A 123,753-nucleotide genomic window follows, 5' to 3' on the forward strand; every position below is an offset into this window, starting at 1 on the left:
AAGCATTGGTACACAAGAACAGCTTGAGCTGTGGTACTAGTACAGATGAACTACCTGAATTGCAGTATTAGTACACATAAACTACCTCAACTGCAGAAATAGTACACACATATTACCTCAACTGGAGTACCAGTACAAGTGAACTACCTGAACTGTAGTATTAGAACACATAAACTACCTCAACTGGAGCATTAGTACATATAAAGTACCTAAACTGTAGCATTAGTGCACATAAACTACATGAAATGGAGTATTGATAAACTACCTCAACTGGAGTATTATTACACATAAACTACCTCAACTGGAGTATTAAAACATATAAGTAACCTCAACTTCAGTATTGGTACGCCTAAACAATCTCAACTGGAGCATTGGTACACATGAACTACCTCAATTGTAGTATTACTACACATAAACTATCTCAGATGCAGTATTAGAACACATAAATTACCTCAAGTTGAGTATTGGTATACCTAAACTACTTCAACTGGAGTATAAGCACTCATGAACTACCACAACTGGAGTATTAGTACACATAAAGTAGCTCAACTGGAGAATCAGTACATATGAACTAACTTAACTGTAGTATTAATTCACATAAACTACCTCAACTTGAGTACTGATACACCTAAACTACCTGAACTGGAAAATTAGTACATATAAACTATATGAACTGTAGTACGGGTACACATAAACTACCACAACTTCAATATTGGTACACCTACACTATATCAACTGGAGCATTGATACATATGAACAGCTTGAGCTGTAGTATTAGTACAAATAAACTGCCTCAACTGCAGTACAAGAACACATAAACTACCACAACTGGAGTATAAGTACACATAAACTACCTCAACTTGAGTATTGGTGCACCTAAACTACCTGAATTGGAGCATTCGTACTCATGAACTGCCTGAATTGCAGTGTTAGTATACATAAATTACCTCAGTTGCAGAATTAGTACACATAAGTTACCTCAACTGGAGTATCAGTACAAGTGAACTACCTGAACTGTAGTACTAGTACACATAAACTACCTCAACTGGAGCATTATTACATATGAACAACCTAAATTGTAGCATTAGTGTACATACACTACCTGAACTGGAGTATTCAAACACATAAACTACCACAACTGCAGTATTAGTACACATAAAGTACCTGAACTGGAGTAACACTACATATGAACTACCTTAACTGAAGTATTAATTCACATAAGCTACCTCAATTTGAGTATTAGTATAAATAAACTACCTCAACTTGGGTATTGGTACACCTATACTACATCAACTGGAGCATTGATACTCATGAAGTACCTGAACAGTGGTATTAGTACACATATACTACCTCAACGACAGTATTAGAACACATAAACTACCACAACTGGAGTATTAGTACACATAAACTCCATCAACTGGAGTATTAGTACACATAAACTACCTCAACATCAGTATTGGTACACCTATACTACATCAACTGGAGCATTGATACTCATGAAGTACCTGAACAGTGGTATTAGTACACATATACTACCTCAACGACAGTATTAGAACACATAAACTACCACAACTGGAGTATTAGTACACATAAACTCCATCAACTGGAGTATTAGTACACATAAACTACCTCAACATCAGTATTGGTACACCTAAACTACCTCAGCTGGATCATTGGAACAAATGAGATTCATGAATTGTAGGATAAATATACACTACCTCACCTGGAGTATTAGTACACATAAACTACCTGAAGTGAAGCATCGATACACAAAAACTACTTGAACTTGAGTATTGGTACACCTAAACTACCTTAACTGGAACATTGGTACACATGAACAACTTGAACTGTAGTATTAGTACACATAAACTACCACAACTGTAGTATTGTTACACACAAACTAACTCAACTTGAATATTGGAACACCTAAACTACCTCAACTGCAGAATTATTACACATAAACTTCCACAACTGGAATATTAGAACACACAAACCTCAACTTGAGTATTGGTACTCCTAAGCTACCTCAACTTGTGTATTAGTACAAATAAACTACCTCAACTTGAGTATTGGCACACCTAAACTACCTCAACTGGAGCATTGGTACACATGAACAACCCAAACTGTAGTATTAGTACACAAAAACTACCACAACTGCAGTATTAGTACACATAAAGTACCTGAACAGGAGTATCACTACATATAAACTACCTTAACTGAAGTATTAATTCACATAAGCTACGTCAACTGGAGTATTAGTATAAAAAACCACCTCAACTTGGGTATTGGTACACCTGTACTACATCAACCGGAGCATTGATACACATGAAGTACCTGAACAGTGGTATTAGTATGCATATACTACCTCAATGACAGTATTAGAACACATAAACTACCACAACTGGAGTATTAGTACACATAAACTACCTCAACTGGAGTATTAGTACACATAAACTACCACAACTGCAGTATTAGTACAAATAAACTACCACAACTGCAGTATTAGTACAAATAAACTACCACAACTGGAGTATTATTACAGAAAGACTACCTCACCTTGAGTATTGGTTCACCTAAACTACTTCAACTGGAGCATTGGTACACATGAACAACTTGAACTCTACTATTAGTACACATAAACTATCTCAAATAAAGTATTAGTACACATAAACTTCCTCGACTTGAGTATTGGTACACCTAAACTACCTCAACTCTAGTATTAGTACACATAAACTGCCTCATCTGGAGTATAAATACACATAAATTCCACAACTGGATTATCAGTACAAATAAACTACCTCAACTTAAGTACTAGTACACATAAACTACCTCGACTTGAGTATTGGTAGACCTAAACTACCAGAACTGGAGCATTGGTGCTCATGAACAACCTGAACTGTAGTATTAGTACACATAAACTACCTCAGTTGCAGTATTAGTACACATAAATTACTGCATGTTGAGTATTGGTACACGTAAACTACCTCCACAGGAGTATTAGCACACATAAACTACCACAACTGCAGTATTAGTACACACAAACTACCACAACTGAAATATTAGTACAAATAAGGTACCTCAACTTGAGTATTGTTGCACCCACACTACCTCAACTGGAGCATTGGTACACATGAACTACCTAAACTGTAGTATTAGTACACATAAACTACCTTAACTGCAGTATGAGTACACATAAACTACCATAACTTGAGTATTAGTACACATAAACTACCTCAATTTGAGTATTGGTACAGATAAAGTACCTCAGCTGGAGTATCATTACATGTGAAGTACCTTAACTGCAGTATTAATTCGCATAAACTACCTCAACTGGTGTAATAGTATATCTAAACTACCACAACTGGAGTATTAGTATAAATAAACTACCTCAACTTGAGTATTGGTACACTTAAACTACATCAACTGGAGCATTAGTACATATAAACTACCTAAATTGTAGTATTAGTGCATCTAAACTACTTGAACTGGAGCATTCATACACATGAAGTACCTAAACTGGAGTATGAGTACAAGTAAACTACTTCAACTGCAGCATAAGTACACATAAACTACCACAGCTTGAGTATTGGTACACCTAAACTACTTTAACTGGAGTATTAATACACATAAACTACCTGAATTCTACTTTAATATCTAATTTAAATCGTTCTTAGCAATGTCATATAACACGATAAAAATCTTATCAAAATATGGAAGCATCGTTCTTTTCTGTATGTTGTATTTTTCATTACAAGTACGGCGACTTTTCAAATATTTTACTAAGTTACACAACATATGGACTTCTACAGGGTGGCCCGTAAGTCCCTACCCATCCATATATCTTATGTATCCAGTGTATCAGTGTGCTGTCCCTCATTTTCGCTGCACAATATTATGCGACGCCATGTTCTATGAGACATTTTCCTAAACATAGCAGGGATTATTGTTCCAAATGCCGCGGTAACAGCTGCCTTCAACTCATCATTAGTATTATAGCGTTGTTTAGACACAATGTCCTTTGTGTATCCCCAAAGAGAGTTATCACCAGCATTCTTGCGCTCATGTACCCACGTACTTGTCACAATACGCTCTTCAAGTGTAAATGGGCTTACATCGGCCATATTTCTCTGAAAAAAAGAAACAATTTATAAGGCATGCGTAATTGAATATAACATAATAATATATGGATGGGTAAGGACTTACGGGCCAACTGTTTGTCTGAGACAAGTTAAACACAACTACTGTGACAAGTATATCATTTAACTATAAATAAATATCCATAACACTCGAAAAGTATAAGGAGGTGTTTATTCAACGTTTCGTCTTTATACTTTTATCTCGATATTATAATTTCTGTAAATTTTAATTTATATCAAGTAAGTTATTAATGTTTTTAGAAATAAAATTTGATCGCAAAAATTAAAATAGATAAATCAGCGTGTCTTAGGCCTGACTTACGGTACAATTGAACTTGTTGCGATCTGTAAATATATTGTGCCCTTCACCACAAGGTTACACTCAAAGCACGTGTGTCTAACATGTGGTTTTATTTGGCCGAAAGTTAGCCTGTTCAGAAAAAGTGGGCAGTAACAAATAGCACGATGTACGTTGTATCATTGGCTGCTCTGGAGTCTAGATAACCGTAAGAGCACTGACATTGAACACACATATCAGGTTAGATATACATGTAAAAAAGTGATATGTGTAACAAAAACATTATTTTTGGAAGAAAAACTTCAAGCTATAAGAAGTGCTCAGCCTTTATAAACATGGATATCAGACATGCAAACCAACTTAGAATAAACTCTCTAGATAATCTAGTAATCTACTGTTATTTTTCTATGGCCAAACATTTGAAAGATACATATCTCAAGACTAGGTTCTACGGATTTTTTTTAACGTCATTTCATGACGCTCACAAGTTGATATTCAGATCACTGGTAGCGCACACATAACTTCAGTATTACTGATAACCAATTATAAAATACACAATTGTTATTTAAAGAGTAAAGTTTTCTACATAAAATAAATTGTTCGACAAAGTTAGTAAATAAAGCATAATTGTGGACTTGTGGACAGAGTTGTTAGCCTGGCCATGAACTATCATAACTGAAGTTGGATACATACATACAATTTCAGTATAAGATAGTATATCACAAGCTGATTAGAAGCAGGTGGTTCAAACAAGGTTCATAACATGGAAGTAAGGTGGAAAATATGTTATCATTCTGTGTATTAAAAAACAAGACGTCGACAAACAAAGTGAAACCTGCAAAATAAATATTTTTTCTAAAGTTTGTAGAAATAAAATGTGCTTTGTAAGCAAGTTAACAGTTTATATTAGAAGAACAAGACCTGTGACAATTACTAAAACTACATGAAAGCTGCGCTGCTAGAGAGCTTTATTGTTATCATTCTTTTATAAACCCAACACTGTTGAAACCCAAGATCCGTAAATGTACTGTACCTTTAGCTGAGCAAATAAATTATATCTCTGTACCTGTAAATGTAGTGTTTGCTTTACAAACCTAATAATACAATTCAACAACGTTGGGTTTATGAGAGAAAGACAGCTTACCTGCTTAACAACAAATACACTACATTTGCAAAACCAAGGTATCACGGGGACTTGGTGCTTAGCTACAATAACACTATGTAACACAACTTTTGTTCTTAAATAGTATGTGCTATTTCTTAATTGCTTACGTTGTAAAAGTACAGAAAGTGGTCATAATTCCTTTCAAACTTTGCTTTTGTGACCTGGATAATGAAATTCAGAAATTAACCTATTATCTATGTAAAAACGGGCAAATTTGCACATTGTCGTTTACATACGGTCTGAAGAAAACAAAATATGAATCAAGATTTACATGTATTTATACTATGGTTATACAAAAATGAAGAAAAATGTTTAGAAGTGAGTAGTTTTTCGAGATTTGCGACTGTAATGTAAATCACTTTCACGTATCAGCCCCCAAATTTAATTTTCCATTATGTTTTTGTTATGAGCTCCTTGGTAGCGGCGTTCAAAGTCCAGTATATCCTGATGGAAGCGCTCGCCTTGCTCCTCTGAGTATGCTCCCATGTTTTCCTTGAATTTATCAAGATGAGCGTCAAGGTTATTGACTTTCAGGGACATCCTACAGCCCTTTTTAACGTAGTTCTTCACCAGAGCCTCAACCAGTTCTACATAATTTTCGGCCTTGTGATTGCTCAAGAAGCCCGAACCACTACGACAAAGCTGCCCCAAGCTTTTTTCCCTTTCTACTGAGCTTTTTGGGGAATTCTGTGCACTCCAGAATCTTCTTTTTTGTGGTCCAACAAAGACACCAGCTTTGACCTTTGCCTCGGACAGCTTAGGGAAAAAATTTCGAATGTACTTGAAGGCTGCAAACTCCTTATCAAGAACTGTGACAAGTTGTTTCATAAGACCCAATTTTATATGCAATGGTAGGAACAACGCCTTCTGGAGGTCCACTAGTGGCTCACACTTGACATTGAGCCTCCCCACAGAGAAATCAGTCCGTTGTGGCCAGTGTTTCCTGTTGTAGTGCGCTGCGGCATCCCTGCTGTCCCAAAGGCAAAGATAACATGGAAACTTAGTAAAGCCTCCTTGGAGACCCATCAGGCATGCCACTATTTTGAAGTCTCCGATAACTTCCCAGCCATACTCATCATACTTCAAGGCTTCTAACAAGGTCTTGACGCTGTTGTATTCCTTTTTTGAGGTGCATAGAATGAGCCAGGGGAAGAGACGGATACTTATTCCCGTTAGGGAGTAGCACAGCTTTGAGGCTTCTAGATGAGCTACCAATGAAGAAGCGCCACTCGTTTGGGTTACTGACAATTTTAATTGCCTCGCACGGACCGGATACATTGTGGCAGAGCTCATCTTGACAAGTGAAATTCTACAACATTCTAGAAAATTCTTTGTAAGTTCGAGAAAATTCTCTATCAGCTACTCAGCACTGAAACTACCGGGAATATTTTGAAAAATGGGTAAATTTGAAAATTTCATTACCCAGGTCACGATAGCAAAGTTTGAAGAGAAAAATAGGTATTTTTCCATTAACTTTAGGCATAAGCAATTGAAAAATAACACTTTCTGCTCAGGAACAAAAAAAAGTAAAAGTTTTGTTACATAGTGTAATCGGTTCCCTTACTTTGATAGAAAAGAACAGAGAAATGTGTCCAGTGATATTGCTGTCATTAAACAAAATAGGTAGAGTCAATAATATGTCCACTACTTTGATTGAAAAGAACAGAGAAATGTGTCCAGTGATATTGCTGTCATTAAACAAAGTAGGTAGAGTCAATAATAAGTTACATTACTATGAGAGAAAACAACAGAGAAACGTGTCCAGTGGTAGTGTTCAGATTAAACAATATGGGAATAGTCGATAAAAGGTTACACAACCATGAAAGAAAAGAACAGTGAAACGTGTCCAGCGGTAGTGTTCTGGTCAAACAATACGGGTATAGTCAATATTAGGTTACACTACCATGATAGAAAAGAACATGGAAATATGTCTAGTGGTATTGCTCTTATTGAACAATATGGGTATAGTCAATAATAGGTTACACTACCATGATATAAAACAGCAGAGAGAGAAACGTGTCCAGTGGTAGTGTTCTGATTAAACAATATAAGTATAGGCAATAATAGATTACATTACTCTGATAGTAAAGAACAGAAAAACATGTCTAATGGTAGTGTTCTGATTAAAAAATAAGGGTATATTCAATAATAGGCGACTCTACTTTGGTAGAAAAGAACAGAGAAACGTGTCCATTTGCATTTTGCTGAATAAACAACGTGACCACTATTAGTCCAGTGCCTGCTTTTAACACAAACGTACCATTCCTTTTTGTAAAATCTTTGTTTTTTCCTTCCAAAGATTACAGTTTCCTATATAACGGATGATACATTTCCCATAGATGTGATGTCATTTATTACGTGTTCATCCTGTCGTAAATGATGGTATACATTACGCAGCTGGGTAGACTGAAGCAACTGGGGTAGAATGTCTTATTTAAGGGCACAACAACGTGCTTTAGATAGCCTCGAACCGTAACCTTTCGACTATAATCCAAAGTACTAACTTGTGAGCCACGATGCCCTTGTACTCTGTTAAGTTGGCAAAGTGAAATAGATATAAAAAATGAAGAATTAACCAACATATAAATGAAAACAAAGTTACAATAACCATTTGTTCCTGCTATTCAATGTGGTTGTTATTTTTTCTGGTGCTCAGACCAACTTTCTCCTTAATGGTCCGTAGGAAACAAGAAACAATTTTGTTACTGTGTCCTTATTAAGAGACTGTGATAATATATATAATAGTATTTAAAAACACAAGAAATAACTTGTCTTAAATAAAACTAAGGGTTAGGTCTATCAACCTGTTTTTTTGAGCAGGTTGTTCTGTATTCTTTAAATATTTCAACTCATTTGGGTATATGGGCCGTTCGATTAATTTGGTACTCAAGGGCTATCTGCGCTAACCGTCCCTAATTTAGTAGTGTAAGACTAGAGGGAAGGCAGCTAGACGTCACCACCCATAGCCAACTCTTACGCTACTCTTTTACCAACGAATAGTGGAATTGACCGTCACATTATAACGCCTCCACGGTTGAAAGGACTAGCATGTTTGGTGCGACCGGGATTCGAACCAGCAATTCTCTGATTACGAGTTGAACGCCTTAACCCAGCTGGCCATGTCGGGTCAAGATTATCTGAGACCTTTATATGCGCTACAAACATACTTGTTTCGACTTGCCTTATTTGTAAGGTTCTTTGGATGTTAGTTTTGTTTCGTTTTAGTTTTATTTGTCAGATTCTTTGGATGTTAGTTTTGCGGTTGTTGCACAAAATCATCGTTATATATTTTTGTTCTTTATAAAATAAACAACTTTTGGTTAATAGAAGTTTTGTTAACCTGAAAATGACCGAAGGAGATCGAAACGTTGTTCTCTGTTTTATTTTGGTAAAAGTGTTTATACTCACACGAAGCGTCTTGAGATACATTTTTACTTCAAGTGGGTTTATCGTCATCACGAAGAACTCGACTTCTAAATAATAAAATTCGTGATAAAACTACGTCATGGCTGCGATACTATAAAAATAAAAATATTGTGTTATTTCACTAACCTACATGTGTCTCTGTCTTAGAATTCTGGTGTTCCTACAAAATATTCTTTGGCGTAGGGTGTTTCTGGTTGATAGTTGCAGATTTAGGGATAACGACCAAAGTTACTTTGCCATATACACGGAAAACAAATAAAATTTGCTAATACACCCTCTATATAATGTCTGGTGCAGGAGGAACATGAGACAGTTTCACTTTACGACAGGAGATATATGTAGAATAAATCTGAAGTTAATTATACGGATTAGTTTAAATTAACAATATAAATATACTGAAATCGTGAGATAAATAGTAAGAGTATCTAATTTTAACTACTATTACAGTCTTGTTTGATTTTGTACACAATTCTGCACAATGAGTTATCTGTGCTGTGTTATCTGTAAGGATACAGTAAACTTAATGAGTGAATTTATCAAAGTGTTGACTGAAAATAAGTAATATTTTTCTATAACAAATTTATATTTTAATATTTTAAAACAACAATAATGAAGGCAAATTGAAATCAGGACAATTACTTATGGGAGACCAAATAGATTTAAAGCGTTGTTTTTACACACCGCTAACAATGACTTAGTAAACTAAACAGTTGTAGTAAAAGGGATTTGAAGTGTGGTTTTTACACGCTGCTAACAACGAATTAGTAGACTAAACAGTTTTAGGAAATAGAATTTGTAGTGTTGTTTTTACACACTGCTAACAATGACTCAGTAACTTAAACATTTTTAGTAAATATCTTGTTCTTAGATCGAATAGTTTGCTACTTTAAACATTACTCATGTTTTTAAAACATTTATTTTACTCTTATTCCACATTAATCAAGGATATCACACTATGCGATAGTTTTCCACAAAGCTGCTGATTTGAAATATTGTGGTTCTGGTAGAAAGACTGAATTATTTACAAGGAGAACCTTTATTTGTAGCTCTGTCCATACCGGAAATGGAAGTTCAGATTTGAGTATGGTGCGTCTCACTCACCTACGGGCGGATTCACGAGAAGAGGTTTAAACAGTTTTTGATCCACCCCACACCCTAGATAGACGAAGTTGGTGTTTACGTTGTTAGACCTTTGAAACAATACTTTTAGTTAAGAAAAAAATTGAGTCATGCATGAGAAGAGGCTAAAATAATTTTTTATTTTTTTATTTTTTTTTAGGTGGCCTTAGTCTGTCGAAGAAATGTGAATTTGATGTTCAGCACTGTCAGACCATTAAAACACTTTCTCTAGGACAATGTTCCTAAAATATTGTACGTCGCCCTCCCATTTTATCATCTATAATGCATTCCTTCCAAATATTCGACGAATTTAAACCGTGATATATATATGTATGTGTGTATATGCAATCAATAACGAAAAGTTAAAGCTAGCTAAAATAAAACGAAAGACAAAGGATTTCGTGGCAGCTCTCACGCCCCCAGTGGGCTATGTTCCACAATTTGAGAATCACTGCTATAGAAAATCTAGGCTACTTATAATTCATCGTCGTCAACGCGTCGAACTTTCTGCTCGGAACAATGTTCCGGATTTTTACCACTGTTCTTGATGAGGAAATGGTGTAGAGGATATAGTGACGTCATCAAACTGGCAGAGGAAGTGCAACAATGTAAGATATGCTTAAAATATATCTCCACAACGCAGTTTAATATCTTGTAAACACCCTCCACTTTTCTCCAAAACGGCTTGATTGCAATATTTAATAATTATTATAGTCACTTACAAAACAAGTGATAACCTGAGAAATAAATTTTGAACTGGTTTGTTACCACTCTGCTTAACGTTATGTTAGGTTCTACTTAGAACCAAAAACAAGTAAGACTGATGCCTTTTCCGCCATACTGGAAGTGCCAACTTTTTGTTCTGGTTCGCTTGATTCATCTACTGGGGAAAAACATCCAAAACATATTCTTGAAAGGCAAATCGGACACAGTTCTAGTTTCTGAGTTATTCATTAAGAGTTATAAAGATAACTGTAATAGCAGATACAAATATAAGCTTTAAAAAGAAATTTTCTTGGGACTTCTTCCTCGAACTTGGGTTTGGTTTGAATTTCGCATGAAGCTATTCAAGGGCTATCTGCAATAGCTACTCATAATTTAGCAGTCAACATTAAACATTGTCAACTCTTCGACTACTCTTTTACTAACGAATAATGGGGTTGACTGAGTGCTGTAACGCCCTACGGCTGAAAGGGCGACTACGTTTAGTAATTTGTACTTGAACCGGCAATCTGATGGTTGCCGATTCAATTACAGTAACCACCAAACCTTTTTTTTTTCTGGATTTGAAAATGTTTGTGTTACCTAAAATGGTTCTCAAACAGGTATGATAATGTGTAATTTAGTTATGTTGATATTTATTTTTGTTTATGAAGGGAGAACCTCGTTACAATGATGTGATTACCTGTTTATTACTTATTTTATATTAATGGCGTCACATCTATATACAATAGCATGTTTATGAATGATTAGGAATTAAATACAAATGAGCTTGTTTTATATTATTGCTATTTCGTAATAGATCCAAGTATGAAGTTTAAAGTAATGTATGTTATGAAAATACGACCTCGAGACCTTTGCACTGATCATTCAAGCGTAGAAATAAAAACGAGTTTTCGGAGGTCGTGTACCGACTGTAAGTTTACCTGCAAAGCACGCTGGGAAACGCGTTGGGTCACGCCACCGATGTTGTTTAGCAGTTGTAAGGATTCAAAAGTGAGAACAGTATAACTGCAGAATTAGGTGAGGTACAAATGAAACTAAAAGTAAGATATTAGATTTAACACAACAGTGGTACTTTAGAAATTGTAATACTCTTCAGATTTTAAGAATTGTCTGTTGTTATTCATCATTATTTCAAAAATTTCATAGTTAATATTTTTACCGCACCATTATAAAATTCCATAAGTTCTAGCATAAATATTATAGAGACACGTAATCGTAGGCGTCTTTCGTATTTAATGTTGACTACTTGGCGTGTTATCTGTAGAGTAAAATAAGTGTTTACTTCAAAGTTTTAACGTTTTCTGCTATAAGTAAAAACAGTGGTAGTGTTAATAAATTGGAAGTATTCTATTTCTTTAAAACTTCATTGAGTCTAGCTTTCCTTCTCAATTAAAAGGATTAAGTAAATGTTTCCGGTATTGGCATTATACTGTAGTAAAAGTGTATCAATTATTTACAATTATAGTTCGTAGTTTTTGTTATACTCCAAGTGATATTTTATTATTGTTTTGCATACTGAGGATTAAATAACATTAACAGTAATATATTGGCAAATTACATGGACTAATTTTATTAAGTTGTAATTAACTACTAATGATTCATGACTCAGTGATAAAAGTCGGAGGGCTTATAATTCTGAAAATTGGGTTTTGATACCTGTGGTAGGTACAGCACAGGCACCCCACTGTGTAACTTTGTTCTAATAAAGATACAAACATGATGGTAATTAGTGTTTTCTAATATTGCTTTTAACCCAACTAATAAATCTTCCAATTGAAATTGAGTTCATGCAAAAAATAAATGAGGTTTTTTGCATTTTTTTCCAAGTTAAGATGTAATTATAATGTAAAGAATTTTGTGATACAAGTATATTGTGTAGGGTACTTGTTGTAATTGTAATTTTATTGTTTAACAGTTTGTTGGATAATGGATGACTATATGAGGTATATTGGGGGTGTTGTTGGTATTGCTGCTGTCACAGGAGCAACTGCCATAGCCTCAAGCTTCTTTTTTTCATCAAAACCTAAACCATTGCTACCTCCAGTGGACCTAAACAATCAGTCTGAGGAAGAACCGGTGAGTTCCTCACTCTAGGCGTACCTGGATGTCTTTCTAATTTATCAGAGTTTATTGTGTCATAATTTCATTATGCAGACGAGGGAGAGCTAATTAAAGAAATGTATTTCTTTCAGAAACAAACAAGTTGTAAAAGATATTACAATTTCATTTCAAACCTGAAGTGAGAGGAGAACAAAATAAAAAGAAAATTACCATATATTACTTATCTATGGGATATTTACTGTTTGTATGTAATATCTGTGAGATGTTTACTATTTGTGTGTAATATCCATGGGATGTTTACTGTTTGTATGTAATATCTGTGAGATGTTTACCATTTGTTTGTAATATCTGTGAGATGTTTACCATTTGTATGTAATATCTGCGAGAGGTTTATCATTTGTATGTAATATCTGCGAGATGTTTACCATTTGTATGTAATATGTGTGGGATGTTTACTATTTGTATGTAATATTTGTCTGTAACGTTTGTGGCATGTTTACTATATACAACATTTGTGAGATGTTTTCTATTTGTCTGATGTTTACTGTTTTTTACTGTTAGCAAACATTTGACAAACGTTAGCTATTTGTCTGTAGCTTTTGTCAGATGTTTGCTATTTGTCTGTAGCTTTTGTCAGGTGTTTACTATTTGTCTTCAAAATTTGTCAGATGTTTGCTGTTTGTCTGTAACATGTCATATGTCTTTTGCATGACCTTATAGAACTTGACATGCATCCTTATGGGTGCAGGAAATGTTGTGGAAGTGGGGGTTTATAGGTTGGATCCCTCTCCATTTCACTCTGTGGGGCCAACTTCCTGTGTGCGTCTGCCTTTCTTGGCTATACTTGTTGAATGATTTCATTGAAACTTGGTATGTATCTTTTGGGTCCACTTGGGAGAGACAGTTTTCACTGTGTAGACTGCTGTCCAGAATAGATGTGTTTAGTGTTTTTTTCAGACTGGACTGTAGTATCTCTAAGATAGTTTACATGTATGATGAACATCAGATGTAGTGAAACAGACTTATCTCATTGTGAATGTTCAAGCAAACTGAAACATGGCTTGGTGTCTTAATTGTACACCATATTTTTAAGATAAGTGTGATTTAAGAAAATGTGTTTATAGACTTCTATTACTTATCCTTACATCTGTCACTATTGTTCATCTGACATGGATATAATTTTACAATTGTAAAGAGAGCCACAATAATAAACACATTTAGAGTTTGGAAGTGTTACAACACATTGTTTTCTACACCCAACACTTTCAGTTGTGTTTTTACCAGTTACTTGTAAATAATGGTAAAGTACTGTCATGTGGTTATAATGCACTGCTATGCTACTTTGACAGTTAAGATCCTCACCATTTATATTCTTTTGTAGTATTTTTAAACTTTTCCATTGTTTTTACTTGTTCTACTACAAAATTCATGTATGTTACTTTTCTTTTGTTTTTATTTCCTGTCTTTAATTTTTTCATATTTTCTGGTTATTATCATAGAGAATCTAGTAATGCAGTTCATTAGATATTATAGAACAAGTACAAATTCTTTGGTGAATAAATTTGGTAGTTTACAGAATTGTTAATAGCAGATGGTAGAAAGTGAGCAATGGAGTAAGAAGCTTTAATTCTTGGTACAAAATAGCTGAAGACCACACTAAAGGTAAGTCACTCACAACATATCTGTATTTTTGATATATTAACTTTCTCCAATAAATTTTATTTTTCAACAACTGTCGAAGTTGCATGTCCATGATTACAAGAGTAACAGCTCCTAGTAACATTGCAAATGTTTTAACACAAAATGAAGATTGAGAAAGAAAAATATTTGGATGTGACAAACAATTGAAAAATGTGACAAAACATTTTGAGTAGTTTTGGAATCATGCACTGAAACTGCATGTGAAAACTGAGCATGGTTAGAGAGTTTGAGGCATTGGAATATTTGACATAAGAATTGCGTAAGAACTTGTGGAGATCATGCTTGTCAACCAAAATCCATTTTTCTCTGTTTAGTGCCATGGTTTCAAACTATGGGCTTCTGCTGGTCATCAGGGAGATTTCAGCCAGTCCCCAAAATGGTTGGAAGACATTAAGGATGTTTTTTATAGTATATATATTGTAGCATAATGTTTTACATTGTAATATAAGTGTTTTAAACATTTTGTATTGGATGAAGTGGATTATGAAATTATGAGATTGGAGCTAGCTAATTATTCACACTGGAGAACCATCTATGTAGTGTTTAGAAATTTTGGCTAGTGGTTGCTTTAGTTACTTGTATCAAGTGTTTTATATAAATTATTTTAGCTTTCACAGCCATCTTCTCAAACTATAATGACATGTAACTAACAGTTATTTCTGTTGTATTTTTGACCCCAAGGATAAAGAAACTTGTAACAGGGTATCCTTTATTTAGTTCATATGATACAAGGTTTTAGTGTCATATTAAGTTTCCAGTCCTCTTATTTTGGTATATTGATCCACTTGAACATAAGGCTAATTTCAACCTTACCAGCAAGAATTTTTCTCTAGATTGGTTCACTTATTTTGGCATTGGTGACTACTTTATGGGGTCTTGTTTCAGAGGGTTTGTATCAGTGTGGGATACAGTCACCACAGATTAGTGGGTTATCCAAGTATTCAGGGGTAGATTGGCCACTCACTTCATATCTACTACTCTTCTGTCTCTCATGCTGGTTGGCTTTCCACTCCCCAATGACCCTCTTATTTCCAACACTCATGCACAAACCATCCAAGATATTCTGCATGAAGAGGAGTAAGAGCATGCCACCTCCTCTCTTTTTAGGGTTTTTATTCTTAGTTCTCAGTAGTACCAAAAAAGACAGGTAACTGGGAACCAGTCATCAACCTTTTTGATCTCCATTGCTTCCCTTTGGTGATTCTTTTTACCTGGAGTATGGATGACAAAATTCAACATTGCAGATGCCTACCTTCATATTCCAGTTACCAAATTTTCAAGAAATTATCTATGATTCATGTACAACAAATAGGTTTTTTTGTTTCATACTTGACCAGTTGGCTGTTTCTTCTTTATACATTTTTTGTTGAATAGTCAGAGTTGTTTTACATTCTCTTCCCTACCATTCACACTTACCATTCCAAAAATTACTGGCTTCTTCTTGACATTTCCAACCATTTGCGAGAACTGCATAACTAAACTCTGTTATCAGATGCTGTGAGATCTGGTTAATCTATTCAAAAGGAAATATCTATTCCTATTTCCACACATTACTTTATTCATTTAGGGGTGTTTTTCAATTCCAAACTCACTGTGCTCAATCTTTTCCTATATTTCTTCAAGCTATGGAACAGGCAATTCTTCAAATCTAATAGTTTACCTCACAACCAGCAAGTATAATTTCATCGCTTTTGGGGATGTGGGAATCCTTAGAATTCCTCATTCCTTTAGGTTGGGCTCATATGAGGCCCTTTAGTGGTTGTTATAAGACCAGTGGAATGTTTGCACAGATGAACTGTATTTTATATTGAATTTGTCAGTTTCCTGTTTGATGGATCTCAACTGGTGGTGAATAGGAACATCACAACAATATGCATCTCCTAACCATTCCACAGCCACAGATACATCTGTTCAGGGCTGGGGTGCTTGTAATATGGAAATATGGAATTGCATTGATCTGAACAGTAGCTTTTTTCCACATCAATCTCTTAGAACTGTTAGCAGTTCCATGAACTATGACTTTGGGTTTCAAATTATTGCAGAGGAAGGTGGTAATGTGTTTTTTTTTGGACAATTCCACAGTAGTCTTTTATATTTCCAAGTAAGGAGATTGCTCACTCAAAATCTCTGTTTTCAAAACAAAAGTAGATTTTCTCCTTTGGTTACGCATTTTTTTTTTTTGCTTATCGTGTTCCACGGATCTAGTAGTCGACCAGTTGATCCTGTGAGAGGAAACATATGGTTAATTGTACAGTGTCTGGAGTTGACTGAAATGACTTGGCTAGAGTATGGCTATTGTCTAAAATATTCAGTAAATAGTTAACTATATTTTTAATTTTATATATGATCTTCTATTATGAGTTGTGGAGTTCTTTTGTAATCACTGCAATGTTCTTTGAATTTCACACTATACACTATCTGTCTGGTAGGTTGTTATTTAACTATAACATATATTTGTTTCTGTAATATCAGTTTTTTTCTCGTTATTTCAAGGTGGTGAAGAAGTGCTTATAGAGTACTTTTGATAAATCTTCACCCTTTAGTCCTAGTGCAAAGGTTGGTCCTTGGACTTTTGTATAATTGGACTTTGCATGATAAAAACCATCTTGTTTGTGAGATAGCTATGGCTTGTGAGGGAAGTGACCCATTTAGTTTCGATCATTTTATGTATGTTGAAGTACTCAGCTATGAAATGAACATCATGTTATATATTCATAGTTTGACAAACAAGTTTAAATCAACAGTGTACTAGAAATAGTAAATAGGTCACTTTAAATGATAAAGGTTAAAAGTTCAGAGAGAAATGTACTGATAGACATTAATTAGCAGTTTTGAATTACATTCTTAGGACTGAGAAAAGAGGTGTTTATCTGGGTGTTCTGAACCCAGTGGAAGGGTGATAATACCTCATGAAGTTAAAATATTATACATTATACAATTGTATGTCTGACAAGATTGTCTAAGTAAATATGTTTGTGTATTTAAAAAAAATGTATTATAGTTTTAAATGTATTTTCTTGTGTATCAAACAGTACGTTTGACTAATATTTCTGAAATAATGTTGATTTGTAAAGTGCAGAAGGATATTTTTACTTTATTTATCTTCCCATAAATTTGTGGTGTATAAACTTTTTGGTGCACTCTCTCCTGGAGGGTGCATGACTGGCTACAGGAACATAAAAATTATATTTGAAAGTACTAGTATAAAAATAATGAAATTTTAAAAATGGCTGTATATATGGTTTGTATCTGTGACAATAATGTCATTAGATTCAGTGTTTTGTTTAGTGTTAACGGTTTTTGTTAATCCTGTTAATTATAATTAGTAGTATTTTATTTTTAATAGCCAGCCTTTATATGAACTTTACAAAAATGCCTCTGATTGAACAATCCTTGAGTTTATTTCCACTAATATATTAGTCATGCATGCAGCATGCCATTAAAAGTTACATGTGGCTTGTGTACTAGAAATAAATCCCGCATATTTGAAGACAGTAAATGTTTAAGTAAAGATATTTCAGCATAGTCATCACTGACTTGTACTAATGTTGGAACATACAGACACATACATAGCATTTCTGTAATAGGTTTAGTGAAAGCAGGGTATTCTTTGTTTCCTTACTTCTATTTGTAATGATTAATTTATGTGCCAAAAAAAAGTATGAGTCTTAATTAATAAAGTCAAATCTTATAAATTATTGTACAATAATGAAATTTAATTAAACCAGTAGTCATGTTTTGTGTTGCCAGTTTACATAAAATCATGACAAACAGATTTTGTTTTAATGGCAATTCCTTCCTAATGTAAATTTCTTTAAAAACATTTAGAAATGGTTTTGTTGTTGTAAAAGGCTTTTATACAGAAACTGTAAGCTGAAACATAAGTAAAACATTTTTCTTTGGTGCTAATTATTTAATTTTTGAAATAATTATGAATTTCAGTGTTTCTTACAAACTTAATGATAGTCCAGAAATGAAATAAACTTATGTTAACATACTTGATGATCAGAAACCCACTTGAAGTAAAAATGTACCTTAGAATGGCTGGTATAGATATTAACATTTTTAGTAATAATTCAGAGAAAGTTTTCAACCTTTGTAGGTCCTCTGCTTTATTAATAAAAGTATTAATTTCCCTACCAGCCATTCTGAGATGCAGATGTTAACATAGTTGCAAACACATTTATACCATATTTATGTAAATTTATGCAGGGATTGTCTATAAAAGCCAAAAAGGCTAAGTTTGTAAGGGAAATTACATATGTTTCTTAACTTTGTAGATAATTGAAATATTTGTTTTTTATAATGACTAATAGCATACTTTTAAAAAATGTTTGTACAACTCTTTAATATCATTTTTTTTTTGTAGGGAGATGATCATGTCAGAAGGTCACGTCTGTGTCATGATGGAGAGTGGATCAGTTGTTTACATAAAGATGTCAAAACTCTATACGATATCCTCTATCGAGGACTTAAAGTATCAGGTAGGGATTCTTAACAACATATGTAGTTACTAGTGAATGAAAGTCATTTGATAAAAGATGTCATTTTTTGTTTGCTCTGACATTTGTTGTGTAGAAATGTTTACTTTTATCTGTGGTAACACACTTGTTTTTTACATTTATTCCATGTATGAACAAATATATTTATAAACAATATTCAAAGTATTGCTACTTGGTACGTAGTTTTTGATGTGAAAGGTGTAGTTTTCACCTGTTTAGTGACTTTCTCTAGCTTCCTGTATTTTGTTACACAGAGGACTGTTAGTTTTGACAGTGGTTCCCTAGAACAGAAATGCTTGCTGTGTCATGTTAGTTGTAATACTTTTTCTGCTCTAGAGGGCACAGATGTGTGAAAGTGGAACCTGAGCAAATGTTACTGAATAGTGTGTTAAAATAAATATAAAGTAAGCTGTTTCAGTAACAAAATTTTTACATTTCAACACAATTCACTGCTAGTTAGTTAGCACTGACATTTGGTGATCTTTCTTAAGAATTATTTGTTCATTGGTGATTGAGAAGGCAGCCATTGGAATATATGTGAAGTTATCAAAGAATGCTTTAAGTTTATTAAAGTTATATTAGATGTGTAATGAAGCATTAGGAAAGCCCCCACAGATTTGTTTTTATAGTTATTAGTTTTAGCAACAACATATAACACTTCCAAGATAATTAATGGAGAACATAAAAAATTTTTTTCCTCATGTTGATTATTTTGACTGTTTCTCATTTCTTCAGTTGTAAAGAATTAAATACATGCATTCCACTTATTAGGTTTTCATATCCTCACTAGTAATTTGGTTAGTTGTAATTTTTGTATATTTTTTGCCAGGGGACCATTTATAACCAATAGTCAACTAAGAGAAATCCACAAAATATTTTTAACTTCTAAAATTATTTTGAAAATAGGGAAAAACTGAAAGGTATTAAATAGTATTCTCCTGTTGGTAGTGTTTTTGAAGAAAAACACTTTGTAGTGTTGACCAAATAATAATAAGTGTACTTTCAGTTTTTGCTTAACACCCTAACAGTGGTTGTTTGAATGAAATTGTAATAGCCCAATACATTATACAGTTTACACTCTTTATGTCCCCATTTCTTTCAGCAGCAGAACTAAATGTATTTGTTTGCCTGTGAGTTTTTTGTTCTGATCAGATGGACAAGATATCTCATGATTGGATGAATATATTTTGTCTACTCATATAACAGATATTACAACAAAAGTTCTATGCCTGATAACTTTTGAAGGTCAAAGACTTTGGTAGATAGAAATCTTTCCCAACCTTATGTATATGATATTTATACAACAGGTACTACATAGAACATTTTAGATATGATTAATTTACAAAGGTCACAATTATTTAACAGATTTGTTTTCTTGTGCAAAAATGCCTTTATCTTGTATAACATTGTATATCTTAATATACAATGTTACACAAAATTTGATAGACTTTTAGTAAAGATTGCATGTATTTTGTATACAAAAAATCAGATTTTTTAATGAAATATTTTTGCTAAAGATTTGTTTGTGAAAATAGAGCCTGTTTTGTTACTAGTCTGAGTGTGAAGTGATTTCATGTTATGGTTAAAAACATTTTTCTTCTCTCAGAAATCTCAGACATTATTTCTGTAATCTCTAAAATCTGTTTATTACATTTCAAGTGTTTGTTTTCAGTTAGGCTTTATATTCTATGTTATTTTTTTTATACCCTGTGTGGGGTCTGTCAATTGACCAACCTTGTTACCATCATAAAACATTAGGAAATAAATATAAATTGTTTTTTTCATGTTGAAATGACTATATATTATAGCATGAAAATACAAGTGCTTAGTCTAGGTAGATTAAGACTAATAACACTATATATTTATTATTTTTTATTATATTGACCTTCTAGTTATGCCTAGTTAACATTACGTAACATTCATTGACGTGATGCACACACACCTGTGTTGCATATCTAGTAATATAAAACTGATATTTAGTGTTCACTGTCTTGGCTGTGTTTTAGTGTAGTAGCATTTTGTAACATACAATCACATTTCAGTTATTATACATTGTATATGCATATATAGATTATTACTATTTAGAAATAAATTATTAAACTTATTTTTCTTAACATACAGAATAATAAATCAAGAAGTAAACCAAACAATTATTTCTTCTTGCTGTGACCTTTGAATTTGGTTGTTGCTGGACATTGGTTTCTAAGCCTTTTAAAATTTTACATGTGGAGGATATCAAACAAAATTTGTTTAGGTTTTATATACACAGTTGAATAACCAAAAAATCATAAATAACTATACTGATATCATAGAATTACACTATAATTTATTAAACTTAGTAACTGAGAAGTATTTAGATATAAAAAATATGTATCTTCGAGTAGACTAAAGGCACAACCTACTTCCTTGAAATCTTGGAGCAGAAGAATGTGGTAGCCTTTTTTGGAGATTAAAATGGCTGAAAAAAAACACTGGAGAAATTCTAAACTGTTGATTGGTTATTCATATGTCATACATTGAAGTAAGTGTATATATGGACCATTTTCAAAAATGGAAAGAGATGAATGGGGCCATCATGTTTGATTTCTTACATAAGCCATATGTCAGCAGAATTAAAAGATATGAGGTTCTTATTTTACATTCTAGCTTATTGGTATCAGTCATTTGAGTTCTTAATTTGTACAAAACTATAGACTTAGTATTTTGATATTGCAAACAATTTTAAAAATCTATATTTTGATGTGTTCTTTTAATATTTACTTTTTAAATTAAGAAATTAACTCATATCTTTAAGGTTGACAACAAGTAGAACTGATAAAAAGAAGTAAGGAAATATATAGTATGTTACGGTGTCTGAAATGCATTACTCTCTTTGAATGTTTTACAAAATTTTAAAAATATGCATTATTAATGTAATATGAACTATAAATTGAAAATATAGATGCTTGTGTGTAATTTGTACAAATATTACACGTGTGGCTTTGAACTTAGTTTAAAAGATTACAGAAATACAAGCGTCCAGTCATACTGAATGAACAGAATCATGTTTTATTGATATTTCTACAATGTATCTAGATGATGGACTTTGTATGGGATGGAGAAAATCCAGAGAAGAAGGATACAGGTGGACCACCTACAGTGAGGTTAGTAACGTGATAATAAATTTAATTCAAGTGGAAGTTCTTTTTCATAGGTTATAAAATTATACACAATATACTTTAAAACCTGTTATGTGATGTTTCTCCACAATACTCTGTGACTTCTAAGTTTAATATTTCTTAACTCTTTCGACCCAAGTATCTTTTACTGCATCTGAAACAAGGTTTAAGTGTCTGATATTTAAAATGTTTTTGTTTATGTTATACAAATCAATATGGCATAATAATTTAACTAACAATCCAACTGTTAATAGAACAAGTTTTAAATTCTTAATTCTCTGATGGGATATTTTAAAAAATCCTAAACTTTTGCTAGTGTTACATATTAACACATTTTTTTGCATCTTCTATATTTTATCCACTAACCCTTCAAAATGTAAAAAAAATAACATAAATTGCTCCAAAAAGCCTTCAATTATGTTTGGTTACAGAGCTATCAAATAGAAAATCTCACCATTTCTGGCACATACCCCTGTCACATCCTGTGTTTTCAGGATTTGGTAGTACTTTTCTTTTATGTTTAATTACATATTACATATAACCAATAAAAAGTCAAGGTTTTCAACTATCAAATTACATATTTTATTACATTATAGTTAAAATAGATAAGCATCAACTTCACTTATAATACAGATTTGTTTCCCACAGGAATCACAATGGCTCATTTGCACAAATTTTTAACAGCTCTTGCTGCATAGTTAGAAAACTAGACAAGTTTTGAGAGTTAGGGGAAATTTTCTGCTTTTTGTATGTTATTAGTCTATGTTCTTTTGTGCATTATTTAATTAAATAAACATTTTAATTCACTGCTACCATTAGTATACAATATGTAGGCTTAAGTGTTCTCAACAATTGACAGCAAGAAAAAAGTTGTTTTTTTTCCATTGAAATTATAGTTCATCTGTTATTTTCTCTACCCTATCTCATAACAAAATCTGTTAATTTTGGTCTAACTAGTATACCACCAAAAATATTGAAATAAATCTAATTTACCCTTTTTTTCCTTCATATAATGAATTCAAATTGTAACAGGAACCTAGTTACTTAGGGTAAACAAACATAGGTAACTCGGAGATTGTAACAGTATACACCTACTTTTAATTAAATTTTATTCTTTTATTGCTCTTTGAACTGTGTGTAACTAATATCTGTATTATAATAAGTTGTAAATCTGTTTACAGTGTGCAGCTTATGTTACACTAACAAATTACTTCACCCATAACTACTACAGCTGCTAGCATGTGTGCCTTATGAATAATTTTTATTATAATATTATTTATTTTACCTAAACTAGTCTTAACTGACCTAAGAGGATTCCTATTATTACAAATTAGTTACCTTTATAATTATGCATGAAGAATAAACATGGAAAACAAGAAATAAAATACTTAACCAATTGTTTTCTTTTTTGCTCTGTATATTATTAAAGAAAGTTAACCATTATTTTTTGTACTTATGATAGTAATGCACGTAAGGATTTTAATTAATTAATGCACCAAATAAATATAGACTAGTAACTCAAAAGTAGACAAATTCCCTTATCTCTCAAAATTTTTCTGGTTTTCTAACTGTGCAACAAGAGTTGTTACAGGTTCATCCACTGTAGCTGTTAACTTTCTCATGGGAACAATGTTGGTACTCTGAGTGAAATTGATGTTTGACCATTTAAAACAAAATGCTTTTACAGTGTTATCATGTGATATATGAAAACCTTGACTTTCTATTTGTTATAGTTAATGCATAATAAAGTGTAAGAGAGAACTATTAATGAATCATGAAAGAGAGGGTGGGGTAGGAGGGGTCTGATTTTTTTTATTCAATAGCCAAACAAAATTGAAAACTATAAAAAATATGCCTTGCCTGAGAAAAGACAATTTTATAGAGTAATTTAGATCAAATTTTGTATTCCTTTTCAGCTGGTTTTGGATAGAATGGAAACATGACATGCTAAAAGAAAATGTGTCATGCTAAGGAAAATTCAGGATTTAAAAAATTTCCTTGTAGAATTAAGAACTCAAAACTTTTATATTATTAAAAGGTGGATTATTATCTAAGATTTTATGCTATTCTAATTGGTATAACACAAAAAGTAGTTTTATAAAGTTTTGTATATAAGGCACTAAAACCTTGTATTGTGTGCAGTAAAGGATACTTCTGGTGTTAGAGTCAACTGTAATTTTGATTAATTATTAGTTATGCATGACATTAATGGATGTAATTCATGCTTTTTGATAATCGAGTTAATTGGCCTGCTCTAACAAAAATCATTCAAGTTGAAGTTGACTGGATATATAAAATGGAGCTCTCTCCTGACCAGTAAAAAAATGATAAAAAATTATAAAAGAAAAACAAAATATTTCTAACATTATGAGTTTTGGCTTAAATGGACTGTGCTAATTCTTTCTAGAATCAAATGTTATTTTGGGTTCTATGCTGTTGGAGACCCTACTGTAGGTGAAATGTCTTACAGGGAGGAACAGTTCTTTAAAGTCAAAACTGGTGCTATGTTTACAATTTTGTAAATTTGAAACATGGAAAGTTTATGGAAAAATAAAACAAATTATGTAAAGTTTTTAAATTTAAAACTATTTAGTAAATTTGTCTTACAGTTATAATACATTGACTGTGAGAAGGTAAAAGTCAAGGGATATCATTGACACTTTCTGTATTCTGAAGATGGCTTGTTTGTGTATTAAAACTTTAAATAAAGTACAGAACAACATTTTTAACCTTCTCAGGTGATCTGTACTTAATTTTAATTAAAGTTTTAATACCCATACCAGCTGTCTTGAGAATACATTTTTACTTCAAGTGGGTTTCTCATCATCATGAGTTGACACTTTCTGTTCTTGACCTTAAAATTAGTTACTGATTTACCTCTTTTTATGTGAATTCTAATTAAAAGGCACTAAATGTATGCATACCTTTTTCTTTCAAATGCATTTAATTGCTGTTTTCAATGTGAAGAATGTATAGAATTAAATCTCAAGATTTATATTTAGAACCAAATCATTGTGAATAAACATTGGCAGTGTTAGACTTTTAGTTTGTTTAACACGTGTGTGTGTGTGTGAACACAAGATAGTTTAAATGAAGTTCTGAAAGTTTGACAAATAGGTGTTTTTTGTTGTACATTTCAGTGTTTTTGTTATTACAATTATTTATATTAATTTGAAACCAGATTTACTGGTATTATTAGTAAAAAAAATTATTTTAAATCATCCACAGTACTACCTTTCTTTTCCTTTTTTTAAGAGTAAAATTTCAACTCTAATTTCTGATTACTGAATTTGAAATGAAGAAATGTTCAACCTAAAAAGGTGTGTGGGGAAATATTTGTATTATTTTGCAACACTTCTGTAGAAGTGCACATTATATTGGGTTTATAATTAGATGCTAATTGCATAATGTTTTCCACTTCAGAATACATTGCTTGCATTCTGCAAATGGTTGGTATGGGTATTAAAACTAATTATAATAAAGTAGAGAACAATGTTTTGACCGTCTTAGGTCATTGTTTGTTCTTCTAGAAGGACTAATTGCGATAGATAAAGGAGTATAATGTTTTTAAGAGGCGTGTGAAGTCGCATAGTTTAAAAGGCAAGTGTTTCTTATGTCAATGAAAAATTAACAACTATTTTGGTATGTTACTTTAGGTACTACAGAGATGTAGGATGCTTGCTTCAGGACTTGTACATTTTGGTGCAAAGCCTGGTCCTTCAACTTGTATTGGTATATATGCACAGAATTCTGTTGAGGTAAGAAAAATTTGAAAGTATGCTACTGATTTAGTTGTTCTTCTAACACTTATGTTTTTATTGTTACTGTAAGATGTTAATGCTTCAATTTACAGCTTGAGGAAATGAAAATTGTAACCATCATATGGTTAACATATTTGCAATAACACTTCATTAATAGTATTGGAGTGATGTTGTGGTAATCACAGTCTACAAGGATGAGGAATACTTGTTAACATATGTGATATTATTGTCAGCTTTTGAAAATTGTGGTATACTAATGCTATTCTTATATAGAGTACAAAAATGTTTGCTAGGGAGAAATAATTGGGAGAGCACTTTCACTCTCTTAAATGTTCGTTTATGTTATTTAATTTATTCGGCCAGGCTGTATCAGAGAGCTGAAAATAATTGTTTTAAATCTGTTGATGTTTTTAAGATAATCATACTCTAATAAAAGATTGATTGGTTACAGAATAGTTAATGTTAAGCATGAAATACATAAAATGTATCTTGTACACAGTGGTAATTTAACCTTTTCTGGACTCTATAAGTACAGTTTACATGTCTGAATTTTTTTGTTTTTCTCAGAGGAAATATTAACTTCCGAGTTTAACTCTCTTAAAACTGGCTAAGTAGAATTGGCTGGGCCCATGATAACTTTGTGCTTCTTTAACATTGTTATAATTTTGATACTGCCAACTTTTAATCTAGTGCGTATATCTTCACAAAACTGAGTCTCGGAAAACATTACAAGTCTTTCGTATACAAAATATGAGATATTTAATGAAGTAATTTTAAAAAATTTGTCCGTAGATGAATCAAATCTTTTTTTGTCCCCTCTAAGGGACTTTTATGTTAAGTTCAAAATTTACATTTTCTTTTCAGAAATCTCAAATTTCTCATGCAATCTTTATAACCTCCGAAATACATTTCAGACATCAAATTTTATATTGTATCTATTATTTTCTCTCCCTGCCTCTATACAAGGTTTATCAGTTTGACCAATCTCTACTCACTAAAAAAGAAATCGATATAAATCTAAATTACCTTTTTTGTTTCTTTCTAGAATGACTTGAAATTGTAACATGACACATGCCTAATCAGATTTACTGTGCATCAAATCTTTATTGGTTTTCTTTCTTTCTTTTTTTTCTTCTTCTCCTCCCCAAGTTGCATATGGCATCACCTGATATTTCTCTGGTGAAGACAGTATTAGTATTTTAAGGTCAGTATTTTCCATAAACACAGGAACATTTCTGTTGACCATGCAAGTGTTAAGGAACTGATAGAACTAACTAACTATTTCCATAGAGTAAACAAAACATGAATACACATAACAAGAGAAAACCATCTTGTATCAAAGATTACTTTTGTGTTGAATCCATTCTACTATAAAAACAAACCAACAACTAAATAATAACTTCTAACCTGGCTGACACTATAGTTTATTCAGTTTTTTTGTACATACATGCATATTAAAGTGTGTTGTTTCATCAACTTGGGTATCTTTATTAGTTTTAAGCCATAAATCCAATAATATCTCGCAAATTTTCTTCCAGCATAAGAGAACTTTGTTTGTTATAACTATGATGAAAATCAGTGTTTATAATAATGTATGTGTTACATGTTGCCCTGGGAATGCTTTACTAAGACATTATTGTATCTAGTTTAAGTACACTTTAACATTCTTCTTACAGTGGGTTCTGTGTGAACAAGCTTGCTACCACCAGACCATGGTAATCGTACCTCTCTATGATACTTTAGGATTATATGCACGTACTTTCATCATCAACCAAGGTAATGTTCATGGTGTCAGATTCTCATTGTTTAAATAAATTATCTCAGTTTGTTAATAGAGTTTTAACCTTCTTATCTCTCTCTCTCTGAAATTTGTAACATAATTTGATTTGTTGTGAGTCATATCATAGTTTTTATGTATGGTTGTTTAATATATTTACATTTCAATTCTTATGTGTGGTTCTGTAGTATACTTATATTTCAATTGTTATTTGTATGGTTCTGTAGTATATTTATATTTTAGTTATGTGTGTGGTTCTGTAGTATATTTACATTTCACTTCATATGTGTGGTTTTGTAGTATATCTACATTTCACTTCTTATGTGTACTTCTATAGTTTATTTATATTTCATTTCTCAAATATCAGTCAAATTTATGGCTGGAAGTTCATGATGAACATGAACCATAACTATTTTTCTTTTGTGTTGAAATGTTTATGTTTTACTGTGTTCAAGTAGAACTAATGGTGTGAATGATAATAGAATTATATCAACACGTATACTTCCAAATGTTAATCTGTTAGATACTCAGCATAAAAATATGTAATGGGCAAGGTTTTACTGACACGCTTAGATAAATACTGATGTGAGTAAAGTTTTAAACCAGTTATGTTACCCGTGGTACAAAGATATGTAGTATATCACAGGAAACAGAATTTTCTTGGAAGCATAATCTGGTCAGTTTACATTTTTGACAGAGATGTGGACATCCAGGTTTTGTATACTTTGAGTAACAACCCAGTACAGTTACTGGTGTTTTTGTTTTTTGTCTTCTATGTTTACTTTTGCACATAGTGAATATTCCCAGTTGTTATGTTTTTATAAAGTATTTTTTTACAGCAGCTCTAAAGTGGCATGTAAAAACAGCAATTGAAAGATAGTCATGGTTTGTTGTGAGTGTATATGTTTTCCATTGGTTATTCAGTGTTAAAAACTTCCTAATACCCCCACCCTTCAAAAAAAAAAAAAGAGGGGAGAGGGATCTGTGTGCTCGGAAAGTTCTGAAGAGACAGTCACTGAAGGTATTACTTACAGACCCAGTACTGAAGATGAGAACATCATCATGAAATGTAACCAATGTTGTTGTTTTACATAAGCATATGAGGAAATATCACAAAGTACATTGTTTTAAAAATAATGTAGGGAAAAAATAAAATCCCATTGGTCCCACAGTGCATTAGCATGTTCACAGATATATATTCATGATTCTCGATAAACTGGAATCACAAGTATTTGAAACGGGGATTTCCTAGTTTGTTCATAAGTATAACCTTACACGGGTACATTCATACACAGAAATGTTGGTGTATGCCAATGAAGTAAAAGAAATCCCTAATTTTAGTGTTCTGACGCTTCTACTGACCAAATAATTGCTTATACCAATTATGTTAATATGATACAGCTATTCTGTACCTTATAAACTGGATTGATACAGTAGCAGAGTTCATGGTTTTCTGTCTGTTTAGAAACCTTAGTCATGTAACTGTCTATAAAATGAGAGAGGTATTAGACTGATGAGCTGTTAGATGACTTGTTAATTGGTCCCATTTAATTAGTCTGTATGTACAAACTTTAACTGGCTTATTAAGCAACTTATTTGAAAGTGATTGTGAGCTGGTACTTGTTGCACCTCTGAAGACAGACTAATCGGATGTTAGCTTGGTTATTAGGTCAAAGGATTCTTGCTTATTACATAATGTTTGTTTTAAAGATCCCAAAGTCATCTTACCTTCAGAATTTGACACCCAATGAGTTTTATCCCTCTTTCTGAGATCTTGTGGTTCTTGTTGGGAGAATGGATGATACTTCTGGTGTTCTATATTATTGGTTATTTTGTGATACTTCTTTGATCTTATTAACACACAAAATCTGCAGAACTTAAACTGATGAATCATTTTTTTAGTTTTGAGAAAAAATATTTTGTATAACAAACTGCAATTTTAAAAATAAATTTTAACATATCAAATGCTAAACATGTAATTCTTAACTTTTAAGTGGCCAAATACATGTCTAGAAGATTTTTCACCATTTATTTTTACAGCCGAGATTAATACTATCATCTGCGACACAGAAGAAAAGGTTATCACATTATTAAATGAATCGTCAAAAACTACTACATTAAAACAGATTATAGTATTTCACCCTGTGTCTGAGGATGCCAAAAGAAGAGCTAAAAACTCTGGTGTTCAGCTCTTACTGTTGAAAGATGTGGAGGTAATCTTTTAATAATTTTATTTTATTTCTGTCAGCTTATTTTGAAGACAGTTTTTAGCCTTTTGCAGATTTCTTTATTTTAATGTTTTGAACTGAAATGGTAAAAGCAGTTTAATAACTGGTGTAAAATTTAGATAGTATACTGTTTGGGTATTGTTAAATGATATCCTACTTTTCATTCAATTTTTTACTCATGAAGACTTGAATTTTTTTTTATTCTGAACAATTTCTAGTGAAACATAATAACATAATCTTATTAATTTTGAACCTTTTATAAATCAGTTGAGAAATTCAAAGAATACTAATGCCAGATAATATTTACCCAATAAGGCTAAAGATTGGAATATATGTGAAACTACTTGTTACTATTTTGTCGTAAATGTTTGAATAGGGAGAAAGAACCAGAGGTCTGGAAGTTGGCTAACGTTACTTTGCCTTTAGAGGCTAAACATTGTCTTAATAATTATAGGCATGTCAACCTTACTTCATTGGTGAGAAAAGTTTTGAGTCTGATAAAGTCTTCACAAAGTCGTATAACAATGTGGATAGTCAACGTATTTTCATGAGGGAAAGATATAAACTTAATAATCTTTTTACGTTTTTGGAGAGAGCAGGGCTTAGATAGACAAGGATACAGGTGTGAATTTATTTGGATTTTCAGAAAGTATTTGATAAAATGTGATGTAAAAGGCTTGTAAGGTACAGGTTCATTGGATATAAAAATGGCTAAATGGAAGAAAGCAGAGGATTGTTACAAATGGAATTTAGTCAGAATGGCTTGATGTCAAAGTGAGGTACCTCAGGGCTCAATATTAGGACCTTTATTCTTTTTTGATTTACATCAGTGACCTGGATGAAGGAGTAATTTGTTGATGATATTAAGGTCCAGTGGTGACGGCTGTGAAGAGAATGCTTCTGCTTTACCAAAAAAAGTTAGATCATTACTGAGTTGAGCAGATAACTTTTTATTCTGATAAATCCAAGGTAATGCATGTGAGATATCATGATTTTAATTCAAGTATTATTCTGATGGGAATATCCTTTATATTGTTTTAGAAGAAAAGGTTTTGGTGTAATAGTTGATCAGTCTCTTAATCCATCCAAGCAGTGAGCCATTGCTACTAGTAGGGAAAATACTATTTTAGGTTGTATCTAGAAAAAATATTGAATACAAATCTAAAGAGGTTATAATTTCATTGTATTTGTGACCGGTTAGGCCACCTTTGGAATATCGTGTTCAGTTTCGGGCTTCTTTAGGAAGGACATTGAATTATTGGAAAAAAACTTTAGAGGAGGGCTACTAGTATGCTACCTGGGATGGAAAAATTGTCATACAAGGAGAGGTCAAGATCACTGAACATGTTTTCTTTTGAAAAAGAAGTAAAGACTCTGGCTGAGGTGTTTAAAGGAATTGATATTGTTGATGAGGTGTTCAAAAGAAATTGATATTGTTCATGAGCTGCTCTGACTGAGGTGTTTAAAGGAATTGATATTGTTGATGAGGTGTTCAAAAGAAATTGATATTGTTCATGAGCTGCTCTGACTGAGGTGTTTAAAGGAATTGATATTGTTGATGAGGGGCTCTAGCTGAGGTGTTTAAAAGAATTGATATTGTTGTTGAGGTGCTTAAAAGAAATTGATATTGTTGATGCATCAGGTTTTTTTTCATAATTAGTGAACATAATAGGACAAGGGGACACAAATATAAGTGTTGACAGAGTAGCAGTCATCACTGTCTTAGACAACTTTATTTTTCTAACACACTGGGGGCCTGACATGTCCATTTGGTTAGGGAGCTTGACTCGCAATCTAAGGATCATGGGCTTAAATCCCTGTCACACCAAGCACACTCTCCCTTTCAGCCATGGGGATGTTATAAAGCAATTGTCAATCCCATTATTCTTAGGTAAAAGAGTAGCCCAAGAGTTAGCAGTGGGTGGTGATGATTAGCTGCCTTCTCTCTAGTCTTACACTGCTAAATTATCGAGGGCTAGCGTAGATAGCTCTCATGTATCTTTGGGCAAAATTGAAAAAGAAACAAACACAGTGATTGATCCTGCCTTCAGGTGTGGTGGATGCTGTACATTTAAGGGAGTTTGAGAGAAATCTGGATGAATATTTGAGTAAAAGTTTTTTTATATACATATAGTGTTGTGGATGGGATGATCTAGATGCAGAACCAAGTCCCCTGTTGTTTATAAATTTTATGTTAGAATTTAGAGCATTAGTTTGATATTCATACATTAACAGTTGTTTTGTTCTTGCAGGAAGCTGGCAAGGACAACTCAGTTGAATCAAATGTGAGTTTAAATAGTTTATAATTCCTTACTGGTGTTAAACGTAAAAGAGCACTTCAGTGTTTTAGATATATGAAAGTTCTTGTAGTTATCATTCTGAACAACAGTGTTCTAGCTGACCTTCCTAAGTATATAAAATTGTCATTACTAAACTGATCTTTTTGGTCTGAATACTGTAGTCTCTTAGTCAGTATTTGTAAATGAATAAAAGTTAGTTTTGTTATAAAACTGGTCTTTTATTATAACTGCTAGCCTCCCAAACCAACCGATTTGGCAATTGTGTGTTATACTAGTGGAACTACTGGAAATCCAAAGGGTGTGATGCTAACCCATGGTCAAATCGTGGCAAATGTGTCAGCTGTTTTTCACCAGTTAGTGAGTACTTTCTTGTGGTTAATTTGCAGAATTGGTAGTTTAACTTGCATACTACAATATAAATCATTAAAAACTGTTTGTTATGTTGCCATATATGTTAACCTTAGATGGGTAATTGACAGATTGCATTTTAATATTTATTTCTATTTGTTCTGCTGGTGGCATGGACACCAACAGTTCATTTAATAAAGTTTTTATTATAAAGAGAGAAAGATAATGGATGTGAAGAGAAATTGAAAATAAACTAGCTGGAAAGAGCTGTTGAGGCTTTACAGATTTATTAAAGACAGAAGAATCACTGGCTTGTTCTCATCAGTGTTTCATAAAAAATTCACTGAATTACTACAGTTTGATATATTAATTGTGATGGAGTGAATATTGGGATAAAGGTTTTTATATTTTATATGATAGGGGGAACAAGCACCAAACTCGAGTGACATAATGCTTTCCTTTCTTCCTCTGGCTCACATGTTTGAAAGATGTTGTGAGGTTTGTAAATAAAGTTTTTATAAAATAACGTCTGAACTGAACTTTCCATGATGTACTTCACTGTAGATAGTTCCATTTAGAAAATAGTTAACGTCTTTATTTTTAACTTTTAACTGTAAAAATTTATGTGGTATTTGCTCTAAGCTTTATTAATTACAAACAACATTATAAAAATTGATATAATTTTGATATTATGTTAAGTAGGACTTGGATTAAAGACTAAATTAAGATTTTGTTATTAATATAAGGCTTTCTTGTTAAATGTTATGGGTTTTCTGTTTAAATATGTTTGTGTAGCATTTCCTATTACAGTTGCCTGTTTGTTTGTTGGTTTGGTCCAAGTACATTTCCATTCTCAACTTTCTTGACACCTGGTTTCTTAAATGAGCAATTCAGATGTTTCTTTTCCCCATGTGTATGTAATTTTCTTATACAAAAATAAAAGATATTTAAATACAGATTTAAATATTCAACTAAGACAATTCTTATTTTAGTGCTATCTTGTAGTAGTAGCTAGAATAACAAACTCCTTTGCTACACATGATATTGATATGTTTTTGTTATTTTTATTGTACATGTCTAGTTTAAAATGAGTTAAATATTCATTACCTTTATGGGTTTTAAGATGTCAAACCTGAGCTGGAGACCATATAAGGAACTTTTCACTGTTACAGCAGTGTTTAGTTGGAGATTGTACATAGGTCCTTCCAATGTTACAGCAATGTTTAGTTGGAGACCATATAAGGAACCTTTCACTGTTACAGCAGTGTTTAGTTGAAGATCATATAAAGAACTTTTCACTGTTACAGCAGTGTTTAGTTGGGGATCGTATAAAGATCCTTTTACTATTATAGCACTGTAAAAATGGTATGATAGTGGTGGGTTTCTGTATACTTTAATGTTGTTTCCAGTTATGTCTTTCACATGTTACTTGTGTGAAAATGTATCAATTTACATGTAAAGTATTTCATACCCAGCCATTCATGCTTACTTATTATTTTTGAACTTCAGTCAGTTGATTCACTTTTTATCAGACAGTAGATTTGTCTACTTTTGTATTAAAGTAGCTGATATTTCACCATATCCCAGTACAGTTAAATGCCATACTAAGAGGCAGTTTGATTGTATACCTACTTAGTGAACTGTTTACCATTAAGTGTTATCTAAACTCTGTTTTGTTTTTTCATTAATATTTAATACAAAATAATTCACTCTAGTTTTAATGTATACTTAATGAACTCTATCTTATTTACTGATGTATAAGCGACTGACATTATCTTAATTCAGAGTTTCTGGTTGTAATGTTTTTTCAGCTGTATAAGTTAAAGGTTTTAAGAGATAAAAATATAGTTAATGTCTTCTTTTTTTTTCTCAGAACTTGAAGTAAAGAAAACTTGTATTCAGTGAGAATAGCCTTAAGTAGATTGAAACCACTGTGTTTGTAACATGCCTCTGATATCTCATTAAGATTTTAGACTTTGTTACTTTAGGTTGGAATTTTTATTGGTGGAGGAAGAATTGGTTTCTACATGGGAGACATCAGAAAATTATCAGACGACATGGAAGCCTTAAAACCAACAGTTTTACCAGTTGTCCCTCGACTTCTTAACAGGATTTATGACAAGGTTAGATAAGTTTATTTAGTATAAAATGAAACAATAAATATTATAACTGAATATTCTACATGTATAAAGTTGGTAAGATGTTAATAATGATTAGTTTGTTGTACATCTACAGTATAACTATAAAACAATAAATATTATAACTGAATATTCTACATGTATAAAGTTGGTAAGATATTAATAATGATTAGTTTGTTGTACATCTACAGTATAACTATAAAACAATAAATATTATAACTGAATATTCTACATGTATAAAGTTGGTAAGATGTTAATAATGATTAGTTTGTTGTACATCTACAGTATAACTATAAAACAATAAATATTATAACTGAATATTCTACATGTATAAAGTTGGTAAGATGTTAATAATGATTAGTTTGTTGTACATCTACAGTATAACTATAAAACAATAAATATTATAACTGAATATTCTACATGTATAAAGTTGGTAAGATATTAATAATGATTAGTTTGTTGTACATCCACAGTATAACTATAAAACAATAAATATTATAACTGAATATTCTACATGTATAAAGTTGGTAAGATGTTAATAATGATTAGTTTGTTGTACATCTACAGTATAACTATAAAACAATAAATATTATAACTGAATATTCTACATGTATAAAGTTGGTAAGATATTAATAATGATTAGTTTGTTGTACATCTACAGTATAACTATAAAACAATAAATATTATAACTGAATATTCTACATGTATAAAGTTGGTAAGATGTTAATAATGATTAGTTTGTTGTACATCTACAGTATAACTATAAAACAATAAATATTATAACTGAATATTCTACATGTATAAAGTTGGTAAGATATTAATAATGATTAGTTTGTTGTACATCTACAGTATAACTATAAAACAATAAATATTATAACTGAATATTCTACATGTATAAAGTTGGTAAGATATTAATAATGATTAGTTTGTTGTACATCTACAGTATAACTATAAAACAATAAATATTATAACTGAATATTCTACATGTATAAAGTTGGTAAGATATTAATAATGATTAGTTTGTTGTACATCTACAGTATAACTATAAAACAATAAATATTATAACTGAATATTCTACATGTATAAAGTTGGTAAGATATTAATAATGATTAGTTTGTTGTACATCTACAGTATAACTATAAAACAATAAATATTATAACTGAATTTACTAGATGTATTTTAAAGTGTAACTGAAGGTTGGGACAGTAGAACTAACCAAAAGTAAGTTTTTAGTTCTTGGTAACTGTAAAACATTAGATGGACCACTGAAGAAGAAAGGTCCACCTTTTGAAAGCACTTGGGTATATGGTAACATTTTTGAGTTTAAGTAACACTGATATCATCCCCCTTATTTATAAAAAAGACAATTTTTTGTCTGTGATAACTTATTAAAGTTTTTAAAATTATCCTTTAAAATTCATAACTTATTTTTGAAAGTTCTGTAAAAGTCTATGAACATTATGAATTCTTTGTCAAAAGTAAGAAAGTTTTTTATATTTAACCCACATAATACCAACTTGTATATAAATACAATTTATTACCACTCTTCAGACATTGCAAAGAACAGGCTATGTTTTTACCAGTTATTATATAGTGTAAAAATAGACCACATGAATTAACTGAAATCACTCATGAAATGCATAGTGGACACTAGCAGTAATTGAAATAATTCCAAAGTTAGTAGTTTTTATCACTTGCATTACTAGAGAACTTAAGCAACAAAGTTATGAATCAAAAAGCAGTTGGTTCTGAGATTGTTTTGGAAAACGTGTTCAAAAGAAACCTTGTTGGTAATCATAGATTTAAATTGAAAATTATAGGTATTGTTAAGAAGAGATGTTTAACCTTGGTTTTTATTTAACATCTTGTTGTTATCACCCCATTCCATTGATTTGTAGCTTTTCTATAACAACTAAACAGAATTGGATATTTAAATAAAACTTAATATCTCCAGACTTTGAAGTTATTATATTTTTGTTTTATCAGGTTCAGTCTAGTGCAAATGACAGCAAGTTGAAACAGTGGCTACTTAATTTGGCAATTAGTAGAAAACAAGCAGAGATAAACAGGTAGGAGTTGCTTTCTGTTCTGGTAGTTTTTAATTGGTGAAGATTAAGGATTTTGATCAGTTAGTCATTGTTATTTGATTGACGTACTTTATCATTTATGGTTTATAGGCACATTTTACGACACAATAGTATATGGGACCACATAGTCTTTCGTCAAATTAGGAATGGTGTTGGTGGACAACTCCGATTAATGGTTATTGGTTCAGCTCCAGTTGATGCTAATGTACTTAATTTTGTGCGTTGTGCCCTAGGCTGTTTGGTAAGTAATACAATATATCTCTGCTTTAAATTTAGTTCATTTCTGTGTGCTCTAACAATAGATTTACTTTTAAATAAAAACCTGAAATGAACACATGATTTTGTATTTTTTATTTCAACTTGCATGAAGATTGAAAGTGTACATTTGTAAGAATTTAAGGTACTTTTATTTTAAATTGCACATTTAGAAGGTTTTTAGTACATACATGTATTTATTTTAGTAAAAAATACAGGTTTCTTTATTAGTGCAATTACAGAGAAAGTTTAGTACTAATGGAACATATATATTTTGTTTTAACAATGTTATTGAAACGTAGATCTCTTTAGTTAATGATAGTTTTGTGAAAACGTTTTATTAAATGTCTAAAAATATACATTTACACTTATTACATTATAATATCATGTCATATTATCTGGATGTATTTGAAAAGTCTAAGTTTTAGAAAAGTAAATTGTGTTCATGTTCAGTTTGAGAACTGTAATATTTAATTTTATTATTTCATCAAAATATAGATTTTAAAACTGTTTTGAACCCAACACTAATCAAGTATTTCATAGATAAGATTTATTGAGCAAATAGCTGTCTTATTTTGTTGTTAGAACATGGAAACTGATCATTGTTGTGCACATGTAACAAAAACTGTAAGGAGTTCAGCTTCTATGTTAACATTCTCTTGGTACTGTTTTCAAGTTATGACATTGTACTACGAAGGTGGGGGTAGGTTTAATACGTCATCATTGATTGTTTTGCACTGTAAATTCTTTCAGGTTGATTCTGTCTTTGTTGTACATGTTTAATCACTGAAGACAAGAGCATTCCATCTGAGATTACACTCTGATTTTCTGTATTAAAACAAACAAGAGATAAAACAAAATTTGGACTGATCTTCTGGAATTAAGAAATGTGTTTTTTAGGTCTATGATTACACTTTATTTTTAGAATTTTCTGCAAAACAAAACTAAAGTTTAGAAAGCTTTATGAGAAATGTTAATCCTTGGACTAATTCAAACTTTACTGTTACAATAAATCATTGTTATATTTATCAATACAGACCATTAAAACATACATTTATTTATTATACTCTGATTCAGGCTGTACTGATACAGCAAATCAGTGTTATATTTATCAATACAGACCATTAAAACATACATTTATTTATTATACTCTGATTCAGGCTGTACTGATACAGTAAATCATTGTTATATTCATTAATACACACTGTTAAAACATACATTTATTATACTCTGATTCAGGCTGTACTGATACAGTAAATCATTATTATACTCATTTATTCAGAATGTAAAGTGTTGAGAAAATGTTAAACTGATTTTGTAAATTATAGTTTTGTCTTCTTAGTATGCATACTCTAGTATTTATTTCTAGTGAAAAATAAAGATTCAGATAATGTTATAGTTTGATTTATCTACATTTGGCGTAATAGTTTAACTTTTTTTTCTTTGTGTTTGTATTCCTTGATATATGCAACAAAATAAGTCCTCTAGTTCCTAGCTGTTTCAGATCTTGGTAGGTCTGTAATAAAGAATATTTTCTTCTCATGTCTTTAATACCATGTGCATTTTGTCAAAAGACAAAAAAGCTGCTCTATCTAGAAAGCTGACTGTTACACATGTAAGAGGTTGTTGTTAGTAGTTTGGTGTATTAAGTTACATTGTATATATGGGCTTTAAATGTAGAAGTTGTGTATTGATGAAATGCACTTTTCTCATTCATGAGATAATGTATGTTTTTTTGCCAGTAAGTAACAATATTTATGCATGGTTTCAGATAGTAGAAGGGTATGGACAAACTGAATGTGTGGCTCCTTGCACTCTTACCTTGAATGGAGATGCAGTTGCAGGTAAAAGTTGTATACTTCTCTTGGATTAGTTATTTCCATGTTTACGTTATAGTGGTTACCAGACAGACTGTCAGAATGATACCTTCTCCTGGACTAGATATTTCCATGTTTAAGTTATAGTGGTTATGAGAGACTGTCAAAATGATACCTCTTCCTGGACTAGTTGTTTTCATGTTTAAATTATAATGGTTATAAGACAGACTGTACAAGACATATCCTGTTTGGTTACACCCTCTATATTAGGCATGGACAAACTTGCTTAATGTAAGAGCCACATACGATGAACTTCAGATGTTTGAGAGCCACAAGACATGAAGAAATATTACACACACGTTTTTATTGTGACATGTACATTTTGTTAGATAAATTTTATATAAATATTAAGAAATACATGTACCTAGTAATACTTATTGATGTATGTAGTTTTTAAACTGTTAATTTGTATTAGTTTCAATAATCAGAGTATACACACACACATACATATATATATCAAATGTTTTCAAAATCCCGGCTGATTATTGTTTTAATTATATTGAGCGTATTTAATATGTTAATGAACTACATAAACATCTAAGAAAAATATGCATTTCATTAACATTATATGAGACTGCCAAAAATAAAAATAAAAGGGGTAAAAACAGATATTTTTAATGATATTTATTTGTTTTAGTAAATATCTGGTCAAAAATATGTAAAACAATGAAATTAAAGATATTTTAATCAGATACCACTTTACAAAATTTTAGTCTTATCATAATATTTTTCTGACACAGACATTGATATAATTATCAGGCTGTTTACTGCTAGTAGAGGTCTTGTGAGTTTCCATCTTGGCTGTGAGTCGTTGAAATTCCAGCTGATTTGTTGTCAGAGCTGTACAAATTAGCTTTGTCAGGTGTTGATTTGTAAGGATTGTATGATGCTTCAACTTAAACTTCATTAAAGGGTACAGTGATTTATAGCAGTATTTTGTGCTTAAAATTGAGATGAGTTGCACACTGGTTTTCTTCAGTTCAGGATATTTTCTTTCTGGAACTTGTTTCCAGAAGTCAGTTGTACAATGGGATTTATGGATCATTTTCAGACCCAGGTTCTTCTGTAGTTGTGTTGCATTAGTTCCATTTCCACAGCAGATGATTCTGTAACCAGAGGTTCAAGAATTGGACAACTATCACTGATCACATCAACCATGAATGGATTTACAAGAAAGGGAAAGCAGGGCTTCAGCTTCTGCAAATCCCTAAAATCTGTCTAGGAAATTATCAAGCAGTCCTTGTAATATATCTTTGTATTCTTCCAGTTTGTGGTCTGTTTCAATATCAGGAAATGTATTTACTCTCCTTTTGAGATTTGGAAAGTAACTGAATTTTGTTGACAATATGTCTCTTTGAAAATGTCTTATTTTATTCTGAAAGCTGAAAATTGTCTGAGTAAGATCAGAAACAATCTTTTCTTTCCCCTGAAGTGCTAAGTTGAGAGCTTGTAGATGATTCACCATATCTTCCCATTTAAGGGTATGAAATTAACAATTTCAAGAACAAATTTCTTAATATCTTCATACTTGAAGTCTCTGGCTGACAAGTGTTTAAGATGAATAATGCAATGAACAGGGAGAAATTCTGGAAAGCTGGGATTATTTTTCATAAGAGTGTAATTAATCCTGAATTTTTCCCACCATTGGAGGTGTTCTATCTGTTACAACACTGACGAGTTTATCCAGTGGAATATCGGCATTTGTTAAGGCTCTGTTAAGCACATTTTTAATGTCAACATCACGAGTTCTTTCTTTTCGTGTCACAAAGTCCAACATCTCTTCTTTCACAGTTACATCGGAGGAAACACAAGGAACAGATACCCCAGTTCCGGGTTGTTTTGTACACCTGTAGATTTGTCAAGGGCTAAGCTGAATGCAAGGGAATTCTTTAAAACATTTTGCATTTTGCCTGCAACATCAGCACTGATCTGGGAGATACATCTCTCTGTAGTGTTGTGTGAAGCTGGTGTTTGTGCTATTAGTCACTGGAGTTTTGTGTTTTTTGGATCTAACTGCAACAACGTCAGCTGTATTCTTCTTAACAAATTCACTTAGGCGAACAAGTTCTTCTGGCTTATTCCGAACAGTAATTGGCCAATCATATTTAATTTTGGCAGCATGGGTGGTCTGATTGATTAAATTGTAATGTCCTTCCTCAGACTCCTTCAACATCTTTTCCATTTGTGGGTCTTTTTCAAGACGAATATCAGTTGAACACTACTTTGTCCTTTATGACTTCATTCATTGGAATTTTTACTTTGTTATATCTTCTTGTCTCAGTCACTTACTGCTTGCAAAGTTGCTTGTACCTCATCTACAGGTGCTGGCAATGAATGCCTTCAGCTAGAATTGGTCACACAGGTATTTTTCTGTGTACCTACCTATCAAGTTGCTTTGTTAGGTAATATCCCTTGTTCACTCCATTCCTTCTTGAGTCCTCCTGACTGCTTCCTGTTGGCCAACGATTGGTCACAATGACTGATCCTCTACTTTCTATCCCTTTTTCTCTTTCTTCATCAATCTCAATCATGCATCCTGCATCCCAACTTTTACTTCCTGCATCTTCATGTCTGGCTTTTGTCTGCTCATTGGTGAGACAGTCTGGTTTCACATGGTCAGTTTCTTGTTAGCTAATTCCATCCATCCATCTTCCATGGAGGTGTACCAGTGTAAGTGGAAGTTATACCACAGTTGGTCTGCAACTGAGTTTCCCTCCTCCAAATCTGTTTTGGCTTATGTGGCAAAATTTCTCACTTGGATTTTCAGTTGCAGATATCTGGTGTCCTCATTTCATGGATGACTTTATCCCATACCTTTTGTTTTTTCTGATACTGTAGTGTAGGGTTTTTACATCCTATATTTTTACTGTGTTTATGCATTCTCTCTGGATATGTTGCTTTTCCAGGCATCCTGTCCTTATTGATTCGGACTTTAATGTGGTCCTACATTCCCTTACTTTAGCTTCATTCGAACAACTTTCCTCATATTTCACGTTTCATCTTTCCCTTAAAATGTAATTCGTTTTCTTAGCCTGAAGGTAAGATTTGTTTCCCATTGACATTTCATATACATTTTATCGCCCAACATGTCTTCTTTATCTGGATTGTTACTTTCTCCTGAAGACCTTGTCAGCTTGGGAGGGTGTTTTGTTTCATGCAGTACCCATCCTTTTAATACCAGATGTTAAGTTCCAAAAGTTCAGAGCTTCATATCCAGGAATCAGAGAGTTTGTTTATCTTTGGTACTTGAGATTAAGGTGAAGACAGTATGATCCTCATCATAACCTGATGTGAATATTGGTACACTGCGAGGAGGTTTTGGATGCAGTTGACTTCCTGAGTGCAGTCTGTCACTCTATATCTCACTGTGAAATTGAGTTACATTATCTTTTTCTGATTAGAGTCACTTTCCTGCCACATTCTCTCACACTTGAATCTGCTCCTTTCATTTTACACCCTTGTATCTTTCACATTTCACAAATGGGCAAATAATATATCTGCTTCATAAGTTGTGCAGTTTCTCTTTTCCTGATCTATCAACTTGAATCTTTCATTTTCAGGGGTACTGTTTGGAAACTTTCTGGTGGTACTTCTTTTGTTCCTCCTCCTCCCAAATGTTGGATTTTAGCTAATCTTTTTGATAGAAACTAAGTACTGTATCTGAAATTATAATTTTTCTTTAATGAAAATGTATTTCTGATAGATACTTACCTTCTCCCACCCTTCCTCCCCCACTTTTTTCTGGTGCTGACATCTTCTGACATATTACAAAATGATATTTTGTTAGAGCATTGTAGAGTGAGTAACGTGTGTCAGATGAACATGTGGTGCTCCTATTGGTGAAGATGTGACACATGATAATTTGCATGAGAGTCCTGTTGGAATCTTACAGTTTTAATAATAGGGGAGTGGAAGATTTGTAACATGTATGTAGAAAAAGTTTGCATATAGACTGCAGCACTGAATGGGAATAGATAATGTTGTGAGTGGTAATACATTTTCAGTGTAGGAAAACAATAAATTCTGAAGTAGCTATTTTCTTTAAATTATAGTGGTTATGAGACAGTCTGACAAAACAGTATATACTTCTGCAGTAGTTGTTTAATTTAAACTTTAGTTGTTACAAGACACTGTCACTTTTATTAAGACTTGTTGAATCTACTTGTTTCTCTGACATCGTGAGAATAATATATTCTTATGTGCTTGCCATAGCATGTTTTGATATAGTAATGAACTTGTTTGATTTTTGTTTCTCATTTAATACATGTAGGTACTCAGTTATGCTTTTTTGTTTTGTCAGTAAAGTACTGTTATGTATTTATAACCAACACTTTAATGTGTGTTTGACAGGTCATGTTGGTCCACCCTTACCTTGCTGTTCTATTAAACTTGTTGATGTACCAGACATGGAGTATTTTGCAGCTGATGGTTATGGAGAGGTTAGTATGTCCAAAGATACTGATATGGTTGTTGGAATTGATTGAGCATCTGTGTGATCCAAGGATTTAACCTTAGCCCAGTAGATGCATAATGTAACTACCATATAAACATTTTCAGCTTAGTTACTCATAGTGTGTGTGTATTGTTGTAAAATGATGGTACTTTGTTCCTTGTTTTTATGTGTAGACATGCCCATGTTATTCTTCACAGTATTAATTTTAAAGAAATAGGAAAACCTCCTGAAATAACTGTCTTTACATATTGGTTATTTTATGGAACTGATTAGATTACAGACTTTATAATACAGAATAAAAATGATAGTGTTGTGATATTTGGTGTACAGCTAGTTATTAAATGAACTGTAGTGCTTTCAACACATTTACAAGCCATTTTAATTCTCTGAATTTGCACTTGATATTTCTATAAGATATTGATATATATTATAAAGTTGGTGGCTATAAAAATTTCTGAACTTGTACAGTATAAAAGTATAATAAATCTTTGATTGTGAAATTTTAAGCTATTTAGCATTTGTTAGCAAGAAATAATGCAACTTCATCATGTGCAGAATTTTCTGCATAGAAACTTAACCTTCTTTCTGTGAGTGGGTTAAACTGTGTATGCCACAACTTTTTACAGAGTGACATTAAAAATGCAATGAAACTATATTATCAGTATATATGAATAAGTTTGGCATCAAAATATAGTTACCTTTCAACATGGATTCAGTCGATTGACCTACATTGTGATCTGTTAGTACTTGTTTAAAGTATTTATAGTTTTGATACTGCTAACTTTTAATGTGTATGTCTTCCCAAAATTTAGCTGACTCTTAGTAAACATTATAAATCTTTCATATACAAAAAAAAACATTTTTTTAGTAAAGTATTTTTAATAGACTAAAAAAATATCTGAATGTATCAAGTATTCTTTTTGACTAGTCTGTGTGCAAAGCGATTTTCAAATTAGGATTAAAAATACTTCATCTCAAAAATCTCAAATTTGATTTGTATAATCTCAGAAATCTCCTAAATACATTTCAGATGTTTGTTTTCAGTAAAACTATATTTTATCTGTTATTTTCTATACCCTTACTTTATACAATGTTGGTTTGTTTGACTGACCTTGTAACCACCAAAGAAAAATTGAAATACATCTAAATTACCCAGTTTTATTTCTAGAATAACTTTAAATTATGACACAAAACTACATTGATTTATCCTAAGTAGCTTTAAACTGATAATGGTATCCATCTATTTGTACTTATGTTTTATTGCCCTTTAAAGAGTTTCTTAACTACTGTTTGTGCCATGATAAGTTGAAAATCACTTAAGGGATGTGGAGCTCACATTATTTTATTGAGTTACACTCCCCATGAGCTGCTTCCATGCATGACTTATGAAGCATTTTTATCTTATTATTTATTTTACCTAATATAACCTAAAGAGATCCATATTTTTGCATTGGAGTTAGTTTTATAATAATGAATAAACATGGCAAATCTTGACTCATAACCTGAGAGTCATGGGTTTAAATCCCTGTCACACCAAACATGCTTGCCTTTTCAGCTATAGGGGCATTATAATGTGTCAGTCAATCCCACTATTTGTTGGTAAAAGAATTGCTCAAAAGTTGGCAGTGGGTGGCAATGAATAGCTGCCTTTCCTCTAGTCTTACACTGCTAAATTAGGAACGGCTAGTGCAGATAGCCCTCGTGTAGCTTTGCGCTCGAAATTCAAAACAAAGAAAACATGGCAAACAAGAAATGAAATGCATACCTATGTCGTCTTTTGTTGCTGTCAGTGATGTTTAACCCTATTTTTTGTGTACTGATGGTAGTTATGCACTAAATTTTTATTTAATGAGATAATACATACAGTAAATAACTTGAAATAATAACATGCAAAAAGCAGACAATTTCCCTTAACTAACACAATTTTTCAGGCTTTTTTAGTATATGGCATAAGCCATTACAACTTCATCCAAGATAGTCATTATTTTTCTGGTAGTACAAGTTATCTTCTACACTATATTATATAAATATCATTTGCTAGTTGAAAACCTTGGTTTTCTATTGGTTATAGATAATATAGAGATCTTTAAAGAAATCCTGAGAAAGAAGATTTGACAGATGAATGTGACAAGAGGAGTCTGATTTATATTTGATGGTTCTGTAACCAAACAAAATTGAAGGCAATATAAGTTATTGTTTGTCTGAACAATGATGATTTATAGTAAGTAATATATGCTAAATTTCATACTTAATGTAGGGGAGGTGAATAAAGTAGAGAAGAGGGGATACCTTGAGAAAATGGCACATTTCATATTCTAGGGGAAATTTGGAATTTTTTAAAATATTGCCTTATTGAATTGATAATTTAAAATATATGCTATTAAAATATGGACTGTTAGCTATGATTTTATGCTATACTACTGGGTATAATATGAACAAAAATACTTTAATTTCAAAAGTTAAAAAAAAATCACTGAAACCTTATGGCATGTGCAGTAAATGTTGCCTGGAGAGATAGGGTTAATAACTCATATTTCAATATTCTATAAGTTTTTATTTTAACCATCTCTAGTCTTAACATGAAGATACACATACCACATTAAAAGTTATAGTGTGGAAACTGGTGGTTACTTTGTGGTTACAAGGCCATTCACATCAAATGTCCTCATGTGGAAAGAGTTAACCAGATGGGTATTCATGAGAATTTAGTAAACAAATATAATACCTCTCATGTATATTTATTCTCTTTCTCAGGTCTGTGTAAAAGGTCTTAATGTTTGTAGTGGATACTTGAAAGACCAATCAAAAACTAATGAAGTAATTGATGGAGGTGGATGGTTACATACTGGAGACATAGGAATGTGGCTGCCTGTGAGTTGAATAGTGTACATTCCTTTTAAGTAGGGTATAAACATATTATCCAAAGAACCACAAAGTTTATGTTGTAAATATTATAAACAGTGTAAACACAGAAAACATTAAAAGTACAAACTTAGAGTAGATTCTTTTAATTTACATGTATATATAGTTTCACAAGTTTCATTTCATGTGTGTACTTTTTACACGTTCTGTTTTGAGGTTGCTAATGTGACTCATCTCACACGTGCCCTCCATCCTAGAAAGTGACTAACATATTTCTCTTTTCATATCCGGATAGTTTTAGTTCCTATTATTTTACTCTTGTATGACAGTAATGGATTGATAAAGTATGGGGTGATTTGTGTTACTTGATTGCATTCAAATAAATCAATCATCCTGACATAAGACTTGGATACTTGGTGTAGTAAAAAAATTGTAATAAAACAGTAAAATTAATTTCAGTTTATTGGTTGTTCTCATAAGTCATAATACTGATCTATTGAGCTTAAGAAACATTGAATTGATTACAAATCATAATAGTAATACGTTGATCACTTGTAGTGGAATACTTGAAACCTGTAATAGTTTTAATTATTTTTGTGACATTAATTAGTTAAGTAGAGGTTTTAATTAACTGTTTACCCAGCTCTAGTGTAAGACACGTGTTTTATTGAATATGATTATATTTCTAAAAGAAAACAGTACAAAATTTGTACAGAAATATTTTTCAAAGGTAATAAACATTAACAATAGGGTCAGTACTTATTACTGATACATGTTTCCTGTCAATACTCATTCAAACAGTCAGGCTAGTCTGTTTTATTCACATATTGGGTCTATACAGTGCTGGTTTGTTGTAACATTCACTTGTGAAAGAAAATCCAACAAATACTGAATGATCATTAAATAACTGTTCTGTCCTTATTTCCAGTTGAACAGTAGATGATCCCACTTTCATCTTTCTAACTTTGTGATTGGCAGGAATTAGCTCTAGCATATGATGAATGTGATAGAAGTATAGATAATACCTGTGGCTATAAACAACACGTTTCCAGTTGTGCTAGAAAATGACAAACCGGAGATTGTGTGAAACACTTTGTGTAACACATTCAACAGTTTTAAAATGACAAACCGGAGATTGTGTGAAACACTTTGTGTACACAGTATAACACATTCAACAGTTTTAAAATGACAAACTGGAGATTGTGTGAAACACTTTGTGTACACAGTATAACACATTCAACAGTTTTAAAATGACAAACCGGAGATTGTGTGAAACACTTTGTGTACACAGTATAACACATTCAACAGTTTTAAACTGTAACTGTATTCATTATTAGCATTTTATAGAGCTCTTATTTTAAGCTACAATGGACAAATGAATAGAAATATGAAGAGATAAAAAGAAGTTAACTGCAGAAGTTGTTTGTTTAACACTCTAGAAAGAAATACCATTTGTTAATTATTTGTTCTTTTATGATAACATAGAATGGAGCCTTAAAGATAATCGACAGAAAGAAACACATCTTTAAGCTGGCTCAAGGAGAATATATTTCACCGGAAAAAATTGAAAGTATATATGTTCGAAGTCAGTTTGTTGCTCAGGTCTATGTGTATGGAGAAAGTTTGAAGGTAATAATTTTTTATATATATATTTTTTATGTATAATAGTGAATTGGTTAATATTTAGTAGAAAAATGTTTTTAAAATATTTTCAAAGGGATAGGCAAGGTTAATTTGAATAATAGTTTTACAAAATTTAAATGAGCCTGTTTATATAGATGTTACAGTTAACTATTAATCTTCTGTGTTTCATGAGTAGTTATCTCATGTAGATTCAATTCTAGATGTTTTTGCATTTAAGGAAACATTTTACAGATAACAAGTGACCATAGCATTTGTGGTATGTTTATTTGTAACTGAAAATTACTGATATCTCAATATCTGATGCTTTAAGTGCTTGGAGCAGTAACAACAAAAAACGATTATTGTGTAATTAAGAATTCCAGGCATTAAACTGTGAAGAAAAGAAAAGCAAAACAGGAAAGTCATGTCAAACAAAGTATATTTCAAGGCAAATGTTGGTAACCAGTGGTCACTGAGAGAAAAGTGAGTGACACAAACTATCAATTGGGTTGTGGTGGAAGACAACCTCTACACTAGTCATTTGTTATAGTAAGAAATGGGTTCAGTGATCAGATGCTGTGTAGTCAGTAATAATGGTAATAGGTTTTTAAGAAATGAAACAGTACCTAATGGCAGGCAGTAACACTTTCATTGAACTTCATTCAACCATTGCTCTAAAATATACACTAATAGTGTATTATTACCAGTGCATCATGAAAACCACATCTGTCCAGTTGGTTATTCAACTACTTGAATTATAAGAATTGTACTGGTTTGCCAAGCCTGAATAAACCCATTCATTTGCCTAATTTTAATTTTGTTTTTACCATTTTTGAGACAGAGTTTACCACTAACCACAGTACAGTGAGATATTTAACTCATTTTGAGGAACATAATAATGTTTATCTTTAAAAACCAAAACAACCAACATTTTCATTAAATATTTTGTTTGTACATGGTTGTGATTTTTCATAGGTGAGGTATTTTCAAAAGTTCTAGTTGACTCTAGTCTTTCCATTTTCCTTACATTTGACTTGTTAGTTATAAAAGAGTATTTATTGTAACAAAACAATGTGTGGCACGTGACATTCTCTTATACTGGTGAGCTCTAAAGCTTTGTGTTGTGTTGTTCTATTTTCCCATTAAATGTTAATGTTAACTACAAACGTAAAATCACCCCAGGCAAAGTTTAAAGTTGTAACTCGAGAAAACCTACAGTCGTTTTTGATGTAGCTAAAGTAAACAAAAAAGTGTTTGGATGTTTATTCAGACACACGTTTTTTTGTGTGTGCATTTATAACATAAACTTTTGAATTTGTTTTTCAGTCTTGTATTATAGCAGTAGTGGTACCAGACAAGGACATTTTAATATGGTGGTCAAAAACAAATGGCATCTCTGGAGATTGGATGGAACTCTGTAAAAATGAGGTAGATAATGGATTGTTGCTTGAATAGTGTCTAACCTTCCTGTTTCACTTGTGTGTTTCCTCATCACTGTGTTAAGACATTTTCAGGAAGTTAACATTGTAAATTCAAGTTTTGTTTTTGTTGGAGTAACATTGCTTAGAACAGTGAGACCACTTGTGATGATAGAATGTTAGGAGTTACAAAATAATTCTGAATGTTTATGTTAATGTATAATAAAATATCAGATACAATGAAAATAAATTTAAAGTAAGAATAAATATACACCATTTGAGGACTACAGTAAACTGTACAGAACTGGGATAATACATGGTACCTTTTATTACAAGCTTGTCATTTTTTTAATAAAACTGTGACTAACTGAAGTTTATTATTTAGAGTTTCATGGGAAATGATCACAAATTATTATTTGTTGCAGTAGTCTGTGATATTATCTGTCCTTGTTATTATACATTTTGTGAATGTAGAGGTTAGAAGAAGTTCAGTGTCTTGTTACAATATGGTAATGGAGCTGTGACTATTTGGATTTTAACAGGTTGAAGACACTAAAGGTATCAACATTTAAGAATACTGATTTTCATATATTCAAAGTCTGATACTCCATCTTCCCTGTCCTATTCTAATGATGAAACTGTACTTTTAATAATATACATTGTTCTGTTTACCTATTCACGTATTTAGTTAGCATTACAGTGTCATGGTTAACTGTCCATTTATTTGCTGAAAAGTTGTTGAAAGAAATAACATGATTATTTTGTACTGCTGTATGGATTAAGGTTTCGAGTGTGGTCATCTTTTTTTGTAGCATGTGAAGAAAACTATCCTTAGTGATATGGTTAAACTAGGGAAGAAAGAGGGGCTAAAATCATTTGAGCAGGTAAGTTTAGCTTAAATTTTGTTACTGAGTGTAAGCTTGGTTTTTTATATGTTTTTTATAGCTTTTCAAATGGCATGGCAACCACCTTGTATATAATACTGTAATCATTGTGTAGTAACTACCTTACCTATAAACATAGTAATCATTCTTGATAACGAGAAGCCCACATGAAGTCAAAATGTATCTCAGAACAGCTGGTATGAGTGTTAACACCTTTACTAATAGAGCAGAGAACCATGTTTCAACCTTCTTAGGTTAATGTATCTCAGAACAGCTGGTATGAGTGTTAACACCTTTACTAATAGAGCAGAGAACCATGTTTCAACCTTCTTAGGTTAATGTATCTCAGAACAGCTGGTATGAGTGTTAACACCTTTACTAATAAAGCAGAGAACCATGTTTCAACCTTCTTAGGTTAATGTATCTCAGAACAGCTGGTATGAGTGTTAACACCTTTACTAATAAAGCAGAGAACCATGTTTCAACCTTCTTAGGTTAATGTATCTCAGAACAGCTGGTATGAGTGTTAACACCTTTACTAATAAAGCAGAGAACCATGTTTCAACCTTCTTAGGTTAATGTATCTCAGAACAGCTGGTATGAGTGTTAACACCTTTACTAATAGAGCAGAGAACCATGTTTCAACCTTCTTAGGTTAATGTATCTCAGAACAGCTGGTATGAGTGTTAACACCTTTACTAATAAAGCAGAGAACCATGTTTCAACCTTCTTAGGTTAATGTATCTCAGAACAGCTGGTATGAGTGTTAACACCTTTACTAATAAAGCAGAGAACCATGTTTCAACCTTCTTAGGTTAATGTATCTCAGAACAGCTGGTATGAGTGTTAACACCTTTACTAATAAAGCAGAGAACCATGTTTCAACCTTAGGTTATCTTCAGGTTAATGAAGAGAGAGTTTGCAACTGATCATTGCTAGGCATGTGCCTTAGGGATGAGAGTATAAATGGGTACAGGATTGTAAGGGACATTGCAGTTAGATGTTAGTTTATTAATTAGTATAAGTATAATAGTGTTCCTTTATATTGGTTTAATTTTGGTGTTAGTAACTACCTTACGTATAACACTAATCATTATGTAGTAACCATCTTACATATAACAGTTATTAATGTGTTGCAGCCATCTTATGTACAAGGTATTAATATGTAGTAATCATCTTGCATATAACACTGTAGTCATGGTGTAATAACCATCTTACACATGACACTGTAATTATGGTGTAGTAACTGTTTTACATATGACACTGTAATCGTGATGTAGTAACCATCTTATGTATGACACTGTAATCGTGGTGTAGTAACCATCTTACCATTGTGTAGAACAGGAGCTAAGCACCAACTTTTCAATATATCCCAGTTATACTGATTTCTTTACAGTATCTAATTATGTTTTCATATCTGTTGATGTTGAAGTTATGTTATATCTGTTTGAAAGATACAGGTAAGTATATTTAGGGTTAGTGGGTAAGTTAGCCTAAAAGATTGTGTAATAGTGAGAAATTATAGAAATTATAATTATTAACCATGTAGAATAATTATTCTTTTAGTGAACAAAGTAAACAAAAGGAACAGAGAAAAAGTAATGCAGTTTAAAACTGGTTGAATGTATTAAATCAACTTTTCTCATTACTAACGTAAAGAATGATCCAGTTTTAATTACATTTAAACTGTTTTATTACATTTATAAGTGACTGTGTATACAGACAAGGAAAGTTATGAGAATAAAAAACATATTTTATATAAAAAATTGTTATATAGTTTTTCTGACAGCTCCTGTATGCACACACATATAACTCAGTACTCACTATGTAGTAATTCCTAATATAACACATCAGTCACTGTGTAGCGTATGTATATTTATATAGAGAAGTAGCTACATGGACATATGGCAGACAGTACTATTATATTTATATAGAGAAGTAGCTACATGGACATACAGCAGACAGTACTATTATATTTATATAAACAAGTAGCTACACGGACATACAGCAGACAGTACTATTATATTTATATAAACAAGTAGCTACACGGACATACGACAGACAGTACTATTATATTTATATAAACAAGTAGCTACATGGACATACGGCAGACAGTACTATTATATTTATATAAACAAGTAGCTACATGGACATACGGCAGACAGTACTATTATATTTATATAAACAAGTAGCTACACGGACATACAGCAGACAGTACTATTATATTTATATAAACAAGTAGCTACATGGACATACAGCAGACAGTACTATTATATTTATATAGAGAAGTAGCTACATGGACATACAGCAGACAGTACTATTATATTTATATAAACAAGTAGCTACACGGACATACAGCAGACAGTACTATTATATTTATATAGAGAAGTAGCTACATGGACATACAGCAGACAGTACTATTATATTTATATAAACAAGTAGCTACACAGACATACAGCAGACAGTACTATTATATTTATATAAACAAGTAGCTACACGGACATACGACAGACAGTACTATTATATTTATATAAACAAGTAGCTACAGGGACATACGGCAGACAGTACTATTATATTTATATAAACAAGTAGCTACATGGACATACGACAGACAGTACTATTATATTTATATAAACGAGTAGCTACATGGACATACGGCAGACAGTACTATTATATTTATATAAACAAGTAGCTACATGGACATACGGCAGACAGTACTATTATATTTATATAAACAAGTAGCTACATGGACATACGGCAGACAGTACTATTATATTTATATAAACAAGTAGCTACATGGACATAACGGCAGACAGTACTATTATATTTATATAAACAAGTAGCTACATGGACATACGACAGACAGTACTATTATATTTATATAAACAAGTAGCTACATGGACATCTGGCAGACAGTACTATTATATTTATATAAACAAGTAGCTACATGGACATCTGACAGACAGTACTATTATATTTATATAAACAAGTAGCTACATGGACATACGGCAGACAGTACTATTATATTTATATAAACAAGTAGCTACATGGACATACGGCAGACAGTACTATTATATTTATATAAACAAGTAGCTACATGGACATACAGCAGACAGTACTATTATATTTATATAAACAAGTAGCTACATGGACATACGACAGACAGTACTATTATATTTATATAAACAAGTAGCTACATGGACATACGACAGACAGTACTATTATATTTATATAAACAAGTAGCTACATGGACATACGGCAGACAGTACTATTATATTTATATAAACAAGTAGCTACATGGACATACGGCAGACAGTACTATTATATTTATATAAACAAGTAGCTACATGGACATACGGCAGACAGTACTATTATATTTATATAAACAAGTAGCTACACGGACATACAGCAGACAGTACTATTATATTTATATAAACAAGTAGCTACATGGACATACGACAGACAGTACTATTATATTTATATAAACAAGTAGCTACATGGACATACGGCAGACAGTACTATTATATTTATATAAACAAGTAGCTACATGGACATACGACAGACAGTACTATTATATTTATATAAACAAGTAGCTACATGGACATACGGCAGACAGTACTATTATATTTATATAAACAAGTAGCTACATGGACATACGGCAGACAGTACTATTATATTTATATAAACAAGTAGCTACACGGACATACAGCAGACAGTACTATTATATTTATATAAACAAGTAGCTACACGGACATACAGCAGACAGTACTATTATATTTATATAAACAAGTAGCTACATGGACATACGGCAGACAGTACTATTATATTTATATAAACAAGTAGCTACATGGACATACGGCAGACAGTACTATTATATTTACATAGATCACTGAAGAGCATCAGATGTGTGTGTGTGTGATGTATTCATGACATCATATCTGCACATCTTGAGAATGGAGAAAAATAAAGTTCTCCATGACAGTAAGTGGAGACGAAACGGGAATATCATGACCTGTATTGCAAATCTATATGCACACAGGATAAAAATTTTGCAACGTTGGAGGTTGCACATTGCATATTAAAAAAAAAAATTTTTTTCCACTATCATTCAAGCAAGAGTTCCATTATAGTATGATACATCCTGTAAAACTTGTAACTGTTTAGTTTTCATTAGTATACATTGTGTAAAACTTGTAACTGTTTAGTCTTCATTAGTATACACCGTGTAAAACTTGTAACTGTTTAATCTTCATTAGTATACACCGTGTAAAAATTGTAACTGTTTAATCTTCATTAGTATACATCATATAAAACTTGTAACTGTTTAGTCTTCATTAGTATACACCGTGTAAAACTTGTAACTGTTTAGTCTTCATTAGTATACACCGTGTAAAACTTTTAACTGTTTAGTCTTCATTAGTATACATCCTGTAAAACGTGTAACTATTTAGTTTCTTATCATAAGAATATGCTGGATTTGATATATATCTCTTTTTCCATCCTTCCTAGGATGTATGGAATGCTATAGTGTGATTAGACTAGAATAGCTAGTTATTGTCTTATAACTTTTTCAACCTTTTTCTTATGTATTAGGTGAAAGATATCTATGTTTGTCCAGACTTGTTTACCGTTGACAATGGACTGTTAACACCAACGCTGAAGACAAAACGCCCAGAATGTAGGAAGTTTTTTCAGCCACAGTTAGAAGACCTGTATCGTGGCCTTGCATAAATACTTATCACATTTAATATTCATGACAGGTTTATTGTATGTACTACACACTATACAGGAATTTTCACAATGGTAGTAATTTTATTGTTAGCTACATGGCATATTTAGGGGTGCCCAGTAAAGTTCCTAACATTGTGATAACCCATGTAATGTTTATACAAGAAATAGGTTGTGCTTTTTAAGCTTCAAGTTCAAACAGTCTTAAATTTTCCCTTTTTATCAGGTACAAAAAATACATGCTAATGAGTAGATGGAACATTTGAATGTATAAACTTATGTTTGAAGGCTTTCTTAAGAATACAGCTGTTGATCTATAAATTAGCTGTTAGATAAATCTTAGTTTCCATCACTAATCGTGTGGTCGATAACTTAAGGCCATACATGTTTATAGTTTGGCATCCTTGTTTTTAATAAATTGATGTAAAAATGCTAGAACCATAGTTTTTTTTCTGTTTAATTTAGGAAGCATATTACAACTAGTCATTGTGTACTTAAGTAATCTTTAGCTAGTAGAATATCTGATGTGGGTTTCATACTTATTGTGATGAGTATTATCTTGTTGTTTGGCAACTAACTAATGATTACATGTGGAACTGAAGAACTGGGTGCACCTCTAACTTGTCGTAAAAATAAAGAAAAATAATATTTTATTCATTCCACCTCCGAGTATGAAAATGGTAACAGTGATTTGAATATTATTAAATTATATGTGGGTAATAGTAAGGTACAAGTTTGTTTTTTTTATCTGGTAAATCATGTAATTCCTCATAATTTATTAATTTTTTACATAGCTTGACACTGATGGTCACACCTGCAGTATAATTTCTTGCACCTTTTTGGTGTCTGTGGTTTTCTAATGAATCTTTAAGTGTAACAAATTCCAGAGTAATTTTATGGTATAAAACGACTTAAGTTTTTGTTTCCATTAAATTTCTTGTTAACTTGGTGTCATTATGAAAGCTACATGACACTTCAATATCTATTTAGAAATTATTTGATGGAAGAAATGCTTAATGGACCATTTAATTGTAGATACCCTCGATGACAATGTTATGTAACTATGTAGGTTTATGAAGAGTTTTGTCTTAAAATGAGGTACAAAATATCATATTCTGGGTAAATGTGTAATATATTATAACCTTATTTGGACTGTAGAGCACCATTTGATTATTCAGTGTACACCTGCATGTCGCATTACAAAATTTAAGTAGAAATAGTAATTCTTGCCCCATTTTGGGATCCTGTCATCAGTTGACAATAGCTTTTTGGTTACTGCTTTTATTATTCCAGCCAGTTGTAATGCTATGTTACAGTTTGAACTGTTAATAATGAAGAACAACTTTGAAAGTCACTACAGATATATATGGATGGTATATTATGGGAGAATAGACTGTAAGTTTGTAATTGTATAGTTTCTTTAGACATACTTTTCATCACAGATATGGCTTTCATGTGATAGTTTCATCTCTGACAACACTGCAACATACATGGTAAGCTAGGTTAGATTTAGTGAGAACATAAGGAGTTAATAAATACTGTGATGAGTCAAATCCTTATTTATTAAATTGTTCAACTTCAAAAAATGCAAGTAAATACAACAACATTGTTTGTTAAAATAAGCTAAATGTGGTAGTTATTGTTTTTGTTCAACAATACACGTAGCAAAAATATTCTTACCTAGCCTGACATCATTGTGAAACGTTAAGTTGTAAGTCACCAGTAAAATTTTGTCATTTTTACTTTGTTTTCTAAAGCCAGAAGTGTTGATTCCTGCAATTGGGGAGATAAACTGTAGAAAGAAATATGCTACTGAATGTAGAGTTTAATTTGACTAGCTACGTAAAATGAAACCTTCTGATCAGCAATAAAAATACTAAGTTATAAGATGAGAAGATTCTTTTTCAACATAGTGTCTCATCAGAGAACTCTGTGAAGTTTTTAAACCAAACCTAGATACTGTTTAGTAAGTTTGCTCTAAGTTTCCTGCAGTTTTTTGAGTATCTTTTCTGTGAAAGTGAAATAGCATATGATACTGGTGATATCCTCTGGTCTGCAGTGGTTAGTTGTGCTCTATTAATATATACAACCAAAATGATTCATTCTCTAAAGTTATTTCTTCCTTAGTCATCACACCAGTGACTTTGTTTTAAAACAGTACCTAGTGAATAGATAAAGCAGTGTGATTCACCCTAAAGGTGAAGTGTTGACATTGTCAACATTCTGTATTTATTTGGTCAGTTACACTTGTCTCTAGTGTCCAAGATATAGGATCAATTTTTAATAAGATTTTAGACTGTTTTATTAATGTAAGAAAAATAACGGATATTGTGAATGTTCTGTCATGTTTTGTTAACTTAGATTTTGGTGTGAGGGAAATATTAACTAGAATATAAATAACATGTCTGCTGGTGACTTTGGCAATAGATCTGACAGCTGAAAAATTGTGTGCTTAACAGCAGACAGTTTCTCAATTTTTGTTGCATATTTTCTTAACTATATGTTATGTTATGCCAGTTTACTATCTCAAACCAGTTTGTATCATGAATTAAAAGAAGTTATATTTTAAGAGTTCACTTACTTTGTATTGAGTAAAACTTGTTTGTTTCAGGACAACATTTCATTAGGCATCGTTAGATAAAATTACAAGAACTGAAGATTTGAGGATAAAATCACTCATATCCACAACCCAACCTACAAAGTATACGATTTAGTGCTTATATGTATAAAACAAGTATTTATGATTTAACTGTTTAATATATAATTATAAAAATGAAAATACAACTTCCAGGCCTGAACACAAATATGGGATTTTTTAAATACATGTCAGTGTGATTAGAAGTAGATAAAAATTGAAGCGCTTTGTATTGGTGAAAATTACATTTATTTTTCCCATTGTGATATCTTACCTCTGTTCCTAAAGTAGTTATTGTCAACTAGCACTGCCCTCTATTGGTGCAGCTTTTCAACACTAAATACTAGCCTTCTACCTCCTGCTTCTGCATATACACATGTAAATGATCATGCGGCAGCTCTCCACCAATAGGAATGTGATGCAGCTTCATAACACCTGTACTGGTTATCACTTCCTGATTGGCAGTAGTACTCTACAAACCTGTTTTACTTGCATTTGTTGACGTTTTCTGTTATATGACTAACTTAGACATTGTTTTTATTTAAATTTTCACATTTTGGTTTTGTGAAAGGTTGCTTTCTTTTTGTTGTTGTTCATATTTTTCTTACCTTTTTCAGGGACTTTTTTCTTGTATATTATGGATCCCACTCGGGTAAGTTGGGGAGTGGGGAAGATCTGTACTGTTCATCCTGTGAGTATACTCAATGATGTCAGTTATGTTTTAGCCCTTCCTACCACAGACCTGATGTAAAGTTCCAAGTGCCATAAGATGCTGGTTGTCTCTCCATTCTTTTGTCATCTGTGACTAAACAGTTACATCATAGGTTTGGGTTATGCACACTGTAGTGATAGGATGCTCAGTAGGACTGCTGGTAGTTTTTTCTTATGATTTTATGCTTATGATAATTATCCTAGGCTATACACTCATGAACTGACAGAAGTGAAGCAGACAGAGATTGCTGCTCCATGGATTAGAGTTTCTGTTGACATGGTAACTGTGCTTTTCTAAATAGGATATCATAGTCACCCTTTGCACTGTGTCTAGTGGTGCTATTCTCAGGATTCTCCAAGTGGTAGGAGTTCTTACCAGTTTCTAATCACTTGGATGGTGGACCATAAAGGCCTGACTTTTGAGTGATAAATTGTACCATTCAGTTAAGAGTATGGTATTAACATTCTACAGGAGTCCTTGGTATATAGCACTTCTTACCATGGACTTTATGTACAGTTCCAGATGTTGCCAGGTTTTGTTTGTAGCACTCTACCATTATATATAAAATTACAGTTTGCCTCCAGGCTATGATGTTCTTCTTACCATACTCTAGACGTTTCATTCCTGGTGTGTCTAGTGCTGACTACAGACTGCTTAGCTGTGTAAGTCCTCACACTTGCTGGCCTCTATCATTCCTTCACTCACCACAGCCTGGATGAAAAATGCCCACTGCTGCCAATTTAAGACTGAAGATGTAACCCTAGGTTTGTGGTTCCTCTTCCTATCACATGTTGGATGTCAGTTCCAGGACACAGCATATTTTCCTCTTACGCATGCCTAGATATACTTCTCCTATCAGAGACTAGAAGCACTTAACCATTACCATCAGGTTTTGTCTCGTATCATCTTTCCACCTTCCTGCTGGATGTTGGTTCCTGTTACTAGACATGTTCAGAAGTATGATGAGAGATTGTGTGTGTTTACATAGTCAAATAGAAAGTTGTTTATTTCTATTACCAACATAACTTCTGCAATTCATACATTCAGTTGTATACACATTTACTGAAGTATTGTTTTCCATCTACTTATTTCATAGTAGTTGTCTTAACATTTTTCCAGATATAAATGTAAATTGTACTTTAATGCTAAATTTTATTTTCTGGACCACAGTTTCTTTATTGGATGAGTGATTTTTGGTAAAACACAGTGAACAGGGAAATCTGTGGGAGATTTTTTTTTTTTAGTTTGTGGTTTGGTTATAAAGGAAACAATTACTGATTAAAAATGGTGGTAAAGATATCTTGTACACAAAACTGAAACCTGAAGTTGTCATTTTGTTTTCTAATATGTTAGAGGTTGGAATGAGTGATTTTATTTATAGCAACAGAAGGTTTTAATATGCCTAACTCTGGTATTGGTTATGAAGGGAATTCCAAAGAAATTAAGTCCAGTGTGAATACTCTTATGGAGATTTGGAAGCCTTGAATAGTAAGGAATGACAGTTTGTCATCAGCATAGTTTTATATCACAAAGTGTATGTTTGGGGAATCTGGTGTAGGTGGGAGAAAAAGTTATAAGTGACGTGAAATGTATCAAAAGGGAGAAAATTTGTGAAGTTAATTTGAGATGACATTATCTTCTATTCTTAACACAGGAAGTATTGGTGTTACTGAACTTATACTTAGGCCTTCAACAAGGATATAGCTTGTATCTTCAAACTGGAACTTGGATGTAACAAATAGGTCTCTGTTTATGGTGTTGATGTTTAGATAAGAATGAGGATTAAGAGTGTTTTGGTAATACTCCAGAGCAGCACTTACTGCTACAAGGACCCTCAGTAAGCAGTTTTTTACATCAAACTTGGATAAGTAAACAAAATTAGTGAATTCTCTGAGAGGTTTTTAAATATTGCAGAGTTTCATAAAGGATGAAAGACAAGAAACATAGCCAGTGGATACGTACCTGACGTTATAAGTGTGAGTTAACTTTTAACTTCAGTTTTTGTATTTCATGTGATGATGCCAAGTAAACAGAAGTTTTACTCTCTACATCTGGTAATTTATGTGAGGCATTATCATAAATAACAATCATATTATTTATAATTGTTCTTATGGTACTGTAAAAAAATAATTGTTAATTATACAACAGATATTACTTTCTCCTTTTGGTTTTAAATCTTGAATATTATGTTTGTATTGTTCATAAAAAGATATGTTCATTACTGTAAGGTACAGAAATCATTTTCTGTTTCACAGTTTATTTTAAAACAATAATATCTAACCTCTTCTTAAGTTTCTAGTAGTTCAGTGGTAAGTTTGAGGGATTAAAATCTGGGCCATGATATCACTTAATGGACAGAACAAAGATGTGTAGCTATTAACTAAGCATACTAGAAGTGCAAATGTATAACTATTAGTATTTTGTATCTTTCAGCGATATTGTAGATGGTCCAGAGTTTTCAAATTAATGCATCAAATGACTTGAGACAGAATTTAAAAGTCTTACGATATCACAGAGAACAGGAAGGTGTGCATGAGCTTCTACAAATGGTAATATTTATATAAAACACCACATTGATAAAAAAAACAACAAAGTAGCCAAGTTGGAAACACTGTTAGTCTGTTCAATTTGTTTATTCAAAAGTCTCTTCAGACATATTTCGATTAGAACCTTTTGCATATGAAACTTTAGTAATGGATAAGCTCTTTCTAAAATCAATGTAAATACAGACTAGTGTGTGTGAACGAGTTAGGCTTACCACAGAAGTGAATTGTTTGAATGAATGAAGAGATACTCTAATAAAAAATAAAGTGTGGAATTGCTGGTAATAGAAAATACAGGTGTGTGTATTTTGTTATGTTTGAAAAGTTATGATTACACTTTATTCTAAGTTATTTCAATCAGTGTTTCATCAGTTTGATAATACACTTTTGAGGCTCAAGTCATGTATCTCAACTGTCTTCTAATTATAGTTAATGATATGGTTACTTACTAGGACATGGCCTCATTTCATATTTAGTATCAAGCTTTTCTTGAGTTAATTTTACATCTGTATGCACTACCAAGAAATAAAACTGTAAAACTTGGGACCAGTTTCTAACAGAAGGAAGCAAAACTCCACTTATAATTTGAAGACGTAGAGAAATTCCATTGAGCACTTCTAAATTTTCAATATCTTTCAAAGAGAATGTAAATGTAACTTTAGATATATGAAAGTAAATGTGTATCATTAGTCTTTACTTTAATTGATATATATGCAAGATTCTAGCCCTTCTATGAGACCTTTTATTTGAACAATAAATTGCATAAACTCTTCCTTCTTGTGTAATATTTGTACAGTAGCTTTAAATACATACAGTGTAAAATAGTTAAAGCTAGTGGAGTGGTTTTTCTTATGTACTCTGTACTGGATGTTGTGGACCATTGTGATTTTGTTTTATTATGAATCCACAATCCTAAAGAATTGGCCTTGTTTCTTCTAATTTTTAATGGAGAAAAGAGTAGTAATGAGGAAGTTACTCAAGAGATTTCACTGTTTTTGGTTAAGATCACTGTTGAAGTTTCTGTTACTTACAAATACCTGTTAGATTTTTATCCATTTATTTATGCACATATCTTGATGGTTTGTATGACAGTCTGTATCCATCCAGTTTTATACTTTTATGGACTTGCTAGAAAATCCTTTTTCAAGGAATTAACTTTCAGATTTACAACTGAGTGACTGCAGAGTCTTAGTAAAAGATATGTATGAATTATACACGACTTCCAATAAGTGTTTTTGTACGTAAAAGTTCTTAAGCCAGGAAGTAGACTTTTGTTATTGTATCTGACCAGTTCTTGTTTACATCCGTGCAAGGTTAACTGTGCATCTGCTAAACTGTCTTCCCCACCCTAATTATAACTACACTTATTTGCTTGAACTTCCTGTTCCTTTTATAAAGTTTGAATAGAATATTTTACTTGTGATTAGGTTGTAAGCCCAAGTTTTTACATGAGAGATGATTATATATATACAGGGAAATCACGTAGCAGATGAGTAAGACATCTTGCAGTTCATGGGTTATTATAAACTTGTCTATGTTCTTTTTTCAATGAAAGGTTGGCTTTTTATTTCTCTCTGCTACCTTTATTAAAACTTCTATCCTTATTGTTATGGCTCATTTCTCAATAAAACTTATTTCAACAATAACTAGTGTTTCATTTTGTTAACTATCTTAAGAAGTTTGAGGACCCACTGAAATGGTCTAAAAGTTAACAAAATACAAATACACACAACCACTGTGGTTCATACCTGTTTGGCTGATGGTTTATTGATAAAGAAAAACAAAGCAAAATAATAGTGTCCAGTAAATTTATTGGATGACATTTTCAATAAATTTGTTCATTAAGCTTTATCAGTACAATATGTAATTACTATTCTGAATGTGGTAAACTATATGACAAGAAACCCCATAATTATTCAGTTATATAGTTAGCAGGACTGTTTGTGGTGAACTGTTGATATTTGTTCAAAGTTTTCATAAGTACAGTTTAGAACCTTAACAGAAAGCCTAAGTCTAGCTTTATCAAAAGGATGAAAGGTCTTTTCAAAGCTTAGCTATTTCAGCTGGGAGTCTTTTTATTTGGACCTTGGTTTACGATGTTTTAAAATGTTTGTGACATCTTGGTCATGCTGTAGACTTTGTTAAAACATGTTATTCAACATTTGATCAGTAGTACTTAGATCTGTCAATCACTGAACAAACTTAAACTGAGAGAGAAAGAATTATTTGTACCAGTCCTTTGGCTTCAAAATGTTTTGTTCTCTTCTAATTCGATTCTAAAGTTTCCTGATCACTTTAGTCTCATCAGGAATATCATCAAGTCCAAATCCACGTAAAGAAGACACATTCCAACCTTGCATGTTCAACTGTGATACTAGGGCAAACATCACTTGAACATTTTTCAGGCAAATACAGAAGTAGGTAAACACTGACAATAAAGCACATATAGAAAAACATCACTTGAACATTTTTCAGGCAAATACAGAAGTAGGTAAACACTGATACTAAAGCACATAGTTGGGTAGTCTAGCATAAAAATTGTACACAATTATTGTAATTTATTGAGATTATTTTCAGTGAAATACTAATATAGAGGGAGCTTTCACAAACAAAACAATACATTTATTTTTCATAGATCTTGATGCAAACAATAAAAAAAATACATAATGAAATTTGCAAAAGTTTAAGAGTCATGTAGGAAAAAAAGTGAAAATACAGCAGAAAACAGATCTCTGACAGGTGAACACAATTAATAAATCTTTAATTCTGAAGTGGTGCCTGAAACTAGAAAAGAACTGACTACTAGTTGCCACACTATTTTGAGAGAGAGAAAATTGAGATAATCAATATTTGATAACAGAGTATTCAATTAAGATGATTTTGATTAAATAGTAAATAATAAATCTAACATATTACTTCTAACTCTGATATTTTCAACTACTAAGTATATTTAATTACAGGTTGAAGGCTGACAGACATCAAAACTTTCATTTTTATTAACTGCTAAACTTCTTATAAAAAGCTATTAAAACAGTTTCTACCTTAAATAACTACTACATTCAGAAACCATCAAACAATTCAATCCACTCATGATATATATATGCACTGGGAAATTATGAATTGGAATTTTTTTCAACCTATATCTATATACACATCTGGACCCCACATACTTTTTTATAATGTTGTGTTTCAATTATTTTATAAACAACGTTCATATTATCAATGAAGTGAGATATTACTTGTATTCTTTAAATTAAAATTCATAACCTTCACTCCAACAATTAGTGAGGAACTTTAGACAAATTAGTTGGTTTATTTTCCTTACAGTAATTAAATAAAAAAACTCAAATTTAAAGTTTCTAAACATTATTTGCAGGATAATTTCTTATTTTATGAGCATAACATATTTTTAATGTAGCTTTTACAAAGATTTTGTATTTGACTACCTGTTTAAATAAGAAAACTCAATATTCATCTGAACAAAACAGAATACCCTATTAGCCAAAAAAATTGTTGTAGAAATGAGTATAGAACATTAAAAAAAACTTTCTACAGATTTGTATTTGAGAACTAGAATGAAATATTCTAATATTTGTAATAGGACACATGTTCAGTGGTGGACATTTTGTGTTAAGAATCTATGTAAAAAAGATACAACCCAGGTATGTCATTGAAACTTGTAACAAATACTTCTTAAAGAAGCAAGCAGATCTAAAAAGACATTCCTAAATCTCTACATTTCACTTTTTAAAATAATCTGTTCACTGACAAGTGGTTTCTCAAAGTAATATGTCATTCAATTTATTAGATTTATCTTTCAAACTCACACAATTTTCACAAATAGTATCAATAGAACGGCAAAACCTTGCAAACAAAACTAAAACAGTAGTAACGATATTTTCAGTAACTTAATTGCTCAAACATTAAGCTAATAAAAAACAGTAACCAAGTGTAATGGTGTATGAAAACAAAATATTATTACACGGGTTAATTACAAGTTCATACTGGTAATAAGCTTCTTCTGAGACATTGGTATTTTAAATCAGGACAAGTTTAATTTCTGTGGTTATATGCATTTCATTACAATAACTCAAGTGAAAATAAACATTAACTCTATATTCACAACATCCTTAAGAAAGCTTTTGTTGTTCTATAATAGAAATAGTCAATTTGACTGCAGCAGCCTTGTCAGTAGTTATTAATAAAACCTGCAAGTTACAAACCCACTCACTTGTTTTTAAATAACTACTGTTATTATATCTAAGGTACTATAGTTACTACTGAAGTTTGCAATGCTCTTTCTCAAGCTTAAATTTAACAGACTCATTGTTGTGTCTTGGGTTTCAATACCTGTGTATTGTGTACTTATTACTAAAAGTGGTATTTTTGAAGAAGGTTTCACATTTTTTATACACTGTGGTTCCAACAGCTGTACAGAGAATTCAGGAGGAGAATTTTATATTTGTTCTTTAACCAGTACAATAAATCCAAATTTATCTGGGAATACAGATTAATTTGTCATTAAAAAAAAGTGTAAACATTTTTTAAAAGCAAATTCCAATATGTTGGGTCATCATCATAAAAATTATATGGGTGTAATTTACCTGAAGATGACCCAGTGTTATAACTTGTATCGTTGAACAGATATTTGTTTCTGTAATATTTTAATATACACAATACCTCCTTAGTCCTATCATATTGAATGAAAGTGTCTTAACCTCAAATAACGTAATGTTTGTTACAGAATTCATTGACCTGAGGTAGGCCTACAAAAGAAAATCAAATAAACTACTGTCTAACCTTACAAAAACTGCTATGTACTTTAAAAAAATAGTTACTTCCCATCACAATACTGAACATGATTATATCTAACATGCATGGATGAAACTACTTTATGTAAACCGTTCTTTCTTCTTGTTTCACGATGTTGTGTCCACTTTTGGACAAGTTTCTTTGTCCGACCTTTGTTCATGTTTCACTAACACAGTTTACTTTAATTTTTGTTTCTATACACAGTGCAGTTTTGACCTGGATTGATAAATGTTTAACAGTTTCGTTACAGTACTACTTCAAAGTATGTATTGTATGTTTTCAGTGAACATTACACAATTAAACCCCTAATATGGTCATAAAAATAAAGTTTAAAACTAGTTCCTTCAGTTTAGACTTCTTATTACTTCAATTAAAAGAATTATGTTGTTCATAATAAAGCAAGAATTGTACATAAAATCAATGTAATTAAAAGTTAAGAAAATGGTCAAACATTGTACAACACAACGAAAAAACTAACCCTAACACCATACCAAAAGCTCCAAGATAAATGTGTTAATATGTAGCAACCTACTTGTGAATAATGAACTTATATAAAACTAAAAATGTCAGCATGGTGGGACTTGTGTGTATAATTTGATTAAAATAACCAATGGTTGGCACATTCCACAATCAACACTTCCTATCCCTTATAATGACAATCATTAATACCACTTACTCACAGAAATAACATGTATATTAGGAAGGCTATACAAGTTAAAACTTACTTTAAAATATAATTATTTGAAGAACACCCACAAAATTCTTTCACTTCATGATGCTAGAAGATAACTTACCGACCGTTACCTGATTTGTCAGTAAAACAAGTACCACAGATCTTATGATACTGCACATGTTTAACTTTTTGTTACACCAAAAACATTTAAAAGATTTTATTATTGTAACGGGAGTTTGATTTATTAATAACTTCACTGGATCCAACAACAGTTACTACTTTTTGAGATTTCCAACAAGTGCAAATCTTAATCCTAGCTCCAAGATAGTTTATTTTTGTTTTGTCACAAATATTCTCTGTGTGTAAAACTTAATACTACAATGATCTGGGCCTGTAGGTACTGAATAAAATAACCATTCTAATCCTTCCCTATCCAGTTTGTAACAATAGTAATTTTGTTTATACACAGTCTGTCTTCCACACATACACACACAAACATCAACACAACTTGTAGTACAGTAATTGCAGAAGAACTAAGCCCAACAATTTACACATATACATTAAATGACTAGCTCTAATTTGTACTAACAACAACAAAAAGCTAGGAAACAGGATGATAACAGTTCAGGGAAGGAGACCTTGAGCAGTCAGCGAGTCTTTGAGACTGTTAAAAATGTACAGCTGTTCTTCTGGCTTCAAGTTGTACAACTGATGGATCAGCTTCTGAGGATTTGGAGCCCTAGAGATACAATTTTTCATTAATGTAGATATTTTTTAACATACTACCCACAAATATAAAAACAAACTTTGAAAGATGAGGTAGAATGCTTATGTATATAGAAACTAATCATTATGTTCTAAAGAGGTGTATGTCAACTTTAACATACCTGATAAAACTGTGGATGTAAACATTCACAAAGGTAGCCATCAGGAACTGGCAATCAAACCTATCCATGATTCCTCCATGTCCAGGAATGATGTCTCCAAAGTCCTAGGTCATCAAAAGTGGATAAACGTATACTCTGTATCTTTACTATCCAAGTTGTCCCAAGTTATAATTTAAAAATGATTTGTTACTTATACCCTAAAGCACCATAAAATACCCAGTTAAAAAGTATATTCTATGGATTCATTGCACATGTCAAGGTATGTTTTTGGCTGACAACTCATCTCCTAAGGAAAAAAACTTTCATAACGGAATCCAGTTTTAAAGGGAAAATGTATCAGAATACTAAACTTGAATCTAAAGAATAAAAGTAGAAAAACGTTTATCTGTTTACTGGGTTTGGACAATAACTTTTTTATCAGAAAGTAACAATGTAAGTGTTACTCCCACAGATGAACTATAACAGAACATACTGGGTCTTCTACAATAACTATAACATTTATGTAATAAGCTAGTACATAAAAGTTTGTTTTTCAAATCCTAGTAGGCAATTGATAACATTTTATGAAACATTTGTAAGCTGATAATATAACTATACATTGATCATTGAGAGATAAATTTTTGTCTTTTGCTTACTCAAGAATTTCATTGTTTGATCAGTTTATTAGCATGCGTGAAATACATCCAAGTTACCTAAAACCTCATAGTGCATTGCAGGGTTTAGGTATAGAATGTCCTGTAAATAATTAGTGGAGAGTTATGTCACCACAGAGCCTGAAGCGTCTGACCTAATCACAAGATATCACTTGTACTCCTACCAACAATGTTACATATATATTTAACCATCATTTTACATAGTTTATTTATCAGCCCACCTATGTTTAAAAAAAATTCAAATTAAACAGGATATGTTTATGAAGTTAGTGAATACATTTCAACACATTATGAACTTACATTGGGCAAAGTTAGAGTTCCATGCCTGTTGCTGTCCAATGTTTTGTTAATTGACTATGTCTTATACTGAACAAACAAAAAGTTCCATACCTTAACTTTAAAAGCTCTCTTAAAACCACTAGCAAAAAATCCTCCAAATGGTCCAATGATAGAGCTGAAGAGAGAGAGGGCCAATGAATGAAGCACAAACGGGTATAAACTGATTGTCTTTGGCAGCCCCAACTTAAAAAGAAAAATTAGATTTATTAAAGTTTACAGAATTGGTTTGCTGGATACTAAAATATGTAAAACACCTGATGATCCTGTAAATGTATGGTAGAAATATCTTGAAGCTATGAAGGTAATAGCAGACAGAGGAATATATACAACAGTACTTCCAACAACAAATGTATTATACATTTAGAAACATTCACATACAATACACACATTCTAAAATCCACTGATTTATGGTATAATTGCTTTTACACAGACAAAATATAAAATTCACATAATACAAAACTGTTACCTTGCTAGATATTAATCTACAAACTGAAACTCACTACTCCACAAATACCTTGAACCCAGACAGGAAAGTTATACACATGAGGCAGAAATAATGACGATGGACTACAGTCTATTGTCATTTTCTCCAGTTCTGCCGAGTATTCGATTGGGCATACAAAGTACTTGAACTGACACAAGAAATGAGACATCTGAAAAAGAAAACGTGAAAACTATTATCTGTCACACTGCCTGAATAAAACTTCAGGCCAGATGTGACACTGATAAATTATAAAATGGCCAAACAAAGTATTTATAAAAAAAATAATTAACATTTTAATCTACACTAAGTGAATAAAACTAAGCAGCTAGTAGTAGCATAATAAAAACAAACAAGAAACAGTTAAACAGATTTTTTTCGTACTTACAATAGTTCCTATGATCACTGTAGAAACAGCTCCACCAATGAAACCCTCCCAAGTTTTCTTAGGTGATAGTTTAATCAGTGGTGTTTTCCCAAAGAAAAATCCAAATATGTATGCCATAACATCATTACATATAATCATTGAGACTGGAACAATGAACCTACAAAAAGATTACCATATGATAGTTACAGAGTTGTTAATTCTTTCATGGTGGGCACTAGTTTCATAAGGTTGAAATCCTTATGAAATAGAACAATATTAAAATAAAAGTTGCCTCACACATGTATAAAGGATAAAATACAAGAAACTTAAATTGACTGCTGTGATTGGAAGAGTACAGAAGATCAAGCAAGCTGGTCAAACAGTATATGAAAGAAGAGTTGGCTACAACTGTGTAAATTATCAGTAAAGTATTCTTTCAGTACTTTAAGGGTAAACAGAATGTTTGTAGTGTCATTAAGGTATAATGCCACAAGGTTAACATCTGACATTATGGAATAGCTGGGTTAATACAGTCAACCTTTTCTTCAATATCTAAACAATATTACTCATTCTGAACAGTTGATGGATGGAAACGGTAATCACGTTACTTCTGAGATTATTAAGAAACAAACAAGACTTCTGGGCTAGGTGATATTTGTCCAAAGATTTTGAAATAGATTACAGATTGGATATGTGAGCCACTTACTACAATTTCTTGTTAGTCCTTAAATAGTAGGTATGTACCAGAGGACTAGTAGTTAACTAATGTAACTCTTCTTTTCAAGGGAGGTGATAAAAATTGTACCAATAATTATAGACCCATTAGTCTTACATCAGTTGTGGAAAAAAGTTTTGAAAGTGAATGAATAATATACACATCTTTTTAACAACCAACACTTTTATGCAAACACTAACATTTTAATACCATAGTTACAATAATTACTGCAAAGACACCTCCACCAATGAAACCTACTCTTAATCACTTGTTTTTCCATTTAAAAAAAACTTCTAATAAGATGTAGACACATCTCATTGCTATCACAAGCATGAAACTTAAAATCTTTCACTTGATACATACTGATTGATCTATTTCCAAACTGACCTTCAATATTTGATAGCTATAATATCAGTGAAGTGAGTAAGTTTACTGTCATCATAACAATAACACTGCCACTTGAACTACAGGAAGGAGAAATGTAACATTGTTCTAAAGAATGAAGTGGTTAGTAACTACAGCTACGTAAACAGATTTTGTTTAATCCACAAATTAGATGTTGAGTCTAAACTTAAAGCTAGTGTTGAGGAGAATAAACCATCAGATTTTATATTTTGTACAATGAAGAATGTATTTTAAAGTTTTCAAATCAGTAACTGTAAGTTTAGAATAGTACTGACCTCTACAGAGCACCACAAGATTTCAAATGTCTTTCATTTGTCTTGAGGTATTCACTACTTAACCTCACTAAGTAATTAAAAATGAGCCTAGTTTGTTTTTATTACATTTACACTTCACTTGTTAATACGACTTTCTTCCATAGTTTGAATTTAAAAATCTTTGCCGATTATCTTTTTACAAGTCTAGTAACCACTAACAAAGACAATTTAATATTAATCATTCACAGCTTATTAACACTGCAGAAAAATGTGTCAAGTTTTTAATCTTTTCCATTATCTTTTTACAAGTCTAGTAACCACTAACAAAGACAATTTAATATTAATCATTCACAGCTTATTAACACTGCAGAAAAATGTGTCAAGTTTTTAATCCAAGCTGTGATGATGTTCACAAAAAACGTGTGTAACAGTTTTCATGTTTTTATCATTCCTCGGTAAAGTTATGTTGTGTTTCTTTATTAGGTATACATTTTACAGATTGTGACATCAAACTTTTGTGTTCAACTTTAAGGTTATAAGAAGTGTTTCCTCAGCATGTAAATTAACCTAATTTGAAGGGTCAGTGTTACCTTAAAGTAGGACTATGATTCTTGGAAATGTATTCTCACTATTATGTATTTTCTATAAAAATAATACACTAGAAGTATAAGTATTTTCAACTATACACTAAAAATATGATAGCTAGAAGTGCTTTCAGCTATAAACTAGGAATATGGTAGAATTAGAAGTGCTTTCAAGTGTAGGGAATAAAACCTAACAGGTGATTTGTTTTTTATCTAACTTTCAAACAAACAAGTATTGGATGTTGTATCTAAAAAAAAATTCACTTACCAAATAAGCCCCTCAAACAGGTTTTGCATGATCAGGTATGACTGGGTCACCACAATCAACAAAGTAACGTGGGTCCAAGCAAACTGCAAAGTTTGTTTACCATACAATCTTTTTTGTTGTCTTCATCACAGCACAAAATACTTATAAAATTTATATATTATAATTATGATAAATCTTGTCCTTCAAGCAACAGTTAAATGGTTATTCTTAAATTATTCACAAATCTAATAATCTTTTCTCACATTTTTGAATAAAAACATCTTTTTTAACCTAAAGTATCAGATAAAATTCTGATATCTGTGTTACCACTAGAACATTCTCGTTGTTCCACCAGCATCTGACACCTGTATTACCACTAGAACATTCCCGTTGTTCCACCAGCCTCTGACACCTGTATTACCACTAAACATTCCCGTTGTTCCACCAGCCTCTGACACCTGTATTATCACTAAACATTCCCGTTGTTCCACCAGTCTCTGATGCCAGTTTTACCACTAGAACATTCCTGTTGTTCCACCAATGTCTGATGCCAGTTTTGCCATTAAATCAAATTGTTTTACCAAACTCCCAATATCTGTATTACCATTAAAACATTCACAATGGTCGACCAACGTCTGACATCTGTAATACCATTAGATCATTCACATTGGTCTACCAACGTCTGACATCTGTATTACCATTAGATCATTCACATTGGTCTACCAACGTCTGACATCTGTATTACCATTAGATCATTCACATTGGTCTACCAACATCTGAAATCTGTATTACCATTAGATCATTCACATTGGTCTACCAACATCTGACATCTGTATTACCATTAGATCATTCACATTGGTCTACCAATGTCTGACATCTGATTACCATTAGATCAAATTGTTCTACCAAACTCCCAATATCTGACATCTGTATTAGCATTAAATCAAAGTGTTCTACAAAACTCCCAATATCTGACATCTGTATTAGCATTAAATCAAACTGTTCTACCAAACTCCCAATATCTGACATCTGTATTAGCATTAAATCAAACTGTTCTACCAAACTCCCAATATCTGACATCTGTATTAGCATTAAATCAAACTGTTCTACCAAACTCCCAATATCTGACATCTGTATTAGCATTAAATCAAACTGTTCTACCAAACTCCCAATATCTGACATCTGTATTAGCATTAAATCAAACTGTTCTACCAAACTCCCAATATCTGACATCTGTATTAGCATTAAATCAAACTGTTCTACCAAACTCCCAATATCTGACATCTGTATTAGCATTAAATCAAACTGTTCTACCAAACTCCCAATATCTGATATCTGTATTAGCATTAAATCAAACTGTTCTACCAAACTCCCAACTAATAGGAAAAATTATCATTTATAGGTCCAATAAATATCGTTGAAAATTTCAATGACAAAACCTAAATAAACAGTAGTTCATTGAGAATGGATTATAAGGTTACACATCAGACAACAGGTAAACAAACAAACACAAATCTGCTGTTTTAACATGACGAGGATTGAATATTAATGAAAAGTACAAGACATGCCCCTCAATATTAACCCCTCATTTATTTGGTATATTCACTATTTCTATTCCCAGGGGATCGTGGAAGTGTGCTTTGATAAGCCACTTTCATGAGTCCCATAATATATGGTTGCAGTGTATTTTTTAATTATATATACAATATATCAAATTTCCTAATTTTCCCTTGTTTCATGACCAAACATCAAATTAGAAAATTAACAATAAGAAATGTACCAGAGAAAACTGTTTGAGGTAATATTTCTTGACCAGGCTGAGCACAAACCACACAAACCCAACAATGTACAAACTGAATGAAATAAATCTGTGATAAGTCACCAAAGGCTTCATAAGATCCTGAAAGAACAAAACCAAAAAAACATTAATAAAATAATGTGTTCCTGATATTCAAATCATTAAAACAGACAATATGTGTTCCTAATATTCACAATAGAATACACAGTCGTTCAAAAAATATCTTGAAGAAATTTACTCCTTTGTTAAACATCTTCAGATGAAAAAAAAAACATTCACTTATTTATGGAACTCACTAAAACTGTCAATAATTCGTAACACTTGTAACTTACATACACAATGTAGATTGCGTGTAAAACATTTAAAAACTGATAATTCAACAAGTTCAACTTATAAATGTTGATCAGATAAATAAATCAGTAGCATATATACAATTCAAATGTCCCATTAAACTCATTCAAAATCAGTCATGATAACCTCCAAGAGGTCAGATATACAATTCAAATATCACATTAAACTTGTTAAAAATCAGTCACGATAACCTTCTAGAGCTCCTTATGTTCAGTATACTGAGTGTACCAACATAACTATGACTCAAATATACTTCTCTTACATAAACAGTCAACTGTAGTGAAATTTATATATTTTATTTGGATGTTAAATATCTATGAAAATCTGCTAATACAAATTTTCAAGTTCTTAAGATTCATATTAATCTACTTCATGTTTTCTTTATTACATAAAAACTCTGAATCACAAAGTTTCACTCTATATGTTTCAGTTCCTTATTATATTCCATGTTTCTGTCAAATATTTTTATATTATAGTTTAGTTAATAAGGCTTCACTCTACACACATCAACTGTTTCTTACATTCAGTGTTTCTGTGGAACATTTTTATGTTATAGTTTAGTTAATAAGAATTCACTCTACACACATCAGTTGTTTCTTACATTCAGTGTTTCTATGGAATATTTTTATGTTATAGCTTAATTAATAAGGCTTCATTTTACAAACATCAGTTGTTTGTTGCTGTGGAACATTTTTATGTTATAGTTTAATTAATAAGGCTTCACTCTACACACATCAACTGTTTGTTACAGTCAGTATTCCTATGGGAAATGATAATATTCTCCTAAACAAAAAATATTTGATTGGTACCTACCACTCCTATCATTTGTGCTGTGCTCTATATGTGCACATTTTTGCTCATCACTAGACTTAACTATCACACTTAACTTAATTCTGTTGGAAATAACCATGTGGCAACCCTCCACCAATAGTAGCACAACATACTCTTCTGATACAAGTTTCTCCTTCTATAATATTTAGTCTAATCTTTACTTTGAAATTAGGCACAAAAGAAACAAGGACAGGAGGTGAGGGTAAGTAGCTATTGGAAATATAATTTTAATGTTGTAAAATATTAACATCTTATCTCTATTCACATAATAGCTAGAATCCCACACTGATGAGGTGGAGGAATTGATGGAAAAGTTACCCAGTTGAGTGTTCATGGAGTGCGACATCATTTTGAAGATCGACAGAATATCACTGCCCTACATTCTACTGAATGGGACTGAGCAGGTAGAAGCCTCCATGATCAAACACCTAAAGAATGGTAAGTGTTAAGAACTCTCATGTTCCACACAAAAAAGTGGGACAACTTGTTTGGATCCCAGAGGCTGCACAATGAGTGACAATTTGAAAAACCAGATCACCCCTGATTTATTCAACTGAAAAAACAGCAGGAATGGGCACAAGTATGAAGTAAAATACAGTGGGAAGAACCTACTAGCAATCTTATGGGAGGTCCCATCTCAACAATGTGTGTTATAGGTAGGGCATCCCACCCTACAGCTTGCCTGGTACAGCTCTTTGCTACACCAGCCTCCAGGCCTCAACCCATCACAGGTGATGCTCCTGGGGTACTCCAGATGGTACATGTATTCTCTAGTGGTTATAGGCCATACAGTGTGGATGTTTTGACTAATAGCTAGTAATTACACCTGAACATGTCTCACTTGCCATAGATTGGGTCTACTTTATAAAATGGATATAATCCTGTAGAAGGAAAAGGGAGACAGAAAAGTAAACTTTCCAGTTCACAGTTGACCCATCGTGTGTAGAATGGAAACAAGTGGAACACAATATCCAGATCAGAAAGAAACAGCCATATGTTTTAATTAATGGGAAATGAATGCATGCTGTGTGCTCCACATATCTGGCTAAATTATCTCTTCTGAAGGACAACAAAGATGAGATGCCAGAGAAAAGGTAAGGTGCCAAATCTGGCAAGATGACACCTGGTAAAGATTTTGGTATCAGAAGATAAAAATGTGTATATGCCAATCTTATAAGTTTACAAATCCAACTCACAAAAGTAAAAAGTGAAAGAATGGGTTCCACGGAAAGAATAACTTAAAGAGAGACCCACAGAAGGGAACCATGTGGGCAATAAAAAAAAAGGAGAATAAGCTGCATATAGAAGCCTATATGGATCTAAAAGAAAGTAGAAATTGGAATGGTGGGGAGGAAAAGCATGAGCTACTGACATTCTGGGAAAGAAAGAACAATCCAGATAAAGAAGTAAATGAGTGTTTTAGTAAAGTGTTTATGAAATGTTGATGTTGAATATGTCACACCTCCAATATTTACATCTGACAAGACACCCAGCTTATATAAGAGCAAGACAATGTTATTTTTAGTGACTAGGCCCATTGTTTATGTTCTCTCAGAGGTAAATTTACAATCTAAATATGCTACAGCATACTGTATTGGTTTTTAAGTTCCCCCATATTACAAGTCCACTTTTTTCAGCATACGTTACCATACATCTTACACAAAAAAATTTTGGATTTTAAGACCGCCTGTCCTGAGAAGTTACATCCTTGTAAAACTATTATTGCTCACTGGGCCTTTCCACCTAGCACTGCTTGTATGGGCCTGTATCAGAGTGAGCACTATATATTTACAAACTACAGATTTTATCAAGATCTGTGTAATATAATTGTGGCAAGGTACATTGTACATACAATTAGTACTAACCAGATGTACAATGGGAACTGTATAGTCAGTAGTATGAATACAGTATCCAAACCATACCAGTGTTGCTTGGGTTTGCATGTTTTACTGCAGCTGTCCATACTGGAACTTCTGGAAACCTATAAAGTGAAAACTCTGGATTCTCCATCTGGTTGTTTGTATAACTAAGTGCCCCACAACTCATTGTCATTTCCAATACTTAATTGGATAATACCATACCAGCAACTATACTGTGATTACTACATTGCCTCTGCTAGTTCCAAAATGGTAGGGTTTACTTTTTAGCTTGCACATAAAGTATGTGTGACGTCACATGAATAGGTTCGATTGATGGATGGCTGCTACATAGTTATTTACAAGCAAAGTTGTAACAGAACCACATTAAACATGGTGGGAGTTTTAAGGGTAGTTGAGAACAAAAACATTTGCACATACAGAGGGAAGCACTGAATGAAATAAGCTATTATGTGAGGGAGGTAAGACACCATCTAGGAATTCTTTGTTATAGTTTAGTTAATAAAGCTTCATGTTATACATATATTTGTTCTTTCTTTTTTTAAAGAAATATTAACAATATATATTCAATTATTTAACTTGACAGTAAATTGATAGTTTGCTCAGGTCTATGTTGTCTGTCTGTGTGGGGGTGGGTACTTGCAAATGGTTTATTGTCATTCAGTTTCCCTATATTCTTATGGTGTAGTTTAATAATTCAATTTTGATTTGATTTTAAAATCTAAGTTATCCAAATAATACAACTCCATAATTACACTAAGTCATTTACTAAACAAGTTACAACACATTCTGAGGCAGCTCTTCACATTGTAATGATATCATTTTGAAACTTCTTACAGTACTCACTGCTCTATTCAGTAAAACTCCAAAATAGTCGACCATACTTTCTCCATAGAGGAAGTAGTTGGATGTGACAAGAAAATACCAGGACAGAGATCGAAACCAAGGTAGATCGTGAGTACGATACACAATGTAGCCAATAGAGATGATCTCGTGGAAACACTTGACTTGAACCAGCAAAGTCTGTTGTTTAAACAAGAAAACAAAATGTTGAATTGTGCATCTTAATACTGTACAAGTTCCCATTTTATTTGAGCAAACAAAAAAATATTCATTTACACTTCATACATCTTATGAAAAATATACAAATATATACATCTTAATACTACCATAAATCATTAAATGCTTTTAAAAGAGACAATAATGTTCATTCACACTTCATATATCTTACTAATATTATGAATTACTACACCTGTCACTTGACCAAAAAGAAATGTTATGTTGATTTATACACATTAATACTGATATAAATTGCTAATAACACATAAATATATTGTTAATTTTTTCATATTATTGAGAAATATTATGTCAGTTAAAGCAGAACAAAAGTTATACTGTGAAACCATGATACCCAGTTTCTTAGAATTTTAAAGAAATACAGTACAGACTTGAAGTGTTCAAGAATAGTCGACCTGATAAAGATTGTTGAATATTACTTGGCATTTCTGATATTTTACTATATCACAATGTGTTTTCATTGTAATTTAGTTATCTTTCACATTAGAGAAATACATTCCTTGAACCATAAGTTTACTCATAGTACCAATGCATCATAAAATGCACAGAAATTTACTATCACCCAAATATAAATATTTTGATCCACAACTCACGAGTACAACTTATTTTTATAAATTTTGACTAACTGTCCATATTATGATTGAAAATAAAAACACAGCCTAAACTTGAGCCTAATACTTTTTCACTAGCTTAGAGACTGAATGCACCTACTAATGTCATCATTGTAAGGAATACTGCTAGCTAGCATTTAAATTATTTACCAAGGAAACACAATCTGCATGAAACATATGTACAAAAATTTGAAACTATCAAACACTGGATGTCGTTACTGAAACTGATTTAAAAAGAAGTAACAGTACAGATCACAAGGCTGTAATAAACAAAAATATTTCTTGTTAAAGTTAAAGTTCACCATATGATTTTGATTTAATTTAAGAAGTGTAATTCTTCTACACAGTACACACAAACACATACTCTCTGGAGTAATGTCATACACAATAATAACATGTATAAGTTAGCAACCAACTTAATGAATTAACTTATTATCTTGTGAAAACATATTGTTGCTCTCAAAAGAACTTCACTCTGTCTTCTTCTGTCTAACTATATAGTATGTTCCCCCCTTAAAATAAGTCACTCCATTATGTTTATAAGTTCATGTTTGCCAACTTATGTTAGCATACTGTACTTACAGTGAATAACAACATCAGAGGACCAAGCCAGATGATCAGACCAAACCCAAATATCATAACCCAAGTAAAGATTCCTCGCACCACCCAATTCCTCCACCTACAAGACAGAAATGTAACATTATAATCATAAGTAAAAACTGTATTCAAATTATTAATCTATTTTTGATCAAAAATTATTATCAACAACCACAACAACTGCATTGTCAATTGTCAGTATAAAGAAGAGAAAACACACTTCATTAAATCATCAAAATATGTTTGTGTAATTATATTTACACACCTTTCATACCACCAATCCATTACTGTCAAGTAGTCCTAGGTTACTTTTTTTACATACCCTTCATACCACCAATCCATCACTGTCAAGTAGTCCTAGGTTACTTTTTTTGCATACCCTTCATACCACCAATCCATTACTGTCAAGTAGTCCTAGGTTACTTTTTTTGCATACCCTTCATACCACCAATCCATTACTGTCAAGTAGTCCTAGGTTACTTTTTTGCATACCCTTCATACCACCAATCTATTACTAACAAGTAGTCCTATGTCATCTTTTCTTTCATTCAAAATATGTGTAAATATAAATGTGTACATTTATTTAAGTTTTAAAAAATCCATCAAATCAGTTAACATTACTTTGTTATATTGTGATTTAAGTTCATACACACATTTGAAATTGAAAATACTTTTACCTGAGAATATTAAGGGATAAATAAATTAACTAGAAATTATATGAATCTCGTTATGCCTAACCAGTAAGATAAAGTTGTACTGTATACTTTTTCAACCAGTTATCTTTATAAAATATGTTTGTTATTAAGCATAAAGCAACACAATGGCCTATCTGTGTTTGTACTACAGGTATTAAAACCAAATTTCTTTGCACTGTTTGCTCTCACACTTACCATTGAGCCACCAGAAGATTTAAATTCTAACGGTGGTTGATTAGTAGGTAGGATGCAAAATGTGTATAATGTTCTATTTATTACTGTAACAACACAGTTTTACTGTCACAAGTACACCGTCACTACCACTTCAACAACATTGTGCTACTACATGATTTATTACTGCAACAACACAGTTTTACTGTCACAAGTAGACCAACAACATTGAATTATTTTCTTTCTATTCAGCTCGTATAAACATTAAAGCTTAAGCTTCCTGTAAGAAGCCCAGCAGCAGTAGTATATATCAGTACATCATCACGTATGTGTGTCTCTCATGAGCATTCAGTAACATACCAATACATCGTTACACATGTTTCAGAGAAATGTAAATTACCAGTCGAACAGTAGTACAGCTTCCATTTGTACAAGTTAACATTTTAGTATCTCAGACATCAGCTTTGCCTATCTAAGTACTGGTCTTGCATGCTCAAGTCTTTTATAACCCAGTTAAATACCTTTAGCAATACTTAATTTGCAAATTTCTCCACCCTTGTAAATGTACCTCTATCCAGGTATTATATACAAGTACCTCACTTAGATAACATACACACTTTTACAAGACTTACACTGGCTCTTAGTGTAGAGGCAGAGCAGGAGAGTGTTTGTGGAAATGTTCACTTCTAAAACATACTTACCACCCACTGGCACTATAGCTAGAATCCTACCTTTAAAAGGGGCTGGTGCAGGCATGATCCATGCAGAAAGTGTCTGCATAGAATAATGTTATCAAGATAGAAAATAGTACACTAGTGGGGGAATGACAATTCATCCAAAACAGGTATGTTCCTCACTAGGAACCTAGTTCCTGTATTAAGGGCGGAATAGTATAAGTGATCATCAATATAGACCAGCCCGCACCAGACAGCCGAGGTTCCACTACTCATATTGGTAGTTAGGAATATTGGACTGAAATATTATACATATACACTGCTGGCGAAAATCTTAAGGCCAATGAACATAAAGAAAAAAAATATGCATTTTGCATTGTTAGACTCAAACACTTATTTGAGTAGAACTTTGAAAGATGAAAATAAGAAAAGGAAAATAAAAATAAAAAACTTTGTTATCATTTAATAAAGAAAATGTGAACACTATGAAATTAGCCTAAATACTACCTGGTCAAAAGTTTAAGACCATAACAAAAAAAAGTCCTAAACAGGATAAGAAATGCCCAACAAGAGGTCTCAGTAGTGAGATGCACTGCTGTCATTGCGAATAACTGCAAACATTCGCTTTCGCATGGTCGATACAAACGTTTGCAGAAGGCTGGCTGGAATGTTATTCCAAGTGGTGAAGATGGCTTCACAATCATGCACTGTTTGGAATTGACGTCCATTTCTATAGAATTCCCTTGCCATCCACCTCCAACTATTTTCAATGAGGTTCAGTTCAGGCAAATATGCTGGATGGTCCAAAAGAATCATGTTATTCACCATGAAAAAGTCCTTTGTCCTGCAGGCATTGTGAATTGCACTGCTGTCCTGCTGAAAGATCCAGTCATTTCCACACAAGCAAGGGCCTTCAGTCAGTAAGGATACTCTATCCAATATGCCAATGTAGCCAGCTGCTGTCTGATGCCCCTGTATAACCTGAAACTCCATTGTTCCATGGAAAGAGAAAGCACTCCAGATCATGATGGAACCTCCTCCACTGTGTCGTGTAGAAAATGTCTCCGGTGGGATATCCTTATCGTACCAGTAACGTTGGAAGCCACCTGGACCATCCAGGTTAAATTTTTTCTCATCAAAGAACAAAAATTTCTACTTTTCTATGTCCCATATTTGGTACTTCTCAGCAAAGGTTTAGTGAGCTGTTTTGTGGTATGTAAGGAGGTATGTGGTATGTAATTCCAAAGAGAATAACACCTTTGAAGACATTTACAGTTTTTAAAGTATTTCTCTTGTAGATGTCGTCTTATTGTTCTTGAGCTGCATTCTGCATCCGTAAGGGCCTTAATCTGCTTTGACGATCAGCTGATGTCTTGCCAGACAACCCATCAAATCCTTCTGCTCAATGCCAGCAAAAACTTCTTGGGCCAACCACTTGAAATTCTCATTCCGTATCCTTCATGGACTTTTGAGAAATTTGCAACAGCAGTTTTACTACACCCAATCTCAACAATGGCACGTTGAGAGAGACCTTGCTTTTGCAGCTCGACAATTCTGCCACGTTTTAGCCTTTGCCATAGGATGTCAGTGGGAGATGTTGACAATGCTAATGCTTGAACACAAATGACTAAATTTCATTACGTGTTTACCGATTAACACTTCGTTTCAGTATGATCTTAAACTTTTGACCAGCCAGTATTTAGGCTAATTTCATAGTGTTCACATTTTCACTATTAAATGCTAAAAAAGTTTTTCATTTTTATTTTCCCTTTTCTTATTTTCATCTTTCGAAGCTCTACTCAAATAAGTGGTTGAGTCTAACAACACAAAATGCACATTTTTTCTTTATGTTCATTGGCCTTAAGATTTTGGCCAGCAGCGTATACAAATAAGCACATAAACACACATGCTTATGATTAGATCCCAACCTGTTGCTATGGGGTGATGAGTTTCACATCACTGGAATCATTACTGAAAAGTAACACCAAAGAGAATAAAATTCCTCCTCCACCTAAAGAAATCCAAAAGGCAACACTCCAAGCTCAGATTTATGGAATTATATCTGCTTTACTCAACCAAAGGAACAGAACTCATCCAGTCTGAAATTAACATTCATTTTCACTCCCCACCCAAGTGAACAAGGAGAATTTCACATAACCATGGTATTGTATGGATAGAATGTGAAACCTGTGCTCAACCAAGGGCCTAGGATGGGATCAATTCATGTTCAGAATTGCAAGGAGACAGCAGATCTGTGTCTATAAACAATGCTCAAAGAGAGGGAACATGAACACTCAAACTGGGTTGCATAGTGTCAAATCTGTACAGGTATAACGAGTAAGTTCCCATAAACGCTGGTGCAACTCCTTGTGACACCTTGAAAGAACATGCAGGGACCTGAGTAGGAGGGTTCCCAACTTCACCCACATCTCCAAGAGTGGAGGAACAAACTTCAACACTCTGGAGGAGAAGCCTCTGTCCATTACCACAGTGACTGGAATGTGAGTGTAATAAGGACTCTCTTGTTCCACGAGTAGAATCTGGAGGGTAATTCATGTTGGAGAGTCCTGAAGAAAACCACTCTGGAAACAGTGCAATAGGAGAAACAAGTTCCTTAAATTTTTAAAAGCAAAATAACTCCAATTTATTCAACCTGATGACTAGCAGTGATAGGCAGAATCCTTTTTAGTTTTACTCGTGATAGTCCATGATAACATATTAATACCATCTGGTAAATGCTTAGATGGTTTTATAGAACACCTCCTTTCTACAGAGCCTATTGCAACCAGCAGTAAGAATAATCAAACTGGTTGCTAGTATGGAATTGGACTCAGAAAAGTACATCTACTTGGGCAACACTTGCTATAAAGTGAGATGTGATGAAAGCAAGGTGTAAGGGAAAACAAAGACAAGATTTTGACAAAAGTACCCCCTCCTCCTTATAATCCAGCAAATGTTGCTAAAAACAGCTATGGAGTAAAGGAATACTGCCAGAAGAAAATGATTGAACATATAAAGGATGCAAGAAAGAAGCATTGGGAAAAGTATGCATATAAGCCCCAAAAAAGTCCTCTACTAGATAAATAAAATGCCCAGCAAAAAAACAAATGTTCTGAATCTGATAAAATATAACTCAAAACGTACTTCACCTGCAAAGACCAAAATATGTGTGTGTGTGTTTTTATAGCAAAGCCACATTGAGCTATCTGCCGAGTCCACCAGGGGAATTGAACCCCTGATGTTAACATTGTAAATCCATAGACTTACTGCTGGACCAGAGGGGGACACCAAAATATGCAACATGGATATTTGGAAATACACCTCTATTAGAATGGATAAAAGAAATGGAAATTGAAGTATTCCACTGAAAATCTAGGAGAAATGATCACCACAAAAGTGGGTCACAGTAATTCCAGACCTGACAGGCTAAAACAAATTATGAGATTACAGTTGATTGCACAGGTGAGAATAGACAGCAAAAGAATTGTTGAGATGGATGTATACCCTTCTCTAGTTGCCAGAGACTTGGAAAGAAAGGACCTACAAGGATATAGCAGGACCAAATGTCAAGATGTCAGTAATCAAAAAAGTGTACTTTCACCAGGAGGGAGAAATCCAAGGCAAGGAATTAGACAAGCAACATACAAGATATATCTATCCTGTAATAAAACAGTAAATCTACCAGCCTGAACCAGAAAAATCAGGAAGGAGAAATTAATTAATCCTCCTCCAAATGGAACAAGGTAAAGCCCCATAATCTTACAAATCAAAAAGATTAATGGAAGAATAGGAGAAGGATCTGAACCAGATTCATGAGAAACCAATGTAATAAAGAAATGTGCCAGAAAACAGAATCCAAATTATCCATAGAATCAATAAAAAAGGCAACTTCAGAAGCCCTAAAAGAAAACACTGCAGGACAAATGAGTGTTTTCGTCTCTCAGCTGATTAATACATGGATGGTTCCAACTGAAAGTTAACCCCCTATCATTGAGAGATACTTGATCACATTGGCTAAATGAGGTGCTTAAATATAGAACAGGATAGAGGGCACATTGATGAGGATGGTGAAGTTTACAAATTAGATATTGGTAAGGGCAGTTAAGTGAGGTATACAAGAGTGGGATACCAATGATTAGATAGGTAAAGTTGATGTCAAACACAAGCTATATCGTCAGCGGATAGTAAGTGTGTTTTGGAATGAGTTACTGATACAGTAAAGTACAGCAGTAATACAGCTTCTGGTTGTACAGTTAGTTACTGATACCATACAGTACAGCAGTAATACAGCTGCTGGTTGTATAGTTACTTATTGACATAGTATCCTGCTGTCTTGTTAGACACCAAGTTCAATTCATGAAACAATTAGAAGGTACCTTGAAGATAAAGTGGAAAGAACACGGTCTAGGATCTCAGCAGTTTTATCAGAAGACTGTGGCAACTCTTTCATCAGCTGTTCAACAGAGGTTTCATCAGGAAGCTTTTCTTCATCAGATTCCACACCATTAGTCGGTTTTGAGTCCCCACCTTCTTCTGTTGTTGTACTGAACTGTGTAGACAAAAACAATTAACTTAGAACATAACAGGTAATATAAATATAGCTTAATATTTACGTACATCTTTTATCTCCAAATTATATTTTGCATACTTTGCTTCCTGAAAATGTTTACTCAGTTCCCTTTCACTTAATTAATAAGTGTATTATAACAATAAATTATACATACAAAATAAAAAGAAATATCCAGATCAATATTTGTGTGACCAAACTGTAAACAACAGCCCAGTATGCCTGAACTGTAGAGATATAACTATCATAAGAAATGAAAAGAATCCTACATCATACAAATCAATCTGATAAAACTTTTAGTTTATTTATTTCTCTAATTAAAAGAGCAACTCTTGTAATCTGAGCTTTGTAATACAAAACAGTAATCAATTCACTGGAAACATTAAAATTCAGATAGTAATTCTAATAAGACATTCCTCTGCACGAGTATATGCTAGGTTCTCTTTTAATATGTGGTAAACTAAAATATTATGTACAGTTTTCATGAACTTCCTAGGGCCCATCAGGAATTCTGTAGATCTATAACATTAGAATCTAGGTTTGATACCCATGGTGGACACAGCAGAGATAGCCTGTTGTAAAACTTTGTGCTTAACTACAAACAAACCGTTTCAAAACTGATAATAGTTTCAAAGGTTTGTAGCTAACTAACAATCTTTGTTTATAGAAGTTCTAAGTGTAAAAGGGTTTGTTACTTCTTAATATCACAAATTTCTGGAAGTTACATATTATTTACAAAACACAAATGGGAATCTGACATACAGGTTCCATACACAGAAAAAAACTTGCTAGATTTGTTCCACATACACTTAAGCACGTGTAACAGAATTATTCTATGTAAGAAATAATTTACTTGTGTTTATTTAGTCACTCAGTTTATTTTTAATTATCAATTGTGTAACCAGAAGTTTAAAATATTGCAAATATTAATACTGATACAGGTTGGCTGAATAGTGCAATTCACAGAATAAAAACACATATTACATCAGTGTCAATAGTACTGGTCACTTGGAGAACAGTAATGCATATTACTTTAGTGTTGATGGTTACAGTGTGATGACCAGTCCACTCTGTGCTTGTGCCATCAACAAGAAGCTACTTTCAAATGTTGATACTCACATACTATGAAAGAAGATATCTTTGAACAGCCAATAAAAATGCATATCTTTGATAACAATATTCCTGCCAAAGAGCCAATCACCATCATATTTCATTTAAACATGAAGACTGCTTTACTACAAGTCCTCATTTTACAAATTACAGCGATCCAAAACATTAATGAAAGTAAAATCAAACATAGTAAACAGAACAAACTGTCAGTCTTTAACTTAGAGAAAGTAGTTTTGATACACTTGTATGTCTTCTGACAGAACAGATAGGAAACAACACCTACATGACGTTGGCCTTTTGAATACCCTTAAAGACACAAAAGGTCAGGAAGCTTGAAAGAATCTTGGGAGGTTTTGAAACTAGGCAGGTTTAAACAAACTTAATAATGACTTTTCTTTAATGCAAGTTTGCATTAAATTCTTGTAGTTTTCCAACTAATTTAATAGTCAGTGTTTCATGTGAAGCAAAAATTAAATTTTTTCTTGTTAAATACATACAGACTTCTTAACTTAAACTAAACTAAGACTTCTGTATAAAATACAACATAATTAGCATTCTAAGCTTCTTTACCGAAAAGCCCACACCATATATATATAGACACTGTTACTAGTGAGTTTGTTACTAATACAAGTGTCAAATCACAACAATAGGTGTGTACAAACCATGTGATATTACTGATAATTGTAATCACATGTTGATAAATAAAACTATTCTGCGATCTCTCAAAATTAATTAGTCCATGTTCAAATTTAAGTTTAAAAAGTACAATCTTGATACAATTCCTTATTTTTCCATTGTTAAGTATCAAGTGTTGAAGAATATTAAACTTTAAACCTGATGTTCAATCACTTTTATTACACTTCTACTGTCAAGTGTGAACCAGTTCTTCATACATGTTTAAATAGATTTGTTTCTGTTTTTGATTTTCACACCTAGAGATGAAAATGTTTTCCTACATTTATCAAAGGAGATTAAAACTTCTCATATCAGCTTGTATAAAGAAACCTCTTGGGCTCTTATTATGACCAAAATCATACTGGAGTCCATCAGACTACTCTTTCCAAGACAACACTGCTTCACACAGGGTAAATTGAATATTTTTTTACTTTCAAAAATAAGGTTTTCTCTCAGTATGCTACATTTCTTTCCACTGAATGTTGTTGTCTGTAAGTAACAAAATCTCTAACCAAGTTGCTTCTAGTCATTTGTCGATAATACAAGTTAATGTTATTACTTCTTTTTTAATGCCATCCAAAAAACTCAAAACTATCATGCTACAGTTTAAAATGTTAAGTACCATTACTGCAAGAGCTAGATTACAACTGTCAACAACACAGCACCAGTTTGAGTCAGCCTGAAGCAAGATATGGAGAAATTATTCATAACAATGACCAACAAAAATGAACCGGTTGTAATGTCCATTCCACAAACAGTACTATATATAATTCTTCAAACATTTAAATGACTGAGTTGAAAAATTATTTGGTTAATTTCTAAATTAAATTATCTCTACAAATAATGGTTAAAATCATTTTTCAAAAAAAATATTTAAATAATAAAGGCTTAGTTTTAAACATTTGGTTTGTGTTTGAAAAGATCTAAACTGCTATGAATTAAATATGTCACTCCAATACATGTACTAACACTGTTTAAATTTATTTAAACCCAAAAACTTTCACCCACAATAGCAACAAAAAGAAAAAAAATTACTTATACTCTAGCAAAGAATTTCACAAATGATACAGGATACAGATATGAATTATGTTTGTATAACAGTCCATACACTGTAAATGTTATATATATAACAGTGATGCAAGTTCTTTGTCAGTATGTAGTTACAAGTATGTAGACAAAAAAACAAATACAAGGACATATATCAACATTATGACCAATTTTATGATATAAATATAAAAACAAGAACATAGTTGATATTATGAACAGTCTATCATGAAATTGTGCTTTTTTTTTCAAAATGACAAATTATTTAACTTTGGTGGGTTGCTGTCTGTCAACAAAAGATGAGATATAATATATATTCTGTTGAACTTGCAAGAAATAAGAGATTATTGATCAAAGAGAGCTAATTTATTAAACAGTGTAACCACGGTTGATCCTATACACAAATACCTTAATTTCTATGGCTTCTTGTAAGCTCAGTTTAACTTGCTTAGTAAGACTGCATGAATTTGGACAATTACAATCTAACTTGTATGCTGTTAATATTTGTACCTAACAGATACACTATTATATACATAAAGATACTGTTCATTTTATCAAATTATGTACCCTAGTGGAAAAGCAAGTCTTACGCAATAAAATAATGACAAATGGAATATAAAAAAAATTCCTCTTCCAATGTAATTCTTCATACTATTAGGCAAAACATTATCATAAAACACAGATAACACTAACCTCTTAAGATTAATGTTACTTAACCCTAAACAAAAGACTTCCATAAGCAAGAAAATACTCCATCAGTCAGAGTCCTAGACAAAATTAGCCTATGAGACTTCCTACTGTAAAATTGAACCTTTTGAAAAAAAAGATATTTATAATAATTGCAAAACTAATTAAAACATTTTCTAGGTTTCTGTTTCATGCTTAATTTTCAAAATGTTTTGTGTTTTTTAATAAAACTTTTGAACAAAAGTTTATTGTAAGTTAGAAGAATGGAATTTCACCATTAGATGTGAATTATGTTACTGCTGTGAGGGACACAAACTAGGAACCCTCAGATTCACAGTCCAAGTGTGTACTAACTACAACACAATGCTTGACCACCTGTATAACAATAATTAGAGGAATTTAAGGTTAAAAATCAAACAAAACTAAAACTTATTGAGTTATCAAGTAATCCTGTTACTCATGAAATCATTTGCTTATTAGTTTCATAGCAAATAAAACAACAAACCAACATATTCATATATAAACAACCCACCTGTTAAGTAAACTGCAAAGAAGTAAATATTATAACTGACTTTGTGTCTGTCAAAGTTAATAACAACAAAGTCGATATGACTAAATGATCCATCCATTTCTCTCAAGAAGAAAAGCTTACTTCATCTTTTGTATTGATATGATGAGCTCATGACCTGACAGAATAACTGTTATTTTCATTGTTGAAACATGTGAGTGTGTTCCTCACCATTTTGAATCAGGAAAATTCACCTATGCAACATTAAACAATAACAAATTGACAAGATAAGGAACAGATGCAAGTCATAATTCAGCGAGTGTAACTTTCCAAAAAATATGACCTCCAGAAAGTCAAGTCATAATCATGATCACAAAAACACCATCAAGACCAAAAAAACCTTGACCAACAGTAATTTACCATCAGAAACACATATAGAGAACTTGGACACAACTCCTGTTAAGCCAGTATTGACTTTTCTGATACAATAATTGGACTATAAAAATTATTTTCCTTCATGCATAAATAAAAATACAACATCAAAAAAGTATGAAGAAAAGACTAGTCAAATATTGAATATAATTAGTTCAAGTTTCTCTATAGTTTTGAGAAACTGCCCTCTTGTTATCGGTCTTTTTATAAATGTTTGGTAACTATTTTACCATGAAAAATAACTTGCAAAGTACAAAAATAACATAAAAATTGAAACAAATTTAAATTATAGTTTTTCTAAAATACTATACTTTAATTTTATTAAACTCTAACCTATTAATATTGAACCATGCTTGGAATAATTAAAATTAATCAAAACATTTGTCTGACAAGCATCCAAAAGTAGCAGCTGTAATTATTTTTATAATGTAGATACATATGCTGATGTTCAGTACATGAACATATTGTTAAAAATACGGATATTTTATGCCTATAAAACACCAAAAGTCATATTTTATTTCTAATAATTAAAAGTTGGGAAATTTATTCTTAAGGTAAATGGTGATTTCTTAAGTATGTGGTTCAAAACAGAGATTATAACACAGACGGCTTTCATAGTTATTAAAACTATAAAATATTGATTAAAAATAATACAGATCTTTTATAAAAGATTTTAATGGGAAACACATAATATGTAAATTGGTGACACATTAGATTCACTTTAATCCATCAGTGATAAGATCAGTTGATAAGCATATTTAAAGGCTAAGATCTCATCTTGTTTCATGTAATTAATACTAATATGGAGTTTTTAATATTTGTCTTTTATCAGTTATTACTTCTTGATAAGTTTACTTTTGTATTGTACAAACATATTTCCTGAAATTCTTCAATATTTGTCACCCTTCTACAGATAACCATAAGCGATCGAGATAGAAATATATATACATACACACACACAAGTATGGCCTACACATATTTACCATATTATTAGGTACAACGAACACCATTTTTTTGCTACATAAGACATCAATCATGTCAAATACATTCAGCAAATTGCCTATAATTAATATAGAATATAAAATTAAGTATAACCTTCTTTACAAGAAAACTATTACTAGTGGCTTATTACAGTCACTATTAATGTAAAATGTTCGTTTGAAATGATTTATAAAAAAATAAACGTTGTTGCCTTTTGACAGTTTTGTTAATTATACTGATAACTTTACTAAATTTAGTATGATTATTATATTCATTGGTTGGTTTGCCAACCAAACCATGTCATTCATATTACTGATATATTTCGTGAGTTACAAACTCACCAATTTCTGTTTTTCCTCAAAATCAAATTGCTGTGCTTCAATGCTTGACCTTCTATCTTCATTTTTAAAGCCTTCATCTTTCCCAGTCTCAGACTGAGCTCTTTTGCGTAATTCTGTCTCTGCCATTTTACAACTTTAAAAACGAATATACGTTAATTCACCAATTAAAAATTATTGGTTATCCTATCAGTTATGAAACTTGTCAGACAACGTAATGTCTTTACACTCACAACGATATACTCTTAAGCCTACTGTTTACTTTATACAAGTGATTTATAGTTACTTATAAAACTTCATTGGTTAAAGCGACATCTCTGTACTTTTCATAAACACTGTTAAATAAAAAAGAAATTTATATAGTGATATTTTCACTTAGCATCAGAAATTTCTGCAAGTAGGATTCGAATACAAAAATAAAAGCTTATGAAAAGAATAACGTACTTTATTAACAATAAAGCGCGTTATGAATTATATTGAATTCACAACTTATTTTCAAAATGACTTGAAACGTTCTTTAAATTTCTAAATGCTCAACGTTTTGAATGTATTTTGATAAATATGTATCTATGACTAAAAAGGCCATAGCATGGCCTAGCACGTAAGGCGTGCGACTCGTAATCCGAGGGTCGCGGGTTCGTGCCCGCGTCGCGCCAAACATGCTCGCCCTCCCAGCCGTGGGGCTTTATAATATTACGGTAAATCCCACTATTCGTTGGTAAAAGAGTAGCCCAAGAGTTGGCGGTGCTAGGTGATGACTAGCTGCCTTTCTAGTCTTACACTGCTAAATTAGGGAAGGCTCGGTGCAGTGGGCTAACAACCTACTCACTTAAATACTTGTTGAAGAATCCACAAATGATTGCGGCCCTATGTTCCTAGATGGAATCTAATGGTGATAACTAACTAACTAACTATGACTAAAAGATATAATCAGAAGCAATAAAAGCACTTATCATATTGTGTTTGTAGTAATATCTTGTTTAATGGATCTTCTTAACTCTCTGTTATACAGATAGAATTCGTATATCGTTAAAGTTTGTTGTTGTTAAGCAAAAACTACAAAATAGTCCATTTGTCGTGCAGTCATGACTGCTTAAGTCATGTTTAGAATATTATAAAGGTAACGCTATAGTCATAATGAACACGAATGAATACATCCAAAAATTAAGAACATCCTATCAGACACAAACAAATTTAAACCAATACACAGAAATCTAACAAAGACACACGAAACGCAACTAAATAATTACAATCTTGGTAAATTCATAGCATGGGCATTCTCCAAATCAGCCAGCTCGTTCATCAAAGACTCTTTCAATTTAAAGTCTGATCTTAATCAACTTAATCATAAAGCCTTAATGGCCAGTTTCCTAACCGCTAAAGCCTTAGAACTCTATATCCGAGACCCTAACCCATCAATAGACATTCCCAGCAACCAATTAGCAACCCTCATAGAATTAACCACGATGAAGACAAACTTCATGTTCAACAACCACAAATATATACAAACAAATGGCCCAAGCATGGGCAACCCAGTATCACCAGTTCTAGCCAATATTTTTATGACACAAGTTGAAACACAAGCAATTAACACAGCATTACATCCACCACTATGTAAAAACTACAGTGACAAACACAACACCAACATTATTTATAAAGTACAATGTGATAACTGCTACGACTTCTTCTATATTGGAGAAGCAAGTCTACTTTAATGGTCAGTTGTGTAGCCTTTCACGTGAATTACTTGGCGCAATCTCTCCTCATAGCCCTCCATGATCGTTTGACAGTACTCGACTGGTATTTTTTTCCATTTTTCTTTACAGAAGGCCTTTACCTCTTGCAAGTTTTTCGGATGACGCTGATGAACCCTGATCTTCAACTCATGCTAAACGTTTTCAATTGGGTTGAGATCGGGTGACTGGGATGGTCACTCCAGAACGCTTATATGGTTCCTCTGCAACCACGATTGCACACATTTCGATGTGTGCTTTAGGTCATTGTCGTGCTGGAAGATCCAACGATGCCCAAGCCTCAAGTTCCGAGAATCATTCTTGATATAAGTGCCTAATATATCAACGTACCCTTCTTTTTTCATGATTCCTTTGATGCCGTGAAGGCTGCCTACACCAAAAGAGGTGAAGGAACACCAAAGCATGATTGTGCCACCTCTGTGTTTAACTGTAGGAACGGTGGTCTTTGGAAGATTTCGTTCCCCCTTCTTACGGACAACATACCGAACATCATTGTGTCCGAAAAGCTCGATTTTATTCTCGTCTGACCAAAGAATACTCTTCCAATAGGTAAAGGGTTTATCTACATGCTTTCTTGCATACCTCAATCGTGCTTCTAAATGAACAGGCTTTAAATATGGAGTTCTTCGAATACGGCATGCTTTGAACCCAGAAGAACGTAACATGTTCGTAACTGTAGAGGTGCTTACTTCAACCCTGGTTTCCCTTACCAGTTTCTGTATGTCATTACGTGTTAAACGAGGGTTCCTACTAACTTCTCTGAGAATCTTCCTCTTGGTTCTCTCTGGAATTTTGGTGGGGCGTCCGGAACGAGGGATATCAGCGGTTGATCCTGTAAGCTTAAACTTGGCAATTATGTTTTGAACAGTAGATTTTGGCACATTAAGTTGTGTAGCAATACCGGAAGGAGACACACGAGACTTGTATTTCACAATAATTTGTTTTTTTTAAATCATTGAACAGTTGTTTACTGTTCGCCATGATGACCAAGCAGATAATGACGGAGACGGCGCTAAATTGCCGGAAGTACATTTTTTGCTGGCTAAATTCCAATAATTATGAGCCCAGTGTCTAGTTTTGAAATGGTATAATGTAGTTTATTTGCCAAACTAAACAAAATTTTAACGGGAATATCAGTTTTTTCACACGTTCTGAACTGTACGAACACTTTCTGCTCCTCCTATTTTTGGTTATTTGTTTATAAACAGTTTATTTGTCGTTTAATTTACATAAAAATTTATGTAGATTATGTTAGTATTATATTTATAATGTATTATACTTCTGTTAGCCTACTCGTGATACTTTTGAAGTTATGAGCAAAAAACCACTCGGGACGCAGGGGTACGAACACTTTCTGTCGTAACTGTATATTGGAGAAACAAGTAGAAAAATGGAAACCAGATTCAAAGAACACAAAAAGTCACCTTCACACGTTTTCGAACACTGCAAATCAAATAAACACAACATAACCATAAAAAACACCGAAATACTGAATAAAGAAACAAACATAAACATACACAAAATTAAAGAAACCTTACTTATACAACAACTCAAGCCCAAAATAAACCAATACAAAGGAACACCTTTACACATATATAAATAAATATAATTAAACATCTGAACACGCCCTCTACATTCCTACACTCAATTACACAACCCCCTTCAAACATGTGGTCAGCTATCGGTCAGTTACCTCTTTCTTTCTTTGTGAACCCAACGATGACCGAAGAAGGTCGAAACGTTGTTCACTCCTCTACACAAAAAATTTTCTCAACCTATACCAGCCGTTTTTACATATATGTTTCTCTACAAGTGGGTTTTCTCGACATCACTGAAATCACAGATAGCCTGCTGGGTAGCTTTGCGATAAAATAAAAACAACAAATATACGCGATTTTAATTCTTTAATTTTATTTTTCCAGAATGTCCATGCCAAAGCCAAGACCAGCTTGATACTGGTCTTCTTGTCCCAACAATGATCAATCCTAATAACATTAAAGAGAAATTCTATGAAGATCTCCACAACTTGACAACTTTATCTTCAAAGACGTCCTCAAGGAGAGAAAACTACTGAGAGTTTGAACACTGCAAAACTAAATTCATCAAACAAACAATTTAAAAACAAGTTGAAAACTCATTTCAGCACATTTTAGATACCCTTAGATATCGAAAAAAAGTTGAGCCTCCTTTCATGACACTGTGTACTCCATAGCTCTCGAATCTTGGTCCAAACAAGCACAAACATCAAGACTGGTTTGACGAGAACAAAGATGATATCACGAGACTGTTCGAGTAGAAACATAAGCTACAAATAATCTATCTAAAGGACAAACCAACCGACAAGAAAGCTGCTTACAACAACTACTGCTACACAGCCCAATGCAAGACAAGGGGCTCAGCGACAAAGTACCAAAAATCCAAACCTCTGCTTACATGAATGACCCAAACATTTATGAGTCCGTTAAAATGGTCTATCCATTTAGCTCAAATGTCACCATTCAATGCTGACGGGACAATTCTACTAACAGAGTACTTGTAGAACCTTCAAAACATACCATCACACATCAGTAATGATGCCATCAACACACTGCCCAACTTGACATCAACCCATAACTTGACACACCCCAATATCAATCAGTTGTCAAACGGCAATGTTCCCGGAGCTGATGTTATTCCAACAGAAATCTGAAAATATGATAAACTCCAGCTGCTTTACAAACTCACAGAAGTACTGCAATCCATGTAAAAACAGGAGATCCCACAACAAGGTTTTAAAAACGCCAACATAATCCACCTCTACAAAGTAAATGTAACAGCCAATCCTGTGACAACCACAGGGAAATCTTTATTCTCTTAATTGCCAGCGAGGTCCTTGCACAGCTCCTTTTTAATTGTCTCATTCAACATCTCGAGCAATGGCTACTTCCAGAGAGCCAGAGTTGCTTCAGAAAATATAGGAGTATACCTGACATGGAATTTGCTTCTTGCCAACTTCAAGAGAAATGCCAAAAGCAAAACGATGATTTGTACACCACATTTATTGAACTTACCGAGACTTTAGACACTGTCAGTCAGAGAGATATGGAAGATCATGAGCAAATTTGAGTGTCCGGACAGGTTTATTCTGAAAATACGACAATTTCATGATGACATGCAAGCCAGAGTACTTGATGATGGCCATCTCCGTGATCCATTTCCAGGCACAAACAGAGTTAAATAGGGCTATGCACTGGCACCTACACTTTTCAGCATCATGTTTTTAGTCATGCTTAATGACGCTATTAGGGATAACAGCTCAGGCATTGATATCAGGGCCCGGCATGGCCTAGCGCGTTAAGGCGTGCGCTTCGTAATCTGAGGGTCGCGGGTTCGCGCCCGAGTCGCGCCAAACATGCTCGCCCTCCCAGCCGTGGGGGCGTTATAATGTAACGGTCAATCCCACTATTCGTTGGTAAAAGAGTAGCCCAAGAGTTGGCGGTGGGTGGTGATGACTAGCTGCCTTCCCTCTAGTCTTACACTGCAAAATTAGGGACGGCTAGCACAGATAGCCCTCGAGTAGCTTTGTGCGAAATTCCAAAAACAAAAAACAAAACAAACAATTGATATCAAATACCTAATGAATGGCAAGCTATTCAATCTGCAATGTCTTAAGGCTAAGACTAATGTCAATACTGATAGACTGTATCATTTCTTGTTTGACACTGACCCTGAACGTCAGTTTTCTTCGTGCTGATGTACAAGTTGAAGTGAATTGATGTACTACCCTGCTCCAGGAAAACTGCACCAAAAAGACTGAAGTGGTATACCTGCTTGTTCTAGGAAAACCGTACCAAGGAAAGTGAAGTGATGTATCAGCCTACTCCAGCAAACTTGCACCAAGAACCTACCACCACAATCAACAAACAGAAACTAACAGTCGTGGATAAATTAACCTACTTATCCTGTCTCACTGGGTTCATACTGACAAAGACACCGACTCTAGACTAACCAGGGCAAGTATTGCTTTTTGTGGGCTACGTTCATCAGTTTAGGATCCCAGTAAACCAAACTGGAGTTCTAAAGAACGGTTATGTTCACTATCCTCCTCCGAAACGTAGGCTGTCTACCGGCGGCATGACACAAAACTCAACTGCTTCCACATCCACTGTCTACGCAAATTTCTGAACATCAAATAACAAGACAAGGTCCCTGACATGTCCACCATTCATACACTGCTGAGGAAGACAACTCCGTTGGTCAAGATATGTTGTCAGAATATCAGGCAACCGCCTCCTTAAACGCATCTTCTTCAGTGAACTACAGACTGGAACACGCTCCCTGGTAGTCAGAAAAAAGTACTACAAGGACACACTCGGGGTTGCGCTGAAGGACTGCAACATCAATCCTAATATCTAAGCAATTTTGCTCAAAAACCGCCCAAACTGGAGAATTGCAGACACAAAGGGATCAGCCATATATGAATAACATCGTGTTCTGACAACCTATAACATGCGTGCAACACGTAAAAGTACTGGAAACAACCATACAGCTCACCAGCTCCATTATTAACTTGCCTTCATTGCGACAGATATTATGGATCCATGATCGGGTTAATGAGTCATCTAGCACACAAAATTAATGAATGATGTTGAAGACGGTCTTCTTCAATGATGAAGTACGGACTGTATATATGTAGTTATGTGTATGTTATCTTTAGTTACTTCTATATCTATATGTTGTTTGTTATGTCGAATAAAACAATCGGCATTGCCTTCATACGCTTAATATGTGTACCATTCCTTCTCCCAGTGACTGAATGATAAGTCTGAAGGTTTATAACTAAAAACCGAGTTTAGATACCCGTAGTGGATACAGCACAGATAACCCATTGTGTAGCTTTGCGTTTAGCAACAATAATAACGAAAAAATCTTTATGAAATTTCTTACATGTTTATTTTATTATACTACCGTTAAGCCTTTCTGCTATTAACTCACATTTATTAGGTCATAGATTAAGCCTGATGTAAATATACAAATAGATATGATTTGGCTGCTAATTCTAAGATATCAATATAAAAAAACTATATTTCAACAGGCAGTATCAACACAAGATTATAACCCTGTGTTTGAGGCTACACGTATCCATCGTTGTGGTGATCAGTATCGTTTAAGTTTCCGGGTTTGGTTTTGTTATTTGGGTTCACAGCTAGAAACACACACAAAAAAATTAATAAATTGCGGAACTTTAACCCAATTAAAGGACATTGACTTCCAACTTTAACGAGATTGTGTAATACGTCATTTCGAGAGATGTTGAGAAAAAGGTTTAAGCTCGACTGTAATTTCAATCATACAGTTTTTACATTTAACTTAAATTGTAATAAACACTATTATATTAGATAAGACCCCTGATCGAATAGCGGTAATTCTACTGGCTTACAACGCTGAAATCCGGGGTTCTATTTCCTGCGTTGGACACAGCCCAGTGTGGCTTCGTTCTGAAACAACGGAACAGTATATATTATTAAACAAACTATTTACGATTCTTCTTGCAATTCACTACACACTTAGTTGAAGAAAACGAAATAAAGGTAAACTTTACGTCGTCTCACACGATAAACGAACAGTAAAGTGAATCTTTTTATTTCAAATTGATACAAATTAATTTAATTGAACAACACAATTTATTTTCAGCGACGGAAGCGAAATGTCTTCGTTGGACAAAGTTTGAACTGAATCAAGTCTGCCGACTAGCAACTTAAGGCACATACTCCCCACGAAAAAAAAAAATTAATTTTAGCTTATTTGATGCAGGGGGATGGGTTTAAAGATATCAAAGAAAAAGCAAAAATGCAATTAATGTGAAAATAAGCAGGTTAATGACCAACTTACTTCTGTTGTTTAATCTAAGGAAGTTAGTTCTTAATAATTTGCAGCGTTATACACCGAGTCGTTATTTTTGGTCCAAAGAAACAAGTTGATTCAGGGAAATCATAAAGTTATTGAAATTTATGAGAGGAGGAGAGTGAAATGGGTTCTGACCAAATGTATTATGGAGGGGAGCCTAGGTCCCCATATTCCGATGTAAAACCGTTTTTTAAAATATGTTTATGCAACAAAGTCAAGTTGAAACATTATCAAGTTAATTGTTCGTTCCAAAATTACCTCTAGAATTTAAAACGTTCATGTATTAGATACATGTGGCTGATGAAGAATCTCTCCCTTCCCTCCTCTCAAACAAAAAATCTGGAGGTTCGATTTTAATGGAAGGAAACCTAAATTTTTACAATAATTGACATTGTGAGTTTTAGCGGACTACAATAAACGTTTTGATTAACAATGTTACATTTTATTCCGAAATAACTCTTACACGTAATTACAGGTGGGCTTGCGGTAAGTTTACGGACGTACAGCGATTAAATCTGGAGCTCGATTCCTACGGGGAAAAAATCACAGATAGATATGTAAAAACGGCTCGTTTGGGTTGAGAAAATATTTTACGTAGAAGAGCGAACAACGTTTCGACTTTCTTTGGTCATCGTCAGGTTCACAAAGAAAGAAAGAGGTAACTGACCGCAAGCTGACCATATGTTTGGAAGGGGTTGTGTAACTGAGTGTCGGAATGTAGAGGGCGGTGTTAGATTTTGAATATATAATTTTATTTATTTTATTATATTAATATAGGTATAAAGGCGTTCCTTTATATTGGTTTATTTTGAGTTTAAGTTGTTGTATAAGTAAGGCTCCTTTAATTTTGCGTTTGTTTATGTTTTTTTCTTTATTTAGTATTTGAGTGTTTTCTATGGTTATGTTGTGTTTATTTGACTTGCAGTGTTCGAAAACGTGTGAAGGTGACTTTTTATGTTCTTTGAATCTGGTTTCTATTTTTCTACTTGCTTCTCCAATATAGAAGAAGTCGTAGCAGTTATCACATTGTATTTTATAAATAATGTTGGTGTTGTGTTTGTCACTGTAGTTTTTACATAGTATAGCCTTAGTTTTGTGCCAGAGTTTTGAATATATTTGGTATTAACTGGAATTTCATATTTTGTTACTAGTTTTTGCCAAATGTTGGTTATTTTCTGCTGATGTCAGGAATATATGGTATGCAGCAGTATATGGTTTCGTTATTTTTTTGATTCGTGAGATATATTTACTTTTGTTGGTTGATTTTGCTTTATGTCTAGGTGTGTGCGTATAATGTTTTCTACGGTTTGTGGAGGAAACTTATTGATGTTGATGAAGTATTGTTTTATTGTGTCTAATTCATCGTTAATTTTATCTGGTGAGCATAGTTTTATGGCTGTGTTTATTTGGTTTCTTAGTATGTTGAGTTTTTGTTTTGTTTCATGTGCTGAGTCCCAAGGAATGTATAGTCCAGTATGGGTTATCTTTCGGTGGATTTCTACATATCTATACCAGTATAGTGGTGGATGTAATGCTGTGTTAATTGCTTGTGTTTCAACTTGTGTCATAAAAATATTGGCTAGAACTGGTGATACTGGGTTGCCCATGCTTGGGTCATTTGTTTGTATATAGTTGTGGTTGTTGAACATGAAGTTTGTCTTCATCGTGGTAAATTCTATGAGGGTTGCTGATTGGTTGCTGGGAATGTCTATAGTTGGGTTAGGGTCTCGGATATAGAGTTCTAAGGCTATCTTGCAGGCTTCAGTGGTTGGAACGTCTGTAAAGAGGGATATAACATCGAAACTGGCCATTAAGGCTTTATGATTAAGTTGATTTAGATTAGACTTGAAATTAAAAGAGTCTTTGATGAATGAGCTGGCTGATGTTACATATTTGGAGAATGCCCATGTTATGTATTTACCAAGATTATAATTAAACGATTCATATGTGGACATTATTGGTCGTAATGGACAATCTGGTTAATGAGGTTTGGGGATGCCGTATATTTGTGGTGTGCGCGAGTCGGTTTTACGTAGGTAGGAATAAAGTGTTTGTGAAATTGTGTTGGCTTTTTTCATTTTTAGTAGTAATTTGTTTAGTTGCGTCTCGTGTGTCTTTGTTGGATTTGTGTGTATTGATTTAACTTTGTTCGTATCTGATAGTATGTTCTTCATTTTTTGGATGTATTCATTCGTGTTCATTATTACTATAGCGTTACCTGTATCTGCTTTTAGAATTTTTATGTTTTTGTCTTGTCTTTGTTTTGTTTTTGTCTTTGAATGGAATTAATGTCTCTTTTTGTAAGATTGTTTTTTAGCTTTCTGTTTTGTGAGAAAATTCTTTGAAAAAATCGTTTAAGATGTTGTTTTTAGGTGTTTCTGGAAAATATTAATTTTTAATTTTACCTGGGAAGTTTGGCTGTTGGATATCAATAAAATTATCTAAGTTGTCTTTTTTCTGTTGGTTGTTTTTGGTTGTTTCATTGATTTTGTTTTCTGTAAAAAGTATCACAAGTCTCCTGGCTAGATATTCTAAACATGTTTTGATTTCTATGGTTGGAATGTACCTAGGTGCTATTGCAAAGTTGAGTCCTTTGTTAAGTAGATGTTTCTCGTCTGTGTTTAATTGACGGTCGGATCTGTTAATTATGAGGTTAGTCAACGGTTTGTCGTGATGTCTTTTCTGTTGTTTGCACCTCAGTTTTTCTAGTTTTTTGTTGTGGCAGATCTTTTTGTCTCTGTCATTCCTAGTGTTGATTTGGTTTATTTTTCGTTGTATAAGTCCGTAAATCTCTAGTTTAATGCAACATGCCAGTTGATGGTCTAGGTTCATTTTTTGTTTTTGTAAGTCATGTAGTTCTTTGTATTTCGTGTTCAACATGGCTTTAAGTAGTTTTTTTCTGTAAATTTTAGATAATGTTTGTGTATGTATTAAAATTTGTTGCAAGATAGCCTTAGAACTCTATATCCGAGACCCTAACCCATCTATAGACATTCCCAGCAGCCAATTAGCAACCCTTATAGAATTCACCACGATAAAGACAAACTTCATCTTCAACAACCACAACTATATACAAACAAATGGCCTAAGCATGGGCAACCCAGTATCACCAGTTCTAGCCAATATTTTTATAGCACAAATTGAAACACAAGCAATTAACACAGCATTACATCCACCACTATACTGGTACAGATATGAAGACAACACGATTGCAGGATTCACATCTACAGAACACACACTTAATTTTTTCTATCACATTAACTCTACACATCCCAACATTAACTTCACATGTGAACAGGAAGAAAGCAATCAAATATAATTTCTTAACCTCAAAATTACAAGTACCGATGCACAATTTAAAACAGAAATCCATCAAAAAATCATCCTACTGGACTATACATTCCTTGGGACTCAGCACATGAAACAGAACAAAAACTCAACATACTAAGAAACCAAATAAACACAGCCATAAAAGTATGCTCACCAGATAAAATTAACGATGAATTAGACACAATAAAACAATACTTCATCAACATCAATAAGTTTTCTCCACAAACCGTAGAAAACATTATACGCACACGCCTAGACATAAAGCAAAATCAACCAACAAAAGTAAATATATCTCACGAATCAACAAATCACAAAACCATATTCAGCTGCATACCATATATTCCTGACATCAGCAGAAAATAATCAACATTTGGCAAAAACTAGCAAAAAATATGAAATTCCAGTTAATACCAAATTTATTCAAAACTCAGGCACAAAACTAAAGTCTATACTATGTAAAAACTACAGTGACAAACACAACACCAACATTATTTATAAAATACAATGTGATAACTGCTACGACTTCTATATTGGAGAAACAAGTAGAAAAATAGAAACCAGATTCAAAGAACATAAAAAGTCACCTTCACACGTTTTCGAACACTGCTAGTCAAATAAACACAACATAACCATAGAAAACACTCAAATACTAAATAAAGAAACAAACGTAAACAAACGCAAAATTAAAGAAGCCTTACTTATACAACAAGTTAAACCCAAAATAAACCAATATAAAGGAACGCCTTTATACCTATGTTAAATATAATAAAATAAATAATATAAAATTATATATTCAAAATCTAACACCGTTCTCTACATTCCGACACTCAGTTACACAACCCCTTCCAAACATGTGGTCAGCTTTCGGTCAGTTACCTCTTTCTTTCTTTGTGAACCTGACGATGACCAAAGAAGGTCGAAACGTTGTTCGCTCTTCTACGTAAAATATTTTCTCAACCCAAACTGGCCGTTTTTACATATATGTTTCTCTACAAGTGGGTTTTCTCGACATCACTGAAATCACAGATAGCCTGCTGGGTAGCTTTGCGATAAAATAAAAACAACAAATATACGCGATTTTAATTATATGAAAGAAAAAGTTTAATGTTTCGTGTCTACATTCATACTAGATACTCTGGTACAGGTCAAATCCTTTCCAAACAGCTTATTTCTGACGACCTTGGGTTATTTATACTAGATACTCTGGTACAGGTCAAATCATTTCCAAACAGCTTGTTTCTGACGACCTTTGGTTATTTATACTAGATACTCTGGTACAGGTCAAATCATTTCCAAACAGCTTGTTTCTGACGACCTTTGGTTATTTATACTAGATACTCTGGTACAGGTCAAATCATTTCCAAACAGCTTGTTTCTGACGACCTTTGGTTATTTATACTAGATACTCTGGTACAGGTCAAATCATTTCCAAACAGCTTGTTTCTGACGACCTTTGGTTATTTATACTAGATACTCTGGTACAGGTCAAATCATTTCCAAACAGCTTGTTTCTGACGACCTTTGGTTATTTATACTAGATACTCTGGTACAGGTCAAATCATTTCCAAACAGCTTGTTTCTGACGACCTTTGGTTATTTATACTAGATACTCTGGTACAGGTCAAATCATTTCCAAACAGCTTGTTTCTGACGACCTTTGGTTATTTATACTAGATACTCTGGTACAGGTCAAATCATTTCCAAACAGCTTGTTTCTGACGACCTTTGGTTATTCATACTAGATACTCTGGTACAGGTCAAATCATTTCCAAACAGCTTGTTTCTGACGACCTTTGGTTAATTAAACAAGACTGATATATTTATAAGTTTAATAATCATGGATAGAAATAATTTCAACATGAATTATAGGGGCATTCAGTAGAGCGATTACTTCCGCCACGTAGTGTTGATTATATTCGGTTGTCAAAAATTTGTCTGTATATTTGTCATTATTAACGGACATGGGCTATTTTTGGTAGAACAGTGAGGAATAACATTTTACACATGTCCACCAGGCTTCATCAAAATCCGATCATTGTTAACTCAGTTACAGAGCAAAAATAATGTGAAAATAGGTCCCCATGTTAACAGGTAGGGAGTTTTTGGACTTCGTAACCTTAACGTTTGACCTTGATCCTCAAGAACTAATCACTTTTAAGTTGGGTCAGTCCAAATCCATTCAGGAGTTTTCGAAAAACCTTGTTGATAAACGCACGCACACACAAGGGTACTCCTCCTCAGGTAACTATGTACAACGGGTTTTCAAATTAGAATCGTCACAGTGAGGTCCCCAGTGTTCTCGAAGATATCGTAGATTTCTATCGAGCTGCAATATCGCAGGTTTGCTGCAATCTTTTTCATCGCAAAATCGAAGTTAACAAAAAAGAGCGAAAACAAAGAAAACTCATTTGCAATAACACTAAATTTACTTGTGCGGAAGCAGTCTGCTTTGTGCTCGACCTGGGAAGATCAGAGTCATCCCAGACCTCAAGATGGGTGAAGGAGCAGCGATATCCACCACTTTCATGAAACATACCACATTTCACTCTCCTATGGAGAGATTAAATTGTGGCCTTCAATTTTAGGAAAAATTATTCTAATTTAATTCGTACTCAACATTTACTTTAGGAACTGATTCACGGTTGTCTTATATCAGTATTTTCCAAACATTTGTTACCTGCCCATTTAAATAAATATAATCTCTTGCGTGTGATCCCTCATTTTCTATTTTTGTTAGTTAACTTGCTAAAAGAGTGAATTAAGTGAAGAGACAAACTATATGAATACACAGTAAAGTGTTCTAAATATTACTTTCATCGCACTATTGATTCTAACCTAATGGTTCGCGTCCCCGAGAGAACTTGCACGTCTAGGGGGTGCACTCTTACAGTTCGGGAAATGCTGTCTTACGTTACAAGTTACAAATTTTGAAGTGTTCTAACAACCAGCATGTAAGTTGCAGTAAATAATGAAAGCCGTATTATTTATTATTACGACACTTTAGTTTTGGTGGTTGGAGAGATTTTAGTTCTCTTATTTAGCTATAACCCCCTTCAATGATATAGCCTTTTTCTTTAGGTTTGTTTGTTTTTGGAATTTCGCACAAAGCTACTCGAGGGCTATCTGTGCTAGCCGTCCCTAATTTAGCAGTGTAAGACTAGAGGGAAGGCAGCTAGTCATCACCACCCACCGCCAACTCTTGGGCTACTCTTTTACCAACGAATAGTGGGATTGACCGTAACATTATAACGCCCCCACGGCTGGGAGGGCGAGCATGTTTGGCGCGACGCGGGCGCGAACCCGCGACCCTCGGATTACGAGTCGCACGCCTTACGCGCTAGGCCATGCCAGGCCTTTTCTTTAGGAAAGAATTACCAACACTGTTGGTAGTGTGCTGTTTCTACCGTATTCTAGCATAGGTGTCACTAAGCACTAATACACGGGGTCCGTACCCGAATCTACAGTTGGTATCTTGAAAAATCAAAATACAAAACCATGATCGATATCGTCCCGAAACCCCAAAAATTACACCCGTGTACGTGTACGAGCCCCGAGTCTTTTAAACACAGGCCTAGCGACATCTTTACATATTATATTCTCCTTTCACCGTTTTGATCTACGTGAAGATGTATTATGTAGTTATTATACGACGATCCAGGACTTAGTCAACAGAGTTGTTAATATTCCAAAATACATACGCTGCTATCTCCCAGGCTTCGTTAATGAAGTCCACGGTCAGAGGGGAAGGGGAAGGTAAAATTCCAGTACGCTTAAAGTTGAGAAGGAACAGCTACGTTTCCCAGCGTGCACTGAGTGTCAGAGGGACACGTTTATTTTTAGGTCTAACACTTTCTTGTAACGTTATTAATTCGGGCAGTTCTTACAGAAACTACCTAGTGTTTTCTTCCTTGGTAACTAGTTTGGATGAAAATGAAGAGAAATTCGTATTGTTGTATAATTAGTGTTGGTGTTGTTTTCTTGTGGACATTTCCTTTCGGTAAGTTTCTGCAAGAGATTATGCAATGTGAGGTTTAAAATAGAGTAAGCCTGTAAAGTATGAAATTCGAGGTGCTGTAACTCGTACGAAATGATTTTGAACTTAGCGCACAGTTAAACGACGTGAAAAAACAGTTTCTGTTATCGTTTGGAACAGAAAACTCGCGTGAAAGTTAGTAAAGGTTGTTGTTTTTTGTTTGTTTTTTATGCAAACGAAGATCTTGTAGTTGTCTTTCTTCCCAGAATTCTTTCATCTCTGAAGTCAAGGCTACACGCTGGCAATTGTCGTACGACCTTTTAAAAGTTAAACGTTGTGCTACTAAAGCTGTATTATGATAACTTTCAGTTATCTTTTTATTAAGTACATTGATGTTAAGAATATAAGCAATCGTGTATACATATATCTTTATTAATAATTTATTATTAAGACTAGGCTAATTTCATGTATCACATTTAAGAATAACTGTTGCTAATGTACGACTTACAAGCAACTGACAAGAAGTATATCAATTAACATGAAAAGTGAACTATGATTAAAACTCACCGAATTATCCAATCAATAACTTCGCAGTTAACGACATTTTCTACTGTAATCCCAGAATTAACTGGACTAGTTCTGGCTATTTATAATAATGCAAAATAATTTTCATAGATGCAAAATTAATAAGAACAGCGAGAGGTGTTTAAAACGTTGTTAACCAACTTGATAAAGAAAAAATGTCAAAACAACAAAAACTGATTGATCCAAGTCCTGTTACGAATCCTGGTGTTGGTAAGTGACCAGCTTCGTGTATAATATCAATTTTTTTTAATGGTTTATATTAAAATTGAGAAGAAAATTGATTTAAATTGTACAAAATCAGTAGTTTTTGTACAAATTCATGTAATAATATTGCGTCGATTCGTGAATTTTACTTGTAGGAAATGTTATTGGTAGTAGTAATAAGAATACTATGAAGTAGTGTCAGTTATTTGACATTGTTAAGACCAAGCTCTCGTATGGTAAGAAATTGCCAAGTAAAGGTACTGATAAACAGGAAATCTTGAGACCATGAAAGAAGAATTACATGAAGTAACTAGTCATTATCATAAGACCAGCACTGCAAACTTGTTCACTGTTCTTACATCCTGCTTTTATTTGCTTAGTTGGGGGAGGGAGTTGCACCCATTTTACCCTTCCTCCCCTTAAACCAGCTGTATGACCCATGTTTTTGAAAATACTTCCTATATATTGCTACGAACTTGCTTGGATAATAACCACCTGACTGGTAATGCGTTATATTTAAATTGGGGTTTATATAAATAAGTAGTATTTGCCCGTCAAGTAGCGGGTATTTAAAACCTAAATCCCCACTTGAATGTATTAACACAATGTATCACCTTGGGATGTACTGCCGATTTCTGTGAAACATTTGCGGAATGTTAACACTAACAACAATACATGTTTTTAAAGATGTCTTAATTTTTTTAGATATAAATATTCGAAATTTTATGATCGTTTGAAAACTAATTTCTGCTATATTTTCCGGAAAAGTTAACCCTTTTCCAGATAGTCTCTGTTTTGTTCTTTCTTTCTTGAAAATAAATGACAATTATTTTACTATTGAATATTTGTTAACTCTCCAACCATTAATAATTAACACCTTCAGTTGTTTGTCTACCCTTTCATTTGACTTATGTTGGTTTTTGTTTTCTTATCCTTTATTATCTCATATTATTCTTATTAAATATTCGTAGTATTTCAGTAGGTTCAGGAAGTACCCGGATTTAGCTCCCTTACGTCATGAGAGTCAATGCAGAAAAGTTCAGCCTGTTATCCTATTTTTTCTGGGTTAAATAGCCCTATGGGACTGAGAACAGTTTATTTCTCTTGAGGTATGCATTACGTGTTAAGCGACACACCTTATTTTCAATGATAATATAAAAACACTCAGTTTTAGCATATCACTGAACAGTATTTAATTATTGATTCGCTCCCTAACTTATCAAAAATGACCGAGTAAGTTTTATCCCATAGTTTACCCTAACCTCACATTGATAGTTAAGTGAAATAAATAAGTTTTGCTTGATCAAGCTTGACTAACAAAGTGCAGTTGAGGTAGTCAAACGTCGTGAAATTCCTTTATGAGTCAATCAAAATTAAGATAATTCATGAAATAAATTCGTGGCGTATTCATAAAACAATTATTCGTAAAAATCAGTAAGATAAACAACAACTAATATACAGAAAAACTAGTGTGTTTTGGTAACACTACGTCCCAAGAACGAGTGTCATTGTAGGAACGTCGAAGTGTTACCTAATTTATTTGTTAGTCTATATACTGAAAATAAAACGTACAGGCAACAAAACTGGAAAAATTTGTTGATTTCTTAATTTAGAGTCACTGTTCACTGAAGAGGTTTGTTTTTATTAAAAACATTGGTGATACAACAAAAACAACTTAATTCAGACACGATACAAGTTTAATATTGAATCTATATTTAATAAATTGTATACACTTGACTGTAGGCTAGGTGACCCCACACTACGTCTTGGAGCTTCTTATACCAACAGTCACTACACTCAAGGTGTCACAGTACCAACCCCTCACGGACTCCTTTCACCCCTGTAATGAAGCTATTCTATATGATTAAATGGATATTGGCATTTATGACCCATCTTTCGAGAAATCAAGTGTGACGTAACGTGACACACGCTTGTTTTGTTTTTATGTCACACACACACAATATTAATACTCAACAGTCAAGTAAAATAAAACATCAGAAGGAAGGATTGCGTTACAAACAACAAATCAAAACTCTGCATAATAGTCATTTTTCTAATAAAAATCAAGAATTCTGCGCAAATCAAAAGGGTCTCCAGGGTACAGGCTGTAATGCGAGATATAAAGTGTACCCTAGATTTTACGTAGGGACACACCGCTTACGAGTCTTAACCTCCGTTCGCTCACATTAAGAAATCCATAAATAATAATAACAACAAAAATATTCAAAAGAAATAGAAATTAGGGGAGTGGGATGTGGGTGCTCAAGCCCACAACGTCCCACATCTATACCACCCTTCACTACCTGCAGACAGAAAGTAAAGAAAATAAGTTACTATCACTTTGGGGGTAAATTAGATCAACTTACCTCCTGAAGTTGGCATTCCAACCCCCATTACGGTAGTAAGGCACTAATTAGTAGCCCAATATACGTTATACTGGTATAAAGGGTCTCAACCAGTTATCTAGACTAAGCAGTATAACTTCCAACTACCATCTCTTAAGTCCATTGTAATTATCAATTATCAGATTCTTCACAAGTCTTTATATGCAATAAGATGTTCATCCGCATAAAAGTAGTTCCAAGTTGTTTAAATGACCATATTAACAACTAATATAATTATCAGAAACTTTCAGTAAAATTTCCTTAATTTTTTCTTTATATTTATTTATTACATTTTTACCACAGAATATTTTAATAACTTATTTTTTTAATTCATTAAATATTAATTTTTCTCTCAATATTTCAACATTAATAATATCTTACTATTTGTTACAATGCTCACAAAATCTTAATTGTGAAGTTATAATGCTTAGTACAGAAAGGTATGGTACACGATTAGTAAAAGAGAATAAATCATATATTGGAAACGAAAAAGATATTTCTTTTATCAAAAGTGTTTCGACTGATATCGTAATGTATTTTAATTTCTAAATCTAAATAATGTGACTGCATTAGAAATTGAAGTATTTTAAATTTCTAATTCTAGTGGATTACTAGTATTAATAACGTTATTTATCTCAGAATTATTCATACGAATTAAATCATCTACATATATATATGTGTGTGTGTGTAAGTTAAAACAATGTCCGGGTTTATGTAATTTTCAATAAACCTATTCTGAAAAAAAAATATTTATATAAATTTGCAATACAAGTAGAATAGTTAGCTTCCATTGGAACTCCTATTACTTGTTTAAAATATATGGTTATTAAAAAATATATAATCATTGTAAATGCAGAAATTTAGCTTATCCTTTATGTTTTTAGAGCTAAGTTTTCTTTCTTTCTTCCAGTACTATGAAAGTATAACAGGACTGTTCTATGAATGAATTCATAACAACAATTAACTATTTTAATGGAATTGTGGTTTACACTGTGGTACAATCAAATGTTTGAATATTCTTTACTCCTTCACGGTTTCTTTGATATTTTAAAATGGGTTGATTATTTTTTGTTATCCAAAACGTGTATTCCTTATTATTTACACTTATATTTTTTATTTATATCAAGTAAAAGATTAAGTAATTTATTTAATAAAATAGCCGTTTGTTTAATAATCGTTCTTATTGAATTAGAATTAAATATAAATTTAATTGGAGATTTAAGTAGTTTAGGAATAGCATATAGAAAAGGTAAATCTACAAAAGAATTTGGTTTAGGATAAAGTTTTTTTAGTTTTAGAAGAAACATATTCTTCTAATAATTCTTGAAATTTATCTTTAAGTGATTGAACGATAAATCTATATGGTATATCATTAGTTTTATGTAGGATAATTAAAATTTAATTTGTTTCAAGTACATAAAACTTCAATTCCAAAAACCATATGGGTGGATAAGATGAAGTATAATCAAGTTACAAAATATATTAATTATTATTGTTTTCAATAGATTTTAGAATATTTTATTTACTATATTTTGTGGCAATTTTGTATTTGGACCCATTTTTAGGTATTTTACATAATAGTTTATCTTTTATAATTTCCAAATTACCAGTAGTAATATCTTTATGAAAAGTGTCAATAAATTAACTATTTTTACAATCACAAGGTAACTTTATCTGCATTTAAATTAGTTAAAAACTTTTTATAGCTGCATAATAGTGGACCGATTGGAACTTCGTATTTATAACTAACGGTAAACTTTAAGTTTGTACAAAAAAATATATTACTTTTGTGGAGTGATGAATAACTTTAGAAATCGTCAATCCATTGGATACTTTGTTTAAAATTAATTACCAAATATAAATTTTAAACTGAGTTTCTCTTTTTTAAATTTGATAAATCATTAACTTTTAATCGATATTTTATAACGTCTAAAGATAACTGCTTTGCGTGATCGTTTCGAAATTCAATTTTTTTAGTATATTAATAAATATTTTTATTTTAAGAAGATTAAGCTAATAAATCTTGAAAAATAATTTACGTACATTCATATTAGAATAAGAGTATTGTCTAAATTACTACAAAATTATGTGACGTATAGTAATGTAAGTTAATACAAATTATATACGGTGAACCGTGTGACGTACAGTAATGTAAGCTAGTACATTTTTAAAATCCTTGATATTTACTGAAACTTATTCCATCAATTTTTTTACAATATTATTCAAAGTTTAAAAGACGTACATCTCATGAACCAACTGATAAACTCTTAAATTATATCCTAAATCAATGTAAGTTGTATAAATATGTATTACAAGTAAATATTAAAGAAAGTTTTTTAATATAAATTTCCAATTTTTGCCTATTTTACAACACTACGACAAACAGTTGTGTAATATTCTGTGTAATTGTTTATTTTAATTTTGTAAAATAGGAAAAATGTGTAAATTAGTTATTTTATTATTTAAATATTAGACTGTCTAGGCCTAGTTTATTTTCTTAAGGCAACTTTCAAAGTGGGTTTTCTTTTTAAGATTAAGTTTTATGTGGAAACTTATAAAAATACAGTTTAGCCTCATTAAGTCTGAGGCAGTTTTTTAACGAACTTTAAACTTTTTAATGATTGAATTGTGGTTTTATGATTAATATTTCTCGGTAGTAATAAAACTTTATATTAAATGGAAACATTATTTATTTTTATTCTTTTGTACTGATAAACAAGGGTACAGAAACAAAGCTAGTTCAATGGTCAAATTCACATTTTCTGTTTGCAATATCACTATTAACAAAAACTCATCTTTGGTAGCTCCGCCCTTATCCGTACCAAACAGAGGTGATAATCTTTCTATTCTTATACCAGACCTCTTAGTTCGCCTCATCCTTTCAAAACTTTTGAGCCTTGCTCAATAAGGATCTATTTAAGTATTTATTATAATAATTTATGTAAACAAAAAGCTAATCGGTGCTAACTTTTAAGATTAATGATTGTTAACCCTTAAATCAACGTAGGCCATGTGATCGGTCATTTTTATCCCATGTTCATTTATTTAGTTAACCTTGTATGAATTCGCCATTAAGATAAATTTAAGTGCAAGATTTTTTTTTTTTTTTTTGTAGTTAAGCGTATGGCTATAGAATATGCTTGTGTGCTGTGCCCACCTGAAATATCAAAACCCGGTTTTAAAATTTATAAGCATTCAGCGTAGCTACTTAGTTTAGATGTTTTGTTTCATAGCACCCATTTGACACAAACTCGAACTGTCTATTTTCAAATTCTGCTTGATCAGACTAAGTTCTGCAACACCAGAGAAAAGATTGGTAATCAATCAGTAACCAGTTTTGCTTTGAACAAAACTGACGAATCGTCAGAATGAAGAATTTAGTTCAATTTATGGAACCATCATCAACTGAATGTCTTCAGATCTTCTGGATGAATGCTGTATGGCTGCAGTTACTGTTAGTTTGATGTCAAATACATTTGACAGTGATTTTTAAGAAGGATAATGAAAAGTGTAAATTGATTTCAGTGTGGGTTAGTTACATGATATATCGTGTTTATTGATCAAGAATGTCAACTTTCCTGAAGAGAGTAAAAATAAACCACTATAGAAAACATAGTGAAGCATAAAGATGGGGTAGAACAGAGGACACGAGGTTTAGTTACTTTCTGAATTTATGTAGTAAAAGAAATATACACTTCAATGTGAAGGGGCGTTTGATTGTTTTAAATTTCCTCGTCCTCCGGTGATAAAGAAGTATAAAAACAGATAATGGTGACCCAGAACAACAAAATTACGATGTAAAATGGTGTTATTTTTAGTTTTTCAATTCCCCTGGTGGGAAATATTTGCTTAACTGTTTCATTCTACCCTTGCCGAGCAAAACGAGTGTGAAAGAACCTGGACTCCAAACTCTTGTTTAGTTACGTCATTCAAGGAAACGTGTGCATGCATCTGGTTTTGAGAATATGTTCATCACCTGCTTTGGTTAATTATAATAGGATAACTTTAGACAACCAAACGATCCTTAAAAACTGTGTACTTAAGTTTTCATCATGCTCCTGGTGGTGAGTAAAGGAGTACGGGAACCTTGAAGATAGATCACGTGAACCACAGTCGCTGATTGACTGTAGCAACGTAAACGTAACATGCTTCTGAATTATGTGCTGCACTTTGAACTTTCATATGAAGCAATCAAGCTTAGCGACAGACAGAAAAACTTTCAAAATATTACTCACGGATAATAAAAAGTGAGGTACTGGAGTACTATCAGTTTTATATTTTATATTTATGGTAAACCTATCGAGATGGTAGGCATATCAGTTTTGTATCTTTTATTTATGGTAAGCCTATTAGGTAGAACGGAAGTTCATAATACCCTACCACCTAACGTTCACAAGAAAAGGAATGACTGCCACTCTTATAATGCATCCAAAGTTTAAAATGGTATTGCACAAATTCAAACCTGCCTCACCATTTTTGAAACTGTACCACTGGGGAACTGCCCAGAGATGACCTATTTGGGAAAATGTTATTTATATGGCGAATATATTTACTATATTTCACGTTGATGATGTTATTTTAAACATTAACATCGGATATGCACCTTAAAACCGTCCTGCTTTGAAAAGAAAACTACGCCTACTATGCCATTTTACTGGTAAAGCCATTGTGAGTGTGTGTTCATATACTGAAGTTGTTAGTTTAGTATACTTGTTACTGTTAGTAAATGACCGAACCTTTACTAGGATCAACTTGTTCACGTGGTTCTTGCAGTTGTTTATTCTGCGCACGTGACTGCGTTGATATGAGTCCACCACATAGTTGCGTTAGTGTAGTATTAAAACGCGTAATAGTATTTAATCATTTTATAAATTTTAGTTGGAAATGTTAATTGCTGCACGTATAGTTGAAACGTCGTATTTTATCATGGCTTATACGTATTGCTTTCTCCCAAAGAGTTTAGGGACTTACAGCGATAAAATCCATGGTTCGAGTCGCTGTGCTGAATAGTTGTAACACAGAATAAACACGTGTTTTTTTTTATGTACCAGAAAATGGTGGACAATGATATGGCGAAAAATAGTTTAAATCTGTCCTGGGTAGAAACGATTCACATAAACAGATGTAAACTGTAATCATATGGTGATTTCAGTTCGCATGTCTCTTCGCCCCACATTCGAACCCGAGATTCCTCACACAAAACTGAGATGAAACGGTAATCCCTAGTTGTTCTTTAACAACTTAAACTGCTACGACTGGAGAAAACAGACTCCAGTTTCCTACTTACTTTTTCTTTTCCACTTAATATAGCACATACTCCCACGGAAGCTAACTTTGTGTAGCACATACTCCCGCGTAAAGCTGGCTTCTAAAACCATTCAAGTGATTTGTGGCTTGTTTCGCTTACCTTATCACCAGCCTAAACATGAAAGAACAACGACTCGTGTTCGGCTCATCGACCTTGTCTAGCTGACTGTACTAGTTGATACACAAAACGTCCGAAGTGTTGGTTACAGTGTGCTGAACTGATATGTTGAAAACAAGTGGCCCAGCAAACTGAAGTCGTTGAATAGAAAACATTTTCTTTGTAAGTGTGCGTGATAAGCCAAGGAATGAGATGTCTTACCAACATGGGAGATTTAGGAATAAAGCTTTAGATATGTCTATAGAAATATGTCCGGACTGATCGAGGTCATCTGCCCTCTCGGAGGCTTCATTGTCTGTGAAACAGAATATAATCAAAGTGTATTCGAATCGGATGGAGTATAAGTTTGTAACATTGAAACAAAAACGTTACCTCATATTTACTAGTCAATCATTGTTAAGTACATTATTAATACTACACCACTACTATATAGATTCACCCTTTCCTCTCGTATATTTGATGAATGACCCACCATATTTACAGCTGAGATCCTGATCCATCTCTGCTACCAAATCAGCTAGATTACAGTGGATATCGTGACCCATCTTTGTTATCAAGCTTAGCTGGTTTATAGCTGAGATCATGATCCATCTCTGCACCACAGTTGTTAGTGTTATTGACTTTTTTCACAACTTGAGTCGTCATTGTCAACACTTCTTGTTTTTCTCGGACGAAACCATTATGTTCCGAGTTACGATTGTGTGTTAACCCTTGGTTATTAGAAAGGATAGGTTACGATTGTGTGTTAACCCTTGGTTATTAGAAAGGATAGGTTACGATTGTGTGTTAACCCTTGGTTATTAGAAAGGATAGGTTACGATTGTGTGTTAACCCTTGGTTATTAGAAAGGATAGGTTACGATTGTGTGTTAACCCTTGGTTATTAGAAAGGGTAGGTTACGATTGTGTGTTAACCCTTGGTTATTAGAAAGGATAGGTTACGATTGTGTGTTAACCCTTGGTTATTAGAAAGGATAGGTTACGATTGTGTGTTAACCCTTGGTTATTAGAAGGATAGGTTACGATTGTGTGTTAACCCTTGGTTATTAGAAAGGATAGGTTACGATTGTGTGTTAACCCTTGGTTATTAGAAGGATAGGTTACGATTGTGTGTTAACCCTTGGTTATTAGAAAGGATAGGTTACGATTGTGTGTTAACCCTTGGTTATTAGAAAGGATAGGTTACGATTGTGTGTTAACCCTTGGTTATTAGAAAGGATAGGTTACGATTGTGTGTTAACCCTTGGTTATTAGAAAGGATAGGTTACGATTGTGTGTTAACCCTTGTTTATTAGAAAGGTAAAGCATGACGGGTGATGATTATTTGGCAATGCTCATTCTTCATTATTCCTTTTTTTTTTTTAATGTCCCGAACATCAGAAGCAGAGAAAGAACATCACAGAATGTGTCGCCCCCTTGCATGAATTTGTCGTACTAAATATTTTCGCAAAACTCGGAAGTTGTAAAAAAGGAAAAAAATTCAAATTTAGTTTTATCGCTCCACCAATCTTTGTTCCATTCATTAGTTTTGCTTGCCCGAAAGTTACCCAAAATAATCTAGAAAATGTTTTTATTCAGGCGTATTAGAATGTTTTAGCCGTGTTTATTCGAGTATTGTATTAACACATTATGTTGCGAGACGCAAACTTTTCATTTTACTGTATGTTAGTGCACAGTTGGTGTAAGCATAAAAAAGTTAGGACTTTTAATTTACCTACAGTAACGTCCTCCCGATATGTCAACGGGTAAGTTTACTGACTTACAACGCCGAGTTCGATTCCCGGCGATAAACACAGTACAGAGCTGAATGTGACTTTATTAAAGAAATCCACAGCAACACCCAAACTCAATTTTGATTGCAGATCAAACAGATCTAACTAATTAATATGGAGGGTCACTTATTTCTTTTAATATTGGAAGACGAGTTAAAGTTAATACTCTCAACCACAGGTTCTGTAAATACAGGATGGCCGGAGTAGAATAATATATGTTTTACTTACCATGTTGTCTGTTTCAGAGGGTTATAGTATTTTTTTCAAAAAAAAAAAAAGGTTTGTATCCTTGGTTTCCCAGCAGAATGCTTGTTAACCAAGTACTTTGTTATAGTGCTTGATACTATTTTTGTTTTCTTGTCGCATCAAACATGCTCGCCTTTTCAGCCGTAGGAACGTTATAATGTGACGGTCAATCCTACTATTCGTTGGTAAAAGAGTAGCCAAAGAGTTGGCGGTGGGTGGTGATAACTAGCTACCTTACCTCTAGTCTCACATTGCTAAATTAGGGAGGGCTAGCGCAGATAGCCCTCGTGTAGCTTTGCGCGAAATTCAAAAACAAACAAACTATTCTTGTTGGTTTTACTACTCCCCGTATTTAAACAGTTAAGGTTTACCTGATCGAGGACTAAAAATGTTTTCAATTTTAAATGTAGTTTTGTTTCATATGATTACATTCTAAACCTGGCCTCTTGGTGAACTATATGTATTAATAACGATATCACTACGTTAAACCATATATTAGCTTTCTCTCAATAAGTACAACGATGGTTGAGTGTTGAAACCATTTGTTACTGTTCTGTTAGTAATTGCAACGATGACTGAGTGTTAAAATCATTGACTAGTGTTCTGTCAGTAATTTATCACGATGGTTGAGTGTTAAAGCTATTGACTAGTGTTCTGTGTTAGTAATTTATCACGATGGTTGAGTGTTAAAGCTATTGACTAGTGTTCTGTGTTAGTAATTAATCACGGTGGTTGAGTGTTATAATGGTTACTGTAAACACTTTTCTTTTCTTCCAATTGACGGGTAGATTCCGTGATAAACTTTCTATTGTGTAAAGTTAATAGATGTCACAACTATCAATGTTTTGATCTATTGTTATTACAACAGTTTCTGTTAACCTTTTTTTGTTGCTGTTGTTCCAATGGGCGGAAGGTGCTGGGATAAAATGTCACTCGTGTAATTCGCACATGAACGAACAGTGCGACACTCTGGCGGGTAATGCCACGAGGTACCTTGTGGACTGTGACGACAAGGTCGCTGAAAACTGGAAGGACGTCAACTATACATTGTGTAGGAAGATTGTGATGACATGTAAGTATTTGACTAAAAACTTGAACTTTGTTATACGGAATAAATAAACATCGTTGTAAGATATATATCTTAAACTAAAATATTAAGTTTAGATGTGTGGCTGCTAGAGGGAGATCACTACCACACTTTAGCCCAGCGCTTAGTCTGAGGCCTTACAATGCAGGTAAACAGAGCACACACCCAACTACTCGCCAAAACAATCAAACTAAATGAACTTGAACAAGCAATCAAAAATACAAGAAACAAAGCACCAGGAAACGATGGAATACAAGCAATACTTCTAAAAAAAAGGCACTCCAAAATGATTTGACCACCTATTAGCTATCTTTAATTTATGTCTGTACTCTGGATACATTCCAGTTTCTTGGAAGCAAGCTAATATATTAATGTTCCACAAAGAAGGTAAACCAACCAATAAACCAAACAATTATCGACCGATCAGCCTGACCATCTGTGCAGGTAAAATTCTCGAAAGAATAATAAGCAATACTCTCCACTTTTTTGGAGATCAATACAAAATTACCAGAAGAACAACATGAATTTAGAAAGTATAGACAAACAACAGAACTTAATTAGGTTAACTGAAACAATAATAAACAGCTTTAATAATAAAGAATGCACTGTTGCCTCGATATCGAGAAAGCATTCGACACTGTATGGTACAATGGTCTTCAGTTCCGTATGTATGAAATGGGACTACCGCGAGAAATTATTCGCTGGTTATCAAACTTTTTGGAAAATATAAAATGTAGAGTAAACATAGAGGGAACATTCTCGGAGTTCTTCACTCCAGAAGTTGGAGTCCCTCAAGGAGGGGTGGTTAGTCCTATTCTCTTCATCATGTATGTAAATAATATGTTACTAAAAGACCCAAACCATGGATACGCGTCTCAATTCACTGATGATGTAGAAATTTGGAAAAGTGCCCCAACACCTGAAATAGCAGCCACTAACTTACAACCACAACTAAATAGATTATGTGAATACTGCCAAAAATATAGAATTAAAATAAACACAGCAAAGACGCAACTAGTAATATTTTCAAAATCTACGAAATATCAAAAAGTTCAACCCCAAATCTACATGAATGGGGGAACTCCTTCAGACTGCTACATCTGCAAAATTTTTAGGATTAACATATGATTCGAAACTTACATGGATAAAACATGTAAATGACATAAAAAGTAATATTTGGCAAAGAATAAACTATGCTAGGAGTCTAACTGGTAAAAACTACGAAACAACACCAGAAAACATCATTAAAATATACAAGACATACATTAGATCTGTAATAGACTATGCAGCTCTTGCATGGATCAATGTAAGTGTAAAACAAATTCAAACCAAACTCCAAACATTACAGAATACACTAATTACATCAGCATACAGAGTACCTGAAACCACTTCATCAAAGTTCATGCATAAATAATCAAATACACAAACAATACCAGATGGGCTTCTACATAGTACAATAAAATATTTTGATAAAAATTGGCAAAAAAAAGAGTTATGTGAACTAGACAGATATTACATATATGATGAAGAGAGACCCAAATACCTCTCCCCGTTAAATTTGTACATCAGATCATTAAGACAAAATCATTTAAAATAATAATAATAGTAGTAGTATTAGAATAGAGATAAAACAGGCCACCTACGTTCTAGACTTATTAAAAAAATAATAAAAAATCAAAGAACAATATAAATGTACATTGTCCTGAAAAGGACCAGCCTAAACTTATGATATCACTCGAGTCATTCAGTATTTACTCGAAATATATTAATCTGGCGACTCCAACAAAGTCATGGAAGGAGGAAGAGGTCGAGTGTACCTGACCCTCCTGGGTATACACACAAATATCGATTTTGAAAATATCACTAATTGTGTCTTTACTGTGTTTATTTTAATTCTATATTTTTGGCAGTATTCACTTATTCTGTTTAGTTAATGTTGTACGTTAGTGGCTACAATTTCTGGTGTAGGGGCACTTTTCCAAATTGCTACATCATTAGCGAACTGTGACGAGTATCCATGATTTGGGTCTTTAAGTGGCATATTATTCACATACATGATGAAGAGAATAGGACTAACCACCTCTCCTTGAGGGACGCCAGCTTTTGGAGTGAAGAACTCCAAGAAAGTTCCCTCTGCGTGTACTCTGCATTTTCTATTTTCCAAAATGTAAAATAACCAGCGAATAATTCCACATGGTAGTCCCATTTCATACATACGGAATCGAAGACCATTGCCGAATTCTTTCTCGATATTGAGGAAGCAAGTGACAGTGCATTCTTTTTTATTAAAGCTATTTATTATCGTTTCAGTTAACCTAATTAAATGATCTGACGTTTGTCTAAATTTTAAAAATCTGTTTTGTTCTTCTGATGATTTTGAATTAATCTCCAAAAATGTGGAGAGTCTATTGCTTATTATTCTTTCAAGAATTTTGCTTACACAGCTGGTCAGGCTGATTGGTCGATAACTGTTTGGTTCATTGGCTGGTTTACCTTCTTTGTGGAACATTAATATATTAGCTTGCTTTCAAGAAACTGAAATGTATCCAGAGTACAGACATAAATTAAAGATAGCTAATAGGTGGTCAAATCATTTTGGAGTGCCTTTTTTTGAGAACAATTGTTTGTATGCCATCATTTCCTGATGCTTTATTTTTTGAATTTTTGATTGCTTGTTTGAGTTCAGTTAGTGTGATTTTTTTTTTTTTTGGTGAGCAGTAGGGTATTATAGTCATAAGTGTTATTAGTGTTACTGTTAATAATATTGATTGAAAAATATGGTTTGTATAATTCTATGTTCTTTGTTACATGGTTGTTTACTTTGTTGTAGAAATAGTTGTTCATGTCTGAGTCATTGTGTTTTGATGTCTGAAGGCTTCTGTTTTTTCTTTGTTGGTTTGTGCTAAGGTATTGTTATGTTCCAGTGTTGGGTATTTTCTTGTAGTGGGTTCATTTGTGAATCTTTTTAGGTGTAACCAGAACTTTCTAGAGTCGGTTTGTTTATTTAGTTGGGAGCAGAAGTTATTCCATTTTTCTTGTTTTGGCTGTTTAATTTCTGCTCTAATTTTATTTTTAATGCTTTAGTAATATTTATATTTTAGTTGCACCTGTTTTGTTTTAAGTTTGTATCAAAAGCGTTTTTGATTGTTCAGATTCTGAACAGAATCTTTTTCACTATAAACTAAATGTGTTTTAAAAAATGTACTAATTGAGCAAAACAATATATTTATATCAATTTCATAACCCACTAACTTCCCCCATACCCCAGAAAAACAGAAAAGATATGTTACTTAATGGATTCTTAAATGTATTTCAGTCACTGATGAAAAGCGGATCGTGAGAAGTTGTGGCTGGGAGAAACACCATTATGACTGCTACACCACCACGAGTCCAATCGTAAAGTCTTACATCTGTCAGTGCTTTGAAGATGGGTGTAATACTGCTCCAGGGGTCATTAGCGAGAAAGTGTTCTTACCTGTAGTCGTTCTGTTGTTCTCGTTATATCTTTTACAATAACAAATTTTTGGTATCTAAGAGAAAAAAAACAACAACAACAAAAAAAAAGTGCCAATTTTGAGGTCATCTTACAGAACACAAATGATATGTATAGTGCATAAGTTTTCAAATGACTATAAATTCTGAACATACATTAGGAAGCCTTTCGGAAATGATTAAACGATATCCTAGAATCCCGTGTTTTATAGGGAATTATAGTTATATGTTCTAATAAGTAGCAAGTGTAGATAAATAAGTATATAAATGGAGAAAACAAATATACGTATTCTAAAGCAAATAAACAAAATTTTCTTGTCTTTCTCTCTCTCTCTCTCTTATTAATTAATACGTTGTTTCGAAGAGGCTATATTCACACGGGTTTATTATTCAGAACATCACACTTTTTTTTAAAGGAGTAAAAAAATGTTTTTATTAAACTTTAAAGCACGTGAAAATAAACGAATATCACGCACTCCACTTTAAAAAAAGTTATGTGACAGTAACTATTCATAAATACAACAATTTTAAACGTTTGAACTAAATAATGGACTTTTGAATAATCATCGACCCGACTCTAAAATTTCAAAAGGCAATTTCAAGTTTAGCTGCAATGTATAAATAAAATAGGAAGGAGGTGCATGGATACTGAGTTGTTCTTAACACGTTGTTAATTAAGTAGCCTGTACGATTACATTAATATCGGTTATCGAGATATAAACGCATTATGTAAGTAATTTATGAAATTGATTTCACTGTTATTGCTGTTTCGTCTTCTGATAAAGCCAATAAGTAGTTAATTTTAATATATTGGTTTTCCAATAAATCTAGCCATTACATTCTTACAAAGTTTTCATGCATAGATTCACTAAACTTATTTCTATAACCGGGCTTAATGTTGATACAACGGTTGATAAAAGCACCAGTCTTATAACTCTGACTATAATTACTCATGTTGTTGTATGTGAGCAATAGCTGATAGAAGCACCAGTCTTATAACTCTGACTAAAATTACTCATGTTGTTCTTTTAGATTTTCTGACGTGAAGAGAGGTCAAGTGGGCGTGGTTGCAAGTTATTGTGACTGGCTGAGTTTTTTTTATATATATATAAACAATTCGTATTCCTAAGACTAACATGAGAAGAGTACTTTCATTTATAAGTGTGCTCTGTTATAACGAAATTATTTTTTCACATACTATGGTTATTTTTCTAATTATCTGAATCTTGAATACCCAAACATTGAACTTTTTTTTTTTTCCTCTATAGATTTGTGTTTGTGATGTTACTCAACAGTTGACATTACATTTCATAAGTCTCAATCATCATTTCTGACTCTGAGCCCTGTCTTACTGATTAATTAGGTAACATAAATAGATAGATACATCGACGGCCACGCCATTGCTCCATTGTAGTAAGATTCTTGGTTCGTTTGCGAAATTGCTTCCTGTTTTACTAGAAATAAATTATTAAGGTATTTGATGTGGTAACGAGCTGCAGTGTTTCAAATAAAACTTCATAATGAAAACATTAATATTTTAATTTTCAATAAAAATACACAATTATGATTAATGAGATTAGTTAGTTTTCTACATAACTTCCTAATGTTGATGAACACAGCAGAGAGATTCGTGTTGATTTTAATATCTATATGTGGTTAAAGAAGTGGACAGTCAACAACTGTACGTGGTCAAGAATAATTTATTGTTTTTAAGTCTAACCCTTGTCTTGGATCCAAACGATTTAACGAATAATGATTAAAAGTGTAAACTAGAAAAACTGTGTAATAAGTATAGGATAGGATGGATGACTTATGAAACTATAAACAAAACAGGGATTTGGTTTTAAAAAATTAGGAAATCAAATAGGATTTATTAGAAAGAACTGTTCTATAACCATTTAAAAACTAATAGCAAGAACATTTTATATTACAAACAGATGAACTACCAAGACCAGACGCTGTTACCCAAGGGTCTTAAAGGAGGTAAAGTTTATATACATGAATTTTTTTCTTTCACTTTTGATAAGACAGTAGAGAATGGGAAATACTTGAGGATCGGTGGATTGCTGATGTTACTCCTATTTTTAAAATAAGGTTGACAAAAGCTGCATTGTTAATTACAGTGCAATCAATCGTACTTGTATAATGGAAAGAATTATAAAGAGCTTTACAAATACAGTTTGTAAAAATATAATATCGTGAAAAACAGCTATAATGGATTCATTAAAGATAAATCTTACCCTACTATCCAGGTGGGATAAGGCGTTCGACTCGTAATCCGAGGGTGGCGGTTTCGAATCCCCATAGCACCAAACACGCTCCCCGTCTCAGCCGTGGTGGCGTTATAATGTTACGGTCAATACCGCTATTCGTTAGTAAAAGAGTAGCTCAAGAATTGGCGGTGGGTGGTGATGACTAGCTGCCTTCCCTCTAGTCTTACACTGCTAAATTAGGAACGGCTAGCGCAGATAGCCCTCGAGTAGCTTTGCGCGAAATTCAAAACAAACAAACAAGCTAGGTGTGTTCCAATTGACGATTAAAGTGTTGGATTGTAAATCTGAGTGTTAGTGGTGAGACTAAGCAAAAGAAGACCAAATAGTTAGCTAGGGACCCCTATTTACAACAACAAAAATTGTTTTCATCTAAAATTTACGTTATGCTTTTCAAGTTTTATACTCATTCACGAAAACGATCCAAAAACACGTCACTTGGTAACGGTCGGATGTTTGAAAATTGCAGTAGTAAGACACTCTCAGTGCATGATTTGAGAAAGATACTGGCATAGTGATGTTCGTGGCTATCAACTGCTTAAAGCTGTATTATTATATGTTGTGTTGATGTATTTTTTGTGGAAATTTATTATTTATATTTAATTGTTTATTTTTAAAGTTTGGTGAGAAGCCCAAGTGTGATTTTACAACGAGTGCGAATCGTGGGCCTTCTGTAGGGACGGTGGTAATCTAGTGAAGTCTCAAAGCAGGAAAAATGTCAATGTTAATAATAAAGTGGAAATATGTGTAATCTATTCTAAACCTTAAAGCTTTCAATTTATGTTATTTACAATTTTTTCACTAAAATTGGGCCTATTTGACTTACGGGAATATAAACACCGAACACACAAGACAAATGATCTCGTAACCGTTTGAGTGACTAACTTTTTTTTACACTATTAGTTATCATTGATCATTGATATTTTATGTAATCATTATTTTTAAACTGTTTATCAGGCTTGCTTCTGTGATATTCAGGTAAAG

General features: G+C 32.7%; 3 protein-coding genes across 4 annotated transcripts; 2 read left to right on the top strand and 1 right to left on the bottom strand.

Moving 5' to 3' along the window:
• The first annotated feature begins 11,748 nt into the window (after positions 1–11,748).
• Positions 11,749–62,564, top strand: LOC143237068 (long-chain-fatty-acid--CoA ligase 1). Of its 2 annotated transcripts, none has more exons than XM_076475903.1 (20): positions 11,749–11,887; positions 12,786–12,946; positions 19,002–19,116; positions 22,210–22,277; positions 25,949–26,050; positions 27,730–27,829; positions 29,871–30,043; positions 32,311–32,343; positions 32,593–32,715; positions 33,127–33,204; positions 34,695–34,829; positions 36,831–36,913; positions 37,022–37,172; positions 38,958–39,030; positions 43,414–43,502; positions 46,271–46,387; positions 47,864–48,007; positions 49,328–49,429; positions 50,232–50,303; positions 54,897–62,564. In XM_076475903.1, the coding sequence occupies exons 2-20, from the start codon at positions 12,797–12,799 to the stop codon at positions 55,032–55,034; spliced, it is 2,046 nt and encodes a 681-aa protein (XP_076332018.1). In that variant the 5' UTR covers positions 11,749–11,887; positions 12,786–12,796; the 3' UTR covers positions 55,035–62,564. The 2 variants fall into 2 exon arrangements, with proteins under 2 accessions (XP_076332018.1, XP_076332020.1); XM_076475905.1 differs by having other exon boundaries at positions 11,809–11,910.
• Positions 62,565–63,521: 957 nt separating this feature from the next.
• Positions 63,522–90,696, bottom strand: Cds (CDP-diacylglycerol synthase). The gene is made up of 11 exons (XM_076475906.1): positions 90,366–90,696; positions 84,397–84,569; positions 78,466–78,562; positions 77,042–77,218; positions 73,119–73,238; positions 71,360–71,442; positions 69,155–69,311; positions 68,786–68,938; positions 68,337–68,468; positions 67,294–67,397; positions 63,522–67,145 (listed from the first exon to the last, which is right to left on the bottom strand). The coding sequence occupies exons 1-11, from the start codon at positions 90,489–90,491 to the stop codon at positions 67,031–67,033; spliced, it is 1,437 nt and encodes a 478-aa protein (XP_076332021.1). The 5' UTR covers positions 90,492–90,696; the 3' UTR covers positions 63,522–67,030.
• A 14,378-nt stretch (positions 90,697–105,074) lies between these two features.
• On the top strand, positions 105,075–120,819 carry LOC143237469 (uncharacterized). Its single transcript, XM_076476746.1, has 3 exons — positions 105,075–105,329; positions 116,834–116,992; positions 120,324–120,819. The coding sequence occupies exons 1-3, from the start codon at positions 105,257–105,259 to the stop codon at positions 120,521–120,523; spliced, it is 432 nt and encodes a 143-aa protein (XP_076332861.1). The 5' UTR covers positions 105,075–105,256; the 3' UTR covers positions 120,524–120,819.
• Positions 120,820–123,753: the final 2,934 nt, after the last annotated feature.

The sequence above is a fragment of the Tachypleus tridentatus genome, chromosome 13 (assembly GCF_004210375.1).
Source record: "Tachypleus tridentatus isolate NWPU-2018 chromosome 13, ASM421037v1, whole genome shotgun sequence".
Classification (NCBI taxonomy): domain Eukaryota; kingdom Metazoa; phylum Arthropoda; class Merostomata; order Xiphosura; family Limulidae; genus Tachypleus; species Tachypleus tridentatus.

Excerpts from the sequence above, each read along its gene's own strand:
- LOC143237068 (XM_076475903.1), top strand. The coding sequence starts at position 12,797 with ATGGATGACTATATGAGGTATATTGGGGGTGTTGTTGGTATTGCTGCT. Across the intron at positions 37,173-38,957 it reads GTTGTGCCCTAGGCTGTTTG|ATAGTAGAAGGGTATGGACA; the intron begins GTAAGTAATACA and ends GCATGGTTTCAG. Across the intron at positions 48,008-49,327 it reads TGTATGGAGAAAGTTTGAAG|TCTTGTATTATAGCAGTAGT; the intron begins GTAATAATTTTT and ends TTTGTTTTTCAG.
- Cds (XM_076475906.1), bottom strand. The coding sequence starts at position 90,491 with ATGGCAGAGACAGAATTACGCAAAAGAGCTCAGTCTGAGACTGGGAAA. Across the intron at positions 68,939-69,154 it reads CAGTGATCATAGGAACTATT|ATGTCTCATTTCTTGTGTCA; the intron begins GTAAGTACGAAA and ends TTTCTTTTTCAG. Across the intron at positions 68,469-68,785 it reads TTCAAGGTATTTGTGGAGTA|TTGGGGCTGCCAAAGACAAT; the intron begins GTGAGTTTCAGT and ends TTTCTTTTTAAG.
- LOC143237469 (XM_076476746.1), top strand. The coding sequence starts at position 105,257 with ATGAAAATGAAGAGAAATTCGTATTGTTGTATAATTAGTGTTGGTGTT. Across the intron at positions 105,330-116,833 it reads CTTGTGGACATTTCCTTTCG|GTGCTGGGATAAAATGTCAC; the intron begins GTAAGTTTCTGC and ends AATGGGCGGAAG. Across the intron at positions 116,993-120,323 it reads TAGGAAGATTGTGATGACAT|TCACTGATGAAAAGCGGATC; the intron begins GTAAGTATTTGA and ends AATGTATTTCAG.